General features: G+C 39.6%; 2 protein-coding genes across 6 annotated transcripts; one reads left to right on the forward strand and one right to left on the reverse strand.

Moving 5' to 3' along the window:
* The first annotated feature begins 34,136 nt into the window (after window positions 1–34,136).
* LOC129734578 (mitogen-activated protein kinase kinase kinase 1-like) lies at window positions 34,137–102,950 on the forward strand. Of its 3 annotated transcripts, none has more exons than XR_008730111.1 (21): window positions 34,137–35,320; window positions 77,782–77,932; window positions 80,535–80,738; window positions 81,425–81,625; window positions 82,511–82,627; window positions 83,173–83,321; window positions 86,355–86,476; window positions 87,202–87,283; window positions 87,415–87,592; window positions 88,389–88,679; window positions 89,088–89,209; window positions 90,383–90,474; window positions 90,722–90,911; window positions 91,231–92,497; window positions 93,543–93,695; window positions 95,058–95,220; window positions 96,289–96,420; window positions 97,413–97,555; window positions 98,037–98,168; window positions 98,585–99,012; window positions 100,381–100,517. XR_008730111.1 is itself a non-coding variant. In XM_055698193.1 (20 exons), the coding sequence occupies exons 1-20, from the start codon at window positions 34,890–34,892 to the stop codon at window positions 100,528–100,530; spliced, it is 4,470 nt and encodes a 1,489-aa protein (XP_055554168.1). In that variant the 5' UTR covers window positions 34,137–34,889; the 3' UTR covers window positions 100,531–102,950. The 3 variants fall into 3 exon arrangements, 1 of the variants encoding a protein (XP_055554168.1); XR_008730112.1 differs by having other exon boundaries at window positions 98,585–98,837; window positions 100,381–100,488; XM_055698193.1 differs by lacking the exon at window positions 98,585–99,012 and having other exon boundaries at window positions 100,381–102,950.
* Window positions 102,951–110,630: 7,680 nt separating this feature from the next.
* LOC129734147 (mesoderm induction early response protein 3-like) lies at window positions 110,631–136,823 on the reverse strand. Of its 3 annotated transcripts, none has more exons than XM_055698203.1 (13): window positions 136,605–136,823; window positions 135,857–135,881; window positions 133,482–133,630; window positions 127,780–127,914; window positions 126,289–126,409; window positions 124,287–124,372; window positions 124,076–124,148; window positions 121,473–121,624; window positions 120,932–121,013; window positions 116,926–117,017; window positions 114,841–114,968; window positions 114,510–114,655; window positions 110,631–114,413 (listed from the first exon to the last, which is right to left on the reverse strand). In XM_055698203.1, exons 1-13 carry the CDS (start codon window positions 136,611–136,613, stop codon window positions 113,956–113,958), a joined length of 1,656 nt encoding a protein of 551 aa, XP_055554178.1. In that variant the 5' UTR covers window positions 136,614–136,823; the 3' UTR covers window positions 110,631–113,955. The 3 variants fall into 3 exon arrangements, with proteins under 3 accessions (XP_055554178.1, XP_055554177.1, XP_055554179.1); XM_055698202.1 differs by having other exon boundaries at window positions 116,926–117,020; window positions 136,605–136,822; XM_055698204.1 differs by having other exon boundaries at window positions 116,926–117,020; window positions 136,491–136,619.
* Between the last annotated feature and the right edge of the window lie 7,356 nt (window positions 136,824–144,179).

Below are 144,179 nucleotides of genomic sequence, written 5' to 3' on the forward strand. Positions count from 1 at the left end.
GTACAGAAACACGAGTTTATATATACTTTCAGAAGCTGCGCGTTTTAAACAGATTGGTTCTTTAAGCTAAGCTTTGCATACTAGGCAATCACTGATATATATTATCAATGTCAAAATAACCCACTGTCTCTGTTCCGTACAATTTTACAATTTCCCCTTTTTGTTTTTGAACACCTAGTACCAGGTTTGCCATGTTCTGCAGGGCCCTTGCAAACATGACAGCAACCAAGGCAATAGCAAACAAACAATACTGCCAATTGAGTGAATGGATGCCCAAATGGCTGACATTTTCTCAGATTTTGATAACATGTTGCTGCAATGGGGCGCCTAAAATCCACGCAGCACATACCATCAAAATCCTCACAGCCATGTCCTTGAACCAACAACAAAAGCAGTGGCAATTTTGACTCACATTCTTAACTGCCTACCAAACAAGGTGATTTAACTCTTTAATGCTTTCCTGCTGTTGCTCCAGATAAGAGAAGAACTGCTGCAATACGTTCCCATCATAGCCTCCTACTACATTAGCATCTACAGAAAGACAATTATCGACATTCAAAGTGTAAACAATATCAACTTCTTTTGGATTAACATTATACATAGGTGGAAGGTCACACCAAACAAGAACTGGTTCAGTCAAAAAGTTCGAAACATAGCATGCTTTCTCTGAACATACCTCTGGGGTCATTCCCTTCATTCCCTCTTTTTTTATGCAACCAGGCACATTTTACCATAACAGAGAAGCCCCTATTTACATCTCTGAGCCCGGACACAAACAGCAGCTGTACACACCACCAGGCTCAGGGCAAAAATCACTCCTGTAGTTACATAGCTATATATCTCTACGAGCATGCAGACACCTATTAAACACTAGATAACCATGTTTATCTTTCCTATTCTCCTTCACAATACCTAGTTGTTCTCTCATTATGAATCCTCCCTTCCCGCACTGCTTTGCTTAACTCTTTAACAGCCTCGTATTGCACAGGCTGCCACTCTGCAGGTTGATCTGTCTGACAAAATACTGAACATGCCATAGCGACTCCCCAAACCCATCACTTAAGTGCTTCCCACTTGCATTCCTGCCACCAATCCCTCAGACCCCCTTTCACCCTCCCCAAAAATACAATCAATGGATCGGGAGAGACGAGGGGGTGGGGTGGGGGAAAGGTCTAGCTTCTTTTCCAGATCTATAGGACCTGGATCAAAAGGTTTATCAGTGTCAATGGAATCATTGTCCGAGTTGTCCTGTTCCCGTGCTTGGTCCTGTGTTGTGAGGGTCGCTGCAGTCAGTGACAGAAGCTTTGGGGGCAGAGGAGGTGTGGAAGGAATCACCATCGCTGACGGTGTCTTGAGAAGAGTCGCGCTGTCGGTGGAATTTACAACTTCCTCTGGTTTAGCACCGTTAGTAGAATTAGTCCACACTTGGCAAAGAGTAGTCAGAATTTGCCACCAAGGTGCTAAATGCATTCCCGACACGGAGTTCCCCTCCGCGGTCTTTCAAAGTCTCAGGTTTCTTGGCTGCTCACCTGTCACCAGAAGGCAGAAAACGACCCCCTAACAACAACTGAAGCATGCGCAGAGTACCTCCACTACCTCATGAACACGGGAGTAAAGATGTATAAAAAGGGACTGTTTGAACTGCTCAGGACGGCAGTTGGCGGAGCGCAGACTCCCCTGTCGTCCAGCGCTGTTTTTGCTCATATTCTACTTGCTATAATTAATAAAATTTTAATTGGATTATGATCCGTTGTGGTCTCAATTTATAACAATTTCTGGTGCCGTGACTCGGATAAGGAACGGTGGGCTTTGGTCCTCCGGGGAGGCGCCCCGCGACATTTCGTGGCCCCGCGACCAACAGCTTACTCCAACCTTACCGACGAACCTAAATTCTAGAATAATGAGCAAAGGAGAAACCGGTAAAATCCCATAAAAATTCTGTGCACGGGAGTCTGGACGAAGACGCAGGACGCGTAAGTATATTGCGAATTTGTTCGCGGGTTTGCCGTTCGGGCGGGATTGGGTTTCCTGGGATATAACGAGTGAGAGGTTCGATATACTGAACCAAGCGAGTGTGGACTCTTAAGTACTGCGTTTCCCATCTCCCGCGAGGGACTGGGCCAGGAACAAGGGGAGCGAGTGAGTGTATGTTTGTGGATATTCCAGAAGATGGGGGTGAAGGGCAGCAAGCCTTCGACTCCCATGGTAAGGGTACCCACTGTACCTAAGAATACCCCTCTGGCATATATCTTAGACAATTGGAGATATTTCCCTGGAACCCTAGGGAAAGATAAGCAGAAGATGATAGAATATTGTACTAAGATATGGGGAGGGAAGAAGATTTCTAAAAATGTCTTTTGGCCAGTCTATGGGTCAGAAGAAGATTGGGTAAGACAGCAATTAAACCTCTGGGTTAATAATAAAAAACCCCTTAACCCGGAGGAGAGTCGATATGCGGAAGTGTGGCTAGAAAGACCGGGAGCTAGACTTTACCCGCTGAATGAAATGAAAACTAAACAAAAGAAAAAGCAGGAAGAGTTAGACGAAACCCTTCTAACCCCCCCTCCTTACATTCCTCCTCCTGCTCCCGCAGAGGTCCCCAGAGCGCCCACTCCCCCACCAGAGTCGGAACAAGGGTCTCCCCCTCTTCCTAGACGCATAACTAGAAGTCAGAAAGGGGCAGCTCAAATGTACCCCCTAAGGGAAATACCCATGGGGGGACCTCAACCTGTGATCGGATATATTTCCGTACCCCTAAACTCGGCTGACCTATGAGATTTTAAAAGAACCGAGATGGGAAACTTAATTGAAGACCCACTCGGAGTGGCAGAAAGATTAAATCAATTTTTGGGACCAAACCTTTATACTTGGGATGAGATGCAATCTATCCTTGGTCAATTATTTACTACCGAGGAAAGAGATATGATTAGACGAGCAGGAATGAGACTGTGGGATGCTCAGCATGCCCAGGGACCCCAAGCAGATATTAAATGGCCACTCCAAAGACCTAATTGGGATAATCAGGATCCAGTGCATAGAACTCATATGCAGGACCTGAGAACTATAGTAATTCAGGGGATTAGGGAAGCAGTACCCCGTGGCCAGAATATCAATAAAGCATTTAATGAAATGCAAAAGAAAGATGAAAGCCCTACTGAGTGGCTGGAACGACTGAGGAAAGCCCTTCAGCTGTACTCTGGGGTAAATCCAGACGACCCTTTAGGGCAAGCGCTCCTCAAAACTCAGTTTGTGGCAAAATCATGGGAAGATATCAGAAAGAAGATTGAAAAGTTAGAAGACTGGCAGAATAGAGGGTTGGATGAATTATTGAGGGAAGCTCAGAAAGTCTACGTAAGGCGGGAAGAAGAGAGCAGCAAGCAAGTAAAAATGATGGTAGCAGCGGTCAGAGAGGATCGCAAAGGGCGAACTGGTGAACACAGATCTGCTGGAATGAAACAAGGGAACGTAGTAGTAAAGAAGGAACAGAGATGTTGTTTTTACTGTGGAAAAAGGGGACATATAAAACAGAATTGCAGAGAAAGGATCAGGGATGAGGAAATATTGAAAACGGAATAGGAGAGTCAGGGGCTCTATATCTTAGGGGACCGGAGTCATCATGAGCCCTTGATAAAATTAAAAATAGGTCCCCATAAACAAGAGTTCACCTTTTTAGTAGACACTGGGGCTGAAAAATCAACTATTAAGCAAATACTTGAGGGATGTAAAGTTTCCCCTGAAAAAGTACGAGTAATTGGGGCAAAAGGAGAACCCTTTAAAGTAAGCAAAATCAAAAATGTGGTATTCGAAACTGAAAATAAATTTGGAATGGGTGAACTCTTGCTCGTCCCTGAAGCAGAATTTAATCTGTTAGGACGAGATTTAATTGTTGAATTGCAATTAGAAATTAAAGTAAAAAATCAAGAGCTAACAGTGTCTGCTTATCCTTTGACCGTGGATGATCAAAAACAAATTAACCCCGATGTCTGGTACTCTCCGAACACAATTAGTAGACTGGAAATCCCACCGATTAAAATCCAAATTTCCGAACCCCACATACCTGTGAGGGTAAGGCAATATCCCATATCCCTAGAAGGACGGAGGGGATTAAAACCAGAAATCGATCGATTGTTAGCACAAGGAATCTTAGAGCCTTGTATGTCACCCTTTAACACCCCCATTCTGCCTGTAAAGAAACCAAATGGGAAATATCGGCTCGTACATGATCTAAGGGAAATAAACAAAAGAACTATCACCCGGTTCCCTGTAGTAGCAAATCCATACACACTGCTAAGCAAGCTAGGACCCCATAACTCCTGGTATAGTGTGGCTGATTTAAAGGATGCCTTTTGGGCCTGTCCACTGGCAGAAGAATGCCATGATTATTTTGCCTTTGAATGGGAAGACATAGAGACAGGCCGTAGACAGCAATTGAGATGGACCGTGCTTCCTCAAGGGTTCACTGAGTCCCCTAATCTGTTTGGACAGGCCCTGGAAGAGCTCTTAAAAGAATACCAAGTACAAACAGGAAACGTACTGTTACAGTATGTAGATGATCTGCTCATAGCAGGGAATAATAAGGAGGATGTAAGAAAAGAAAGCATTCGACTCCTAAACTTTCTTGCACAAAAGGGACTACGGGTATCACAAGAAAAGTTACAATTTGTGGAGGAAAAAGTGAAATATTTGGGGCATTATTTGTTTAACGGCAAGAAGATATTGGATCCAGAGCGCATTAAAGGAATTCTGGAATTACCTATGCCTGTCACTAAGAGGCAAATTTGGCAGGCATTAGGGCTATTTGGGTATTGTAGGCAATGGATAGAGAACTACAGCTTTAAAGTTAAATTCTTATATGAACAACTGTCTAAAGACAAAATGCCCAAGTGGACCCCTCAGGATCAAGAGCAGTTTGCCAGTCTCAAAAGGGAGCTAAGCCAAGCACCGGTTTTAAGCCTACCAGATTTAAAGCGGCCATTCCATTTATTTGTTAACATATATGAAGGAACGGCATTCGGAGTATTAACTCAGGAATGGGCCGGACAAAAGAAACCGGTGGCATACTTATCAAAGCTGTTGGACCCTGTGAGCAGGGGTTGGCCGAGTTGTTTACAAATCATTGTTGCTGCTGCCTTATTACTTGAGAAAACGAATCGCATTACCTTTAATGGAGAAGTTGTCTTATATGCGCCTCATAATATCAGGGGAGTGTTACAACAAAAGGCAGAAAAATGGCTTACAGATAGCCGATTATTAAAGTATGAGGGAATGCTTATAGAATCCCCTAAACTATCTTTGAAAACTATTGGAGCAGTTAACCCCGCTGAATTTTTGTACCCAGGAGAAGGTAATGAACTATTGCACAATTGTTTTCAAACAATTGAACAGCAGACACGCATTAGGCCAGACTTAGAAGAAGAAGAACTACAATGTGGAGAAGTATTATTTATAGATGGGTCATCACGAATAGTGGAAGGTAAACGATTGTCCGGATATGCCATCGTTAAGTTGGAAAAAAGAGAATTTAAGACAATAGAATCAGGCCCCCTGAGTGCCAGCTGGTCGGCTCAAGCCTGTGAGCTGTATGCATTGTGGAAAGCATTAGTGTCACTGAAGGGAAAGGATGGAACTATATATACAGACTCACGCTATGCGTTCGGAGTAGTGCACACTTTTGGGAAAATATGGGAAGAAAGAGGATTCGTTAACTCACAGGGAAAAGAACTGATACACCTGGAATTAATTTGGCGAGTTCTGGAGGCATTAAAAATGCCGAATAAAATAGCAGTTGTACATATAAAGGGACACCAGCGAGGTACAAGTTACCAAGTTAGGGGAAATAATGCAGCTGATACAGAAGCAAAACGAGTGGCAGGCAATTATAGTATGATTTTAACTATACAACAAATACCTGTTAGTAAAAATTTGAGTTTTGAGTCTGCAGAAAAGGAAAAACTAGAACAAATGGGAGCTAAGGAACAGGATGGTAAGTACATATTGCCAGATGGGAGAGAAGTTTTGCCGAAGGGCATAGCACTTGAAATATTTTCAAAAATACATAGTAAAACACACTGGGGAACCCAGGCGTTAGTTGATCATTTCAATCAACAGTTTGCCTGTATAGGCGTATATAACATAGCAAAGACAGTCACGGCAGCCTGCGAGACCTGTAAAAAGGTTAATCGAAACAACATGAGACAAAAGCCTCTTGGAGGACGTTCCCCAGCATACAGACCTTTCTCACACATACAAGTGGATTTTACTGAACTACCCAGGGTAGGGCGTTACAAATATTTATTAGTAATGGTGGATCATTTAACACATTATGTTGAGGCTTTTCCTACCTCCAAGGCAACTGCTAACCAAGTTACTAAAGTGTTACTTGAACACATTATACCTCGATATGGAGTACCTGAAGTAATCGACTCGGACAGAGGAACACACTTTGTGTCAAAAATTGTTAGAGATCTAACAGAAAGCTTGGGTATTAAGTGGGAATACCATACGCCATGGCATCCACAAAGTTCGGGAAAAGTTGAAAGGATGAATGGAGAAATCAAAACTATTTTGACTAAATTAATGATAGAAACCAAATTATCATGGATTAAGTGCCTACCCATGGCGCTATTAATTCTCAGAACCAGACCCCGAGCAGATGTAGGAATATCAGCGTTTGAAATGGTGTATGGAATGTCCTATAGAATTGAAAGTCCACAAACAAATGTTTTAATTCGAGACCGTGTGATTAATGAATATGTTTCACAATTAGCAGAACATCGTAACAAGCTTTGGGAACATGGACTGATTGTACAACGACCACCGTTGGACTTAAAAATTCATAATCTTAAACCTGGGGACTGGGTATTGGTTAAAACGTGGAAAGAAGAAACCCTAAAACCCAATTGGGAGGGACCTTATCTTGTTCTGCTTACAACAGAAACGGCTGTCCGGACTGCTGAGCGTGGATGGACTCATGCTAGTCGCATTAAAGGCCCAGTGACGAGACCCCACTGGAAAGTAATCAGTACTCCAGGTGACACCAAGATAACCCTGAAAAGATAACATAATGATAGAGACTTTATTTGATTATTTTGCCGCATTACCTTTTGGTATAAAGTGTGTATTGTTGTTTATATTTGCTATAATTATTTCTTTTTTTATCTATTATATATGGAAGCGTACAAAGTGTGTTGAAGGAAATTGCTAAACTTATGCAACCACACAATATCAAGTATAAGAAGATATGCTGATGCAAATAATATATGCACTCTAGATATATGAATTAGATGTAATAATTTGAACTGCAATTGTTATCCATTTGCTTGTTTCAGGTGTAAGGTATGCCAGAATAAATGGTGGACACACTGTGAATGTGGATACCCTCCAATAGGAGTTTGCACACAGTGTTGGAAAATCCAAAGAACTCTTACTGAGTGGAAATTAAAACAATTAGAGTCTAAACAAGAAATTATTCGAGAATCCCATGAGTGGTGGGAAATTTTTGCCAAAGGAATAAACCCTCAATATTATTGTTACCACTCCACCGAACCAGTCCCCTTTGTAGCTGAAATCTTGGCTATAAAGTGCAGGAGGGAAGTACTAACCGTGTCTTGCTTGGCCCCATTAATTAAAGCTGCGAAGTAGGAAGCCTATGTAAACAGGCAAAAAGCCCGGAACAGCTATTCTCCTGAAGAATTCCCTTGCTGCCGAGAAGATGGTACACCCCGTGGCTCGAAGCAACCGAGTCGACGGGCGAGGCAGAGGAGAAACAAACCGTGGAGAAAAGAGCCAGAAAAATGGGATGCAAAAGCAGCCATGGCCGAACTTCCCCAGGACTGGTAAGAATATACTTAAATTAACAAAATTAACAAACACCCTTTTTCCTGGTATACCATTAATTGTGCTATTGATAATAACCCAAGCAAAAGGGGGAAACCCACATGAACCATTTAAGTGGGAACTAATATCTTGGGAAGGAACGAAAACAATAGCCACTTTTAGCAACCCAGGGCCACCTGAATTTGTAGTGAAACTTTGTAATTTAGTACCAATACCTTGTGAAAAAGGACCTCCATTTTATTTATGCCCGGCCTCTGGACAGCCTTACTGTAATTATCCCGGACACTATTATTGTGGTTATTGGGGATGTGAGACAATAGCCTCGGGCTGGACAGTAAAGGCTCCTGATAAATATATAAAAGCAACCTGGACTCCTAACGGATGTGTACCTGAACAAACGGGTGTAGATCTTACAGGTCTGCTTGACGTGGATTATGTAGCTCCACGTAACAAAAAAGTCTGTACCCACATCAAATTTCAAGTATTGCATCCCCTAGAAGACGAGTGGTTAGTAGGACGAACATGGGGAATACGTGTCTATGCAGGAATTCCTAAAGATTGGGGAGGGCACTTTCTCATAAGAAAAATTAAAATACCATATGATTCACTCCCTGTTGGGCCGAATAAAGTATTGAATTCACCCACTTTCCCTAAGAAAAAGATTGTCCCCACAAGTGTTACAACCACTCGTCCAAACTCCCTATCAGTAACAGATAAAACAACTAATGACACGGTGACTGAGTTCTCTTTAGTTAAGGATTCAGGAGTGTCAGAGTCTAAAGACCCCTTATGGGATTTAATGCAAGCCTCTTATCGTACCCTTAATGAAAGCAAACCAAATTTAACTAAGGAATGCTGGTTATGTTACAATGTTAGACCACCATATTTTGAGGCAATCGGAATACCAGATAGGATTCAATGGTCTAGTGGTTCAAACCCACAAGAATGCCCATGGGATGACCAGAGGAACCATACGCAAGGAATTACTATTCAATTGGTAACAGGTCAAGGAAAATGTATAGGTACAGTGCCCGAACAATATCAGCCCTTGTGTAATCAAACAATCACTAAAGCTAACATAAAGAAACACAAGAATCAAAATGACAAATGGGCTATCCCGACACCAGGAGCTAAATGGGTTTGTTCAGACTTCGGAGTAACGCCTTGCCTATCCCTAAACGTGTTTAATCAATCTCAGTTTTGTGTACAGGTGATTATTGTTCCTCGTCTGATCTATCACACCTCTGAGGAGGTGTTACGCCACTTTGAAGGAGACCTGAATAGGCAAAAACGAGAGCCAATTACAGTGGTAACCCTAGCTACACTGCTGATAGCGGGCGGAGTTGGAGCAGGTACAGGCATAGCCTCCCTAGTAAAAGGTCAGGAATTACAAAGTTTGCAGATGGCTGTAAATGAGGATTTAACAAGAATAGAACAATCTATCCAAAATTTAGCCACTTCAGTAAAGTCTCTATCAGAAGTAGTGCTGCAAAATAGAAGAGGATTAGATCTATTGTTCTTAAAAGAAGGAGGGTTATGTGTAGCTCTCAAAGAGGAATGTTGCTCTTTTGCTGATCATACGGGAGTAGTCCTGGATGCCATGTCTGAACTCCGGAAAAGGTTGGAACAACATAAAAAGAATCTTGAGGCGGGCAGGTCATGGTATGAAAACTGGTTTAATATTTCACCTTGGCTAACCACTTTGTTGTCTGCTTTAGCAGGACCACTTATTATGTTGATTCTAGGACTTATATTTGGGCCTTGTATATTACGCTATATTTTACATTTTATTAAAGAACGGTTTGACATAGCTAAATTGCTTATTTTAACTACGAGGTCTGGGGCAAAGTATAAGAGTGTATCTATTAATGAGGATGAAGATTGTTGCGAATGCGTTATGCCACGTGAGAACTACGCCTATTGTAATTGTGAGGTATTACCTTGTGAGTGTTATGATAAATGTTGGGATTGTGGAAAAAGGTTTGTTCGCAGTGCCGAGAATGAAAGTAGTGTTTAATAAACAATAATAGGATAAAAAGAAAAAGGGGGGATTGTGAGAAACTATGGACTAGAGTATTGTTTATTAAGATTTATGTTAAGCCCAATGTAAAGGTCAGACAGTGTGAGAAACTATGGACTAGGGTATTGTTTATAAAGATTTATGTTAGGCCCAATGTAAAGGTCAGACAGCAAAAGATATAAACAGCCACAAGATACCGCTTGTGCAAGATAAGATAACCACCAGATGTCCAGGAACCGACAGAAACAGGACAAACTACCCCATATAAGGACATATGAGTGAGGGGTCAACTATGGGACAAAGGAGGAAGACTTCTTACTTCGGCCTCAACGACCACCAGAAGGCAGAAAACGACCCCCTAACAACAACTGAAGCATGCGCAGAGTATCTCCACTACCTCATGAACACGGGAGTAAAGATGTATAAAAAGGGACTGTTTGAACTGCTCAGGACGGCAGTTGGCGGAGCGCAGACTCCCCTGTCGTCCAGCGCTGGTTTTGCTCATATTCTACTTGCTATAATTAATAAAATTTTAATTGGATTATGATCCGTTGTGGTCTCAATTTATAACAATCACTCATCAATTTCTATACTTGCCAAATTCACTCAAACCTCTATTAGGAAGAGAGATACTAGAAAGGCTGGGAGCAGAAATTAAATTTTAAAAAGGAGAAGTCAAAATCCTAATTCCTGAAACTAAAAGTGTTGAAGTGGCAGGCTTTTTATTACAGAATATAACCTCCAAGGAAATACCAATACCTTCCAAAGTAGAGGATGCTGTAATTCCCATTGTGTGGGCAGTATAAATTCCTGGAAGATCCAAGAGAGCAAAACTGGTGAGAATTTAATTGAAACCAGGATCGACTCCGGTCAGAATTAAACACTATCCCCTGAAAATAGAAGGAAAGCAAGGACTAGCACCTATAATACAAAAGTTCATAAAATACAAGTTACTGAAGGAATGTGAGTCAAAATATAATACCCCCACTTTGCCAGTTAGAAAGGCTGATGGCAAGAGCTTCCGGCTAGTTCAGGACTTAAGGGCAATAAATCAGATAGACCAAAATATTCACCCTATGGTGGCAAACCCATATACACATCTAAAGTCACTTACTGGAGAACAGGGTTGGTTTACAGTGTTAGATTTAAAAGATGCCTTTTTCTGCATTCCTCTTAATACTGAAAGTCAAGAGCTTTTTGCATTTGAATGGGAAAATCCTGAAACAGGAAGGAAAACACAATATACCTGGAAAGTTCTACCTCAGGGCTTTAAAAATAGCCAATAGCCCCACTATCCCCACTATTTTTGGAAACTAATTAGCAGAAGAATTAGAAATTTGGAGAAAAGAAAACAATCAAAGAATTGTGTTGCAATATGTAGATATTTTAATTGCAGCAGAGACTAAGAAGCAATGTACTGATTAGACCATAAGCCTTCTGAATTTTGGGGGAATTATTGGATATCAACAGGAAAAAAAAAAGGCTCAAATAATTCAAGAATCAGTTATTTATTTGGGATTCGAAATTTTAAAAGGTCAGAGACAATTAGGGTCCAAAAGAAAAGAAGCTATTTGCCGTCTCCCTGAACCAAAGATCATAAGGGAGCTGCAAGCCTTTCTGGGAATAACAGGATGGTGTCATTTATGGATTATGGATTATTGGTAAAGCCTCTATATGAGTTACTCAAGACCTCTCAGAATGGATATCTAAATTGGACTGAGGAAAACAGGACTGCATTCAAGCAACTGAAACAAGCTTTTATGAAAGCTCCTGCCCTGGGACTGCCCAATCTTATAAAACCTTTGAACTTTTTACACATGAGAGGAGAGGAGTAGCTCTTGGGGTATTGGCACAATATTTCAGACTTCAGCGGAGAGCAGTTGCTTATTTCTCTTAACAATTAGATAATGTAAGCCAAGGATGGCCAGGCTGTTTAAGAGCAGTAGCAGCAACAGTACTATTGATTGAAGAAGCCTGTAAATTCACTATGGGAAATAAAATTACTGTATATGTTCCACATATGGTAGCTACTGTTTTGGAGCAAAAAGGAAACCACTGGTTATCTCCTAGTCGTATGCTGAAGTATCAAGTAGCATTGTTGGAACATGATGATATACAACTTAAAACCACAACAGTTGTCAGTCCTGCTATGTTTCTTTCCACTGAACAAGTAGAAGGGACGCCTGAACACGACTGCTTACAGATGATTGAAGAAGTCTATTTTAGCAGGCCTGACCTCAAGGACACTCCCTTGGAGAACTCAGACTGGGAATTATACACAGATGGCAGCAGTTTTGTCCAGGACGGGAAGCGGATGTCTGGATATGCCGTAACTACCATTGACAAGGTATTTGAATCTCAGGCATTATCTTCAAAGGTATCTGCGTAGAAAGCTGAATTGATAGCTCTTACACAAGCCTTGGACTTGAGCAAAGGAAAACAGGTTAATATATGGACTGATTCAAAATACGCCTTTGGAATAGTCCGTGTCCATGGAGCCATTCGGAAAGAAAGAGGACTGTTGTCATCACAGGGGACTATGATCAAATGTGCCACACAGATACAAGAACTATTGGAGAGTATCCAGAAACCAGTGGAAGTTGCAGTAATGCACTGCAAAGCACATCAAACAGGTAAAACTGTTCCAGAATTGGGAAATAAGCTAGCAGAAAAAGTCACAAAAGAGACAGCAGAAAAAGGTCTCTTGACCCTAGTTCCTGAAAGAGAAATAATCTTGCCTGACAGATCACCAAAATATGATGAAAAGGATATTAAGCTAATTAAAAAATTACAAGCCAAAGAAGGAAACTGAGGATGGGCAGTCATGCCCACAGGCCAAATAATAATCGCACTGGTATTGATGAAGGAAATAGCCCAAAAGGAGCATAATAAGTCACAATGGGGAACAGAGAATTTAGTAAAGCCGTTATGAGAAGAGCAATGACTGAAGTTGTTGTCTGTCACAGGAAGGTGTGAAATTTGTCTCAGAAACAATCCAAATACTAACAATAGATTGGTTCTTGGAGTGACTAAAAGAGGAAATTCACCTGGGGACTATTGGCAAATAGATTTTACTGAGTTACCCAGAAAAGAAGGATTTAGATATATTCTGGTACTGGTCAATACCTTTTCTGGGTGGCCTGAAGCCACACCAACACCAACAAAGCGAGAGCAGTGCCTAAAATTTTATTGAAAGAGATAATTCCCCAGTATGGAATTCCTTTAGGTATGTCATCTGACAACGGACCACATTTTATTGCTAGAATTATAAAGCAATTGAGTAAAACTCTATCCATAACCTGGGATTGTCATACCTTGTACAGACCACAATCCAGTGGTAAGGTGGAACAGATTAATTATACACTCAAACAGCAACTTGACAAAATTTGTCAGGAGATGTCAATGACCTGGATATGGGTGTTGACTGTGGCATTATTAAGAAACAGCATTCAACCCAGAGGAAAAGGTAAATTAATCTCATAGGAATTAGTGTATGGGTGACCTTATCAGGTTCCACACATTCCATGTTCCACACATATAATTGGAGATTTGGATCTTAAAGCTAATCTTATTTCTTTAGAGAAACCTTTACAAGAACTGAAGAATGAAGATTTTACTGAATCTTTCTATATTTTGTGTTTATGTAACAGTTAGTTATAAGAACATTTTAATTCTAAGGAATTAACCTTCATGATGGAATTATGTTAGCACTTATTAACTAATGATGCATGAATCGCTGTACTGCTTGTTATCTGAGACTGTTACTTGAAGTCCCTATGCTATAGACCATAATACCCTTAGTCTTTACTCTCTAGACCATAACCAGAACACCTAGGTTCTATTGTGTATAGGATGAGTTATTGGACAACTTGGCAAGGCTGATATCCAGCCATCCAACTTGGCAACAAAACTTACTTTTAAGGTGTCCTGAAGTGAACTATCTTCTTTATAATACTAAAAATCACGCCCACAGGTCAAGAAGACCCTTGCCCGGATGAAGACCCTTCCCCTGCGCAAGCGTAGTAACAGAAAAGGACGACACAGCAAATATTACAATTATATGCAAATTTCTAACCAATCATTGTAATTGGGAGTGTACGACCTTGTAATTTAGTGTATAAATGTAACAGTAAAATCTACACAGGTGTGCTTGATTTGTGGAGATGCCACCGAGCAACCAGCACTGCAATAAAGGAGTGCCTGCTTCTTAATACTACATTGGTGTTAAGAGGTTTGATTCCTGATTTCAGTGACACAAACAGAAGACTGGATTTATATAAAATAATGGAATGCAGGATCTCTGACTGAAAAGTGGAAGGGACCTTTTCAAGAAATAATTGAATATATATGGAACTTTGGGGAAACAATGCATATATAGGATTATACAGAATATAAGGGACATGTATTCAAGGATAAGGTGAGCACGTTAGGAGGAGAAATCCCCTGTGCTCCTGGCTCTGAAATAAAGAACACCTGCTTTCTAAACTTCAAAACAAGTCTTAGAAAGTTTCTTTAGCTGATCTTTCAGTAACATTGCCAATACCTAAAATCCAGACTCCAGACATCCCCTTAATGGCATATGGGTTTACAGTTGTTCACTTCAAATATCCCGGTGGGACTCTAACTCTCAATGCCAATAGCTCAACAATGCATATATAATTTGGATATTCCAGGGAAACCCTAACCTGTAGAAGAATGGCTGCAGAAGCATGGCCACGGAACCCCTGAGGCTCTGCACAATCCAGGCCTGGAGTGCACAATCCAGGCCTGGAATTAGAATAGACCTGGAATTAGAATTGTGCTGAAGTTGTTGTGCTGAAGTTAACAAGAAAGTGGCCTTGATCTATTCTTGAATCCTGAGACCAAGTAACTTTGTTGTGCTAACAGGCCGTGGCTGTAACAAGCTGCAGCTGTTAGGGAAGACAGGCGCAAGGCCAAGGGAGATAGGGAGCGGAATGGGAATAAAGGGAGTAGCAAGCTGCAAGGCTAAAACATAGCTAACGCAAACAGCTGCATGGATAGAATGCTTGTTCCAATCATGATAAATAGTGGTGTGTGAGCAGCGTGTGCTTAGGGGCTAATAACCAATCATATGTTTGCTTTGGGAGCATGCTTGTGTATCGAGGCTATATAAGAAATGTTAGAAGCCAATAAAATTGAGCAAGATGCATAACTCATATTGAGTAATTTCTTGACTCCGGCGGAACCCCTCTCCCAACATCAAGAATTTTACTAACTTGATAATTCTACAAGAGCTCATCCATTCTCATGCTTTTTCAGATACTACAAGCCAATCCAAATGTAAGATCCATTGCATTCACATCATGTTTAAAATCACAGGACTGGTGAAATGCTGTTTGGGAGGGCTCTCTTGAGGTTATCTAGTCCAGTCTCCTGATCAAAGCAGGACTATTGCCAGCATTAATTTAGGTCAGTTGTGGTGGTGTCTAACTGAGCCTTGGAAACCTCCAAGGATGGAGATGTCACTACATCCCTTTAGTTATCTGTTCCAGTAGCAGCCCACGACCTGACAGCTCAGTGTTAGAACAGCTTCACTGGAAGCGTAAGCTAAGCTTATCTATGCATTCTGAAGGCTGGATGGAAAATGAGGTGATGTTTCAATACAATAATTTTTATTGCTCCTTGCTCCTTGTTAAGTTTGTTGTATGCTCATACTTTGGCTGATTTATATTCTGCTATAGCACTGTATTTTGGATGTTAGATCATTTATTTATCATCAGAACATAACTTTGGAGAGAATTTTCTGTGGCCTGACTGATGGGAGAAGAGAGACTCTAGACATTTTACAGGTGCTTCCAACATTTTTTGCATTGGCAAAAAGTAAGTTCTAAGAGATGAAGGCTCTGTTAGGAGCTAGCATTATATAAAACCCACTTTAAATTAGACCAAATAATTATTTTGTATTTTTTTCAAGTTGATTGTGATTATTATGAAATCACTGATACATCATTACAAGGTGTTGTGGTTTAACTCCAGTTTAACCACACAGCTCACTACCCCCTCATCCAGGGGAATGGGGAGAAGAATTGGAAAGGAATGTAAAACTCAAGGCTTGAGATAAGAACAATTTACTAACTGAGATAAAATAAAAACAAAAGAACAATAGTAATGATAACAATAACAGTTATAATGAAAAGGAGGGAGAAGGGAGAGGTATGAAATCCAAAGGGAAGGGAGGAAGGAAAACAAATAATGCACAATACAACTGCTCAGCACCCACTGACCAATGCCCAGCCAGTCCCCAAGCAATGATTGGCAGCTCCGGCCAACCTCTCCCAGTTTATCTAGCAAGCATGAAGTCCCATTTTTGTCTGGTTCAGGTCATCTGACCTGGATGTGTTCCCTCTCAATTTCCTGTGGCCCTCTAGTCCTCCTGCTGGCAAGGCCTCAGAAACCAAGAAGTCCCAGACCACACTGTTCCCACACCAAATCCAAAACACAGCACTGCACTAGCCACCAAGAAGAAAATTAACTCTATTCCAGCTGAAACCAGGACACAAAGTTAACAGAAATGTGATCCTCAAAGCACATTCATGGCAGGAAAACTTGGAAAACCTATGTGGGTTTGTGGCTGAAACACTGAATTGGGTAGATGCAGGTTTTTATTCCCAGCCTTCTACTGATACCAGTGAAGCCAGAAGTTTAATATCTAACCTTAGTATATATAAAGCCTTAGTATAATTATTAGATTGTAACCAAGAAGTCCTTGTATCAGTATAATTATTAGATTGTGATCAAGAAGAGCTGGTATTGTATGGACGAGATTTATGATCCAACTTGAAAGGAACAGCTGGGATGAAAGAGAATAACTAATTGAATCTCATGGAGACCTAGCAGGTTTTGCCAAGAAAACATCGTAAGAGAGGACTAAGATGATTGGGTCGGGTCATGAAGTATCTAGAAATGGATTTGGGTCAGTGGTTGCAAAAGCAGCCTTTTGACTCAATTCAGAAGAAAACTATTCATATGCAAAAGAAGGAGGGAGTAATGTAAATGAATTATGGAAAATAATCAAATATGTATGGGAATTTGGAGAAACAATGCATATGTATGATTATGCAGAATGTAAGGGACATGTATTCAAGGATAAGGTGAGTACGAGGAGATATCCCCTGTGCTCCCGACACCATAATAAAGAATGCCTGGTTTCTAAACTTCAAAACAAGTCTTAGAAAGTTTCTTCGACCAATCTTTCGGTAACACTACTTGCCCACAGTAGGCAAATCATTTAATCTGTTCCCCATCTGCAAAACAGTAAATGGCAGTGACCTACTTTATAAAGTACTTTGAGGTCTATTAATGGAAAAAATTAAACAAGATACTTTGCTGATATTAAATAAAAGGTCTTATCTCTGGGAATTATTTGGGGTGCTCCGAGTGTTCATACAAGAGAATTGCTCTGATTTAAATATGTACCTTTAGAAACTGATTCAGTTAAATCATTGCAACTTCTGTCATACATACAAGACCAAAGAAAAAGCCTGAAGCAATAAGCATGTGGAAAGGGAATGTATTTGCAGGTCAAGCAGTTCAGAGCAAATTTCTCTGAAGTGAGCACTTCAGTCACAACCAGTTCCCACTGGCTTTCACCTCCTTCTGTTTTAACTTGGGATCATGCTATACAAATGCATGTAATAGCAAATGAGATTCAGCCTTTTTACCTAAAGTTCAACCACATGTTATTCTGTGCTGCAATATTAACCATACTTGCAACTTTCAAGTTTCAAGATCATATAGCCATGGAGGACAATTAAAAAGAACTAAGGAACAATCTGTGTCAGGCATGGATTTCCTAGTATATTTAAAAATAGAGATGATTAATTTTGACAGCAGTCCAAAGCCTGTGGGAGGACTTAGCCTGAAGGATAGATGGTGGTGTTGTCCTTCCTCATAGTTTTGTCTGGAAGAGCTTAAGAGCCTTTTCATCAGAGCATGCTGAATCAACTTATTCTTGGCCAGCTCAGTTTGCTTTTTGCTGAGCCCAGCACAGGCAAAGAGGAGGGCATGACCACTGCAGTCTCTTTATTCTGCAGACTTCCTAGCCCCTTTGTCATGGTTTCTGCTACCTGGACCTAGTGAAAATTGAATTGTGACCATTGTCCAATATGTATTGTGACAGGAGTTGTAATTTTTGTGCGTGTTCTTGAAGTGCAAAAAAGCTATGTGATTCTTTATGACACTGTCACAAACCCCCTGATCTGACTCATGTTATCAAAAGATTTTTAGAGCTTAAAAATATTAATGTGTTTTTTTCTGACTGTAACAAGAACATTGAGTAAATGAAATAGAATGCAATGGTCTAGATGAATTAATTTAATCCTGGATGATTTTTTTTAATTTTTTGGGGAAGTACATGTGTTTACAGCAAAGAGAGTTAAACATATTCTGCTTTACATGAGTCTGTAAGGATTCCAGTATGAGTATGTTGATGCTTGAATCCAAGAGAAACAGTATCTAGCCAACCTGCTATTTTAACTGCAGTCAATAGCATTTTGACTAAGAAGCATTGAACAGCACTAGATCTCTCTCTTCAAAACACTCATTGCTGAGGCAGAGAGGCAGCCCAAGCCATGACATGGAAGCCCCATAACTCTTTTCTCTGCCCACAAGGAGATTAGCCTGTGCCTGGTGACCAGAGTAGATGGTCTCATCCAATTTAAGTTCCAGCTTAGGTCATGATTTTTCTGTGTGATGGTAAGTTGTTTCACTTGTCTATGCTTTAGGAATTGCTATTGTAGAAATAAAGCCTGGATATTCAGAGAATGACAGTGTTAAAGGTGTGGGGCAACCTTAATACTTTCCCTTGCAATTAATGCTTTGCTTAAGTAGATCTTCATATCAGTATTATTACAATATGGCTCACACCTTTCATTAGACCCATGGGATGACACATAATAATTTGATTTATCTTTACTTCATTTGGAAAAATACCTTCCATTTTAAAAAATATTCTTCTAAGCTTGAACTTCTTAATAGGGACAAGATCCAGAACCCTTAAAGTTGGGTTCTGGGCAAAAGAGGACTTTTGGCAGATGTTGCCTTCACTGGACCAAGAGACCTTAGCAGGAAAGGTAACAAGATACTTCCCTGGTTACTAGAGTTGAACCACCTGGACCATGACTGGTGCCCTACAAAAGCTTAGTTGAGATTGAAGTGCTAAAGAGAAGTAGACAGATTTTGTCTTCTCTGTAATTTCAGAGCCTCCATATATCCTCTTCTAGACCAATGAATGCCAAAATACTCAGTAAATCATATGGTAAGCTTGGGCTTACTAGTAAAATTTTCATTCATACTTTCCCATCTTCTGCAGAAAGACTAGAATGCAAGAAATCAGTGGAATTCAGACCTATGACCTTCTGAATGTTCACAATAAATTAACTTTGAAAGCATCATACACTTCAATCTCAAGACAGCTTTTATTGTCTTTGGTGTGGTACAATTACAAAAATAAAATGGTTGGAATGCCTTTCCATGTACCAACATAGACTACAAACACCCTCACGCAGTTCTGTAACATGCATCTGACATCAAATCCACTTTTGGTTATGGTTTTAAACAAATTAATTTGCAGGGTTATAAAGCTAGTTGTCATGGTTTCACCCCAGCTGCAACTAAGTACCATGCAGCCACTGACTCACTCCTCCCCCCCCCCCCCCCCATGGGATGGGGAGGATAATCAGAAAAAGCTAAAAGCCATAGGTTGAGATAAGAAGAGTTTAATAATTGAAATAAAGTAAAATATACTACTACAACTAATAATAATTGTAATGAAAAGAGAGATAACAAAAAGAGAAAGATAAATAAAACTCAAGGAAAAAAAACCAAAACAAGTGGAGCACAATGCGATTGCCCAGCCAGTCCCTGAGCAGTGTTCTACCCCATCCCCCTGTCCAACTCGCCCCAGTTTATATACTGAACATGATGTCATATACTATGGAATATCCCGTAGGCCAGTTTGGGTCAGCTGCCCTGGCTGTGTTCCCTACCAACTTCTTGTGCCCCTCTATCACAGTTTAACTCCAGCTGGTAACTAAAGTACCACGCAGATGCTCATTCACTCCCCCCTCACCCAGAGGGATGGGGGAGGGGAATCAGAAAAGAATGTAAAACTCAAGAGTTGAGACAAGAACAATTTAAGAAGTAAAGCAAAAGCCATGCATGCAAGCAAAGCAGAACAAGGAATTCATTCACAACTTCCTCTCAGCAGGCAGGTGCTCAGCCATCTCCAGAAAAGCAGGGCTCCATCATGCATAACAGTTACTTGGGAAGACAAATGCCATAATGCCAAATGTCCCTCCCTTCCTCCTCCTTCCCCCAGCTTATACACTCAGCATGACAGCCTATGGTATGGAATATCCCTTGGGGTAGTTTGGGTCACCTGTCCTGGCTGTGTCCCCTCCCAATTTCCTGTGCCCCTCCAGCCCTCTGGCTGGCAGGGCCCAAGAAACCAAAAAATACTTGACTTAGTATAAACATTACCTAGCAACAACTAAAAACATCAGTGTCCTATCAACATTGTTCTCACATCAGAGCCAAAACACAGCACTGTACCAGCTACTAAGAAGAAAATTAATTCTATCCCAGCTGAAACCAGGACACCCTCCACCCTTCTCACTGGCAAGGCCTAAGAAACTGAAAAATACTTGACTTAGTATAAACACTGTCGACAACAACTAAAAACATCAGTGTGTTATCAACATTATTCTCATACTAAATCCAAAACGCAGCACTGCACCAGCTAGTAGGAAGAAAATTAACTCTATTCCAGCCGAAACCAGGACACTAGGTCTCATATATGAGTATTTTTCCAAATAGTAGGTATTTATCTCATGCTTTTTTGGGGGCAGGGGAAATAGAAATGTTTTCTTTTTATAACTACAACTTTGGCTTTCATGACATCATCAAAATGCATTGGAATTTAGCTTCTCTTCTTTCAGTAATTAAAAAAAAGAGGGAAGGAGACAGGAGTTTATGTTATATATCTTTTTAATATGCTGCCATTAGTAATAGTTTTAGAATGAAAAAAATTGAACAAAATATAGTTTTAAGGGGAACATAATTATGTACAATGAACTTTGCATTTATTGACTGATTAACACACATGTTCACATGAATTAGGGAAATACTCCTGATTTATTTCAGACATAAATAAGTTGTTTTATACCACTCATATTAGGGGAAATGTTGGGTTTATAAAAATAGGATTTTTGTTTTCCTGCTGGCATTCCCAGTTGGTTACATTCTTCCTTCATAATTTTCTGAAGTGATACTTTTCTGATGCTTTTCAGCTTCCTTCAAACTTTTGAGAATTTAGAATAGTGAAAAGGTGATCTGTGATGTTCTTTTATATCTAGATTCTCATGTAGTAATGCATGCACTACCCCAAATCTTTCAAAATCTTAAAGATAATCTTCTGGTGGACATGTATAGTGCTCTATAGAAGTATATATCTGACCATTGCGTTGAGACTGAAGATTCCCAAAAGGAAAGTTGAGTTTTACAAATTTGTGAGGATTTTTGGAAATATGGAAAAGAACAGGGACCCTATTAGTCTGGGAGAGAAAATGATTATCTACTGATTAATGATGCAGTGAATGGCAATCTGCTCTATTAAAATCTAATTGGCGAGATAAAATAATAAAGGATTAATCTGAACTATGAAGCTGTTTTAATATATGAAAGATACCTTTTCTTAGGGTTTAAGGAGTCTAATGTCTGCCCGTGACTTAGCTGACATGGATAGTTGGGCTTTCCTCATACTTAAAAATGTTGCTGCAATTATGTGTAAGTGCTTTCACTGAACTAAAATCAAAGAAATCTGTTCTCTGTGAAAAAGGAGAAGGAATATATATTGTCACAATTCATAGTAAACATGGGGAGTTAGAATATGCAAAGGAATTTGGGAATAACTCAGAAACTTTTGCGTTTAGAAATTTAAAAATAAGAGGAGGTGCTATTTTCTTTATTTAGCTTCTTCATCACACATTTTATTTTTACATTTGGTATCTCTCCATACTTAAAATATACATGGGTATGATCCACAAGGTGCAAGAAGTTATTAGAAAGGGGTCTACAGTAGTTCTTACTGTAGACTGAAAGGTATGTTACTGCCCTAAGAAGGATCCTTTGTTCTGATTATACAGAACAAACAAATAGCTATAATCTCAAGACTTGTGTGCCTAGTATGTAAATATGTCAATACACATTCTTATCTTGGATAGAAATTAAAAGGAAGATTGTTCTTTTCAACATAAAGCAGACAGTTCATGCAGTTTTATGATTAAGATGTTGGAGACTATCTAATGTAGTTAATATGATGAAATTGGTGTTGACATCTGTAATTAAAATCACCTCCAGATCTTGTGTCTAGAGGACAGGAAACTAACAGCAGCAGTTCAGTGGTGTTCATCTGTTAATGAAATTCAAGAAAAAATGACATGTATTTTTGAAGTGATCTGACTGTTAGTACCGTGCACAATAAACTCAATTAAGGCACCGTCCTTGAAAAGCAGTTACACAACTCACAGGAAGTGGTTTGCATGGTCAATACCTTCAACAGTAAGTGGTCATTTATGCTCTTAAGACTTGCAAGCCTTTGTTCAAAATCTGAAAAGTTTTGGTTTAAACCACAAAGAATGAGGAAGATAGGCAATCTGTCAAAATAATGTATCCTACCTTGGCAAGCATTACATTAATTCCCTCCCCCAAATCCACACAAACATTATCTGTCAAGGTCATTTTTTGCTTCTCAAGGCCTTTCATAGAGAAAACACATAGAGCATGTGAAGTCAGCTCACTTTTGTACCCTGGCAATGTTTTTAGGTTACATCAGCAGTATGAAATGAAAACTTAAATTAAAATTGCAATATATAAACCAAATCTATTAGAGAAGCAGCATATATATGTTATACATATATTTATAGTATATACATGTATTCATATTACATGTAAATTAACTTTGTAGATGTCAAAGATGACCAACTAATACATCTATTTTCTGTGATTTCAGTATCCAAGAGAAGAAATGTAAGTATGCAGGAAGCAGAGGATTTATTTACTGATGATTTATTGATAGGTGAGATTCATTAATCTCTACAAACTTCATAAAAAAAAGTAAATTAACTGGGTGTAGCAAAGGAAGCTATGATATAGAGCAGCAAGAGCCCTATGAATGATAAATAAACCCCAGGAGTAGCAACCAAGTTCAAGAAGTAGATTTATACTGTGGAATAGATAGAATATTTTTTTAAATATCTTTTTATCAGTAAATCAGATCTCAAGAAAGACAAGAAATTTATTTTGCAAAGATATATTTTATTTAATTATGTTTCTTTTGGAGCCAGCTGCTCATGCAATATAAAGGTAAGATGTTTGGTTTTAATGCCAACTAAACACTAAGACTGAAAAGTTACTTTCCTCAGAATTCTCTGGTGCAATCTTTCTTCTTCCAGAAACTGCCTGGGAAACGTTTTTATGACTCCTGGGTTCTTATTAAATGTACTTATACATGCATAGAAGATAAAACTGTTGAAGCAATATAATGTTGGAAACATTTTGTTTCAGGATAGGCAAATGCCTTCTACTCATGTCCAGATCATCTGGCTTTGGAGGATGTTTAGTTTAGATGGCAGTTTGGGACACTGTGATTAAATGGCTTTGGAAACACCATTCTCATGGACTGTCACTAGCACACAAGCAATAAAGTACTGTTGGACCTGCTATAATTGCTGGAGGGAATAACTTATATTTAAGAGCTTGGGAAAAATATGATTTGGACTTTTGAGGTCTGCAGCGGGTCTGCAGACAAGTTAGTTGACTTCAAAGACTTAGTCATGTACCTTTAAGACAGCCACAAATTGTCAGGTATGTAAACAGGATGTGAAGAACTGGAACTTAGAACCGCAGCATACAGGCACCTACAGCAACAGCAAATAGCAAGCAAGAAGAAGAACACAAAAACCTATCAGGGTCTGACACCTGCACTGTCTAAGATATATAAATAGTTTGTATAAACAATAAAGGCCATTTTGTCCGAACCCAGCCATAAAGACATAGTGTTTTTTCAGTCCACCTTGACCTGCATCACCACAATTGGTGACCCCGACGTGCCGATGTGATCCCAGTAAAGGATATCAAAAAGAGACCCTGAGACTGTGCCGACGTGACCCCAGTAAGGGGTGTCAGGAGCAGATCCTGAGACTGTGACCAGCGGGTTTCTGGGGAGGCGGAGCCTGATGAAGTGGAATAGCGCAGCGAGCAGCTGCAAGATCCCGGGAGAACGTGACGCTGGTAAGGTGAGCCACCAGGGACAACATGGGGACTTAGTTGTCTAAAGAAGATATTGTGAAATGTGTTCATTTGATTTGTGTCAATATAGAACAATGCTAGGACTGCATGATGAAATGTAACCTTCTGTCTTACATACCCTTGTATAACCACACGCTTAAGAAAAGCAGAGTGATCAATGTATATAGTTCCTGTATCTCACAAAGAATATCTGGTTACACACCCTGATATGCTGGCTAAAACTGGCTTGGCTGCTAACCGCATAGTGTTAAGTAAGAGAAGTTTACAGGGCGCATGCGTAAAATCTAGGGTCATCCTAAGGGTGAGCCGAGGAAGACTGCTGACTTCATCCACCGACCACCAGATAGGAGTTAAGAAGACCCTCGGAGATAGAAAGAGCATGCACCACGAAGTACACGCCTATTCCAAGGATCCATTTACATAAACCAACCCTTTCTTAGAAATAGCTATGAATATGTATTAGTTTAGGTATTATAAACCAAAAATAAATCTTGTACGGTGCGCGTCTTGGTGGAGCAGAGACTCCCAGTGCACCCAGCGCTGTTTGCTTGCCTCTATTCACTTAATAAATTGCAAACTTTGATTGTAATCCTATTTGGGGACTAAATCATTTATCAAAATACCATGGTGCTATCAATGTGGAAATTAGTATTAGAGAAGCGTGGAATTACTTTAGATGGGCTTCGGTTAAAAAATATGTTATTGTGGGCGAAAACACATGGAGTGGAATCATCCCCAGCAACTGCTCTTAGTGTGTGGATCTGGGACAATTTAGGATCAACACTGTCAGAAGCTCTGAAGAAAGGGGACAAAGAAGCTTTGGGGCTTATGCTTACATGGGGTCTGCTTACACATGCTGTAGGGGGCTTCAAAAATCATCCAGGTGTGAGTGGGGGCTTGCAAAATCCGCAAGACGCAAATGGGAGCCTGCAAAATCATCAAGACGCAAATGGGGGCTTGCAAAATCAGCAATATGTGAATGGAGGCTTGCAAAGTCCGCAAGACGCTAGTGGGGGCTTGCAAAATCAGCAAAATGTGAGTGGGGGCTTGCGAAGTCTGCAAGACGCAAGTGGGAGCTTGCAAAATCATCAAAATGGGAGTAGGGGCATAAAAAGTCAGCAAAATGCGAATGAGGGTACATTGTTCAAACCTCCCCTGTATCCCCCTCCAGAATACAGACAAGAGGATGAGGGGGTGGGGGAGGGGGAGAGTCTGTGTCCCTTACCAGACGGCACTCCCCAATGCCCCGAATCCCCTAAATCTCTCCAACTGCATCGACTTATACTTGATACCGATTCCAAGGACAACAAGCAGAAACCTCGGTGGACCGACCCCAGCCACCCTGACCCCCCCAACATTTGTGCCAACCCACACTCCTTCCTCCCTCGGCTCCGGCTCCGGCCCTCCCCCCCACCCTGTTGGCTCCGGCCCTGCCTGAGCAGGATGGAAATGCCGAAAACCTGGATTCGGGTCCAACTACGACAACGTTATCAGTCACAGGCAATGAAGAAGTTGGAGGTGGTAAAAATTCTGTTTCCAGTGGTACAGTAATGCCGCACGACCCTCTGCGATTTTGGCAGGCTGTAAGAGATGGGGCATTAAGAGAGGGAAACTGGGATTTAGTAGAACTGATAGGCGGACCACTCCTTGATCTTCCTACTCCTTCCACCGATGAACCGCTTGCATATCCTATTGTATTGGGAGATGCGGCTGCTGGTAATCCTCATGTTCACACACCATTTGCTTGGAAAGTAGTACAGGACTTGCAAAAGCTGTTTCACAGTGTGGGGTGACTGTGTTCTGTCACGCAGAAAAGCTGTTTATAATCTACTGTATTACAGCAGTTGAAATGTATTTTGCTATTAAAAAAAAAAAGGGGGGGGGGGGGGGGGGAATGAAGGGAATGACCCCAGAGGCATGATTAGAGAAAGCATGTTATGTTATGAACTTTCTGAAAAGCTCTGCCGACCATGTGGTGCCTCCCATTGTATGACATTTTGTGTCAATTGGTGACAAGCAGCAAAAGCACAAAGGTGTCTTAGTACACATGAAAGACCCTCGTACTGGGCATTGGCCGGGACCACATGAATTGTTAACTTGGGGGAGAGGTTATGCTTGTGTTTCTACAGATGAAGGTCTGCGATGGATACCTGCTGGCTGTGTGCAGCCTGAGCTTAGCGTGCCGGATCGTGGGAGCGCTGCTGCCGCCAGTCAACCCAACAACTAATGTGTGGTCTCCTTACTGAACCAGTCCTTGTTTGGTGTGCCCTTCCTTGAAACTGACTTTCAGACATTGTTGCAAAAAAGTGAATGTATGCGGGGAATGAAGAATCTTACTGAAAGTCTTGATATTTGGGATAATTGATTAGCTCTGTATAATGTTAACGCAACAGAAGTTGATACTGTTTGCACTTTGAATGTCGCTAGTTGTCTTTAAGTAGATGCTAATGTAGTAGGAGGCTATGATGGGACCATGACACCCACATAAATCAACACGTGAACATGCTAATAAGCATAATGCATTTAAACACAATATAACTTTGGATGAAGCATGTAATGATGTAGTTGATTCATGGAACTGATGGGAACATATTGCAGTGGTTCTTCTCTTATCCGGAGTAACAGCAGGGAAAGCATTAAAGAGTTAAATCACCTTGTTTGGTAGGCAGTTAAGAATGTGAGTCAAAATTGCCACTATTACATAGAAAACAGAGCAACTATTGGCTTTTTGTTGTTGGCTCAAGGACATGGCTGTGAGGATTTTGATGATATGTGCTGCATGGATTTTAGGTTATCATAATCTGAGAAAATATCAGCCATTTGGGCATCCATTCACTCAGTTGGCAGTATTGTTTGTTTGCTATTGCCTTGGTTGCCGTAGTGTTTGCAAGGGCCCTGCAGAACATGACAAACCTGGTACTAGCTGTTCAAAAACAAAAAGAGGGAATTGTTGGGGTGTGCAACAGGTCTGCAGACAAGTTAGTTGACTTCAAAGACTTAGTCATGTATCTTTAAGACAGCCACAAATTGTCAGGTATGTAAACAGGATGTGAAGAACTGGAACTTAGAACCGCAGCATATGGGCACCTACAGCAACAGCAAATAGCAAGCAAGAAGAAGAACACAAAAACCTATCAGGGTCTGACACATGTACTGTCTAAGATATATAAATAGTTTGTATAAACAATAAAGGCCATTTTGTCCGAACCCAGCCATAAAGACATAGTGTTTTTTCAGTCCACCTTGACCTGCGTCACCACAGTGGACTTTTCTAAAAAGGTGGGTATAATAAAGATCTTTCTGTTTGGACATAAAAGATCCCATAACTATTTTTGAGATCTGTGAACTCCTTGTCATCATTACAGCAAAAAGCTATTTTATTTGCTTCTGCCATGGTGCCAGAAAACTGACAGTCTTGGCATAAAGGGATCACATGATGAACTAGGCACTAATGTTACTGCTGAGTTTTCTTATTCTCTGACAGCTGTGAGGGCCTTGGCAGAGTGTGCCTGCTGAATTTAAGAAGAGGAACAGCACTGCCACCACTGCTAGCTATCATGAATGAAACCATACAGACAGTATTACTAGAGGGGCAGGGTGGGATTAACAGAAATAAAAAGGAGGGAAAGAATGATTAATCACATATGCACTGGCTCTGGAGAAAGTAAGAAGGGTGCTCTTTGGAGGGTGTTCTTGCCAGTTCCTTTCTCATCTGGTAATTATTTAGGGAGGCAGTTATCCAGAGGTAACTGTCAAACCGTATTACTTGTCTGCTCCTCTTCTACAGGATCCTCATACAGCTTGTGTGGTATGTGCTGAGTATACCCATCACATGAGACTTGGTTCACAGCCCACAGCCATACTGAGACACACCAAGGCTTTGCCTTGTTTTTGTGTTTGGTGATGGTTGGATGTTTATGCTGTTGTCATGTTACTGTCCTCTGGTAACTGCAGTTTATTGTTGGCACTGCATAATTATGCTGCTGGCAGAAGAAGGATGACAGAGCAGCAGGCAGAGGAAAAGAATAACTGCGAGGTCCTGTTCAGTGAGGAAATGGTCCTTCTTCCATCCTGACCCTTCACGCTTCCTTTCAGTAAGTTGTCATATTGTCCTTAGAGACAAAAATAAGAGCGAGACTCTTGCATCTGTTCCCTTGTAATTTGGAAATCTATAGCTTCCAGTGGAGAAAAGCTTCCACAGTTTATTAACAGCTGCACTTATTCCTTGTGTCTTTGTCTCACAGAGCAGAAGGAATAATAAGTGCCTATGCTGAAAGAAACAACAATCAGTGGTAGAGCAGTATTAAGCTATTGCTAGTCTCCTGGGTCTGAAATGGTACAGTTGCTTTCTCCTGGAGAGTGAACTGATAGTGGTGCTTACAACAGATGTAACTGCTGATCTGGATGAGAGCTATGTTGTCAATTTAGTAGTCTGGAAGAATGTAAGAAAAAGAGCTGACGGCTGCTATAATTTTGGTAGCAGTTCCCAAGTGATATACGAGAAAAGGCTTAACAGGTCTTCCTCACTTCATTATTGTTCCTCTTTTGAGCAATGGATCACCTAGAAACTCAATAATATTAAATCTCTCAGGCTTTTGTCAGGCCTGAGGTAGGTAAATATATTTGTTACCCTGTTATGGCTGGGGAAAATTGAGTCCCAAAAGGATAGTGACTTATTCAAGGTCAAAAAAAATCCTCTGTAGCACAGCCAGGAAGAATATCCAAATTATTGATATTTTAAAAACTATCTGAGGTCACGAATTTAACTGATTTTAGTAGCTAATGCAAGATGTACAAATTATTGACAAAAAAGTCAAGGCAGGACTGTAGTCTAGCTTGCTGATTTCTCCAATCCTTGCCTGTCTTTCATACTTAAATTGCAAATTCTTTAGGAACAAATCACCTTTTTACTTTAGACCATATGGTGGATAGACCAAAAGGTTCCCCAGTTCATGAACAGATGTTACAGGAAGAAAATAGATAACTGTGATGAATGTGATTAGACAGTACAGGGCTGTTAGAAGAAACATCAGTATTAGTTCTTAAAAAAAACGGAGAACTGTGATTATGTGCTTTGGCAGAAAAAGCAGGCTTTATGTACTGCTCTTTTCTTATATAATGTGTCTGACACCTAGATCAAGACGTAATCTTAAGTTTTGTGGATCCAAAACACATTTTTTTAACAGGAGTTCAGTTCTGTGTGAACTGAAATGCAAGGGAAGAAATCTTTAAACACATTTTCCATGGAAATCCACGCTGAAATTAATAGGCAAACCAGTAAGAAAAATACTTAAATAACAGTAAGACTAGACATTCCACATGTCTGAACTAAATGCAGCGACTTCCCTGTAACAGATTATATTTTTACCTGGCTTTCTTTCTCCTGAAAAGTGATACAGAATCTTGAATATGAGCTGGAATTGCTTCTAATAAGCGCACCTCTTATGCTACAAAGTAATAACTGAGCATCAGCAAGATGGCAAAGCATTTCTATAGGCAACAGAGACGTCAGCAGATTCTCAGCAAGTCCTAAGAAACAAGAATGAAAAGGACCTCAGACTCTAACACCTCATTTAGTTGCTTCACTTCTCCATTACACAGAGTAATAGACAGGAAAGAATTATTGCTTAGGAGCAGGTTTGCTTTCCTTTTCTCACAATGGAAAGAATGAATGGAAGATCAAGGTGGGGGTAAGTCTTTCTACAGAGATGAACAAGGCAAGGAAAATCCGGTTTGTATACAGTATTTAAACACTTTTTGCATGTTTGGTCAAAATCAGAAGCTATGGACTGCATGTGCTGGTTTTGGCTGGGATAGAGTTAATTTTCCTTCATAGTACCTAGTATGGGGCTATTTGGGATTTGTGCTGGAGACAGTGTTGATAATACAGGGATGTTTTAGTTATTGCTGAGCAGTGCTTACACAGAGTCAAGGCCTTTTCTGCTTCTCATACCACCCCACTAGCAAGTAGGCTGAGGGTGCTCAAGAAGTTGGGAGGAGACACAGCCAGGACAGCTGATCCCAACTGACCAAAGGAATGTTTCATATCATATGATGTTATGCTCAGTAATAAAAAACTGATGGAAGAAGAAGGAAGGGGGTATGTTCAGAGTTATGGCATTTGTCTTCCCAAGCAATCATTACACATGATGAAGCCCTGCTTTCCTAGAGATGGCTCTAAACACCTGCCTGCCTATGGGAAGTGGTGAATTGTAGAGTAATGAAGCTGGGTTAATTAGCACTGATAATATACAACTGTGGGTTGGCTTCAGGGGTGGTGGGTTGACCAATGTAGATAAGGTGCAGGTGTGACTGGTTAAGTGGTTGAGAGCCAATGAAGAGAGAGCAGCTGAGGAAGAGAAGGTGAGAGAGGAAGAAGTAGAGAGAGAGAACACATGCCCTGGATGAGGTGAGATGAGGAGAAAGCAGTAGAGGGATTGGCATGAAGAATATGTTGGTATGAGATGGTAAAAGACCTTGTTGCACCTTGATAGTTTGGAGAGTGCTGTGACAGTGAATGAATTCCTTGTTTTGCTTTGCTTGTGTGTGGCTTTTGCTTTACCTTTTAAACTGTCTTTATTTCAACTCATGATTTTTCTCACTTTTACCCTTCTGATTCTCTTCTTCTATCCCATTGTAGGGGGAGTGAGTGAGTAGCTGTGTGGTGCTTAGTTGCCAGCTGGGGTTAAATCACAACACTGTTATCTTTCGTATATATTGTGTTTGTGGATGATGGTGTCTATGTTATATATTCAGAGGCACAACAGATTCCTATCTCTAGTGTGTTGAAAATTGTTGGCTATTCATGATACTGTTACAGGTTTTGTGCAACAAGGAAATTCCTTGGCTTGCAAAAACTTAGTGTGTTCCCAAACAGAACTTTGTGTAAAACAGTTGATGTTCCAAATGTTGTATGTTGGTAACTTGAGGCCAAAGGCTTCTGTTTCATAACAAACCCTGGGTGCTACTGGTTATGACTTATGGGAAATGGGGTTACTGAAAACTGCTAAGAGTCTCATATTACCCTCCAGAGCTGTATTTTAAATTGGCCCATTGGAACTCAACAGTTTGATAGACTGAGAAAGAATATGTGTAAGAGATAACTCGGTATCTTTTTAAGTCTTTCAGTAAGTTTTATGCTTTTTGCAATTAGGTCAACTCATTGATTAAGCACAAAATAATTTTTAAGAGCAGATCACAAGAAAACACAGACATCGATCAGCATGTTCAATTAATGGTTTTAGAAGTTAGTACTTCTAGTAGAGCCTCTACTATACAGTGCTTCTGTTCTATTCAGAAATCTATGTTGCATACAGGTATTACATTACCTAGTATTCTGGAATGAGGCATGGCAGGTATTTTCTCATCTGCCACTGTGCTCCCCCGGTCAAGGCAAAGTGGAGAAACATCCATTCAAAACAATAGGTTGAATATAAGGCTCAAAGACAGAATGTAATTTATTAGATGGGTTTCAACCAATAATCAGGCGATAAATAGCTCTTATAAGGCTTGCTATGTATTTTTAAATGACTAAATGGTGAGTCCTTTCCACTTCCCATCTTATGCGAAAAGTAACTCAACCTTAATAGTGCTGGCCTTACTCAAATGGCAAAATCATGGCTTAACAGGGATGCTGACAGCACTTGTCTACACTTAATTATTTCTTACACTGGTGTCTCCTGCTGTCTGTGGATTTCATGTTTTGCTCTGTTCTTAGCTACTTTCCAGAAACGATTTCACCTCGACACACATGCACATTCCTCAGTACCCCATTGCCACTCTGACATTTTGCCTCTAGTTTCCTGTTTCCTTGTCCTTTAAGCCTTGTTGGAGCCTTGGCACAATGGGAGAGGTGTCCCCTAGGACTCTGCCATACTAAAAGGACATTTATGCGCTCTTATTTCTTAGATTTAGTTTTATTAGATTTGCTCTTTTTCTTCTCTGTATCCCTTTATAATCAATTGTCATTCAAAGCTGTATTCCTTTTCCACATAAGTGTTTAGTAAATTCCTAAAGTTGGGGTTTTTCTGTTTAGAGTGCTTTAAAAGTGTAGGTTTCTTTCTGTGAATGGGATGTTATGGCAGAGAGGAATATTTGAAAAGGTATAATTGTGCAGTTTGGGTTTTGTGTTTTTGTTTATTGAAGACTAGAGGATGCTGTGTACATGCAGTTACACTGCCAACAACTGGTAATAATTTGAGTTCACTTTAGCCATCTGCTTCAGAATTTGCACACAGCTAATCTCATCCTGCTTCTACAAAGCCCATACTTTTGTCTGTTCTTCCCTGCATTTAGTAACTTTGACAAGAAGGCTTGGTTTAGGAATCTTCCAGAAAACTGTCCCTAATTTACTGTACAGTTGAGATTTCAAATAAGAAGTCTCAAATACTGGATCTAAGAAATTCAGAACTTATCTTTAAATGTACATTCCTGAGTTCTACATTACTAGAGGATATTTAGATGACCTGCTTATCCCAAAGATGACAATGAACACAACTGACTTTCTCAGTGTCCTTCACTGAAAAACCTTCATAAGAGTAGTTAGAACATGGCATCTTAAGAGACCATTTAAGTGATTCATTTAGTGTGACCTTAAGGCAATGTGCATTGTCCCGGTTTCAGTTGGGATGGAGTTAACTTTCTTCTTAGTAGCTGGTGCAGTGCTGTGTTTTAGATTTAGTGTGAGAATAATGTTAATAACACACCGATGTTTTAATTTGTTGCTAGGTAATGTTTGTCCTAAGTCAAGGACTTTTCAGTTTCTCAGGCCATGCCAGCAAGAAGGCTGGAGGGGCACAGGAAATTGGGAGGGGACACAGCCAGGACAGCTGACTGGAACTAGCCAAAGAGGTATTCCATACGACATCATGCTGAGTATATAAACTGGGGGAAGAAGAGGGAAGAGGGGGACATTTGGCATTACGGCATTTGTCTTCCTGAAAGCATGATGGAGCCCTGCTTTCTGGAGATGGCTGAACACCTGCCTGCCGAGAGGAAGTTGTGAATGAATTCTTTATTTTGCTTTGCTTGTATGTGTGGCTTTTGCTTTACCTAACAAACTGTCTTTATCTCAACCCACGATTTTTCTCACTTTTACTCTTCTGATTCTCTCCCCCATCCTACTGTGGGGTGAGCGAGCAAATGGCTGGTGGTGCTTAGTTGCTGGCCGGGGTTAAACCACAACATAAATACTGATACTATTTTGCGTTTATATCGAGTACCATTTGAAACAGTCTCCTCAAGCTTTTGCTCTTGCAAGTCTAGAGGAAAGATCGTCTTCTAATCTGCTCATCACATCCTTCAGCAAAGACGCTACATCTAGGTTAGCATCACGTATGTAAGACTAGAAAGAATATGCTTTTGTTAGTTGGATGAGAAGTACCTCCTAGTGCTTCAGATCAAAGCAAGTGACCATACTAAAAATAATTTTCAAGATGCTTAGCTAACATTAGACTTGGGGGATACATATCAAATTCTGAGAAATAAGCTTAAGATATTCAGCTAAAGTGCTTTGAACTGTTTTCTACTGTATCCAATGTCACACCAATCTGAAAACAACCTGGTATGCATAGTGACAGTCAGTTTTTCTTTCCTAGTTTCAGATTAAATCAGCATTCAAATAAGTAATTTGTTTAATGGCAGCAGAACAGCACTTTTCTGATAACAATGTATATCCTTCTGTTCTTGCAAAATTAAGTCCCTTCTCCACAGCTTGGAGGCTGAAAGCAAAACCACCCAATTGTGGTCAAGTAGAAATCTAGACCAAAAGTAAATTTTACTTGGATGTCCCCAATGTTCTGGTCACGTGATGTCTCCTGCTTTTCTTCTCTCTCCCAGTCTCTTGGGAAACAGTTGCAGTGATAGGTATGTGGCAGGCTATAATCTAAACTAAATGTGCATGCATATGCACACAGGTGTACTCTGAGACATTAACACTTCTAAGTAGTTACGGACATAGAAAAGTATCAGAGGACAGGTGAAACAGCATCTGCCAAGTGAGGGTGACTCAGAGAAGAACACGTGAAGGCTGCCAAGAAAGAACATGTATTGAATTTCATACTAATTCCCAGAGACAAATGAGCAGGTAAGTCTGGGCATAGCAGCAATTTCAAGGTGGCTCACCGCAGTACTGGAAGGCACTACAGGGATTTTGCTCCTTTCTCACCTGGCTCCTAGGGAGGACATGGCCTGAGGAGGTTTTGGGAGTGCTAGGGAGAGGGAGCACATAGACGTGGTGTTGCGAGCTGGAGCGAGGGGCCACCAGGAGCCGGCCCACATTTTGAGATGGGCTTCCCTACAGCGCCGGTTCCTCACAGGGAGGCGGCTGACCCACACGCCCCGGTTTTAGGCCTCGAGGCTGCCAGAGTACCCGCCGCTGTCCTGCACATAGGAAGGGTCACGTGGGGACGGGGACACCCTCCCCATCCAACACCGCCAGCTCCCGATCGCGGCCCGAGCGAGTCCGCCTGCGACGCGACCCGCCGCGGCACGGCCCCTGGCGAGCAAGCGCGACACCAACACCTGCATGGGGGCGGACGAGATGCTGCTGCGGGTCGCCGCACCTACAGGCGGCCGCCCCGCCCCGCGCTGCCTGCTGCCACCAATCCGCGCTCGCCTCCCACCCTCTCCCTACGCTGTTTCCGTAGTGGGTTGGTGCAGTAGCTTTCTCTGAGCCTCGGGAGCCTTATGTGACTTGCTAGAGAAAATGGCGGCGGCGAATTGTACTTCGTCGTCGGGGTTAGCCTTAGGCAGCACTGCGGTGGCTGTCGCCGCCGCCGGGAGCCTGAAGGGCAGCATAGGCACGGAAAGTGTCGTCGGGAGCGGTGGGGGGCTTCTGCGGGAGGCGGGCGGCAGTGGCTGCCGCGAGCAGTGCTCTGACTGGAGACGAAAGCAGCCGCGCAAAGTGCGGAGTGTGGAGCTGGACCGGCTGCCTGAGGCGCCTCTCTTCCTCGCCGCCTTCTTGTCGTCCTCTTCACCGGAACCTCCCGAGACGCTGCTGCTCCACTACCTGCCTGGGCCACGCTCCAGCCTCGTCAGCCCAACTGCCTCCCCCAGCCGCTGCGTCGAGTTCCTGGAGCCGCCGCCGGGGACCTACCCCTCCGCGGAGCGAAGGATAGAGCCGTGTCCCCCCGCGAGGTGAGGGGAAGCGGTGGGGCTGTTCCCACTCTTCCGCGGGCGTCTGGCTGGGAGTGGATGTGAGGGTAACGGGAGCTGCCCGCGGAGTGCTGGGGCGCAGTGTGCAGCTCGTCCGTCGCATTCCCCTGGGGGCGTGGAGCCACCTGGTGCGTACTTGAGGGAGTGCTGGATGCTGGGCTGTTTCGCGGGTCGCCCGCAGCTGTCAGCGGCGCGGGGCTGCGCGGAGCCCAGCAGCCGGCGCTGGAGAAGCGGGTCGGGGCGGCGCGTCCCTGCACTGTGGGCGATTAGCTGTTAAGTAGCCGGGCCGTGTGTGTGTGCTTCTATGTTTAACTTTTGCCGGAGTCCCAAAAGGTTTTGGAGTTTGAGTTTGTGATGGTGGTGGCGGGGACCGGGGTCGGATGTGTCAACCTTTGGATCTCGGCGTGAGTAGAGCCTGTTAACTCTTTCTACAGCTCTGTCGCCTCGGTGCCAGAGCAGGGCGCGGCGTGGTTCAAGCGTCAACTGTGCTTCTGCTTCGGGTGCTCACCTGGTACCTGACCGCTTTCTGCGCTTTCCTAGCAATTTGCTGCACAAAATTGAGTAATTTTATTTTTTTTTTTCTTGGGGGACGACGACAACTTAAATGAAGTCTAATTCTGACTTGTAGCATCGTGATATTGTGGAACTTTTGGTTTTTTGGGTGTGTTTTTTTTTTTTTTTATCCTTAGTAAAGGCCGTGGGGGAAGGAAAGCTTTCAAACATGTGTCCCCTCTTTTTCAGAGAGAAAGTAATTTTATGGTGGTTCAGTCCAGGTGATACATTTGAGTGGTTTAATTTAGTGCCCTTCTGTTTGTAGTCCATGTTTGCCTTCCATGTTTTATTTGATAAGCCCAGTTTCTTGAGGTTTTATAAAACTGCCCATACTATGCCTATTTGATATATGTGGAAGTATTCAGGGTGAAAGTGAACATGTCCATGGTGAAGCAGTTTAAGTATTTCAGAGCATGTTTCAACTTTAATATGTACTTGCTAGGTCTAACTGGTATGTGTATGGTAAGGCACTGAAGTAACGGTGTAATTTTGATGTGAAACTGATAATTTCACATGGATTTCTTGTAGGGTTTTATATGATATGGACTGTGTAGTTTAAGGAGTTAGTATTAACATCAAAAGATCTATTTTAGTGCTGCCTTACAGTTTTTCTGGCTAATTATTTAAACCTCATGAAAAATCTAGTTCCAGTTTGAACAGATGGCTTATGTGTTCTTTTTAGTTGTCTTATTGCAGTTAAACCACAAGGATATTTTTTTTAAAGTTTGACTTGACTTGGAACTACAGTACAAAAAAAATGGTTTATAGACCAGTGTCCTGTTTACGTGAATTTTCAGCAATTCTGATGGATTTTGGCCTATTTCTAGGACAATGTAAAAATACTTGTGGTGTGGTCCTAACATATAAGAAATGTCTCTGTATTTAAAGAAGGATTCATAGGAAATCAAGTGTTTCAGGAGGCGGGGGAAAAATCACGTATGAATTTTAGCAGGTATCTTGAGCTTTTTTTATAACTCCTGGCGCTATCTTTGAGTCATGAATTTATAATGTACTGTATCTCATAATATGGCTGTATCCAGTTTTATGGCTTTCAAGGAAAATAAAAATCTGGGTTGGAACATGTTTAAAATGCCTCTGTCTCCTGGTGATAGTAAGAGGGAGTTGGCTTGATAGAGGTTCGGGAAGGTCACTACAAGTCACATTGCTGAAACATTGAGTCCATCCTTGCTAGTCAGTCCCACAGCAGCAATAACAGAGCAGCTGTGTATTTTTTCCTTTCACATGGACAATTTTGCTTATAATAAGTACTTGTTTTTGGACAAGTCAGTGTTTTGAGTGTGTGTGTGATTTAAAACCCTTCTCCCTGAATGCTTTGGCATTCAACTAGGAGTGTTAACAAATCATAGAAAATGCTAAATGCCAAGTGCTTTTCTCTTTAGTGTTTTAGTGAGATAATCTACTTCTCAACTGTCTTCATGATAAATTTAAATGCATAGCAGCATTAATAGTGATTTTTCTTCAGAAATAGCCTATAAATGCTCATGTAGAGTATCTCGGTAATTCTGTATGTTGTGTTACCAGTAAATAGATGTTAGACAAAGTACTACTTTGTCAGGCCATATAAAGAATTTAAAAGATCTCTATGTACTTATTATAATATTAACTTGCTCTAGCTGAAGGAAGACTAATTTGTATGCGAGTAGCAGTTTATTACATACTGAACTTGTGCATGCAGCTGTTGCCCAGACATTTAAGAGGTGAACTGAAGGGCATAATCAAAAAAATATATGTTATTGTATCTTTAAAAGTATACAATGTTACTACTCCTAATAACACAGAGTATAATAAAATTGCTCCCTGTATACAATCTAAATGAACTACTGATTCCCAATTCATCCAGGTGCAGTTCACTGATTCTGTGTTAATTTCAGTTTCAAAGGTCGGGTCTCTTTTCACTCCCCTTCTTCCAGAGGGGCGCACTCTTCACTCAGTATAGTGAATCCTAGAGTCTATTCCCTTGTGGTTCCAGCTAGGATGGAGTTAACTTTCTTCTTAGTAGCTAGTACAGGACTGTGTTTTGGCTATGATGTGAGAACAATGTTGCTAGGACACTGATGGTTTTAGTTGTTGCTGGGTAATGTTTATATTAAATCAAGGACTCTTCAGTTTCTCAGGCCTTGCCATGCTTGAGGGGCACAAGAAATTGGGAGGGGACACAGCCAGGACAGCTGACTGGAACTAGCCAAAGAGGTATCCCATACCATAGGACGTCATGGGTGGTTTATATACTTAAGGGGTTAGCTGGGACCTGGGGATCATTGCTCGGAGACTGGCTGGGCGTCGGTCAGCGGATGATGAGCAGTTGTACTGTGAATCACTTGTTTTCCTTTCTCCCTTTTCCTTTGGATTTTATCCTTTCCCCCACCTTTCCATTATAACTTGTAGTTATTATTGTGCTTTCCTTTTTTATTCTATTTAAATTATTAAATTGTTCTTATCTTAACCCTTGAGCTTTACATTCCAATTTTCCTCTCCACCCCTCTGGGTGGGGGAGTGAGCGGCTGCATGGTGATTGGTTGCTGGCTGGGGTTAAGCCATGACAGTCCTTTTTGGCACCCAATGTGGGGCTGGAAGGGCTGAGATGACGACAGGTCTAATCAGACTGTGTTAATTGTTTTAAGTATTCATTGTTCTAGATTAACAATCGTTGGCTACAGTGCTGGCTTTTCTGCTTTTGAATTTGCTGCCCATGGTCCCAAGGTTGAATTGTCTTGATTATTTACAGTATGTGTTCCCTGTTGTGTTGTTTGTTATCATTGGGACCTGGGATAAAGTTGTTATAGTGTTGTACTATATAATACTGGCTTATAATATGATGGACTCATTGGCTATGAAACTAATCTGGTCTGAGTGCTTGGTGTTGTCGCTTCTGTGTGTCTGGTGGCCCCTGCTGGGGAACGCCAACAACTGTACCTTTGGCTTTGTTTTCCCAGAGAGTCAGCCTATGGGTGGGGTCCACGCCTCCCCCAGTAGCCTCAGGGCTAATTAATGAAACATTTAGGATTTTAGGAGAGACTGAGTATCTTTGGTCGGCTGGAAGCCCCGTAGTGCAGGTCTTGAACCTGGTGATGGGAATCCTGAATGTGGTTTTCATGTCCTGGAACTGGTGGAATTCTAAGCGACAAACTGTAGCTACTGCTCCATCCCCTGCAGTGGTTGTTCCAGCTACTTTGACCCCTGAAACAAGTGATGCAGAAGACAAACTGGTGTCAGTGTTAGTGGCACCTGTAGATAAGAAGAAACAGAAAGCAGCTAGTTTGGTAAAGGATGAAGAACCAGGGCCATCATGGGAACAAGATGAAGAAAGCGAACAAGAGGTAACCTCCTGATCCCTATCTCTGAGTGAACTGCGGGATATGCGGAAAGATTATGCCTGTCAACCAGGTGAACACATTATCACCTGGTTGCTTCAATGCTGGGATAAATGGGGCTCATAGTATAGATTTGGAGGGTAGGGAAGCCAAGCAGCTGGGATCACTTTCAAGGCAAAGGGGCATTGACAGGGAAACTGGAAAAGGAGCACAAATCATCAGCCTCTGGAAGTGACTTCTGTCAAGTGTGAAGGAAAGGTATCTCTACGAGGATATTACATGTCGCTCAAGCAAGCGGTATGCCATTATTGATATTGTGAATGTGTTTTTCTCGATTGCTTTGGCTGTGGAGTGCAGGCCACAGTTTGCCTTCACTTGGAAGAGTGTCCAATATACCTGGAATTGACTCTCCCAGGGATGGAAACGCAGCCCTACCATATGCCATGGACTGATCCAGGCTGCACTAGAAAAGGGTGGAGCTCCAGAACATCTGCAATACATTGATGACTACATCGTATGGGGCAATACACCAGAAGTTGTTTTTGAGAAAGGGGAGGAAAATTATACAAATCCTCCTGAAAACCAGTTTTGCCATAAAACAAAAGTAAAGTCAAGGGACCCGCACAGGAGACCCAAGTTTTGGGAATAAAATGGCAAGATGGACATAGTGAGATCCCAGTGGATGTGATCAACAAAATAACAGCTATGTCTCCACCAACTCATAAGAAAGAAACTCAGGCTTTCTTAGGTGTTGTCAGCTTTTGGAGAATGCACATTCCAAACTACAGTGTGACTGTAAGCCCTCTTGATCACGTGACCTAAAAGAACAATGAATATAAATGGGGCCCTGAGCAACAAGCCTTTGAACAAATAAAACGGGAGATAGTTCAAGCAGTAGCCTTTGGACCTGTCCAGATTGGGCAAGATGTAAGGGATGTGCTCTATGCTGCAGCCAGGGAGAATGGCCTTACCTGGAGCCTCTGGTAGAAGGCACCAGGGGATACTCGAGGTCAACCCTTCAGATCTTGGAGTCGGGACTATAGAAGATCTGAGGCCCATACATTCCAAATGAAAGAAAGATATTGGCAGCTTATGAAGGGGTTCAAGCTGCTTTGGAAGTAACAGTTGTACTGTGCATCACTTGTTTTCCTTTCTCCCTTTGGATTTTATCCTTTCCCCCACCTTTCCATTATAACTGTTATTATTGTTTTTATTATTGTTTCCTTTTTATTCTGTTTAATTTTTTTCTGTTTTATTCTGTTTAAATTATTAAATGGCTCTTATTTCAACCCTTGAGTTTTACATTCCTGATTCTCCTCCCCATCCCTTTGGGTGGTGGTGGGGGAGTGAGTGAGCAGCTGGCTGGGGTTAAACCACGACATCCCTTTACCTTGATTGCTGTGGGTATGTCGCATACTGGTCTGAGACCGGAGCGTGGTTCTGTTTGTATTCTCAGGAACAGAATTAAGACTCAAAACTGAGTCAAGAGCTAAGGAACTTTATTTGCCCAACAATAAATCTGTGAATGCAAAGGGAGAGAGAGCGCAAGAGATCAAGGGAGGAAGGAAGGAAGGAAAGAAGGAAAGGGTTCACAGCAATAGCTACCACCCTGGAGCTGCGGTGTCCCGACAGTCAGATTCATTTCCAACTCCGGTGGGGGAATGTTCTGTCCAATGTTAGTTGGTTCTGTTTTTTATAGAGTTGTTACAAGCTGTTCTGCTTTAACCACACCTTCCACCTGACAATGGTGTACATGCCCAACATTCTTCAGGGGCCTCCAGGTACCTTGACCCCCCTGACCCCAAGTCTGGGCACGTGCACAGGGGTTTGGTTAAGTTTTGCAGGATCAGCCTCCCCCGTTGCTCTGTGGCGTCAGTCGGTTTCCTCCTTTAACAATGTATACATAAATCTTTTCTGTGGCAGTGGTGTTATCTTCCTGCCTTAACAATGTATAGATCCTTCACTGTGGTGATGGCATGAGTTTCCTGCCATAGCAATGTTGAGACAACACATCTGCTGTGGCAATGGTGGGTCTCACAGGCGCAGTCTCTTACAGGGTGTGGTTAATAATACCAAATATGGTACCTTCCAGCTTTCTTTCAGAGGTTCATCTTTCTGGGTTCTGATATAGACTAGATCTCCTGGTTGGAAGGTATGTACTGGGGTGTCCAGAGGTATGAGTGTTCTTTTGTTTGGGTACCTATGAGGTGAAGATAGAGTACACTCAAATGATAACATGTATTCATTAGGTATCTGATTTCCACTTATATGCATCTGATCACCTTTCCCTGTTAAGCTATTTACTGGGTATGGTTTGCCATATAAATTTTCAAAAGGACTAATTCCTTCTCAAACCCTGGGGGTAATTCAGTTTCATAATAAATCTATGGGTAAGACATCTATCAGTTTCATTTGTTTCCTGGCATAATTTTGAGATTTGTCTTTTCAGAGTCTGATTCATTCTACTTTCCCATTAGACTGTGGTCTTCAGGGTGTATGTAAGTCTCAATCAAACTGTAAAAACTTGGCAATTTCCTACACTACCTTGGTAATAAAATGAGGCCCATTATCTGATGCTATCCCCTCAGGTATTTCAAACCTAGGGATGATTTCTTTCAATAACACACTGATTACTTCTCTTGCCTTGTTGGTTCCACATGGGAAAGCTTCTACCTATCTAGAAAATGTGTCTAGAAGTATTAGCAGATATTTATACCTCTTACATCTTGGTAACTTGGAGAAATCTATTTGGCAGTGTTTCCCTGGAGCACGTCCCCTCTTATCTTGTCCTGGAGGGGGTCTTTTCTTTATTTTTGGATTATTTCTGCAACAAATCAGGCATTGTTTCACAATAATATTAGCGTGTTGTTGCATTTTCAACCCTACAGCGTAACAACTCTTATGCTTGCCACTATTGCTTCAGCTCCCATATGGGTTTCCTGGTGAGTTCTCTTTATTAATTCCCTCATTAATGGAGCTGTAACTATAATCTGTCCAGTGTCCATTGTCCACCATACATTTTCAGTTTTGGTACAATTCAGAAGTTTTGCCAATTGATCATCCCTTTCAGAGTAATTTGGAATCTCTCTTGATTCCTATTGAGAAGTTAGTATTAAAGCTCTCATTATAGAATTTGATAGAGCTATTTGTTTTGCAGCTTCATCTGCTTTTCGATTACCCTTAATTACATCCATTTTTCCCTTCTGGTGAGCCTTGCAGTGAATCACAGATACATGCAGTTCAAAAACCAAAAGAAGTAAGAGTCTTAAAATTTCTTTCCCATGTTTGATTGTAGTTCCTTGTGAGGATGAAAGTCCTCATTCTTTCCAAATGACCCCATGAGTATGTACTACCCCAAATGCATGTTTTGAATCTGTACAAATATTTAGTTGTTTATCTTCAGGCAGTTCTCGGGCTCGAGTCAATGCAATAACAGCTTAATTTCTATTTCATCTTTCAAAGTTACCACAGCATATCCTCCTTTTCACTGTCTGTTGTCCATAAAGCTGCTTCCATCAGTGAATAACTCCCAGTCCAGATTCTCTTAAGGGTATTTTTTTGAGATCTGGTTGGCTGGAAGTATACTTGTTCTTGCCAGTCTTCCAGTTCTTTGGCCATACATTACCAAACAAAGTAGGACTATTCTTGAATCTCTGGGGTAACAGTTCAGTGGAGTTTAACTTTTCATCCAGTTGTTGAGTTTTCCCATTCAAATGTAGAGGAATTTTTAAAAGACCAAGGACATGTGTTACCATTGTCTGGGTTGGACAACCCAGGCCTGTTAATTGTAACTGCAGAGCAACTTTAAATTGTCCTTGAACCAAGCAGTTTGAGGAAGAAAACTAGCTATGCACAAAGAAGCCAGGTGCTGAACAGGACTTGGAAACCACAGTCAGCACACCCTGATCAGGTTCCTGCAGCATGCTCACCAATCAGTGATACAGACGTTCGTGTGATCAGAGGCTTTTATCCAATCACCTGTATGTAGAATCGCGTGGACAGTTAGTTTTACTTATAAATATAGCCTGAATGTTAAATAAAGGGAGGACAACATGTAGCCATATTAGTGTGATTGTCGTTACTCGGCCGACCCTCCACAGGGACCCTCTTCATTCAAATGCAAAAAACTTTTGGCTCACATCCTCCAGGGTTATGCAAAAGAAGGCATCTTTCAAATTCAATACAGTTGCACTCTGGGTTTGAATTCAGCCTTTACCAGTACTGCGTTCTTTGCTCTTCCAGGTCTGTTGGTTGCCTGTATGGTGGTGCCCAAAATTTCCTCTGGGGTGTTTGCATCTCTCCATTGTTTCTCCATTAATAAACAGATTTGACCCTTTCAAGCTGTTTCCTTTGGCAGGTGTATTTGTACTGTCTTATCAGAGAATGTTATCTGTGCTTTTAATTTACACGACAGATCTTGCCCTAAGAGGGGTAAGGGACATTCTAGCATATAGAGGAATTAGTGAGCTAGTTTTACTACCAATTTTGCATTCCATTGGTTTTAAAAATGGTTTCAAAGCTCACTTTCTTGTGACCTTTTAGTATGCTAATTAGTTCACTCATAGTTCAGGTAATTTTCTGTTTGTTCTCATTAACTATTTGGTTCTCCTTGAGTTTATCTTGTTATGCCCCAGCTTGATGTCTATGGTGTCTATCCCTTCTCCCAAGGCCATGTTCTGCCAACTATCTGTAACATCTTCTGTCTTTCAGACTCTCTTCTGTTCTTCACTATAGATATTTACATATTTTGTCTAAATTTCAAGTTAAATAACAGACTGGTCTTCTATTAATCATGTATCTGCAAGCTGGTAGACTACAATTTGAGATATAACTTCCGATTTGGGGCAAATCCCTGTAGGCAAAATGTACTTCCTTTTCTCTGATCTTTACAATGTTCTCTTAAAATGTTCAAACCATTTAAGTGATGTTTATTTGTGTCTGAAATTGGTGTAGCTGACTTATTACATCACCAAGTACAGAATTAGTTATACTTCCATAACCCTGTCTTTATAAAAATGAAAAACAAGAAACGCTGCAATTAGTCTCCTCAGTAACCATGTAATGTGTGAATTGGGTGAAAATGAAGTGTTTGAATTTGAAAATGCATATACTAGCTATGGCAGACTTGTCAGTTCAGTTGCAAGACAACCTTTGTAGATATTTATGCTATATTTTCTGCAATCACTGCTTGTATTGATGCCTGCTGGAGGTACCAGAGACACACTGTGAAACAAGTTTTGACTGTATGTACAGGTGTACTATTAAAAACTTGTCAGTTTTAGTTCTGCCTATCGATTTGTAGCATCTTTGGTGACTTTCAAAGGAGAGCATGAATGTATTAACAGAGCACTGGACTGGGCAGGGGAGTTGGAACAGAGAGAGCACAAGTACAGTGAAAGCACAGTGTGACCAAGGTTTGATGTGCTCTTCTACTGTTCATGTTGTCATAATGTAGCTAAGGTAAAAACTATAGCTTATATTTACCTTGGCTAAGAATAGCTAAGGTAAAATATAATTTTGCGTTTTAACCAAGTCCATAATACTTAATATTTTTCACTGTCTGCTTAAATAAACCACCAAATTTTCTGCTTCCAGTTTATGCTGAATACTACTGTGAGAGTAGTATTCACCTCCTACCTCTTCTGTGCTCTGTGGCTTGAGAGCGGGCTTTTTGGATTTTTTTATTTTTTTGGAAGAGCCCTCTACCATGTCTGATTTTTATCACTATTAGTTATTGTAAGTGGTAGGGTTCTGCTTAAATGGTTTGATCTGGTATGGCAGTTTTCTTTGTTCCTATGCAAAGTAAATAGATTATAACTAATCTGGAACTTTCTGTCTTGTTGGATTTAGTGATACTAAAGGGTCAGTCTTCACTGTCACTCAGTGGAGTCTTGGTACTGCTCAGTGTGATACCCATGCGTAGACGTGTGCAATTTTGCCTTACCCAAAGCTCAAACACGTAGAGTACAAGATACTTTTAAAGATCAGTTTTTCCTTCTGTATGATGGATTTGAACTTCATGAGATCTTTTACTGTGCTAATGCATTTGTTATTGTTTGAAGTTGGAGTAAAAGTAATGGTGCAGCTGTGCAAAAGCTTATTCCAGTGCAGGAAAGGATGAGGTGGGAGTGGAAACAAGCAGCTGGGGGTGGGATGACTGTGGGAATGCTCCTGTGGCTTTTGCTGGCTGCCAGTATTAGTGAAATTTGGCTTAAGCTTGTATAAAATAGAAATTATATGTTGCTGTATAGCTGTTCTTTAAAAAAACTTGTAAAGCTAGTTTTTAGCAGCAGTGGTGATAAGAGAATGGATGTGGTTTGAGTTCTGGAGTTTCTAATGCTCATTTCTGTGTTCTTGTCAGATTCTCTGTGAAGACCCAAGGGTTGTCTTATTTTACTTTTTATCTGCTCTCACTTAAAACTCTAGAATTACAGTTCATTCTTTTGCTCGAGGCAAAGAGGACAGAAAGCCTTTGAGAGCTTCATTACTTGCCTTTAGGTGACTAGGAGAATGTGGTTAAGTGGAAAGCTGCTTTCTGTTGCTTCCCTCCCTTTTGTCACAGTTTAACCCCTGCTGGTAACTAAGTACCATGAAGCCCTTGCTCATTCACCCCTCACCCAGAGGGATGGGGAGGAGAATTGGAAAGGAATGTAAAACTTGAGGGTTGAGATTGTTGCAGAATGGCTGTGTGATCATGGCCATGACTCCCTTAAAGATCTTTGTGAAACAAAGTTAGCGTAAGTTAGCTGAAGCAGGCCTTGCAGCTATGCTGAGGCATGCTGATAAGGAAGCTGAGAAAAACACACTGATCTTGTGCCTAATGTTGTAAATAACTTTGAGGAATTCGCGTAGACAAGAGAGGAAAAAAAAATATGTAGCTAGCTATCCGCAGAAACTGCAAGTAGGAGGACATATGAAAATGTAACCCTTTAGATCTTAGCCAATCAGCAGATGACTTGTAGGCATAATTAACAGGAACTGTATATAAGACATAATCGCGCCATAATAAATCGAAGCTTGCTCTATCACTCATATTGAGTCGGCTGCTTGCTTCCCCTCGCTCGTCAAAGTGGCGCCCGAACAAGGGACCCCTAACCTTGTTCTTCACCGGACAGCGAGGATGGAGAAGCACTGGTAGCAGCGACCAGAGAGCAGAAGATCGGCTGATGCTGGCATCGTACCCGATCCGTGCTTGAGCCCAGGATAATTCAAGAAGGGGTTCGCCGTCCATGAGCTGCTACCCAAGGGAAAAGGCTGCAACAAAGAGGACTTTAATGAGTGCACAATGGAAAAAGAGGTAGCGCTAGCACTTTTACAATGCTTTTTAGAAAAGCGGGGAGTAGGCCCTTTAAAAGATCTGGCTGGGTTAATTACTATGGGTAAAGCAAAAGGATATTTTGCAGATCCTGAGCATATGTTTGAAGTAGAAGAATGGCGTAATTATGGGGATTGTTTATGGGATTTAGTAATAGATGATGATAAGGCAGCAAAAAAATTGATGAAATCATGGCATGAAGTAACTAATTGTATAAAAAGATATCAAGCAGAAAAGCGCCTTGCTGCAGCAGTAACAAGCCGACTTGCAAGCGCAGATCCTAATGCAGGAAAAATTATGCCATGTGAAAATTACATTCCAATACCCCCTTTATCACAAACAGTGCTCTCTGTACCACCTATAGAGCCCACTGTACCACCTATAGACCCTTCGTGTCCTCCGTCCCCCCCTCCGGCGAAGTAGCCTCGGGGGGGCCAGAGGGCAGGGACACATCGGACGAAAGTGCTGCTAAGGAAGAAAATAGCAGTGGGCAGTCAATACAAAATTTTTAAAAAAAAAAAAAAAAAAAAAAGGAACAAAAAAATACAGTAAACAAACTGGTGCGTTCTACGTGCATTAATTGGCAAAAAATAGCACAAGAAGCAGCTGCTCAGGGAATATTTAATATTGCTGAGCAAGTCAACCCCCCACAAGCTTTCCCTGTAACGTATCAGATGAATGCCGCTAACCAAAGACAGGGAACCTGGGAGGCTTTGATTGGAAAATATTAAGTCAGTTACGTAGTACAGTGAATGAGTCAGGCCTCCACAGTGAGCCCACCAGATATACCTAACTTTATGAAAGGGCCGTTATTGTGCCAGTGTATTCTGGAGAATAGTAACAGTTACACCAAAGGCATTTTAGTAACCCTGCCCTTAGATTCTTCTGTAGAAACAATGCTAGAGCGAATGAGTCGGGTGCCAGTAGGTCAGCAAGCCTTGCTAGTGGAAGCAATCCAAGCAGTAGGGAGAGATTTAGTGCAAGCCCAAAGTCAGGCTTTTGCAGCGCTTGCGCCTCTGTGCCCCCCTGGGGCTACTGCGCCCCCAAAGCCAGCGACCACCAAGCACCTAGACTTCCTCTGCTATCGATGCGGGAAGCCAGGACATACCCGTGACCGATGTCGACAACGTCAAGTGTGGTGCCAAAATTGTCAGCGAGGGACCCACAGCACCAATGTCTGTCGGCAGATGGGAAACGAGAAACCGAGCGCGAGGAGCCGCAGCGCGTCGACCCCAATCGCGACTCCTGTCACCTTCACGACACCACCTCCAGGAGACATGACCAACTCTTATCGGCAGACACCGTGTTACAACCCACCACCCGAAGGAGCCTCGGCCTGGACCTGGCAACAGCAGTAGATACAACATTAATTGACAACCGACCACAAAAAATCGCAACTCGTGTCCGAGGACCTCTGATAATTAATGGACAAAGTTATGGTGCTCTATTATTAGGGCGGTCTTCTGGTATTTTGAAAGGGCTGTTGTAAAGTGTGTTGCTTATAGTAATAATTGTTATCATTGCACTCGTATGTTTAAGCTGTGCTCTCTCTTGTATTCAAAAATTACTCGAGCGTGTAACTGCACAAGTTTTGCTTGCACAAAGAGAAAAAGGGGGAAATGTTGCAGAATGGCTGTGTGATCATGGCCATGACTCCCTTAAAGATCTTTGTGAAACAAAGTTAGCGTAAGTTAGCTGAAGCAGGCCTTGCAGCTATGCTGAGGCATGCTGATAAGGAAGCTGAGAAAAACACACTGACCTTGTGCCTAATGTTGTAAATAACTTTGAGGAACTCGCGTAGACAAGAGAGGAAAAAAAAAAATGTAGCTAGCTATCCGCAGAAACCGCAAGTAGGAGGACGTATGAAAATGTAACCCTTTAGAGCTTAGCCAATCAGCAGATGACTTGTAGGCATAATTAACTGGAACTGTATATAAGACATAATTGCGCCGTAATAAATCGAAGCTTGCTCTATCACTCATATTGAGTCGGCTGCTTGCTTCCCCTCGCTCGTCATGAGATAAGAACAATTATTGTTCTTTCATTTTTATTTTATTTTCAATTATAATAACAACAATAGGTTAGAATAGAAAAGAGGGAGGGGGGGAGAAATGAAATCCAGAGGGAAGGGAGGAAGAAAAACAAGTGATACACAATATAATTGCTCACCACTTACTGACTGATGCCCAGCCAGTCCCCGAGTAATGATCGGCAGCCCCAGCCTCAGACAGTGGTGCAGACAGAGACACATACACCCCAGTTTATATACAGAGTGTGACGTCCCATGGTGTGGAATACCTCTTTGGCTGGTTTGGGTCAGCTGTCCTGGCTGTCTCCTCCCAATTTATTGCAGCCTTCCAGCCTTCTGGCTGGCAAGGCCTGAGAAACTGAAAAGTCCTTGACTTAGTATAAACATCACCTTACCTAGTAACAACTAAAACCATCAGTGTGTTATTAACATTGTTCTCACACCAAAGCAAAAATGCATCACTGTACTAGCCACTAAAGAAGAAAATTAACTCCATCCCAGCTGAAACCAGGACACTTTACCTGAAGGCTGAGCATGTTGCCTGTAGGACACTTAAGATTTTCTGTCTTACCACCCTGCAGAACTGGAGAATCATGTTTGGTGAATAGTCTTGATTATTTTTTCCTGTAAGGTGGGTTTGGGGTGTATGTGTGTTTTGGTGGGGGTTTTTTCTTGTTTTTTTGGAAGATCAGTTTTGTTGGATTTTGACTGAAAAATGTCCTGAAAAAAAACAAAACAGAAACAACCCTACCCAAACAAAAAAATCCCCAACCAAAACCCCAAAATAGCAGCTCTATTTACTTGATACTTAAGAATTATTTGAAATTGTTAATTGTTTACTTTCTGTCTGGGAACTGATAAAATACTTATCAAATTGTCTTAAAAGCTTATACAGCCATCATTCCCTCTTAATTTTGCTCAGAAATGTCCAGCTTCTTGATAGTGCTCAGCATCTGATGACCCAGAGACAGCTCCACCACTTTTCAAACTTTGTCATTGAGTATTCTGGTTTCTCTGCTATGGGATGAAACTGGAATTCAGTCAATCTACCCTTGTTTCACACTGTCTCAGTATATTTCTTCTGTATCCCTAAAGTGTAAACTGTTCTCATAATTTATGGAAATATTACATAATACTGTTTGTTTTCATCTCTCTTGTCCTAATCTAATTTGTAGTGGAATGGCTGCTAATGTACCTTATTACACCAGGTGATTTTGATTCTTCCCTAGTATTTCTCATCAATAGATTTCACAGTATTTATTGCTGACACACTGCTGTTGATACTGTAACTCCTTGTAACTTAGGGTTACTGTGGGAGTGCTGGAGAAATGGGTTCTGTCTGCTAGAACATGCTGACATCTGACTACACCTGACATCTTGTGTTCTGAGCTCTTTTCCATGCTCTTCTTGAGTATCCTGTCATCTTGCTTTTGGGCAAACTGAAATGAGTCTTTGCTTAGCTGTCAGCAATGGTGATCAGGTCCTTTTGTGAGCTGCTAGTTAACTCTCAAAGGTATGCAATTAATTGTCATTGTTTTGACCCATGGATATGCATTTCATTTCACTAGTTATTTCTACCAAATACACTCTGAGGATTTTTTTGACCATCATGCTTGTATCTTCAGAATTGTTCTTTTCAGATACTGAAAGGGCTTGGTGTTGAAGGAAATCTAATTTGTGATAATGCTAATTTACGAGTTTTGTTTTTTAAACAAATCAGTGTTATCTCCCATTCTGCTACTAATAAATGCTTTCAGAGCTTTATTTTGGTAATCCTTTGTATTCTTCAAAAGGGAAGCTTCAAAGCTTAGTGGATAATAGGGTCTCCCCATTACCTTCAGATAATATTTACTTCTTTTCTATCTGAAGAGGCATTCAAAATTCAAATATCTGAAATGTGTGGTGAAACTTGCAGTGACCTCCAGTTTGCAGTTAATGTAGAGTTTATTGACCTTGTCAGATTAATGTACTCTAGCAGGCAAGTGTTTGTCTACCGCTATGGTTAAGTGTCGTGGATGTGAGTGGTTTAGGTTGCCTAAAGCATCACCATCAAAGATATTAGTGAAATAGTTCTAATATGAATTTGTGAGTGCAACTTTGTGAAGCTTGATGGCAAGGTTTACTCTATTACATGGATGAAATATACAAAGGAAAATTGAATTAAAATAGAGTTGAAATTATTTACACAGACCAAAGACATAAAAGGATATAGGAGGCCTTCCTTGTTGAGTCATGAGGTTCAGAGTAGACACCCTTGTTGTCTAAACTCTTGACAGAGCTTGGATATGGCTAGGTCCAATCTTAGTTTCAGACTTGGACAATGGTTTTATATCTAAAGGATGTCTAAGGTTTGCTCACAGTTTAAGGTTGATCACAAGAGTTTTAGCAGCACTTAATCACCGATTGATTCACTTTAAGTGTTAAATTAATAGGATATATTTAAACTACAACAGTGACTTAACTACGGATCTGAGATGGTAACACTTATACTATACTTGCTATGAGGTACCTAAATCTATTCATACACAAATGTGAAGGAATAGATGTATAGAGATATATGTATAAATGTACAAAGGTATATACCTATTAAAAGTTCCCCTTGTTCAATGAAATATGTAGAATATCTTTTGCATTTCTCAGCAGGTGAAGGGGTTGAGCTTCGTGGAACAGGAGTATCAGCCCAGGCTCAGTCATTAGCTTTCGGTGATGGTCCTCCTAGCTTCACAGACTTGGGAGTTTGTGAGCTCTGAGCAGCATTCCGCTCAGAGGAAGATGCTGGTTGCAGCTAGCTGCAGTCCAGGAGAACTCAAAAGGGTCTCACTTTGGGACTGCTGTTTATAAGGTCACGAGATGATTGGCTTTAGTCATCTGTAAATTCCCATCCTGGCTGTAATCTGAGCTGGTAATATTTCAGAATTCCAGTAACAATGGTACCATTCCACTCAGGCTACTATCTGGGTCAGGAATGTATCAGGGCTATCAGGGAATAACTAATTGTCCCTGCTCTTGTTCCCTACCTTGACCAGGCAACAGGAGTTCCTGTTATGGACAGTGTTGTTCCCCATCTTAGCCATGCAAGAGTTTTTGGTATGGTCAAGGGGTGCTTAACTGCCCAACTCATTACACTAACGCTAAGGCCTAATGGAGATTCCTGAGGTTGTAGAGTGGCACAGGGGAGGAGGTGAGATGCACCACCACGTTAAGACAATATTTGAATTGTTTTGATTTATGACTCTAATTTCTGGCTGCTGAATATGTACTTGGAAAATTCATGTGTAGTCAGTGACAGTTTTCTCAGTTTATCAATATTTTACACCTTTTAAACTTTTTCCATGTTTTTAGACTGCAGAGTTGCCAGGTATGATACTAATATTACTTTCATTTTTTTCTCTTGTTGCAAGCTTTAACTTTACCACCACATATGTAATCAGTATCTTAAATGTTCCCATAAAATACGTCTGAAATTTGTTTTTTTTCACTGAAGCAAATATCTTTATGGATGCCTATCCTATGACTAAAGACTTGTAAGAGAATATTGCAGTTGTGATTAGCATGGAAGCTCACTGAAACAGTGTTAATGTGTTCTTAAAAACTTGGAAAAGTTCTCCTTTATTAAGGATCCATATTGCCTATTTTGTTGGACTATTTATATAAATAAAACATAGGTGATGGTTCCTGAGGTTGTGTAAAATGTGTTGTCAGGAAGTTCAAACTTGAAATGGAAATGTGAACAGCTGTTTTTTTAAAACAGTGGGGCTGGATGGAGTTTCTCTTAAAACTATATTAATATGCATAAGTTTATCTTAAAAAAGTTATTTCGATAACATCTGCATATAGTTCTGGAAAACAAGCTCTTATGTAAATATAGAACAAATATGAATTTGTCTTTTAACTATAAGTTCTCCTTTTATTTGTAATGAACAGTTCAATACAATAGGTTTCCTGTCCTGTGCAGATGCATCAGATGCCCCAGCCAGTAGGAAGCACAGGGGCACTTGAGTTTCTGTTAGGTTTTCAGTCATAAGTGTGGAAACTAGTTCTTCCATACTGCCAAGCAAACACAGCCACGCTCTTTACTGCCTGCCCTTCAGTTGTGACTGCTGGCTTCTGGCAAGGTCACTGTAACAAACAGAATTAGCTTTCTCTTTGAACCTCCAAGGTTAGGGCCAGGATCTCCTGCACTGGTACCTTCTGCTCCACACAGGCTTGTTCATGCCTTCTTCAAACATCTTCCTAAAAATACCTGAGAGTTTCAGTTTCTTCCCCTGACAAGAACTTGCTCTGAGTTGCAACTGCATGTTTCTTATCTTTCCTGGAGGCTCTTGGGAGGAAGAGCAGGGGTACGTCCAGAAGAGGTCTTGAAGACATGCAGATTGTTCTCTCTATTTGTTTTAAGCCAGTGTTACGGGAGGAGAGAGGAGAAGGAGCTTCACCCCCTGCTTTGTGTACAAGAAGGCATGAAATGAAACTCCTTAAGCTATGCAGATCTCTGGCAGAGTGCATTGCAGATAGTCTTTGGGGTTTTCATTTTAGGAGCGCATTGTGCCAAACTAATATAGAAAAGATTGGATGACTGATCTATTTGGCTTTTCTCACTGAAGATTGACATGCAGACCGATGCTCAAATTACCTTTTTTTTCTCTTGTGGGAAGAAGGCAGATAATCCCCAACATGGAACTGAGTAATAAAATATTTTGGATTAAACTAAGTTGTCTTAATCTGTGCATAGTAGGAAGGTGCTTTCATGTAAAGATGTGTGAAGTATTGTAAACTGACATACACTGATACCCTCAGCAAGTTGAGTGAGGAGAAATATTAATAACGGGCAAAGTATTTGGTTTAGATGATGATATGGGGCAATCTAGAATTGTTGCAGTGGGTTACAGTGGTGCAATGCCTGGCTATTGCTTTTGGCTTCTGCTGTAGGTCAGCATGCCTTTATTCAAAATTGTTACTGTTGTCGCTCATGTTGGCCTTATTGTTGGTAGTGAAGGATTCAGTTCTTAAAAGAAAGCTTTTTTTCTTGTAGGTACTTCAGAGGCAGATGGGCCCAAGTGACTCTCTTGGGAAAACATGGAGGAAAGGGTTAGAAAGCAACAGATCAGTAGAATACTGTAGAAGAATGAAGCTGGGTTAATTAGCATTGATAATATACAACTGTGGGTTGGCTTCAGGGGCGGTGGGTTGGCCGATGTAGATAAGGTGCAGCTGTGGCTGGTTCTGTTAAGTGGTTGAGAGCCAATGAAGAGAGAGCAGCCGAGGAAGAGAAAAGAAGAGAATGCATTTCCTGAATGAGGAGAAATTAGCAGAAGGTAGCAGAGGGACTAGTGTGAAGAGTATGTTGGTATAAATGGTAAAAAAAAACCTTGTTGCAGTCAGCTAGTTTGGAGAGTGCTGTGACAGAATATGAACTGTTGTATCTGGGATGTACATTTCATCCCAAAAGAATTTCTCAGGCCGTGCTTTTATCTATCCAAGATGAGAGAAGTCAGGGTTTGCAGACTGCATTCTAAAACTTTTCTACAACAGAAGCTGGACCTGCCTTTCTGAATAGGAAAAAAAAAATAATTGCTGGAAGGCTTTGAGCTGAAAGCTGTCCTGTGAGATGTCTGTGAGGTAGATTTTGATGTCTCATTCAAATGTTTATTGTCTGTACTAAAGAGATTAACATCAGTAACTTTTCTTGGCTGTTGCTCTTGGAATATTCTATGTAAGTTAAGTTTACTAATAACATCACAAACCTTTATGAAAACTCCGGCCTTCCTCAGAAAAGTACTGTCTTTAATAATACTAGAGAAAATAGGGGAAAGATTTGGTTAAACTAATGAAACTGTTTAATGTTCATCTTTTTAAGCTCATTTAGAGTATACATGGTCTTGAAATTGTTGTTTATATTGAAAACTTTGATAGATTAGCTCTTCAGACAATTATACGTGTGTATGGTAAAGAGGAACAGTGCTACTATATCTTCAGTTCTATCTCTTAAGCGTGTGGTTAAGTTCCAGCATGTTCAGGTACAATGGTAAGCCATCTTGTCCTGAAAAACATGCCGAAGCATATAATTCCTTTCAGCAGAAAATTAGTATGCTCTACTGTTTGTTTGTTCTGAGCTGCATGTTTGCGGCAATATTTTACAGTCCTGCCACTAGTGAGAATGCTAAGCAAAGCCAAGTGGGGAAGGACAGTGGCTTCGGTATTTTGAAATCAGTTATGTATGAATTGCATTATTATATTTTAAAAATTGATGGCAAATGGGAATAGAGGCCTGCCAGGGCAGACTGCTTATAGACCTTAGGAATCAAGATTGCAAGGGCGAGTGCAGCCAGAACTTCTATGCTTTTTGTCTTCCTTTCATCCCACAGGGTGGACTGCTGAAGAGCTAGAAAGGGGAACTCATAAGAAATCTGCCAGCTTCTACTGTCTAGACAGAGTTCCATAGGAGCTTCATCAAAATGGGTGTCTGACTTTTTCTGAATTGACAAATAATTAAAAAAAGCATACATTTTTCCAGGCAGCAGTTGACCTGTACACCTAAGAAGTTCCATTGTCTTTAACAGTACTCACATATGCAATAAATATTTGAGACCTAAATAACCATAAATAGCTGGGACACAAACACACAGGTTTTAACCTTGTGAATGAACCTCTAGTAAAACCCTTATGCAATGGTGGAGCCTTATAGGCTTTATTGGTGTTTTTTAGAGCAAGTGTTCACTTCTTGTGTATCTATCAGATTTGTGCTATTGGTGACTTAGGCTGAGGTGAAACTTCTCTGATCTGGGTTTCATTTAAAACCTGAATCCCAATACAGAGGAAAATCAGGACCCAAATTACCACTATGACCACCTTGGTGTTACATGTAACCGTTGCAAGGTTCTGACTGAAGCTTCTCTGCTCATCAACTCTATCAAGCTACTGGCAGCAGGGTGATGCTAGCATGAAGCCTGTTATACTCGCAATGACTAGGTAAGTGTTGTCAATCTTCTGACCCTCTGCTACATAAAAACTTGGTATGGAGCTCATAAGATTAGTGAGGCAGGCAATCTCTGATGCTTTAGGCAGGAGGTGCCCATGGAGTTTGGTGAAAAGAATGATGCAATATCTGGTAGTGTAGCATGCGTTACAAATGGCAAAACCTACTGGGTCTAAAAATTTCCACATATTTGTGTTTAAATTTACATATATTTAGCATTCTTAGGTGGCTTCTGCCTAGGCCATGCTAATAGTATATTGGTATATGCTGATTTGTGAAATATCTAAAAAGGGTAAGTTTTTAATGATTAATTCTGTGTTGTGGTTTAACCCCAGCCAGCAATTAAGTACTGTGCAGCTCCTTGTTCACTTCCCTGCCTCTCCTCCCCAAGTGGGATGGGAAGGAGAATCAGGAAAAAAGGTAGAACTCAAGAGTTAAGAACAATTTAATTGAAATATAATAATATTGTAATAAAAAGGGGAAAAAAACTCCAAAACCTAGTGATGCACAATACAGTTGCTCACCACCCACTGATTGATGCCCAGCCACTCCCTGAGCAGTGGTTGCCCAGCCCTGGCCCCCTCATCTCCCCAGTTAATATACTCAGGATGATAGTCTATGGTATCGAATATCCAGTCAGTTGTCCTGGCAGTGTCCTCTCCCAATTTCTTGTGCCCCTCCAGCCTTCTTGTTGGCAGGGCCCAAAAACTGAAAAGTCCTTGGCTTAGTACAAACATTACATAACACACCAATGTTTTTAGTTGTTGCTATCAACATTATTCTCATACTAAATCCAAAACACCACATTGTACTAGCTACTGAAAATTAACTCTATCCCAGCTGAAACCAGGACAGTATCCACCCCTTAATCCATACTGTTTGTCATGCCATGCTTTCCAATGTGCTATCATTTCCTCTGTCTTTTGATATAAACATGCAGATATTGATTGTAGAGGAATGAAGCTGGGTTAATTAACACTGATAATATACAGCTGTGGGCTTGCTTCAGGGGTGGTGGGTGTGCAGCTGTGGCTGGTTCCTGCTAAGTAGTTAAATAGCTCTAATAGGGATGGAAGAGGAGCACTGGATGAAGAGAGAGATGGAAAAAGTAGAGGGAGGAGAGAGAGAGTATGCCCCAGATGTAGAAGAGGCTTTGGGAGAAGAAGGGGACCTGGATGAGGTGAGGCTGGCTGGAAGAGGAGCCTGGAGAAGGAAGAATCTGGACATAGCAGAGGCAAGAAGCAGGGTGGACTGGCCTGAAGAGGCTGAAGAAACAGCACAGACAGTAGATGAACTTTTGAAACCTTGTGGGGGATTGGTGGCTGTGCTGGGGCAAGATGCGGGAACTACTTAATGAATTTAACCTGGCATGTGATGGTAAAAGCCTTGTTGTAGCCAGCTAGTTTGGATAGTGCTGTGACAATTGGTGCCCTTGGTCTACAGATCATCACTCTAAAGTCTGTTGAGTTCATTTAGTCCATTATGTTTGGCTCAGTCTATCATAAGTCTTCCAAGACAGGAAAGATGGTGTGAAGCGTTGGATTCTTGCATGTTGAAGCCAGTTCTGATTCTATCTGCACTGGTCTTGGTGTCATCGGAGTTCAATTCCTCAATAATGTGGCAGTCGGAAGGAACTTGAGTTCAGATTTCCAAATCTGGAATGGCAGAGATGTGTGCCACAAGCATATAAAAGTTACAACATACAGTGTGGTAAAGCAATTAAAATCTATTTGTTTTATTGGCTCTTTTCACCCAAAATCGAATTCCCTTGAGGCACCCATCAAACTCCCCATCCTTTCATGTTACCTATCTAGTGCACCCAGGCATTTGAGGAAAACCAATCCCACAAATGGGTTATCCTTTGCCTGAGGCAGGAACAGCCCAGATTTTCCTCAGCATGTTTTTAAGGTGCACTACAGGAACTTTATCCCCTTCTACAGTACATAAAATCTTTGCTTGGGCAGGGCCAGCTTGCTTTTCAGATCCTCTTGTGTTGACTAACCAGGTGGCTTTGGCTAGGTGTGTATCCCAATGTTTGAAGGTCCTACCACCCCTTAGTTTCAGTGTAGTCTTGTAACAGTCCATTGTAGCATTCAATTTTCCCAGAGGCTGGTGTGTGATAGGGAATGTGATATACCCACTCAGTACCATGTTTCTTGAAACAATCTCATAGACATGTGTCAGAAATGACATCCCATTGTTTGATTCAATTCTTTCTGGGGTGCATGTTGCCACAAGACTTCCTTTTCAAGGCCTGGGATAGTGTTCTGGGCTGTGGCATAGGGCATGTTTTCAGACATCTGGTGGTTGCTTCCACCATTGTAAGCACATGGCACTTGCCTTGGCAGGTCTGTGGGAGTGTGATGTAGTCAATCTGCCAAGCCTCCACATATTTATATTTCAGCCATCGTCCTCATTACCAGAGAAGCTTGTAACGGCTTGGCTTGCTTAATTGCAGTACATTTCACGTTCATGGATTACCTGTGCAATAGGGTCCACGGTTATGTTCACCCCTTGATCTCGGGCCCATCTATATGTTGCATCTCTTCCTTGATGGCCTGAGATGTCATGCAATAAATAATTCACCCTTATGTTGCCAGTCCAAAAACTACCTGAGCCACTTCGGTCTTGCCTGATGGTTGTTTAAATGTTCCTCAGTGGCCCGACTCTTGGGTACATGAGCATCTACGTGATGCACCTTCACAACCAGGTTCTCCACCTTGGCAGTGATATCTTGCCATAATGCGGCAGCCCAGATGGCTCTACCTCTGCACTGCCAGTTTCTCTGCTTCCATTGCTGCAGCCACCCCCACAGGGCATTGGGCACCATCCATGAGTCAGTATAGAAGTAAAATATCTGCCATTTTTCTCAATCAGCAATGTCTAAAGCCAGCTGGATAGCTTTCACCTCTGCAAACTGACTTGATTCACCTTCTCCTTCAGCATTTTCTGCAACTTGTCATAGGGGATTCCATACAGCTGCCTTCCACCTCCGATGCTTTCCTACAATAAGGCAGGACCTATCAGTAAACAAGGCATATTACTTCTCATGTTCTGGCAGTTTGTTATACAATGGGGCTTCTTCAGCATGTGTCTCCTCTTCCTCTGGTGACATCCCAAAATCTTTACCCTCTGGCCAATCCTTAATAATTTCCAAGACTCCTAGATGATTGGGATTTCCTTTTTGAGCTCATTGTGTAAACAGTACGACCCACTTTCTCCGTGTAGCATCAGTTATGTGATGTGTAGAGGAAACCCTCCCTTTAAACATCCATCTCAGCACTGGTAACCAGGGCACCAGGAGGAGCTATGCTTCAATGCCAATCACTTCCAAAGCTGCACAAACCCCTTCATAAGCTGCCAATATCTTTTTCAGTTGGCATATAGCCTCTATATCCCTGACTCCAAAATCTGAAGAGTTGACCCCGAGTTTCCCCTGGTGCTTTCTACCAGGGGCTTCATTAGCACCATTCTCCCTGGCTGTGGTTTAAAGCACGTTTTTTACATTTTGCCCAATTCAGAGTGGTCCAAGGGCTACTGCTTGAACTATCTCCTGTTTTATTTGTTCAAAAGCTTGTCTTTGCTCAGGGCCCCATTTATATTTATTGTTCTTTTAGGTCACGTGATCAAGAGGGCTTACAGTCACACTGTAGTTTGGAATGTGCATTCTCCAAAAGCTGACAACACCTAAGAAAGCCTGAGTTTCTTTCTTATGAGTTGGTGGAGACATAGCTGTTATTTTGTTGATCACATCCACTGGGATCTCACTATGTCCATCTTGCCATTTTATTCCCAAAACTTGGGTCTCCTGTGCGGGTCCCTTGACTTTACTTTTGTTTTATGGCAAAACTGGTTTTCAGGAGGATTTGTATAATTTTCCTCCCCTTTCTCAAAAACAACTTCTGGTGTATTGCCCCATACGATGTAGTCATCAATGTATTGCAGATGTTCTGGAGCTCCACCCTTTTCTAGTGCAGCCTGGATCAGTCCATGGCATATGGTAGGGCTGCGTTTCCATCCCTGGGAGAGTCAATTCCAGGTGTATTGGACACTCTTCCAAGTGAAGGCAAACTGTGGCCTGCATTCTGCAGCCAAAGGGACTGAGAAAAATGCATTTGCGATATCAATATTGTCATACTACTTGGCTGCCTTTGGTTCCAGTTCATATTGAAGTTCTAGCATGTCTGGTATGGCAGCGCTCAATGACAGCGTGACTTCATTCAGGCCATGATAGTCTACTGTTATTTTGTGTTTTCCATTAGACTTTTGCACTGGTCATATGGGGCTATTGAAGGGTGAATGGGTCTTGCTGATCACTCCTTGGCTCTCTAGTTGGCAAATCAGCTTATATATGGGAATCAGGGAGTCTCGATTGGTACGGTATTTCCACCAGTGCACCATAGTAGTAGCAATAGGTACCTGCTGTTCCTCAACTTTCAGTAACACCACCACAAATGGGCCTTCTAAAAGACCAGGCAAAGTAGACAGCTGCTTAATTTCCTTTGTTTCCAAGGCAGCTATATCAAAAGCCCACCAATACCCTTTCAGATTCTTGAAATTCCCTCTCCTTAGATGGTCTATGTCAAGGATACATGGAGCTTCTGGGCCAGTCACAATGGGATTTTTTTGCCACTCATTCTCAGTCAGGCTTATTTCAGCCTCCGAGACAGCTGTTGCGATCCTCCTGTTACTCCAGAAATACTTATGGGAATTGCCCCTTCATAGCTTGATGGCATTAGGGTGTACTGTGCACCTGTATCTATTAGAGCTTTATATTCCTGTGGGTCTGATGTGCCAGGACATCGGGTCCACACAGTACAGTAAACCCAGTCATCCCCATCCTGCTCCTGTCTGGAGGCAGGGTCCCCCTAACCCTGGTCGTAGGATTCCCCACTAGGATGACAAGTGGTGTGAGGCGGATGTAGCATGGAGTAGTTCTGCTCACTTGTGTCTTGCCAGAATGGATTAGAATTCCTTTTCACAGGATCAAGAGTAAAGTCAGCCCTATCAGTCTGTCTTGGGAAACTGTCCTCTGGAGACTGGAGCAGCAACCTTCCTGGAAGACTCCTTATTTGTGATTGTTTTTCCTCGTAATTCATGCACTCGTGCCTCCAGGACTGAGGTAGGTTTTCCATCCCACCTCCTCATGCCTTCTCTGTGGTCTTGCAGGTAAAACCACAAGGTACCCCGTGGTGTGTATTTGCTATATTCTCCCTCCCAAACAGAAGGGTGTCTAGAGTTGATAGCTGAGATCTGGGTCCGTACAGGTGGAGATTGTTATAGATCCTCATAAAGTCCCTGGACCAGCCTCTCCACAGCTGAGATGGAGGTAGAGACACTGTCTTCATAGTCCCAGAGATGGCAAACCACTTTGTCTGCCATTGGTGGTGTGTTGTCTCTCCAACCCATTATTGCCAGTGAGTTGGCATATGCTGATGGTGCACTCTGTACCAATTTCCACCACATGGGTCATGCATAGAACTTCATCAGGATCTGTGGGTGACCGTGGATCGTCCTGGTCATAATAAATTTTTTCTTTAACAGCTAATTCCCTTGAGTACTGGATACCTTTCTCTATTGCAGTCCACTTGCCTGGGTGACGTGTAATATCCTCCTTGAAGTGATACCTTTCTTTAATGCTTGACAGGAGTCACCTCCAGAGGCTGAGATCTTGTGTTCTTTTCCAATTGCCTTGTTAATGCCCCCTTTAGAAAGTGATCCCAGCTGCTTGGCTTCCCTACCCTCTAATTTTAGGCCACTAGCCCCATTATCCCAGCACAGAAGCAACCAGGTTCACCTGATTGACAGGCATAATCTTTCCACATATCCCACAGTTCATTCAGAGATAGGGATCAAGAGGTTACCTCTTGTTTGCTGCCTTCATCCTGATCCTGTGGTGGCCCTGCTTCATCCTCCTCCTTTACCAAACAAGTTCTTTCTGTTTCCGTTTCTTCTTCTGTACAGGGGCCACTGACACAGATTGGTCTTCTGCATCACTCGGCATGGGGGCCAAGGTAGCTACAGTACTTGCCACAGGGGCTGGAGCAGCTGCAGGGCCTGCTGCGGGGGCTGGGGCAGCCACTGGGGCTGGAGCAGCTGTTGTTTCTGCCACAGAGGCTAAAGCAGTTACAATTAGTCACTTAGTTCTCCACCAGGTCCAGGAGGTGAAAACCACATTTGGTATTCCTAGCCCTAGGGTCAGGACCTGTGCTATGGTGCTTCCAGTGGACCAAAGATAATCAGAATTTCCAAAAATCCTAAATGCTTCAGTAATTATCCCTGGGGAGAAGAAGGAGGTGTGGACCTCACCCATAGGCTGACTCTCCAGGAAAACAAAACTTCGGCTAAAGTTTAGCTTTATGTATACCTTAATTTTTGTTAGTAAAGTTACTGTTAAAAGTATTAGTACATTCTGTTTTTTCTGGTCTCAGGGAAGCAATACATTGCTTTCACCTCACTGTAATGCTCAGGTAAGCATTAATATTTCATTTTAACCTGACCACATGTTTGATACCAGGTTTTTTTATTTGTTTCCTTTTGGAGGGGACAGGGATAAGTCAAGGAAACCTTGTCATTGCTCTATGTGAATACTTAAGCATTGTGAACTAAATGTAGGAGCATCTCAGCATTTTTCCTTAAATTAGGAATACTTGTCTAAAGACATTGCTAAAATTTCTTAATGCAAAGTTACTGATAGTGTCATAATTTTAGAGAACTGCTCCATTAAATTTCAGACAATCTATAGATGGGGAACACAATTGTAGACAGAAGATTGTTGTTTGAGAACTGCATTGATGAGCTTACACGAGTAGTCTACAAAAGCCTAGTGTATAGTATTGCAGAACAAACACAGTCTTGTCTTTTGGGCTATGTGGGAGAGGAATTTAAAAATCCAAAAGCTTCTTTGAAGCTGCGGACTTCACTGAGTGCTGCTATTTCAGCTGAAGCAATGTTTGAGGATATTGTACAAATGGTTAATAACTACTTCCTATCTAGACCTTTCTGAGTCTTTTACCATGGCTGGACTACATGACAGTTCTTAAAACCAAATTTTCCCTGATGATTGCTGGTTCATAGCTTGGAGTCTCGCAGTTCTGCTTTGACTATCTTAATTGAAAGACTGAGTGGCCCCAGCCTTATTCTATCAGCTACCTGAAAAATGGCCTGAGTAGTTGTAGACTGTATGTCATTGAAGACAAATTAATATCGCTGGTCTTAAATAGTAACTGATATCTTAATTAGCCAACAATGTATAGGAAATCAGAACCTATTAGCTTGAATGCTGACAGTCAATTTCTGACAAAGTCTTAATTTTGCAATATATTTTTTCAGCATCAAAAAATTTCTCAATTCAGTGTGAAGCTTGGAGGGTGTGTTCACAGAACTAAACTGTTGAACTGCATGCATAAAGCCTGGGACCACTGAATAGCTGACAATATTGGCAATACTTTAAAATGAGAAAAAGATTCTGGAAAGAAGACTTGTACTGTAAATATGTAAGCAATAATTTGAGACTTTGTTTTGATGCCATACCAGAAGTCTGGGGTTTCATCCTTTTCTGGTTTTGTGGAAGTTTATATTCTTTGCCTATGGACTCTGGTAGGCAAAATCTTGTAGAGTTAGGTTGCAGCAGCTTAAAAAGTCACTGTTTGCATATGTGTATTCCAGTGCCAAGAGCTGTTATCAACTGTGGCAGAGCAGATGCAAAGGAAAACATGCTTGCTCAGTTTGTCCCAGTTTATCCCAGTTTAAATATACTACCTTTACCTGCCAGTTAAAATTCATTTCGTATCATTACTTGTCCAAAATAAAATAACTGTTCTTTTGAAGTAACATGACAGTATCATATAAAATATCAAATGCTGTGAGAAGATAGTTGTAACGAAAAGCTGAAAAAGACAATTTTAAGGGACTATTGCTGCATTGGAAATGAAAGCTAGAGAAAACTAACTAGACAGCAGCAAAATGGAAACCAATAATGCTAGGGACAGTATATATATACTAACTGCTTGCCCTGAGCATCTTTTCCAGCACTAATCACAGAATGGTTAGGGTTGGAAGGGACCCCTGGAGATCATCTAGTCCAACCCCCTGCTAAAGCAGGTTCTCCTAGAGCAGGTTGCACAGGATTGCATCCAGGTGGGTTTTGAATGTCTCCAGAGGAGGAGACTCCACAACCTTTCTGGGCAGACTGTTCCAGTGCTCTGTCACCCTCAAGGTAAAGAAGTGCTTCCTCATATTCGGAAGGAACTTCCTGTGTTTCAGTTTGTGCCCTTTGCCCCTTGTCCTGTTGTTTGGCACTACTGAAAATTGCCTGGCCCCACCCTCTTGACATTCTCACCCTTAAGATATTTATATGTATTGATAAAGATCCCCTCTCAGTCTTCTCCTCCCCAGGCTAAATGGGTCCAGCTCTCTCAGCCTTTCCTCACAAGGGAGATGCTTCAGTCCCCTAATCATCTTCATAGCCCTCCACTGGACCCTCTCCAATAGTTCCCTGTCTCTCTTGAACTGGGGAGCCCAGAACTGCCAAGTGTTCCACTGTGCCTCCATTCTAAAGCATGGAAGTGGAAATTGTGTAGAACAAAGTTTTACTTTAAATAATTGTTCAGTTGTTATTGCTGCTTTTCAAAGAACCTGAAAGCATACAATGAAAACTTAGAACTAAACAAACAGCTGAACAGACACTTTAGATCGTTACTGGAATTAAATGCAGAAGTTAACTACAAAAGTTTCTCAAAATGTTCTGGTTGCTTTGTGGATTTTTTTATTTTTTTTTAAATTGCAAATAAACTGTTAGATGAACACGCAGTACATCCACAACTCTGAATGAATACCTTTTTCGCAGTGTAATAGTCTAGTACGACTATACGTTAAATCACTCTTCTCCATCACTGTTATCACTATCTTTGAGCTTTGTAACAATGCCTAGGTCACGATCCTTTAGCTTAGGCAACTTCATCAGGTGAAAATACAAACATTTATTTCTCATACAAATTTGCAGAATGTATTCTATCCACAAGACACTTTATGGAGAGATATTATGCTGCATTGTGTATGATCTATTAGAAGTGAAAAAATGGTGTTCTTGAAAGACAATACTTCTTTAGATCATTACTTTAGAACTGTTTTTGCACCTGCTATATTGCAAGAATACCCTAAGCAGTAATGCATCTTTGTGGACTGCGAGATATCTTTGTGATTACATTTAAACTTAACATGCAAACTGATTTCAAGTATAACTCTAGGTACAAGTGTGGGAAACGGCACGCTGTTGGGACACAATCTTTCTCACTTACAAGGTATCAAATGGTATGTTACTTGGGTTAAAGTCTAACTTCTATGACAACTTCATTTTCACCAAAGGAGTTGCAGTTAAGTTCACAAACTAATGCAGCTCAGCTGAAATTTCACTGCTATAACAGAGTACAGAATACTTTTCCCACTGACCTTAAAGTTTGTGGTGGTGGTGGTGACGGTGTGACAGATATTTGACTTTTAACCCAATACATATTTTTAGCTGTGTTAAATCCACCTGTACACAAAGAACACTTATTCCTTCTGAAGCAACAGCTGAGGATTTGAACAGTCTTTTCACCTTGAGCTGTTCCCAATTTAGAGGCTAAAAAAAAAGGAAATAATTCAAAAGGTATTCTGTCAATATGCTGATGCAGTTTTATGTTAAATTCTGGTCACACTGAAATAGGGTTATGTTCTAGCATTTATATATATGTAGCACTCAATTATAATTTATGAAAAAAATTCAGAATTTCATTTTATCTCAAATTGCTTGGAATTAGATTAGGTTGCAGTTGTCATCCTAACAACTAGTTTCCACATTTTACCCCTTAACTGAAAAACACACATGATGAAAAAGCGTATTTCTAGAAACAGAAGAGTAATTGAAAAAAAAATCTTATGTTCACAATTGTTTTTCTAAGTCTTATTAAAGTAACTTTTTTTTTACTTTTTTATTTTTAATGCAACCAGAGGCACTTTATTGTACAGAGAAGCTCATATTTATATCTCTGAGCCTGGATTCAAATTCCAGCTGTATGTACCACCAGGCTCAGGGCAGAAACCATTCATGCGGTTACATAGCTATATATCACTACAAGCATGCAGACACCTTTTTGCTACTAGATAACCATATTTATCTTTCTTACTTTCCTTCACAATACCCAGCTGTTCTCTCATCTCCTGCCAGGTCAGACATTCTCCATCCTCCTCTCCTATATCTCTCTTTAGACCAGGGGTCCTCAAACTTTTTAAACAGGGGGCCGGCGCGCGGATGAAGTGGCAGGAGGTCATCTGCGGCTGCTTGGTTTCCCCCCCCAACCCCCGGTGGGGTGGGGGTGTTCTGTAAATATCAGGGGCCAGACTGAGGACCCTGGGGGGCCGTATCCGGCCTGTGGGCCGTAGTTTGAGGACCCCTGCTCTCTATCCCCCTCTCTCTTATTTCCCATCAGTAATGGTCAGATGATCTCAATACTCCTCTCACACATCTCTCTTCAGACATTCTCTGTCCTACTCTTCTTTTTTGCTTGTTAGTTGCAACGAGGCAAAGGCTGTGTGTAGCTGGGTGACCATGACCTGATTTATGTTACGATCAACTAAGCACTGAATACAGGAAAAAAGGCATGGGAGACATAAGGCAAACATCAATAAGGTGGTTAAAGTAATTATAATAAATCCTGTAATACTTTTGATCCACAGCCCAAAGTTTCCTAGCCGTGAGAAGAGACCAAAGGCATCCCACCCCTGGCTCTGCTGCAGATCTTTGTTTAAGGCTTTTAAGTTTTGTATTCTTTTGTCATTTGATTCAGAGTGGTCACTCAGATTCATGCAACACAACCCATCAAAGTCTTCACACCCATGTCCCTCTGCTAACAATAAAAAATCAATAGCAGATCGGTTCTGTAGCGACGCATGACAGACAGAATCGACATCTGCTAATAAGCCTTTTTTTTTTTAATAATCATACTTATTTGTAGCTTCAACAGTATAAAACAATTTCCTCTTCTAGGGCAGAGTGGTCGTTTCTTTTGTGTGCTTGTGGGTTAGGATAAATGAAAAAGCTTTCTTAGAATTTACTTTCATGTGGTACCAATCCATGGCAATAAATAAAACTACTTAAGTGTTTCTGTTGATATTTTTGAAGTTTCTGAGGTTTCTGTCGGTTTATTGTTTGACTTTTTTTCCAATTTTATAGTCTTTTGAACTGCCTTGTTATGTCCGCAAAACTTATCTTCCATTGTTGTCAATGCTTATTCATGTTTATATATTCCATGTTTTAACAACATTTTTCTCCTTCCCTGATATTTTTTTGATCAATAAAAAGATGTTATTGGCAAATTAGGCTACTCCAATTTTGTTTAACAATAGTATATGAAAGCTCGAATAACTGTTGTAACTTAATCCTAGCCAAAACCTATACAGTTACTTTGGGGAGGAGATCTTGTAATGGATTTATGAACTAGAATTACTCCATTATTTGGTTGTTGCTGATTAGAAAGCACAATGAAAGATTAACTCTCCAGTTCTGGAAAACTCTCAGTTTCTGTTCAAAGAGGTTTTTTAGCAGCAATAAGAAAATTCATTACATTTCTGCTAAACATAGATGCAGTTGGGATGATTTAGAGTTCAGTGCTTATTTTAAAATCTTACTAATTATTTTCAATATATTTTGTGGTCTCAAAGTCCCATGTGAGGTTAGAAACAGATTTTTTCTAACTACCCTATAAGTACATATACCAGAATGTTTGGATAATGCAATAGTGGGTGAATATTAGTGTAGGTTTGGGGTTGTTCCCCAATGTGGTTTATTTTATATCTTTTAATCTTTCTGTACTTCCTTAGATACTTTGAACACTGAAAGCAATTCTGCATTCTGGTGGTGTAATCAGTACAGTGATGATATTTTACATGTTTGTACAAAACAATTGCTTACACACAGTCTTGATGGAAGTAAAAGATTTTTTTGTAGCTGAAAAGCATGAGAATCCTAAAAAATTCTGTCTTTGAGTAAAAAAATTGTTAATTTCAAAAAGACATGCAAGAAATGAGAAGTAGCTAAAGCTTTTCCTGGTAGACTGCTGAAAGACAGAAGAAAGACAGACAGACATCACCCCCTGCTCCCCCATAGCATTTACTTGATTCAAATTAAGAATGTTATCTGACTTTTTGCAGCACATCTAGGTTTGCTATTTTTTAATTTTATTTTTCACATATTATTTTCCCTGTAATGGTTACTGAAGCCATTGGCCTAGAGAACTCAAGAGTGTGGTCAAAGTGGGATGCAGGAGCTAGCATGTAGAGCTATATGTACTGAGCAGTGATTTCACTAAATTTAATGGCCCGCAAAACCTGCTGAAGGTTGGCAGTAGTCCACTGGAAGTCAGTGTCCTAACCAAAAATCTGAAGGTGATGTCAGATACTGCTACTCTTTCATGAATCTGGAGTTAGTAGGACCACATATATTTCACTAGATAAAAATAAATACATTTTTTGCTTACTTCATTTATTAAGATTGTTTCACAGCTAGGAAAAAAATATAGTGACTGACTCAATAGATTTTACTTCTTCCATTCTTCTTCAAATACTGTATCAGTGTTTAATACTGCTTCTAGTTGCTCTTGCACAGTATGGATTTAGACTATTCCTTTTCCAAAAAGCATATTTTGCATAATTTTAGCGTCTATCTAAGTTTTATGCTCATGCATCTTTCTAGATACATATAACACTATCTTTTATGGTGAGGTGCCCGTCATTTGTGAAACTTTCTCCCAGGTGCTTGCTTACAGGAGAATATATTGTACCTAGGAGCCTGGGAGGGAATGACTGTACTGAAACTTGAATGTAAAGCATTTCTGATCAAATTCCATTTACATGGAACGTTGTGTCCTTCCTCAAATCACTGGTGACAAGCTGGAGCTCTTGTAAAGTAATGCTTCTCTAGTGTTATGCTTTCACACTACTATGTGAATGTGTCTGCAATTTTTATGTCGATTTTTAAGCAAATACTGATTATATCTCTCTTCCTTTATCCAGGCCGATACAAAAGGGATGTGAGCTCACTGCATTTTTACTGACAGTATGTTGTTGTTATTTTTTAAAAAATTAATATCAAGACTTATATTTCTAAAGTAGTATATGTTACTACAAGTTAAAAGCTTAAGTACATTGTTACAAGTAGGATATGAATGCAGCAAAGTCTTTACAATCTCAGTCAGGAATATGCTGAGAATAAGAAAAAATGGTATATTTTTGTTAAGGAGTAGTCTGTATACTTGCTGTCCTGTAATCAGCTTCCTTACTTTATCACAGACCTATTTGGTTATTATGGATTTTTTTAAATGGCTTTCTAACTACACTGATTATTTTTTTTAAAGTTACCTCACTAAATACTCCCCTCCTTATTAGATAAGATTGCTGCACTTAATTACTCTTTATATTCTGGATTTTAAAGAAGCTGAAATAGGAGTTATTGAAACCATAACCATTTTTAGCTATATGCTTGCAGAAGTTTTGAATGCCTTTTCTTGGAAGTTAGTTGGTTTTTTTTCATGGTAGCTTGTTTTTATCTCTACAAAAATATTTGTAACAGTAGCTGCCACTGTTAGAATGGGTATAGTTGCTGTATGCCTGGCCTGTGGCTAGACTAGTTGACAGACATCACCAAAAGGTCCCTCCTTGTTGCACAGGGAGACATACTCTCCCTGTACAGCACAGTGCACTCTGTATTGCATGCGAGGGTGTTTTACTGAAAATCCTAAGTCTTGGGTTTTCATTGTAAGAGCATGGTTCACCTGTGATTTTCTGCTGATAGAAAATATGCTGTCCACTATAAATCTACCATAGGTGGGTGAAGGGTTCTAATACGTTGCTATAGGGTGGTGTTTTTTCACCTAGAAGTTACTCAAAATAGGCTTGCGAGGAATTTTTTAATTTATTTCTGCACCTCAGGAAAGCTTTTTATGCCAGAGCTAGAAACGTATGTGGAAATGTTTACTCCCCTTTGGCTTTTGGAGCTAAGCTCAGTGTGTGCATAAATCTTTGCAGGATAAGGAGACATTTTGAATGGGTCTCTGAGTGTCAGTGAGCAAAACAGACATCTCTTTAGCAAGTTTTAGTGCTTCTTTAATACAGTTTATTATTGAATTCCTAAATCTTAGGAAATCAAATTAATAATTGCCAGTGTAACTCAGACTGTTCTGTTTTTTCTTCTCTTTTCATGTAAGTTTGTCCATATATTTATCAAATTAGAGCATAAGCTTAAAGATGAATACCAAATAACAAAACCAGATACAGACAAGATATGTAAATAAGAAAAATTGGGATCATTAGCATACTGGGGTTCTGCTTCATGACTTCTAGTTTTACTGAAGTAGCATTTAGTAGATGACGATAATAATTTATAATTGTCAGCAGTGTACACTAAGAAACAAATATAATCCTGATGAGAAATAGAATTTTTTTTTTTTTTTTACCATGGAAACATGGTATTAAAATCATTCTTCAGAAAAGAACAAGAGCAAATCTGTTAAATGTCTTTCTGGGTCTCTAGTCTCCTTCTGTAAGGCCAGAGCTTGTTGAGGTTTATAACTTTTTTAAAATTTATCTTTAAATATTTTAAAGACTTATTTGTTTTGAAAAGAGTAAGTCTGGTTCTCCGTTTGCATTACATACCATTTACTGCCTAACCAGTCATTAAGACTTAAATTTAGATTGTTATGCTTCTTTGCTAGAAAGAAGAAAATAAAGGCTTATAAATGTTATTTGCTTTGTGATTTATGATTGTCTTTTTGCCGAGAGAACTTTAAAATTCCCTTTACACCAGCAATCTCGGAACATTTGATATCTGCTGATAATTCTGCAGTCTTGAACAGTGCCAGAATGGTCTAAATTCCCTTTCTTGTTTATAACTCCTCACAAAATTATTTAATAGGTTGTAGCTTTGGAAAATCTATGTAGCTAATTCCTGTCCAAGTTACTTGTTTACATGCTAATCCCCTTTCTCTAATAGCTATGCTTGTGATCCTATAACCTGGTGCAGATGAAATAATCATAGTTGACTGTAAGTGAGCACTTGTATTGCTATCTTTTTCTTTTTAATGACATCACTGCAGTTCTTGGAGTAATGCCCATTAGTATGTCACACTGGGATGGGGGCAGGACGTGCTTTTTCTCCTCAGTTGCCCCAATGTGAGCTGGGCATACTGGATTCCGTTCTCTGTTGGGATACTGAAGAAACTGACTGAATCTTGTGTAAGCTGTATTGTCACATTTCAGATATTAGTCCAAATACATAAAATTATGAAAATAATTAGGCTGCACAATTATTAGTGGCTTTGGGTCTCCATGTATCAATGTAAATTATCTACTTCCTGTAACTTTGAGAAATTTTGCTCAATAATGGAATAAACTTGGTTTTATAGAGATAAGATACCAGACTCCCTCTGCAAACCTTTTAGTATGAAAGTAAAGAGTTTGAGAGATCATGTAATGAACTGCTATTTTAAAATCTTGAAAATATCACAGTATATGTATATCTTGATGCATCAGAGTTGGTACTGGGAGACTGTTGTGGTTTAACTCCGGCCTGCAACCAAGCACCACGAAGCCACTTGCTCACTCCCCCTCACCCAGAGGGACGGGGAGGAGAACCAGAAAGGAATGTAAAACTCAAGGGTTGAGATAAGAACAATTTAATAGGTAAAGCAAAAGCCGTGCACGCAAGCAAAGCAAAGCAAAGAATTCATTCACCACTTCCCATGGGCAGGCAGATGTTCAGCCATCTCCAGGAAAGCAGGGCTCCATCATGCATAACGGTCACTCAGGAAGACAAGCACCATAATGTCAGATGTCCCCTTCCTTCTTCTTCCCCCAGTTTATATACTCAGCATGACATAATATGGTATGGAATACCTCTTTGGCTAATTTGGGTCACCTGTCCTGGCTGTGTCCCCTCCCAATTTCCCATGCCCCTCCAGCCCTCTGGCTGGCAGGGCCCAAGGAACTGAAAAGTCCTTGATTCAGTATAAACATTACCCAGCAACAACTAAAACCATCAGTGTCCTATCAACATTGTTCTCACATCACGTCCAAAACACAGCACTGTACTAGCTATCAAGAAGAAAATTAACTCTATCCCAGCTGAAACCAGGACAGAGACTAAATAACAGCAGGAATGATTAGAGAGACCTAGGAGCTTTTGTAATATTTGCTTCAGATGTCTGATAGCTTCCTTAGGAAGCATGCAGAAGAGAAGCCCATTTCATTAGCTTTGTGGCAAACATCTGTTGTAAATAGAGACTGATATTTCTTGTCTTGTTCTGTAGGAGGACTCCTTTTCAGTGGCTACTGAATATTGCCACAATCTCAAAGTATGACTAGGTGGCTTCACAGCAAACAATTCAACCAATTTTTTTACATATTTCAAGTAGGTGGATTTGACTAAATAGGAGCTAGAAAATCCAGGCAGGTAATTTACCTCTAACTTTAGACATCTATCTTTGAAGATCTGTGTCTTCATCACTGAAGGGGTGATCCTTCTTGACCAGGGCCTGTGAGGTTCCACTGAAGGTGATGGCTCAGTCTTGTGCTTCAGTTATGAATGTTGTCCTATTAGCAGTGAAATGTTCTTTGACAAATGCATCTTTTTGACCTGTCAGTCTTCCAGAGATACACTTGATTATCATGGTCTTTGAGACCAAATGACTTTATAGGGAGAGAAGACAAGGGATGTATCAAACTGAGTAAATAACAATTACTACTAAACTAGTAAAGGTGTAGGCTCAGTAGGTTCGGGTTTAGAGCCAAATAACAGAAAGGGTTTTCTTCAATGTTTTCACATTCTAAATGGATTTGTTAGCCTTTTATAGAAAAATGCTGGAAGAAATAGGATAAGCTTTAACTTTTAAAACTACTTTGTAAAGATGTGGCTGTCACCTGATGGTGGTTTCCAGCAGGGATGCTTGCACTGCAGCCTGGGATCCCCAGGGCAGTGGAGGTTCCACAGAAACCTGCTGGGTGTTACGTTTCTCTGTTTAATTACACCTTGTCACGTGAAAAGGGTGGGGGGAAATCCTCTCAACCCCAGGTGTTTGATCTGTCTATCAGTACCCCAGGAAAGCCAAGACCCTTGTGCCCGACCAGTCTGTCAGTGTCCCATTATAGGGACCCTTCACTGAACAGTCCCACTGGATTGGAGGGCAATGCAACTGCCTTGTTCAGGGAAACATGCCAACAGCATAAGGGGGACCCCTCAGCAGGTCTTCCCACTTTATTTAAATGTGTTACCCACTGCCAGCAACTGTTAGCGCCCACAAAGGACTAACACTAACAGTTTACAGAATAACACTATTATAAAATCATGACAAGTTAAGTTTCGTGATTGCCAGTGATAGGGACTGTCTGCAAAAAACAAGCTTGAAATGATACACAACCAAACTATATACAACCAAAACCATAATTACTAATGACAGCTAGAATTAGTTAGTTATTTAGCATGCATAAGTCAAAGTTCTTACCCAATAGGCATCCCTATGGGGGAGAAGACAGGTTCAGCCCATCAACTGATCCCAGAAGTTACAATAGAGTCTTCCTTAACTTCCACCTTCATTCATTCAATTTTATACTTTTCTTTACTCTCAGGTGGAGCTTGAGTGACTCTAGTCATACATTCTTTCATTATTGATTGGTGTAAACTTCTCTCACTTTCATTTAAAGACATAGTTTATAAGAAATACAAAGTGCATGCTCGGTGAGGGGTGGTCGTGCCTTACAGATGGGTAACTTTGGGATGGAGGTGTGTGTTAGTATTATAATGAGCAAGGTTCATCTAAGGAGAATAGTTTCACCACAGTTGTTGGTCCAGCAACAGACATCTCATATATTTTCCATTTGGCAGCTGCTATGCAGTTTATCGGCTGTATGGTACCATCAAGTTCCCAATCCTGCAGGGAGTACAGCAGAGCCTGGCTGCGTGTGTCTCCACTCCACCCTCCACTGCTCCTCTAGGATAGCAGGTTGTGTTGCCTAGGGAACCATGGTGGAGTAGATTCCATGCATGCCAACTGTCAGAAAGTGGCAACTGTATTTTTCTCTTAAAAAGTTGTTATAATACTACAACTTCTATTAGGTCTGTAATTTCCCCCCTCCAAGCAATTTTCCCACACACCTGGGCATCACTTATGCTTTTCCTGTAGTTTTGTAACATGTTTTATACTTTATAAGTAAGTTTTAAAATATATGTAGAAAATAAAAGTTTATTTGAGGTAAATTGAAAGGTGTTTCTAATGCAAAATGCTTGTTAGTGATTCATCTAAATGACATTAAGTAGCAGTTTTTTAATGTGAGTGAAAGGCAAACAGTGGGTGCAGAGTTCCACTCAATATATACTCCTTGTGAGCTTTAGTGGGAAGCGTATTGGTCAAATGAAGGCAGTCTAGTTATTCTCAAGGAAAGATGATGAGCTATTGGAGAAGCTGAGGCAGCTAGAAAAAAAATAGGACTGTTTTCGCTTTTGTATTTGTCAGCTACTCTAACAGAAGAATAGAACTTAATTTCACACTTACAACATTTGGCTAAAATTCCTATAACTGTTTTAGGAAGCTAGATTCATTAGTCTCTGTGAAGTAGTGTGTTCAGTGCTGTCTTTAAGTGACAGTTGCTGCCATTAGTACCAGGTTGAGAAAGTTCCCTGTTAATTTTTTAATTTTAATGAAATGTGTCATACTTTATCTTTTCCTTTGTTAGGATGGACACAAATGATTAGATAACAGCAGTAGTGGGTCAGGAAGAGGAGAAATGGGAGACTGGCAGGAGGACAGACCATGTCTTGCTCATCTTGATCCGATTTTTTTTTAAACTGATCTTGATATCATTAAAAATACTTAATGGCAAAAGAAAAAACTGTGAACACTGCTGGAACTGTTAGTGGTCAGAAGTTATCTGAAACACTAGTAGCTGACCTTTTCAGGGAATGGCTAACTTTGTTTGTTTGAATTTTGTTTTTTGTCACTGCTCCCCATGCTGAGCTCTGCTCCTAGCATTCCTCCAGGCCAGATGGACTAGCCCAAAGTTCTTGGGACCTGTTGAGGGTTGGGTTGTAGGTAGCTGGCTGTCAATATTCTTAATTCTTGCTTACTGTCTCCAAAATGAGCTCTCTACATCCTGTCTAAGCTTGCCCCCAGTATTGATTGTCACCATATATGGCACTTGCACTGAGCAAAATATATAACTTCTCCCATATTCTTTTCTTCTCATTCAGTGCTGCTTCATTAAACCCATGGCTGCTCCTTCTCACAATCTGTTAAGCACATTGTTCTGACAGAGCTTCTGTGTGACCACTTGTTCATGAGTATCTTCTGTGGTCACCCATGGTTTGACCACTGTTACCTTTGCTAACTTGCTTCAGACAAATGTTTTTAAAAAAATAATAAAATTACTCAGCAGCTAATATTTTTTTTCCTCCCTGCGATTGAGTATTTGTAGATTAAAAGTTAAATTTTATCTGGAAAAAATCCTTGTATCCTCCTTTTTCTTTTTTTGGCCTGCTCCTTAGCTGTGTCATTGCTGTTCAAATAAAGTACTACATAGCAGTCACTTAAGCACATTGTTACCTTGACTCAGGAATAGCTTTTGCTGTATGAAGATCAGGATCAAGTCCTCAGTGGAGTACACTCTGGGTTTTTTGAGGGGTTGTTTTTGTTTTGGGGGGTTTTTTTGTGCTGTGGTACAGTGATATGGGGACTGGCAACCCACCTGTTGTCATGTAGATGACAAACTTCAGCTTGACTAGAACAGATGAGTTTTGCTTTAGACTAAAAAATAAACAAAACCTGTAGGTTTAGGCTACAAAATTAGGATGTCCTGCAGTATGCAGGAAAATTTGAGCATTCACAGGAAAAATATTTTTTCCACAGATCCAACAGTATAAGACTATTTAGTAAACTATAGTCTTAGCCAAGCTTGAGTTAAAATAGGAAGGTTTTGGGATTTTGAATACTTCAGAAACTGTGTTCTGTAAAAATACACACAATAATTAAATTCTGCAAAAAGATAACTGATTTACTGAGCAAAAGCTTTCAGACTCAGTTGGTCTTTCCCACCTGCATGGAGGAAAAGCACAAGAGTTCTTTGTGCAGGCAAGAATAGATCAGTTTAGCTGTCACGTGAGCGGAAGATAGTTGCCTCTGCTTTTTAGAAAACAAGTACAGATTGTGAAGCCTCCACTGTCATATTGCATTGTTCATGAATTCAAGTCCAGGGGCCTCTAAAAGACTTTTTTTATATCAGTTGAGAAGTTAATCATGGTTATATGAACAAATGAAATACTGTATCATTCTTTCACTGCTGGGATAGTGTTTTCTGTCTTGTATACAAAGTATTTATGCAACTGAGATGGTTCATGCCATGGAATAACTAATATAAAAACCATAGTAACTCTATTTTTAACCTGCACCTATATTATTTTGAAGCTGTACCGTTCTTATGCAGACAAAGATTTTTGTCTTTGAACTGATTTTTTTTGACTGAGGAAAAAATGTAAAATCAGCCCTTTTTAGACAATACAGGTTTTTTTCTCCTACTTTAAGCTTTTAGGCACATTCTTCATTTGTACTCTACCTGCTTCTGTAATGTCTTTGTTTTTCATGAAGAATTGCTAGGTTTTGTCTCTTTCTAGAAAGCAATAGTATGAAATTCAGTGCTGGGACAAAAATAACTTTTCACTTGCATTAGATTTGAAGTTAAGCAAACATTAACGCTTAACCTCTGAAAAAATATTAATTTTTCGACTGATTGTTTTTCTATTTATAAACATTTAAGTCTTTAATGGCTAGACAGTTCTGAGTGTCTAAATTTGGTTATTAACAGTAGGTTTAGATATTGCTTGAAAGAAAATGAAGTTTGTTTACAGTATCCATCTGTTTATCACTTCAGCACTGAACAGGAAGAGTTATTTCCTGTCTCAGAATACTTTGTTTCCTTTGTGTCTATTAAAAAAAAAATGACTACTCCTTCTGACCAGTGAAAACTTCTCATTTTTCAAAGTAGGGATTTGTGATAAATTAACTTTAGTAATACATTGCTGATAAGCATTGTAATTTTAACATCTTATTGCAGTGAATGTTGTAGGGAATATGTTGTAATCATCATATGGTGCATAAATGTAGTTTTAACTGAATAGCTAGAAGTTTTAGAAGTTGAAGACTGCATACATGAAAGCAGTAATGTAAATATGCAACTGTTTCTCATTGTAACTATTATATAGCCTTAAATTGTGATTTTATTTTTGAAACAAAATTTTATTCTGAAAGTTAGCTTAAGCTTGCTTATTTTTAAAGATGGCTAACTTCAAGAAGATGGAAGGGGATCATGTACTGCTGCTTAAGAATGTGGTTTTCTTGGTGATTTAGCTGATAATTCAACAGAATCAGGAAATCTTCCAGACCATTCATATTTGTTTTTCAGTGTCTGACAGTATTTTTTGCTGCTTTGTTGTTGCCAGCAATCACAGGCAATTACTTTGCTGTAGGTCAAAAAAGCACAATCCTAGATGAATTATACTTTCACTTTACAGATATGAACTTGCTGTGAGTTTTGCTACAATTGTAGCTGACTTGAAGTGCTCTTGAGTCATCAGTCACTCAGAAAGCAATTCTCAAGGACACTAGCCTTACTTTCATTATTTCTGTGTCTGGTTTAAACATACTGTGTATTAGTTTACAAGTCCTCTTTTTTTGCGGAAGTGTTCATGTATAGGAAGAGGCACTACATACATAGCTTCATGATTGTGAATCCCTTGAAGATGGAAACTTTTCACCATTTATATTAATTTTATAATTTTTTCTTTAAATAGATTGCAAGCTTTGAATTGCCAATGCATGCATGAACGATCACAACACTTCTGAAACTTTTGGTGAATGACATGACATACAGGGTAATTATTGTATTGGTTTAATATTTGCCAAGACATTCCTCTTTACTGGGTGTCCAACATTACAAGCAATACACACATTTTAAAGAAATACCCCTCAAAACAGGTATAGTGCAAACTGCAGACTAGCAAATTAGTCATAACTTGAAAGGCTTGCTGCAGTCAGTTGAAAATGTTTTAGTAGCTGCATTTTAAGGAGAGGAAGAACAGGATGGCACAAAGCTTAAGAACGCTATATTATTATACCTTAACTAAAAATAACTGCATCTATGACTACAATATATTTTTCTTTGCTGTAGTTGTGACATGGAGAATAGAGAAACCCTCAGGGGGTTGCAGAAGATGGATGACCGCCCAGAAGAGCGTATGATCAGGGAGAAACTCAAGGCAATGTGTATGCCAGCCTGGAAGCATGAATGGCTGGAAAGAAGAAGCAGGAGAGGTCCTATGGTAAGTGGCACGGAAATAAGGGCAATATCTGTGACAACTATTACAAATAAAAATCCCTTAAACTTCTTTCTTTTAGAAACCTTTTTAATCATTAACAGTGTGCAGACTCTTAATTGTGATACTTTTTGTTCATTTTTTATGAGCTGTTTAACAAGAAATTGTGGCTGACTTTCTGAAATGTATGCATTTATTAAGCTTTATTTTTAAAAAAGTATATTGCTGTGCTGCTGATTGTGCTGTGGCAACACTGCCCTCTAATGTCAACAGCAAAAGTAGCTCTTGTTCATTAGATAAAGACTATTTGAGTGTAAAACTGCACTGTAGTGCTTTGTACTCCATTCTCTAGGGTTTCATGACTTCGTATTTCCTTTGTTTGAAAATGTTAACATTTTCTATATGTTTAATGTGTGTGGATTTTTTTTTTTGCTAGATTAATATACAAACTGCAAGCTTATTAGAACCAGAGAAATCAAATCTGAGTAACTCCTTCACATAAGTCTCAACTCTACTAAAACTTGGATGCCAGAATATTCCTATTAGCCTTTTTGGGTAATGCTTTTGTATAAATGGCTCAGAAGTAGTAATAAGAAATTTCAGACAGATCAAACCAAAAACTTATTAAACACAGTTAAGATTCTAACACTAGCATATTCAGTATAATGCTGGTTAATTAATAGCAATTATGTTTAAGTGTAGTTGCATTGGTCAGTATGACTCCTGTGTAACATTTGATGGGAGTGCTAATTTAAAGGTGAGATCATCTGATGCAGTAAACGAGTGTTTGGGGGCAGCTTTTCTAGAACAGAAATAAGGGTTATGTTGGTAACTTTCTGTCATAGGAACATTGAAAATGCTTCAAGTACACCAAAAAAGAAATACCTTGAATAACACAAACCAGTTCTTAATTGAAAAAAAATTTAAATGCATCTTGGTTACTGCATAGCTTGAAATTATGGTTCCTTGTTCAGCCCACTTCCCTTGAGGTTTCTGGGTATTTAAATACAAATTTTGATGCTCCAGTTTCTCAATTACTACCATTTCACATTTAAACTTTTTCAAGCACTAGCAACTGATAACTGTAACTTGTCAAAATGCAAATTCATGTGCCTATGGGCTGTCCAGGAAAGAAAAAAAGCATTACAGTAATCAGTAGGAAGAAAAAAACCACAACAGCCTGCATTGCTTTTCATACTTTTCCTTTATCCTGTTTGTCTTCATAATCAGATAGCAATATATTTTAAAACAACAACAACAAAGGTTTCTGAAAAGTTCAGGTTTGTAAGAAGAATACATTCAGTATGGTGACTTTTTAAGGTAAAACAAGCAGTGCTTGGCTCAAGGCTGTAAAAACAGGCCTTTCCTCTCTTAGGCAATGCCTAACTGCTAGGCTACAGCCTCCTCATTGTCCTCTTCTTCCTGTAGCCTGCTGAAATTTAAATGCATTTTTGGATAGTGGAACAGCTTCAGCTGGATGAGTTAAATGCTTCAGTTTAAAATAGTATTTTGACCTTGTGGATGCAGTTCAAATCATCAGGTAGAAAGGCATTGAGGCTGGATGTCTCTTCTGCATACCCTGAGCAGGGAAAGCTCCTTCCATTAATTAATTAATTAATTAATCGATCTATCTATCTATTCATTCATTTATTTATTTATTTCCTAAATTTGAGACCTCTGCAGCTTTCTAGGAGAGATCTGCTCTGTTAATCTGAAGTGTTACTTGGAGCTTCCCTCCAACTTAGAGTCAAGCCTCTAAGACATGGGGAAATGTAGAACTAAAACTGCCTGCCTGCTGTGACTGCTTTTAATTTGATTCCATGGGGCCTTACTCTTCTCATGTATTATGTAGGTCTGAGGGGCAAGCAGCTGAAAGTTGTCTTGAAATATTCCATATCTTAGTGTCAAAATTCAGTGTTTATGCAACAAAGCACTGTATTAGAAGTGTATGTGCTCACTCTTCTTGAGCACATGTGTCTGTTCACGTAGTGCAGCAATGTGTTAAATGATTAGCTCAGATACCAGATGCAGTGTAGCTGTTTTACTTGTATTGCAGGCAGAAAAGCTGCCCATGGTTCTTATAGGGCACAGCACACCTTAATTTTGCTGTATTGCCTCCAGGTTTAAAGTAATTTTACTTTGCAGCAAGTGTTCATATTGTGCTGTAGAAATGGCAATCCTGCTATATATCAACTGATACTTACTGTATGTAACAGATGGATCCAAGGTTATAGCTCTTAAATAAGCAGACAACACCTGTAGAAAAAAAATATTCTTTTGGCTCCTACTATCCAAATGGGAGAATTGCTGTCCTCTGAGATACCATGAATGACAATTACAGAAGCACTTTGACAATCAAATCAGTCGCTGCCACAAGTCTAATAGGTGGCACAAATGGACAAGAAAAAGGTTCTTGCTTGTGTTGTGTATAGATTAACAAGATAGCCCCTATTAGATGTTAATGTTAGAACCTGGGGAATATGCAAACTTTGAATGTCTAAATAATGGCTTAATTATAATGCTAGCTAAACAAGTTTTGATGAATTTGTTTTGCTTTAATGTAAAATTATCAAATTGTAGTTTTAACATATGGTTTAATTGCTGCAAGGTGGTGAAACCTATCCCTAGGAAAGGAGATGGATTGGAAATGAACAAACTCTCTCTGGAGCCTCGGGCTGAAGGACAAAGCACTGCTTTTTCACCTACACAGAAAGGAAGACGTAGTCCTTCTCCTAGTAGCTTTTCATCATCCTCTAGGACACTTAAATCTGAATCACCAGGTGTTAGAAGAAAAAGGGTATCTCCAGTGCCTGTAAGTTGTAAGCTGTGATGTAATTTTTAATTTGGCTATATACCGCAATATTTGCTTAGAGAACAATTGGTATCTAATCCTTTCTGGGTAGGCAAAATGCTGATATAAAGGGGTTATGACAGGGTATCACTTGATATGCTCTGCATATCTCATGTTATACTTCTTGTATGGAATTTTGTTCTTTCCTCTTAGGTATGACTTTTCTTCTTAATTTAGTCCTGCTTTCAATTTTTATTTGTAGGAAATAAATGAAGAAATATAGGTACTCAGTTGTGAAGATGTATGTTCTCTTAGCTTGATTTTTGCATGAAGAGGTGCCAGGAGTTTGATTTGTGCTTTTTTGATTGTTTTTTGGTTTTTTTGGGTTGTGGTGCCCGTGTCCCCCTGTAGTTTTTTGCATGTCAGTTCTCCAGGCAGGTATATTCCCTTGGGGATAGGATTGTTGACTGGATGGACACACCCCAACTCACCCCACCTCTCTTCTGCCCTTGAATTGCCCTTGAATTCTGGGCATGAAAGAAAATTAATAATTTTACATTCATATAGTCTAAGCAGGTTATAGTTTCTTCAGATTTTGGGGACTCTCTCATTCTATGTCATGGGGGGGGGGATGATGGACAGACAGACAACCCATAGTTAAACTTACTGTTGTCCTGGAAATGCTCATGATGGAACTGCTTATGTAGTTTCAGAGTGGACGAATAACACCACCTCGAGGAGCCCCATCTCCAGATGGCTCCTCTCCATACAGCCCTGAGGAAACAAATCGTCGTGTCAACAAAGTTATGCGAGCCAGGCTGTACCTGCTGCAGCAGATAGGACCCAACTCTTTCTTAATTGGAGGAGACAGCCCTGATAATAAATACAGAGTGTTTATTGGGCCTCAGGTAGAGAACATTTTTGTGTTGTTTGTAGCTTTTATTAATTTATAGTTAATCTTGGAAAACTGTACAAAACCAAATTAGACCAAGTTAGTCGCAACCCTTGCAAATAGTTCTATAAAGTAATGTTTAAAAGATATAATCTGTGATTGTTTAATATAATGATCAGCTTGTATTTTTTCAAATATGTAGCAAGTATTACTTTTGTCTAGTTTATCTTTAAAAAGAAAAATACTCTTGGAAGTAATTACTAATATTCTGTATATTTCTCATTCCTAGCAGTGGCTTCTAATTGTATATCTTAAGTATTTTTGGCCACTTCATTTTCCTAGTTTCTCACTCTGAAATGCTATGTTTTCTCTATTCATGGGATATATAAATGACGAGCACATGACACAATTCTTTTTAATGCTGTGATAATTTCATTAATACCCATAGTGAAGTTGTTTTCAGAGACTTCCATAGTACTGCTGTGATGGTGTATTGGGGAACATTTAGGTTTCTGAATAAACAGAAACATTTAAGTTTGATTGTTGTCATGTTATGGGTATATGATGATTGTATGCATAAATTCCTTCTAGTATGAAGCATAGCAATAACTTCAGCTGATTTTAAAAAATAAAAAAAGGGGGTGTGTGTGTATCAAGAGAACTGGTGTTATAATTGTCTACTTTTCCATACATATTCCTGAATAATATTTTTGGGATTCACATTTTATGTAAGGCCATGCAAGAAGATATGACTATCTATATATGAAATATTTTGCATTAACTAGCTTTGGGTTTCTAATAAAAAAGGGGGGGAGGGGGCTAGTATATGTCTTCATGATGAACTTAATGATCTATGTAATTATCAATTCAGTAGAGCCCTAGCATATACTTTTCTTTGCAGACTTGTAGCTGTGGTCGTGGGATGTTCTGTATTCATCTGCTGTTTGTTATGTTGCGAGTCTTCCAGCTTGAACCCTCAGACCCAATGCTCTGGAGAAAGATGCTGAAGAACTTTGAGGTGATAGATTTCTAATAGATCTAATGGCAGACCTAAAATAGACTCCATGTAAAAGTCTTTAGAACATTATCTTAAAAATGCTGAGAACTACTGCATTTCAAAGCAGCAAGAATATATGTTTTTAATTATATCTTTAATTTGGGTTCAAGAGCCCTGCAAGTAGGAAAAAAATCTGCAAATAAAAGGCATAGCTAAAAGAATTAGTAGAGAGCTGTAGTTTAGCAAGTGATTCAAATCTTGGATTTTCTACTCAAATTTGTTTATGTGTCTCACTGATTAGCTGAAAGGTAAACAGAACAAGGATCTTCAGAAGTAACTGTGTGTATACTTAAAGCTATTTTTAATAAGTAAATAGGTTTTTGTTGTAAAGTTTCTTGTGATCTATTTATTAGTAAGACTTCTGAAATTCCTGCTATACTGCTAATGCATTATTGTGAAGGTAAACAGGTCTTTCTTAGCAGTAGTTAAGCTTCAGTAATATTACCTTCTAAATACAAGCTATTCATAGCACAAATATGACTGTTGCCATCTTTTTCTGATGTTAGGTTGAGAGTTTGTTCCAGAAATATCACAGTAGGCGTAGCTCGAGGATCAAAGCTCCATCTCGTAACACCATCCAGAAGTTTGTCTCACGCATGTCAAATTCTCATACATTGTCATCATCTAGTACTTCTACATCTAGTTCAGAAAACAGGTCAGTATTTCTTTAAAGGAATTAAAAACTTTATTGTGTATTTTTTTCTAATTTTTGAGGCTTAGAATCACCTACATTCTTTTTTTTCAAAGCTGCTTTCGTTTCAAGCCATGTTAAGTCTCTGTATTTGCAAACAAATCAAGAGTCAAGCATACATTATTCACAGTCATACCAAGTGGGCATTATACTTTCTGTTTGTAAAAAGTTAAGTAGAGCTGTGAAAAGAATTTTTTTGACTCTTATGAATTTGGGAAACAAACTCTAGAAATGAAAATTATCATCTTCAAGACTGAAACGTATACATTAACTTTGGAAACTTGTTTGTTTGTGAGCATTTGTTCAAATATAGTACTTGTGCAAATGCTGACAAATGAAGAAACAGAATTTCATTTTTTTCCTCTTGTCCTAATAAATTTGTACTACTTTGGAGAAATGCTTGGGCCTATGACAATATACTGAAAATTTCTGGGTAAATGTACTGTTTGTGTAAACATATATAAAAACCATGGGGTTTATATATCTATATCTAATTAAGAATATATTTTAAAAACCACTTAATGCAAAATGAGTGGGTAAACTATAAGGGAGTTGTTAAACGATTATGGTTTTTCATAGTTTATACCATATTAAAAGATGCCTTATTTATCAGTCTTAAGTGGTTTGATTCTTTGATAGCACTTGAGTGCTTTTTCTTTTATATTGAAAAGATATTGGTTAACTTTTTAAACAAGTGATTTGTGCATGCATTAATTAGCAGACTGAGTGAACTAGACATCCTATAGAGAGATCAAACCACAGAAGGCAACCAAAACCGAGGCTTGCTTTTGTGTAAAGCAAAACTTAAGGAGGACCTTGATATGTTACTTTGTGATAATAAGCATATAGTTAGATTAATATATTCAGACAGGTTTATAATTCTGATATACATATTGTAACCTTAATTTCCCATAGTCTTTTAATTACTTTTCCAAATTGTCAAATTGCATCATTGTAAATAAATTACATAAGTAGTTCTAGAGTATATTATGTATTTAACTAATTGGTTTATTTGGCAAGTCAGTTCCTTTAATTATATACCTTGCATAGGAAGATTATTTTTTTTTAATAGGAATGACTTTATTGGACTGTGAACTTTGCTGCATTAGTTCTCATTTTTGACAGGATGAAAGATTCTTTCAGTTGTTTGCCAGTACACCTGATGATTAGTTCCCTGCGTTACTGGTTCAATGAGATAAGTTATCATTCTGTGTGAGTCTAATCTTGCATGATATAAGTATTGGAGAACACTGAGCATCAGATTAATTTGAGATAAAAGCTTACTCAGTTCTGATAATTACTGTGACTTGCAGTTATTTTTGTTTTACTATTAATTCTTAAAAAATAAATTTTAATTTAAAACTCGTGTTTCTATACATGCCGTGGAACTGAATTTTTACACTGTAAGCTTATTTTTGTGGATTTTTAAAAGATAAAGAAAATTAGCGTCAATCACTTGCAAAAAGCTAGAAGCTAATATATATGTATAGAGACAATGTATACACAAATTATTTTTAGAATATACGGTTGATGAGCAAATACAGGGTTCCTGCAAACTTTTAAACATGAACCAGCTATAACTTACATTTTTAGTAGGAGTACTAAGTTTTACACATTTAAACAATAATGCAGAAGTTTAAATTGTGTTTTTTATTACATGTTGTTTAAGCTTAGAATAATTTTTCTGGTGAAATCTCTGGTTATAGCCATTTAAAAATTAAGGTAAGGTAAATAAAATGGAACCAACATGTAAAACAGAAATGTGGTGGTTTGTTTTTTTTTAAAAAAATCTACATGTGATATGTAGATATATTAGTGTTTATGTGAATCGATTACATCTGTTTCTCAGTGGCAGAAAATTATTGAGTGGCTGTTCTCTTCTGTTGAATTTTTGAGTTTTACATACATTCATCAAATAGTATTTACAGTTTTCTGTACTGGGCTGAAGACTATCTTGTGACTCTATTCTGAAAGAGTGTGGAAAAAAACCTGCATGTAGCTGTCATGGTTTAACCCTGGCTGGCAACTAAGCCCCATGCAGCCACTTGCTCACTCCCTCCACAGTGGGACGGAGGAGAGAATCAGAAGAGAAAAAAGTGAGAGAAATCATGGGTTGAAATAAAGACAGTTTAATAGGTAAAGCAAAAGCCGGACATGCAAGCAAAGCAAAACAAGGAATTCATTCACCACTTCCCATGGGCAGGCAGGTGTTCAGCCATCTCCAGGAAAGCAGGGCTCCATCGTGTGTAACAGCTACTTGGGAAGACAAACACCATCATTCTGAACATCCTCCCCTTCCTTCTTATATACCCAGCATGACGTCATATGGTATGGAATACCTCTTTGGCTAATTTGGGTCACCTGTCCTGTCTGTGTCCCCTCCCAATTTCCCATGCCCCTCCAGCCCTCTGGCTGGCAGGGCCCAAGGAACTGATAAGTCCTTGATTCAGTATAAACATTACCCAGCAACAACTAAAAACATCAGCGTTCTATCAACATTGTTCTCACATCAGAGCCAAAACACGGCACTGCACCAGCTACAAAGAAGAAAATTAACTATCCCAGCTGAAACCAGGACAATAACTTTCAAAATCTAAAAATGTCTTAGTTTTTCAAAAGCAAAGGAAAAGTAAAAAAAGCAAAGATTGGTTTGTTTCAAGAAGCTGGGGGGGAGAGGGAGGGGAGGGGAGGGGGGGGAATAAGTGCCCGAGGCTAGTCCTTTCAATCTCCAATTGGTGTCTGACCTAGTTTGAAAAGATGTCATGCATTTTGTGATGTTCTCTTTCATTTCAACAAAGTGTTGTCTGTAAGTGCTTCTGAAAATTTGGTTGCTCAGTTATTCAGACCAAGGTTTAGGAGAATCATCATCATCATAAAATGAGTAATGAATAGCATATTCAGAAGTGACTGTTCAAAATAAAGTTAATCTTTTTCACTGTTAAACCTGTTCTGAATTCTGATATGCCATTTTGCAATCAAAAGTATTTCTTTTTATAGTATGAAGGATGAAGAAGAACAGATGTGCCCCATTTGTTTGTTAGGCATGCTGGATGAAGAGAGCCTAACTGTGTGTGAAGATGGCTGCAGGAACAAGTTACACCACCACTGCATGTCAATATGTACATTGTCATCTTTGTCTCATTAAGTTCTGGTGACTAAATATGCAGAAGTATTATAATTTTGTGTGTTGGTAGGGTTTTTTGTTTGTTTTAAAAGTTACAGAAACATGCTCTTAAGTGATGACTATAGCTCTTTGAGAGTTTGGTATCATTCATTGGTATCAATATATACCTTATTATCAGTTATCAAATTACAGCTTGCTTTGTGAATGCTTTGAGAAAGAAGTTAACTGCAGGGCTAGAGGTTTGAGCCTTTTACCTGAGTGAGAAGATCATGTCCAATTAGAGCAAGGCTAGGAACAGATTTTACCCCTCTGTGACTTGTCATTAGAATGCATGAAAGTATTCTACTAGGATTATATAGTGAATTATGGAGTATGTTTTTATATATTGCATTAAATAAAGTATTTTAATTAGATTGCTTTAACAAATAAAATTCTATCTCCCATGTTTTAATACTTTTGAAAAAGTATTACTTATGTTTGAGGCATAAAACCAAACCCCTGCATTTCAATTCATAACTTTTAATATTAAATTGTAGTGCTAAGCTGAAGTGTTTCTGCATGTAAAAACATTTAAATGCACAGGCTTCTGCACATGGTTCAGTTCAGAAGTGTTTATCCTGAAACTGGCATTTCTCAGTAAAAATTAAAAATAATAATGCCATCCTCTGGTTTTATGCAATGTAAAACTGAAATACATATTATCCTGTTGCTGTGTTCCAGGGGCAGAAGAATGCAGAAGAAACAGAGAGCAACTTATATGTCCTCTTTGTAGATCTAAATGGAGATCTCATGATTTCTATAGGTAGGGATTCAGTCTGAGTATAACAAACTATCTGCTTCTGGATCCTAAGTTGATGTTCATAAATATGCTAAAGTATTTACTTTGGTAAATGTTTTATTTGCTAATGCATGCTATTTGTTGTTAATCTGTAGTCATGAATTGCCAAGCCCTGTGGATTCTTCTGTTCTCCATGTGGTTCATCAACAAATTCAGCAGCAATCTACAGCTGGATCACAGAGAAGAACCCAAGATAGCAATTTTAACCTTACTCATCATGGGGTCCAGCAGATCCCTTCTGCCTATAAAAATTTAGCTGAGCCATGGATTCAGGTATTTTTACTTTGTAAAAGAAGCTTCAAATGTAAAAACTGATATTTTTTTTTAAACTGTTTTGCTAGATTTTTCAAATCAACAATTCAAAAATTTATTCTGAATCCCATCAGCTTTATGGTTGATTATTATTGGAAAGAATTATATTTAACTTGCATCAGAAGAAAAGGTTTTTCAGTCTTGTTTTCACTGGGGTATTCAGTTTTAGACTTCATCTCAGGCTTCATATTAAAGGTCCGTGTAATAAAATGTAGTATTCTTAATTCTAATTTTGGTTATGCAAGTGTCACATAAATACAAATTTGGCATTTGCTGTTACCCAAGTTGGGTTGCAGGAGCCGAATGATCAAAATAACCTCTACTCTAGAGGTGGGTTCAACTGAGAAGGGATCACATACTTAAAAGAAATGGGAGAACTTGTATTACCTGTATGTCTGCTGTAATTTTTGTCTGGTATAGCCAGACCTTGCTTTCAGGGTTGTTTATATCAGTGTATAGAAACGAACTCCATACTGAATAATTAAAAATCAGAGTGAATGAAACCATCCATAAAGCCATTCCCCCACTTCTCTTAGCAGAGTTTTTGGAGAACTGAACACTTAGAAATGAAACATCATAAATGATATCACAGAATCTTTTTTAACACGCTGCCTTCTGGCACATTTTTGCTGTCAAGCTTCTTAAGGTGATCTTTCACCAGAAACATTTATTTGATCTTTTTGAGTGCTCTTCTTAAGTACTTAAGTTGCAGTTTTATTCAATCTGACTCCTGTAATGCTGCTTTTTTCTTTGGCAGGTGTTTGGAATGGAGTTAGTTGGCTGCTTGTTTTCTCACAACTGGAATATACGTGAGATGGCACTTAGACGTCTTTCCCATGATGTTAGTGGTGCTCTATTATTGGCTAATGGTGAAAGCACTGGAAATTCTGGAAGTAGCAATGGAAACAACACAAGTGCTGGAGCTTTGGGAGCAGTTAGTGGGTCATCCCAGACCAGTATCTCAGGAGATGTGGTGGTAGAATCCTGCTGCAGTGTGCTGTCCATGGTCTGTGCCGACCCTGTCTACAAAGTATATGTTGCTGCTTTAGTAAGTAGCTGTTTACTCATATTCTAGTAATTTCCAAATTACTTAATTTTTGAATGGGAAGAGATATATGAGTCAGGAATCCTAATAATTGAGCACTACTGATAACTTTTAACCATCATCTGAAAGCGGGTTGAACAAAATAGCAAGAGTGAAATGGCATGAGTCTACTGGTCAAATATAAGGAAATGCTTGCTACAGCACTAAGTGTTAACAGTACTTGTATGATGAGATTCTTTCCAATCTCAAAGAATACATGACTAATTCTAATGGTGAATATATAGTAAGCTGTTTATTCTTTGAAAATTTTGCTGATATTTTGAATGCAATTTATATAGAATTATTTACAATTCTTAAAATAAATTTGTGTGGCTAATTTGATTTCATATGTATTATTTTTTTTTCTCTTAGAAAACCTTAAGAGCCATGCTATTATATACTCCTTGTCATACTTTAGCAGAGAGGACTAAACTACAGCAACTTCTCAAACCAGTTGTAGAGATGGTATTAGTTAAATGTGCAGATGCCAACAGGTATGGTGTCTCATGAACTTCAAATTCATTTTGGATTGTTACTGAAATGTCTTGAAGTTTCATTTGTTGCTATTTTATATGGAACTAGGAGATCATTTATAGGTGGCAGTGAAATAAAATGTATGGATCATATGTATAAATGTTTTTGTTAAAGTCTAGTTGCTACCAACCAACTTCTGTCTTGAAAGATGTAGGTTTTGGAGGCACCTGTTTATATTTTTCCAGCACTTATGGTTCTTAAATGATGTTTTGCTTGCATAAGGTCTTTTTTCCCCTTAAAATAAAGGAAGATATGTTGGGTGCAGTCATCAACCATCGCCTCCATCTCAGTTAATATTGCTTTGGTTTAATTCTCATGACTCCCCTTTAAGCAGTCAGCAAGTACCAATCATCAAATTTTGTATCTTTAATATATATATATATGTTTCCTACTTCAACAAAAGCTGTTGTACATCTATGTCATGAAGTGTTAACATAACACTGCTACTTTTTACTTCATAGTGTAATGTTAGTATATGGCTATTCTGAGTGAATGCATTTGGCAGTTCTGGCTTGAATAAGCCTTTTCTTCCTCTCCCAAGCTACTCTGTCTGCTCTGCCAGACCAACCATTTCTTCAGCTGTAGATGCAGAAGTCCACCAGACTGCTATTTTTTTTGTTCGGTTGGTTTTTGTCTCTTTTGGTTTAGTTCCTAAGCAGCGTTGTTTCTGAAACTGCAACTAGAGGTTCACTGGCAATAGTTTAGCAATGGAAAATCTAAAATTAAAGGTATAAGTGAAATAGAACTGTTCCTTATGGTGCTGGATTCCTGTATTTGGCCTGTTTGTGCAAGAGGATGAGATCGTAATGTGCAGTTGAATTAATTTCTTTTAGTAAAGAGATTATTGCCTGAAAGTCTCAAAGAATTTGAGAAATGGGGAAGCTGATTTCTATTTGGGTTTTTTATTTATTAGTGATAGACATTACATTTCTGGAAGTTTTCTTATAAAAAATGTCACAATATTGGTAGCTTACAGATAGAGGATTACAGAAGTGTATTGGAATAAAATGATGTTAAATAATTTTCCAAACACAATTCTAAGGTAATGATTATTGAAATGTAATGGTTAAAATGTTTTTTCTTCAAAGCATCTGCTCAAAGTTGGTTGTTTTTTTTGGTTTAATTTCTTATAGTCGAACAAGTCAACTTTCAGTCTCAACGCTATTGGAGATGTGTAAAGACCAAGCAGGAGAGCTGGCAGTTGGGAGAGAAATACTTAAATCTGGTAATAATATCTCTTCATATATAATTGAATTATTATTGCAAGCAAATATACTGAATTGTTTAAAATCTAATACAGGTTTTATCCAATATTTGCCAGCATGGCAAAGAGAACAGTGTTGCTCTCAGCAGTTTGGGGAGGAGGGTGGTGTTAATTTGGGCGCACACTGTATATTTCTGTATGATATAGTTCTGATCTTTATTTAGATTGTGAACATGTCTAATACCTATTTTATCAACTTTTTTTATAGGCTCTGTTGGTATTGGTGGTGTTGATTATGTCTTAAACTGTATTCTTGGAACCCAAACTGAGTCTAGCAACTGGCAAGCGCTACTGGGGCGACTTTGTCTAATAGATAGACTTCTGTTGGAAATTCCTGGTGAATTTTATCCCCACATTGTCTGTGGAGGTGTTTTACAGGCTGATACTGTAGTAGACAGGTACTTACACTATGTGACTATTACTCTTTGTAGTTGAATGTGGTGTTGGTGATTTCTTCAAAAATTGGTTGTTTTGAATCCTGTAAACAAATAGTGTATATTTATATGCAAAAGTGCACCTACTTTACAGAGTAAATGGTTGCATTTCTTAACTTCTGACCTGTGAAACAATTTTAAAGCACCAGCGCAGCAGTAAGTCTGCTTTCTACTGCAGAACTGACAGCTAAATAGGTTATCTTGTAATGGCTTTCTTGGCACTATTTAACTAGAGCATATCAGTTTATAAGACACTTCTTTTTTTTTCTTTTTTAACTTTCAGGTATAAGAAACTTCTCTCCCTCTTAAATTTTGCCTTGCAGTCAATTGACAGTTCCCACTCAATGGTTGGAAAACTATCGCGCAGAGTATTTTTGAGTGCAGCAAGAATGGTGGCAAGAGTGCCCCATGTTTTTTTAAAGCTGTTAGAAATGTTGAGTATGACAAGCTCAACTCATTATGCAAGGATGCGTCGACGTCTGATGGCAATAGCAGATGAAATGGAAATTGCAGATGCCATCCAGCTAGGCATGGAAGAAATGCACTCTGGGGAATGTCAACATGAAAAAATTTTGCAGCTACCTGTACCAGATAACTCTTCAGAAGCTACAGAAAGTAATACTCCTAACAATACTGTCCAGTTATCAAGGAAAGATGAGAAAAGTTTAAGTGATAAAAAACTGAGTGCCAGTCCAGAGGACACTTCTGAGATGCTGGCTAGCCTTGCTGTGGGACTTTCATCTGTAACCACTGAGCAACCAAAGCCAGCCATTCAAGCAAAAGGAAAAACCCCCAATCAGTGTTTGAACTCTTCTCCCTCATCCAGTCATTCTCAGTCACTATTCCCAATGCTTCTGTCTCCTTCAAACCCATCTGTACTAGCTGGCACTGTAACAGATGTCTCTAAACTCAGACCTCAGGGATTTGTTCCCTGCCAAATCCCCTCACCTTCTCCTCAAACACAGCAGAAACTTTCTCTCTGGTTTCAGAGAAACTGTTCTGAAAATAAAGAACTGGATAAACTTTCTCAAGTCCTTACCCAAGCCAGGCCATTGCCATCCAGTCACATACACAGGCCAAAGCCATCACGACCCACCCCAAGTAATGTGAACAAGCAGGGAGAAACCTCAAACAACAGTATGACACTTGACCTGAATGATATTTTGCAGTGTGATGGCAATAGTAGTAGCAGTGCGGTTATACCAAGTGAAGAGACAGTGTTCACACCAGTAGATGAGAAATGTCAATTGGATGTTAATGCAGAGCTCAATTCCAGTATTGAGGACCTGCTCAAGGCCTCTGTGCCAAGAAGTGATGGCACAGTTACATTCAAGTCTGAAGTTGCAGTTCTTTCTCTTGAGCAGGCAGAAAATTATGATACTTACAAAGATGATGTAAATCATAATCAAAAATGCGAGGAAAAGATGGAAGCTGAAGAAGAGGAAGCTTTAGCTATTGCTATGGCAATGTCAGCATCTCAAGATGCCCTGCCAATAATTCCCCAACTACATGTTGAAAATGGTGAAGATATCATAATCATTCAGCAGGATGTAAGTATGCATATGGTAATTTAGCATGTCTCAACTGAGGCTCACTGAATTTATAAAGCAGTGCTGTTTTATTCCCAAAGTTATATAAAGCACAAAGGGACTCAATACTCTTTCATAGAAGTTGGAGTATAAACAGTTTTCCAGTTGAGAGTGCTAACAGGATCTTTCCGTGTTTATTAAGTTTAGAGACAGTATTTGGAAGAGAGACATCATGTTGTATACCTTTTAAAATGGGAAAGAAGAAAGTGTAAAAGTGGGGAAACAAGAAATGAGAACAAAGGTTTTAAGCAGGAGTAGAACTGTACTGAGTCTTAATGCTGATTTACTTTGAAGGCAATTATGCAAAACCAAATCAGTTTCTGAAAGAAGAGGCAGATAGAGTAGGAAGAGATCTTACCATCAGCACATCCTGAGAGAGAAGGTGTGAGATACTTTAGAAATCAGGAAAAATGTTTGTTTGCAAATAGACAAAAGTATAAGAAATAAGAATAGAGAAAGAAAGGAGTATTTTACAAAAGTTCACAAAATGGTTGAGTGTATTGACTTTAGAGTAAGACAGGTGCTGGAAGTTTGTGAGGTTGCAGGTAAGAGACTTGGTAGAGTTACTGGAAAGAGGAATGAAATGTTGGGTTTTGTGATCCCTTTGCATGAGGTAACAACATGTGAAGCATAAAATGACAGAAATAAATTAAGTAGAAAACATGATTTTGTTTGTGTTTACTATAGGTGCTGACTAAAACCTTGACTAGACATGAAATCAAGAATAGAAAAAAAGTCTTGCTCCTATTTGTGTCCTTACATCTTGCCTTTCACCTTCAGGTAGTAACACAGAGAAGGCCCTCTGTTCTTTACATACAGTAGGAATATGTGGATTAAGGAATACACTGGTGTTCTGGTCTCAACTGAAACATGTATAACATACAGTACAAATAACTGTAAGGGAGAAGAGAGGCATATAAACTTGGATATTTCATAACCTTCCAGAATATCTACATTTTAGGTGCATGTTAGTAAACATGGGATTGATTTGGAATTTAATTCACAGACACCAGAAACCCTGCCTGGACATACCAAAGCAAAACACCATTACAGAGAAGATGCAGAATGGCTTAAAGGTCAGCAAATTGGTCTTGGAGCTTTCTCTTCCTGTTACCAAGCTCAAGATGTAGGAACAGGGACATTAATGGCTATAAAACAGGTAAATACTTCACTTTTTTGAATATATTGTTTGTTTTTCAATATTTATTTGAAATATTAAATATAAAAGCTTTCTGACTTCTGTTCCCTAATTCCTCTTCTCCCTGTTGCGTGTGCTCACATGATACATAATACAGTCTTTATGTGTATGGGATTAACATGTTTTCAGTTTCTTTTACTTCTCCTTAAAAGGGGGGGACGACATACTTTTTTATACACCCCTTTTCTTTCATAGTTCTTCAAATGCATTTTTGTTTTTATCAAGTTCAAAAATCAGTGACAGTGACAGGAATAGAGTCCAGGTCCCTTGATTCCAAATTGATGCTCTATTTGAAAGATAGCTATTAAAAGTAATTTTCCCTTGTCAAGATTTTTTTCCTAAAAGAGTTTAAGCACAGGAAATGTAGTTTAATGCTTCTTTCCTCTGATCCAACAGCTGACTTTGAAGCAAGTATTTTTAATATTTAAATTATTCAATACAAAAATATGACTGAGAGGCCCAAATGCACATGATTTGCTTAAGATTTGGTAAGGTTCTAGATGTGAGTAAATCTTCCACATTTAAGGTGCCTTAGGTATGAATCAGTGATATCAACACAGAGGGAATCTTGGACCTAACATTTTCTTATTAATTCTAAAATGAACTTATGTCTATGGAATTGGGCAATTTCCAAACATTTAATTAGGGAAAGAATATCTGTCATCAGGTATTTCTCCTTTGAAGCTCTCTTGCTTGTGAAAGAGTAGGACTGTCCATGTGGTCCTTGAGGCTCCTCCTGAAGAGATGATGACAATTCTGAGGCCTGGGGAAATTCTCTGCAACATACTATTATTTCAGATTTACTATGAGTCAGAGCTGGGGTTGGCTCCAGTTCCATTTCTGGACTTCTGATTGGCTATTTTATTAATTTTTTTTGCCCATTGACTTTCTGGGATAAGCAGTTTAGTTATGAAACAGATAGTATGGTTAATCTGGTAAAAAGTCTTACATATAACATCATTGTCAGAATCCTGTTTTAAGCCTTATCTATCTTCCTTTTCTTCAACACCTGGAGAAAATTATTAAAAAAAAAAAATAATTCCTAGTTTAAGCAGAGGAGAGTGAAGAGGGAAGTTTCCCCACCCCACCCTTGGAGAGATTTTTGTTGGCATTTCTCCAGAAAAAACACTCTTAATTTTCTATGACTTTCTCAAATGAAGATATAGGGTCTCAGCTGAAGGGACTTGAGATAAAAGAATACTTGCTGTTTCCAGATGGTGAAAAGGGACAGAAACCCATTCATTCTTTTTACTGTACTGAAGGGGGATGGTTACAGGACTGGTAATTATGTAAGATAAATCTGAATACCATATTTCAAAACAGGTAACATATGTTAGGAACACATCATCTGAGCAAGAAGAGGTAGTTGAAGCACTGAGAGAAGAAATAAGGATGATGAGTCATCTGAACCATCCTAACATTATTCGAATGTTGGGTGCTACCTGTGAGAAGAGTAACTATAACCTCTTTATTGAATGGATGGCAGGTAAACAACTGTATGCCAAAGAAAATGAAAGTATCAAATTAGTCTTGAACTATGTAGTTTCGTACTGCAAATTATTCCATTCATCACTTCAGTTTGCAAACTTAGATTTTTATTGCTGTTGGTAACCGGTAGAAAAGTTACTTCCAGAACAGCTTAAGTGAGTTTTTTGTTTTTTTTAAAAAGGAACTTCATTAATTTTATGAATGGGATTATATGTTGTTGCAGTCCAGTTACCAAGACTAGATTTGGTGTTTTATACATCCTTATTTCTTATAAAGAAAATATTGCAACGTAACTTACATTCTTTGGCAGAAATTACTTAGCAATACCAAAGTGCTAACAAGCAAAGCCCAAGTATGTGTTATTACAAACAATAGTACAGAAAATATTTTCTCAGAACTAAGGGTGTTTAACTCTTAAGTATAATTTTTCTGAAATACTACTAATTTAGATAATGAAATGTCAGGAATTTTCTTTACCTCATTCAAGCCCAAATTATATTAGAATACTTTGAGGCACAATGGAAATCCAAAATTTGAGGATCTAGATATCGCTTTTGGAAAACAGAGGAAGATACTGCTTTTCCTTGCTTGTATACTTGCTTCTATATATTTGTACTTAGATGATAACAAAAGTAAATTAAGATCCTCAGAGGGAACACTTACTGGAGGCTGCACATACTTATTGCCCCAAAGAAAGCTAGTGTTCTACTACTTGAAAACCTTAGTGCAAAATGTAGATATAAATATATGTAGTTCTTTATCAACAACAGTACTTTGTACGCTAAGGGATTTGTACATTCTTTTAAGGACAGATGAAAATATTAGGAAGCATAAAGACTTATGTCTTTGTAATGTGTACAGTTCCAAGTAAAAAGTAATTAAGTAACCAAGTATATTACTTTTTGCCTATAGAACTTTAACTTTATTGGGGGGGGGGGGTGGGGAGGAAAGGAAAGGAAGGGAATTAGGAATATCAATATCAAGTTCCAATTTTAGGAGGCAGTGCTTCATTCTACTAATATGAAATATAAGTGGTCATAAATTGTATTTTTTTTTTATCTTCTAGGGGGTTCAGTTGCTCATTTGTTAAGTAAATATGGAGCCTTCAAAGAATCTGTTATTATTAATTACACAGATCAACTGTTACGTGGCCTTTCTTACCTCCATGAGAATCAGATAATCCATAGAGATGTTAAAGGTGAGAATTATTTAGAATGTCTTTGGAAAAGGACTATTCAGAAAGCAGCACCTATTTTGGCTTGAGACCCATTGCTTCTCTTGGATACCATCTCAAGAGTGTTATTTCTGTTGGGTTTGTCTTGATTATACTTAAGAATCTTTAATTACTGAAAAGAATCAGAACATTCATACTATGCTTGGGGATACTTACTACCTGTGCCGATGGCTTAGAAAAATTAGTTTTCTGAATTTGTTCAAATAAAATACGAATTTGCCATATAGCTTTGAAGATTGTTAGTTAATTTAATGTAAATACCCTGAAATGACAGTAAAATCTGTGAATAAGCCAAAATAAAGAGGTCAGGTTTCTAATGTATAGGAATATTATGATGGGTTTTCTTCCTTCATCCTAATTGAATATAAACACAGTTGTACTGTTTGACAAACAAAATGTGGACTTTCTTTGAAAATACCAGTCTTACTAAACTTCTCCCTGTAATGTCACTATAGCTGTCCATAAACTGGAGAGATATCAAGATAAGTAGCAACATAGCAATGGCAAATGTCTTTTAATATTTCTTCTTAAAATAGGAAAAACTTTCAGTTGCTCTGTAATTCTCTTCAAGACAACTCAAAGTTGCTTAAGGATGAAATAAGTTTAAATTTCACGGGGAGCCTGCAGGCAATGAAAAACTCCAGGATTTTAGGTCACCACTTTCTTTCATTATTCCATCTCCAGGTATTGTTCCAGAATCCTGTGTTTGCCCTACTTTGAAAGTGTGATTGCTTCTCTAAATCTCTCTGACAGCCTCAAGCTGTGTGCAGTATCATTCAGGCATAAGGGAAAAGTGACGTTATATAGACTTTATCCTTGATTTTTTACATTTCCTTGACATTGTGGGTGGGGATTATCAACCTATTTATAGCTTTGAAACAGAGGGAGGAAAAGTGTTCATCCTTTTGCCTTTAATAAAAAGCCAACTAGCAATATTTTTATTATGCTGTTGACAGGTGCCAATTTGCTAATTGACAGCACAGGTCATAGATTACGAATTGCTGATTTTGGAGCTGCAGCCAGGTTGGCATCAAAAGGAACTGGTGCTGGGGAGTTTCAGGGACAGTTGTTGGGAACTATTGCGTTTATGGCACCAGAGGTAAGAAACCAGTTTTGGGAGTTACTTCAAAAAGTTTGTTTGTACTCTTTAAGCTAATTCATGCAGCCAAATAACAGAAAATTGCTGTAAATTCTTCAAATGTGTTTTAAATGTACTTGTTCTAGAAAATAGGAATGATTCCAAAATGGCAATAATGACATTTGTTTCTTGCTGTCAAAGTTGTTCTGAGTAGTTTGTTGCAAGACACATAATAAGTATTGTTATTAAAGCTCAAATGACCATTTGGTCAAAAGCTATTTCAAGATACTTTGCCCCTTGATCAGGCATTTTATTTACTAGCTTTCTACAATGTATAAATCTTATGTCACTTACATCACTGATCACGCTCTCAAACTGAAATGATGATCAGAATGCGCTTGACTGATGTTTTATTAGTTGTTGGTTTGTTTTTTAAAATCTAAATTACTTAGAATTAAGAGACTTTGAAGTGGATAATCTGAGCTTTGATCTATCTATTCAGGTTCTGAGAGGTCAGCAATATGGTAGGAGTTGTGATGTGTGGAGTGTTGGCTGTGTTGTTATAGAAATGGCTTGTGCTAAACCTCCCTGGAATGCAGAGAAACACTCCAATCATCTTGCTCTGATATTTAAGGTGAGGTACTTTGTTACTATAACTATACTACAAAAGTCACTGACTAATTTCATACACAGCAATGTGAATTTTAGAAAAGTATATGAGTAGTAGGGTTTGTTGCAGTGGCTTTTCTTTATTTTGCAGGTGTTAGTACAAAATCAATATTGATACCAACATAATAATCATACTTGCTAGTTTAAAAAAATTTAAAAGGCTACCAACACAATAATATGCAGAGAAAGCTCTGTTCTAAGATATAAATACATAATGTAACAGGCTAAAAAGTTTTTTTCGGAATACAGTTGATCTTGACTCTAGGCAGAAGATTGGTATTTGAACTCTTTCTTTACAATCCTGTAAAATACAGAAGCAAAAGAAGTTTTTTTTCTACCATAAAGCATTTATGTGTGTATTCATATAAGGAACCTTAACAGGTTTGAGAAGTGGACCCATATGAACCTCATGAAGTTCAACAAGGCCAAGCGCAAGGTCCTGCACGTGGGTCAGGGCAATCCCAAACACAAATACAGGCTGGGCAGAGAATGGATTGAGAGCAGCTCTGAGAAGGCCTTGAGGGTGCTGGTGGACGAGAAGCTCAACACAAGCCAGCAAAATGCGCTTGCAGCCCAGGAAGCCAACCAAATCCTGGGCTGCATCAGAAGAAGCATGGCCAGCAGGTCGAGGGAGGTAATGCTCCCCCTCTACTCCACTCTCACGAGACCCCCCCCACCTGGAGTACTGCATTCAGCTCTGGGGCCCCCAGCATGAGGAGGACATGGACCTGTTGGACCGAGTCCAGAGGAGGGCCATGAAGATGATCAGAGGGCTGGATCACCTCTCCTATGAAGAAAGGCTGAGAGAGGTGGGGTTGCTCAGCCTCGAGAAGAGAAGGCTCTGAGGAGACCTTATAGCAGCCTTCCAGTACCTAAAGGGGGCCTACAAGAAAGCTGGAGAGGGACTTTTTTACAAGGGCATGTAGCCATAGGACAGAGGGTAATGGCTTTAAGCCGAAAGAGAGTAGGGTTTAGATTAGACATTAGGAAGAACTTCTTTACTGTGAGGCTGGTGAGGCACTGGAACAGGTTGCCCAGAGAAGCCTGTGGATGCCTCATCCCTGGGAGTGTTCAAGGCCAGGCTGGATGGGGCTTTGAGCAGCCTAGTCTAGTGGAAGGTGTCCCTGCCCATGGCAGGGGGGTTGGAACTACATGGTCTTTAAGGTCCCTTCCAACCCAAACCATTCTATATTTCATAGTGGGGAATGTCCTTTGGTAAAAACATGATGTTCCATGTTTAGATTTTGCTGAATGCTATTTACTTCTGCTATGTTCTATATTAATATTATTCCTCCCCCTTCTAGGTCATCTATTTTGGCATTCATGTTTCTTGCTAAAATCAATTTAGTATATTTAATTCTAACAAGTATAGTTGGACTACAGGCATGAATAATGAAAATACTGCCACAAGTGAAGAAAGTGATTAGCATCTTCACTAGTATGAGTGAAGAAAGTGTTTCCATAAAACAGTACTAGCACAGCAGTATTCAAGTATGTTCTAATTAAATACAAATCACTTATAAGGGATGCAATTGTTTTGGTTCTTTGTGTGAATCTGGTGGTGCCACCCTAGTGTTCTCAGTCTTGCTTAATTTGATCTAGAGAAGATCAACATTAATTTGATTGGGACTGACCTGCTTCATTGTGAGAAAGATTGCCCTTTGGTGGTGGTAGCAGAAATACAGTAAGACAATGCAAGAGCATACCCAGTTTAACATATAATAATGTAAAATTGCTCATCCTAATATATCTCAGTGTTTGCTTACACTATGCCTGTTAAGAGTGATGGCAAGTATTAGACTAAAAGATACCTGTAAGTGTGACATGAGAGTTTTTCTTATGGTCTGCTTAGCAGATGGTTATTGCAGAATCTTTCTGTCAGAGGAAAACTTGGAGAGAAGTGTAAGGAGAGAGGTAGACTGTGAAAAGTAATAAAGCATGTGTTATTGGGGAAAGAAGCATAAAGGGAACTTAAGACCCATTCTATAAATGGAAGCAGCAATGTAATCCTCAAACTGCAGTAGGAAATATGCTAAGTGGATAAAAGCTCATATATATAACTATATATATATATAAAACTAGTCAGCTGAAAATTATTTGCTTGTTGAAGGTTTTTGGGTAGGAGAGGGGGCTTAAGAATCACTGACTTCTAAACAAGGTTTTTTCCCTTTGTTCAGATTGCTAGTGCAACTACTGCTCCATCAATCCCTTCACATCTGTCTCCTGGTTTGAGAGATGTGACTCTTCGGTGTTTAGAACTTCAACCTCAGGACAGACCCCCATCAAGGGAGCTGCTGAAACACCCAGTCTTCCGTACTACGTGGTAGCTACTTATGTGTAAGGCTGATTTACTGAAGATGTTACTGAATATACAATAACTGTCTTGCAGTGCAGTTAAGCACAGCAGCTTGTATTATTCTACTGGCCTTAATGATAGATACATCAAGGACATAAGGCCAGTGGAGGACCCTGCCTAAGTATGTGATTGACAAATTGAGATCTTTACCTAAGCTCAGTATGCAACATTTCACAATTTGCGCAGAGATTTGTAAACTGTGCCTTTTCAAACATCTGGCTCTATGTGAACACAAAAGCATTTTTCCTTAAATCTGCATGATTATTTAGCAGATAAGTGATTTTTATTTTATTTGGAGCACTTTTTCAGCAATATTAGCAGCTGAAGAGTTCAGGATCTCTTTTAATATAGCAATTGCTGTTCCATTTCACATCATGTAGACGTAAGCAGAGGATTCTGCAATTATTTTTCAGCACTGTTTAAAAGGATGTTCTGTATCTATCTCTCTTAATTATACAAAGTTTTTTGAGTAAGAAATCCAAACATTGATGGATACTTTAAAATAACATTTTGCATGCCTTAAAGTAAGAGCAGGCAGTTGTGGTTCACTATGCATTTACTGCTTGGTCATGTAATTTCTTTTGAAATTTAAGTTTGTTTTCATTGTATTTTTAACTTTCAGGGAAAGGTGATCTTATTTTAAAATAGTCTTTAGAAAAAGCTGTAAACTGTGTCATGGAACACCTTGCTGACACGAGTTTTAAAAACAGATTTGCTGGAAATCCAGAATAAAATAAAATGCCATCTTCAAGTCAGTGTTTCAGCTTCTGACAGTATAGGCTATTTAAAAAAATATGTATGTCTTGCATAAGGCAACTCGGTCTGAATTGTGCTGAAAGTTGAGCCTTCTTTTCATATAGCAGTTTTTTCTGGCAAATCATGTAGAGAAATTTCATGTTGAAGGCCCCAAAACCAGCTCCCATTAAAGTTTATGGGAGACATTGTCCTGTACTTCACTGGGAGCAGGTGCCACCTACAAGCAAATCTCATTCTTTGTGTAACAAAACTGAGGTCACATTCTCCACTGATAACAAGTTTTACCTGCTGTTTTTGTTCTGCTGTACATATCTATATACTGTAGCCATTAGTGATAATTTAATTTGAAAATGTTAAAAATATTACCACAAGAAAGGTATTTATTTTAAGAAGAAACAAACTTGGACTTGAAAAACAAGGTTAAGTAAAATGTAAAGCTTCACCTGTAGTGCAAAACTTGTGCTTTTAGCAGGTGTGTTTTAAAAATTATTTTAAAGGCAGGTTTTTAATTTCTGATGCATGTAATGCCGAAGGAAAATGGCAGCTTTTCTTTTGCCTTTTTAAGAGAGGGGGGGTCTTTTTAAATCAACTACTCATTGTGTTTAATCAATTTTGGGGAAAAAAAATATTACTGTTCATTTTTTAACTCTTCAGAAGCCAGTTGAATTGTTGGACTGAAATAAATTGGTTATTTTCAAGGACTCGGGGCAAACTAAATAAGCTATAGTACATTAAAAATGTACAATACAAATTGGAAGTAAAACATCTTAAAGATAAGTTTACAGGGATGATAGTGCTCGTGCTAATATAAAGCAGCGTCATTAGTTGTGAATGTGTTTCTTTTGGAATCTTTACATTCCTTTGTTTTGAAAGATTGGCAGACTTTGAAGAGTTAAAGATAATACAGAAATGTGAAGTTTGGTAGTTTGAACTGGTTTGTACTTGGCTTTTTTTGACCACCTTAGAATTTCTCATTCTAATAAGATTGTTTCCAAGTCTTTATGTGCAAGCTTTAAAGGATGCCCTCTTGCCAATTCGTGTACTGGAAGATCAGTTTTCAGATTAATACTGTTTCTAGCAGAAATGTAAACTGTATAAACTGATGAATTTCAGCTAATCAGTATTACTTTGTAGATCACCATGCCTACCACATTTCAAACTCAAACTGCCTCTAGATGTATTTGAGTTTGTGTTTCCCTCAGCTTGCTGGTAATTGTGGTGTTTTTAAAATACAGATGTGATGCAATATTTTTATTTTCTTTGGATCAAAGCTGGAATGAAAATTTTATTGTGTAATTATTTTTTGTATGTTCTTAATGTTATTTAGTACTTAAGTTGTAAATAATGTCTACTGCTGTTTGTTCCAGTTTCTACTACCTCAGGTGTCCTATGGAGTTTCTTCTACCAAAGTTCACTTTCACAATGAAATTATATTTGCTATGTGACAGATTCCCAAGACTTACAGGCTTAAGGGCTAACTTCTATTAGCACCTTATTGTGCAAGCAAATTTTACAGAAATCTCTGGGTTAAGAAATTTTAATTAAGTTTTTATCCCACTGAACCAATTTTATATAGTATAATTTGTACCAAAGTTGATGTTTTTTCTTAATAGTAAATAAAAGGTTTTGAAAAAATTTTGTCCTTTGCTTATTTTAATGACAGTATTTTCAATTTAATGATGTGAATAAAAGACTTCTGGTATACTTCACTATTTATACACAATTTCATATGCAACACAATATAGTAAGACTTTGTTTCTAATATTAAATGACATACGAATATCAGCTGATATAAATATATCTTAGGTATATCAATGAGAAATGCTTAGATAAAGGGCAGTAACAAACACTAAATATTTTTTTAATTGATAATAAAGCTAGGAACTGCTCTGTATCTGTGAACCTCATTTTGCTTATGCCCTTAGATCTAACATGAATTGTCTAAATTTTATATTACTACAGAAATGTAACTATTAATTGCCAAGTCAAGCAAGTTGATCTGGTTAGATAAGTTCTGGAGCTATTGAGCTGTACCTTGTGTCCTGGTTTCAGCTGGGATAGAGTTAATTTTCTTCTTAGTAGCTGGTGCAGTGCTGTATTTTGGATTTGGTGTGACAACAATGTTGATAGGACACTGATGTTTTCAGTTGTTACTGAGTGATGTTTATACTTAAATCAAGGACTTTTCAGTTTCTTGGGCCCTGCCATCGAGAGGGCTGGAGGGGCACAGAAAATTGGGAGGGGACACAGCCAGGACAGGTGACCCAAACTAGCCATAGGGATATTCCATACCATATGACGTCATGCTGGATATATAAGCTGGGGGAAGAAGAAGGAAGGGGAGGGGGACATCTGACATTATGATGCTTGTCTTCCTGAGTAACCGTTATGCGTGATGGAGCCCTGCTTTTCTGGGGATGGCTGAACACCTGCCTGCTGATGGGAAGTAGTGAATGAATTTCCTTGCTTTGCTTTGCTTGTGTGTGCGGCTTTTGCTTTACTACTTTAATTGTTCTTATTTCAACCCTCGAGTTTTACATTCCTTTTCGATTCCCCCATCCCTCTGGGTGAGGGGGAGTGAGCAAGCGGCTGCGTGGTGCTTGGTTGCCGGCTGGGGTTAAACCATGACACCTTGGAAGTTAATCTGCTATTTTATGTGTTTTTTTGTGAAATGATTCTGTTGTTTCTGATTTAAGTAGGAAACAAATGTTTCCTTATATAGGCAATCTGAATATGCATTGCAAAACTAGGGCTTGTTTCAGTTGTTTCTCTTTCTCCTGATTTTTCTGGATAATTTTAAAATTAATTGATTTTTGGGTAGTTGAAAATTAAGTTCAAGTCTTCTGTAGCCTCTTTTGTGACTACTAAATTCTACTTTTTTAAGTATCGGTCTTTATATTCTCCATTACTTATATGATTTTTTTTGCAAATAGGTGTGAACATATCAATTCACCAGCAAAACTTGGCAGCAGCAATCTTAAGTTAAATTCTAATATCTAACTTTTAAAATCAGAAAAATATATTAACTGAAACGTCAAGGAGAACATATGGTGAGGGTTAAATAAAAGATAAATTGAATGTAAGGTATTTTTCCTTCATTTGATTTACTATAAATCTCCTGAGTTTTTCAGTACTGTGTGATAGTTATAATGTTGCAGTCTCCTTTTTAGGAACAAGGGATGGCAGAGATCACCTGTCTCCAGCAGTTGGCAGTAAATGTCAAAGACACCTACTTATGGAACTGAATGTCTTCATTTGCAAGGGGCGTATTCAGTTCTTCCACAGGCAAATAATAAGTTACGCCCATTTTGGTTTCTCTGGTGGGAATAAGATTATGTTGTATTCTACATGACCGTCATAGGTTGAAGTTTGACAGTGTTTCATCTTTGCAAGTTCTTGTTGAAAGGTAATGATTGCTTTCAGAGCATGTTGGAATGTCATGAGCATCATGTATTTCCTCTTCATCATCTGAGTGGGTAAACTCATGCATGGCTGTTCTGCACCGACTGTGCCCACCTCCTGGGACGCTATTTCCCTTACTAACTTTTCTCTCATTGCTTAGTGTTCCTTGCTGAGCTATCATGAATGTGAAGTAAAACAAAGGTGCCCTGCTCAGCTGCAAAAGCATCTAGTCTCCTTTTCAGAACTCAGAGCTTTTTGGTATCTGTGTTACTTGGTCTCCTTCCAAGCCTGAACCTTGTCTTTCATATTCATCTGAAAGTTCTTCTCAGGTTTGATTTAAACAGCAGAGCTATGAGACAGTGGCATATGGCTCAGCATGGGTTGTACATGCTTTATGAAGATATTGGGGACAGCTTCTAGTGGCAGTCCTTGTTGTGTCTTCACTGTGGTCAGTGCAGATCAGAGCAGGCAGTGATCTCCAGTCTACTGAAGAGGATGCTCCTCCTCCATCATCACCCTGAAGATCTCTCCTCTCCTGAGCTGGGCCTTTTCCCCAGCTCTCTCTGGGAGGAGGTTATTGGGGATCTCTGAAGAGGAGGCTGGTTGTCAGGGGGGCTGTAGTGTTCTTTAGCTCAACAGGTCAGGGTTTATGGGTAGGTGGGGAATACTAGTCTCAGCATGCCAGAAAAGGCAGGTGCTGTTTTGTGTTTCTCCAGGCTGAGATGCTGTCATGCAAAGGCATATCTTCAGTTGTCTCATTATACACTTGTTAGTAATTATTAAATGACCAGATTTGAAAGTATATGCCTGTCTAACAACTGTGGAAATTAGGTTTACAACTTTTTTATTGAGAATGGTTTACTTTACTGCACTTGCTGCCTCCTGGATGTGAAAGTTGCACAGTAGTGGAGGATTGCAGTGCTGAAGTACAGACTGCATATTATCAACAGGACTCGTGGGACTGGTTTCTCCTTGCTGAAATACTGAAACTTGACAGTCTGCTTCAGGGACTACTCATACATGATGGAAAGCAAGACCTGGCCTGCAATCAACAGCAGCAATTTATTATTTTTTATTTTTTTGTCTGACAGTGGCTATAGAAAGCCAAAAACCAGCAGGAGGAGGAGGTGCAGTCAGGTAGTACTGAGCAAGAAGCAGGGCAACATAGTGACTCAGCAGGAAATATGAAAATGTAAGTGTCGCCTGGTTAGAGTTTATTTTCTTCCTGGTACAGAGCTGTATTTTGGATTTAATATGAGAACAACGCTGATAACACACTGATGGTTTTAGTTGTTGCTAAGTAGTGCTTACCCTAAGTCAAGGACTTTTCAGTTTCTCAGGCCCTGCCAGCCAGAATGCTGGAAGGGCACAAGAAACAGGGAAGGAACACAGCCAAGTCAGCTGACCTGAACTAGCCAAATAGGTATTCCATACTATGGGACAGCGTGCTCAGTATATAAACTGTATGTGTGTATATGTGTGTTTGCTGGAGCCTAACGATCATTGCTCAGGGACTGGCTGGGCATCGGTCAGCAGGTGGTGAGCAGTTGTATATCACTTGCTTGCTTTCTTCCTTTCCCCTCTGGATTTTATTCTCACTCCCCTTCCATTATAACTTATTGTCGTTATTGTTCTTTCCTTTTTATTCTATTTCAATTATTTTGTTCTTATCTCAACTCTCAAGTTTCACATTCCTTTCCAATCCTCCACCCTATCCCTCTGGGTGAGGAGGTAGTGAGTGAGCAGCTGCGTGGTACTTTACCAGCTAAGGTTCAACCATGACATTTATCCCTTCTGTACCCTTAGTGGTAGAAGGAAAGGAAGAGCAAACTAAAATGTAAGGTAGTCTCAACTTAAAGGCCTAGTTATAGGCCTTGTCTGCAAAGTCCTTCTCCCAGATGCAGACCTATAGCCCGCACATATTAAAATATTGTACTAATTCAGGAGATAATTTGTGTGTTTAAATCTGTTGCCAGCTGTGATGCTCTGGCTTGGATCCAACATAAGAGCAAAACCAGGAATGTGTTAAGAAAAAGGAAAGACTCACTATTACATGGAGATTTTTAGGCTTATTTTTCCTGGATTTGTCTGAACTCACTCCTCACCCCTGTGGTAAATGTTCTGGCAGTCCTGATGCTGCCAGGGAGGGAGTCCCCTGATTGCAGGGTCCAGGGCTCAAATGCAGCTTGCCAACTTAGGGGTGTGAGAGGCTGAGAAGCTTAGCAAGTTGGGCTGAATCCATGTGCCTCCTCAGAAGGAGGATGGAGGCTTTGACACTACAGTATTGATTTGGAAACTGTGAGGGGCTGCTGCTGCTGTTCAGATGGTGAAATGAGATTGCAGCAAGAGACATGCAGCTGCTCTTACCAAGCTCTTCTGAAGAAAATGGGTGTGCAAGGCTCTGGCTTTTAACCACTTAGTTCAAAAGGTGAAGCTAGTGATAAGAACCTTCTGGAGAATTACAAACAGCTGTTAAGTAGAATCCCTGTGATTCAGGATGGCAGGAAAACAGAGGTGCTTGAAAGATCAGGAGATGAGCTAAAAAACTTTGCAGAGGTTTATATTGTATATACATATACTCAATATACTAATACTATTTTTATGACTCCAGCATTGCATGGTTAACAATTGTGTCAAAACAAGAAAAGACTAGATGGGGCTGGTCATTATGAATTGTTTTGTCTAACAGCATTGATCTTTATGCTAAACAACTGGAAAAAGGGAGGTGTAGGTATTTTGGATAGGTATTTTGTTTTGTACCTAGTATCAACCATCACTGAAGACATCTTGCATACCTTTGTCTTCCCTTTCTTCAGGAGCTAAGCAATGCTCATTTAAATTACTTGGCAAATTACTGCTCCTGTTGTTCAGATTTATATCAGCTTGCACTCCTATCTATTTAAAAAGAAACATAAATCCTTTCTTTCCCTGAAGTGTTATTGTGTCAACCATTGCAAGAACATGCATGCTCAGCCTAGGAAACCACAGCACTAAATTCTGGTATTTGACAGAAGTGGATTGTAAGATTTTACAAATAACATAGTGTTTTTCAGGGTCAAAGATTAGCATTCTTTTTCTTAAAGAGAAAAAAAAAAAAAGATGACACAAAAAACGTTTCAAATAGTATAATTTAACCTGACAGATTTAAGAATTTGGGCAGGTTTTCTTACGTAAGAGAATAGGAACTTATTCCCCACAGCTTACTATCTAGTTTGAATACTGGGTTATACTGCTGTGATATGTTACTCTAGATCTATTTAAGTCCCATCAAAGATTTTACTATGCTAAAGCCATAATGTTTTAGTGTTTGAGGGAAATTATTACTACTGTACCTGCATCTCCACATATTACTTTTTCCACTCTTCCTGTTAATAAAATCATTTAGGTTGGAAAAGACCCTCAAAAGATCACTGACTCCAACTGTTAACCTAACACTACTAAGTCCACCACTAAACCATGTCCCTAAGCACCACATCTCCACATCTTTTAAATACCTCCAGGGATGGCGACTCAACTGCTTTCCTGGGCAGCCTGTTCCAATGCATGACAGCCCTTTCGGTGAAGAAATATTTCCTAATATCCAATCTAAACCTCCCCTTGCACAACTTGAGGCCATTCCTCTTGTCCTAGCACTTGGTACTTGGGAAAACAGACTGACACCTGCTTTGCTACAACCTCCTTTCAGGTAGTTGTAGAAGGCAATAAGGTGTCCCCTGTGGCTCCTTTTACCTAGATTAAACCACCCCAGTTCCTTCAGCCACTCCTAAGACTTGTGCTCTAGACCCTTCACCGGCTTCATTGCCCTTCTTTGAACACACTCCAGCACTTCAATGTCTTTCTTGTAGTGAGGGGCCCAAAACTGAACACAGTATTCACAGTGCCAAATATAAGGGGACAATCATTTCCCGAGTCCTGCTGGCCATGCTATTTCCTGATACAAGCCAGGATGCTATTGGCTGCCTTGGCCACCTGGGCGCACTGCTGGCTCATGTTCAGCTGGCTGTCGACCAGCAACTCCAAGTCCTTTTCCACTAGGCAGCTTTCCAGCCACTCTGCCCCAAGCCTATAGCATTGCAAAGGGTTGTTGGACTATGGCACTTCTTATTAAACCTCATACAATTGGCCTCAGCCTATTGGTCCAGCCTGTCCAGATCATTCTGCAGCGCCTTCCTGCCCTCAAGTAGATCAGCATTCCCCACCCCCCAACTTAGTGCCATCTGCAAACTTCCTGAGGGTGCATTCAATCCCCTCATCCAGCTCATTGATAAAGATATTCAACAGGACTGGCCCCAATACTGAGCCCTGGGGGACACTACTTGTGACAGGCCACCAAGTGGATTTAACTCCATTCACCACAACTCTTTGAGCCCAGCCCTCCAGCCAGTTGTTTGTTTGGTGTTTGTTGTTTTTGTTGGGGTTTTTTTTTGGTTTTTGTTGTTTTTTTTTTTTTTTTTTTTATACCAAGTGAAGCATACACCTGTTCATGCCCTGAACAGCCAGTTTCACCAGAATGCTGTGGGAGATCATGTCAAAGGCTTTACTAAAGTCCAGGTAAACAACATCCACAGCCTTTCCCTCAGCTAAGCAGGTTACCTTGTCATAGATCAGGTTAGCCCAACAGGACCTACCTTTCATAAAACTCAAGCTAGCTAGGCCTGATCCCCTGGTTGTCCTGCACATGCCACATGATGGCACTCAAGATTATTTGCTCCATAGCCTTCCCCAGCATCAAGGTCAGGCTTGACAGGCCTGTAGTTTCCCAGGTCCTCCTTTCAGCCCTTCTTGGAGATGGGCATCACATTGGCTAACTTCCAGTCAACTGGGACCTCCCCGGTTAGCCAGGACTGCTGATAAATGATTGAAAGTGGCTTGGTGAACACATTTTGCCAACTCCCCTCAGTACCCTTGTGTGGATCCCATCCAGTCCCATAGACTTGTCTATGTTTAAGTGGTGTAGCAGATCATTGACCACTTCCCTTTGGATTATGCTTCATTCTGCTCCCCATCTCTGTCTTCCAGCTCAGGTGGCTGCATATGCTGAGAACAATTGGTTTTACTATTAATGCCTTTTTTGCCGCAGTCTTTAAGTACCTCAGCCTTTGTCACTGTTTCTCCTCACATCCAATAAAAGATGAATATTCTCCTTTAGCCCACCTCTTGTCTTTTGCAACAATAGCCAGATGAAGTTCTAGTTGGGCTTTGGCCCTTCTAATTTTCTCCCTGCATAACCTCATGACATCTCACCTCTTCCAAAGGTCATAACATTTCTTCCCCCCCCCAAGTTCCAGCCAAAACTGGTCATTTTCTGCACTGGCTCATCTTTCAGCACACAGGGAGCCTGCATCCTTAAGATTTCCTTCTTAAAGAAGGCCTTTGCCCTTCAGGACTGCCTCCTAAGGGATTCTGTCAACCAGGCTCCTAAACAGGCCAAAGTCTGCCCTCTGGAAGACCAAGGTAGTGGTTCTGCTGACCTCCCTCCTTACTTCTGAGAATCAAAAACTTTATCATTTCACAACTGATATGCCCAAGACTGCCTCCAACCACCACATCACCCACAAGTCCTTCTCTGTGCACAAACAGGTCCAGCAGGGCACCTTCCCTAGTTGGCTCACTCACCAATTGCATCAGATTATCTTCCACACACTCCAGGGACCTCCTAGACTCTGTCCTCTCCGCTGTATTGTATTTCCAGCGGACATCTGGTAAGTTGAAGTCCCCCATGAGAACAAGGGATAGTGATCATGAGACTTCTCCCAGCTGCTTATAGGATATTTTGTCTGTAACATTAGGTAGAGAATTAGCATGCATTTCAGCAGTACCTGTAGTACCTTAAAATGTGTTCAGTTATTGCCAAATAGTTCTGAAGAGGAATTAGCAAACAATGCAGATTCATGAGAAGCTTTACAATTAAAGAAAGGTTTCCAGACATTTATTTCTGGAATTGTACACCAGGTATTAAAGTACAACAAATACAAAATAATGCTAAAAAAAATAAAAATCAGTGTTTATGTACAAATATTAAAACCAATGCAACAATAGCGACTTTCTGTTGAACATCTGATATTAAAAACATGTTCCGATTGTCACTAAATTTGTTATGCACAGGGTATTTTGAATAACTGGAATCTCTATTTTATTAAGAGGACTATAACCATACCTACTGTATTTTACAATTGATAGCATTTTCCTTCTTCCAATGAAAAATAGGGATAAAAAAATAGTAACCTTGTCATCTTATAAATTATTGTATTTAGTTTCCCCATCTGTAGACAATGTGCTTGTAGTGCTGGGCAAATAGTGTCCTGTTGGTCAGTTTATCCATTAGCTTACATTCAAAAGTTGAAATATTCACCTAAATACTTTGGTTAAATTAAGTAGTATCACTGTGTTCTACTTTATATGAAGTTTTCATACATTTTTGATCCTCAGTTTTAAAAATCAAACAGGAAATAATTGCACAATTCATTGACCTAATAGTATACAATTTAGTATCCTTCAAGTAAATTCAGCAGTTTGACTATGACAAGAGGAAAACTAAACATTTAAAAACCTAGCTTGAGAAGATGACATACAAGTAACTAAAGTCAAAGTATTGCTATAATCACAGCACCAAGTTACACTTCTAAATGAATTTGCTATCCTCTTTGTATTCCCTGTACATAAAAAGGATACATTTACCAACACTGCAATTGCCCATTAAGGATTTTTGGTTTGTTCGTACGAAGGAAAAGTATGGCAGAGGACACAGAATTCACCACAGTTTGTTGTAAGAATTGTGTTTCACTAAAGAACCAAGGCAATGTAATTTCTTTATACGGTTGCAATTCAGTTATCTTCATGTGACTTTCAAAACGCAATTATTTTAATAAACAGTAACAAGTTCTCCATTTGAAATGTTTAAACTGAGAGAAAAATAATTAAGTCCAGCTTCTAAAAGGAAAATTCAATAAATAGCTATTTTACATGGATAAAGTCATAGTGGTACAAATTTATGAATGTCACATCAAGCATGCACAAAAATGTTACTATACACAAAAGTAGTCAGAAAATATTGAAATAGCTATCTAAAAAGATATGAAGAATTTACATATTTACAAAATCTTGCAAATTATTGCCTCATTTTAACAAGGAATTAAAAGTAAACTATACCAGCTAGCTAGCCAACAGGCTAAATAAGATCATCATTTAAAAATCTATTACAATAACTGGAATTCATTTTTCTCTCATCATTTTTTGAATTTTGGTCAAAAGTCTTATTAAATAACTAAAGTGTCCATTCAACTTGCTGACAACCCAAACCTTAGACAAGTCTGTCTACATTAAGAGCCCAGCAATGCATAGATAAATTGAATATGTTACTGCATCAGCTAATATGAATGGGCATGTTCATTTAAGTGCAACTGGTATAAGCATTCGGTCATCTTTATATGATTTTTTTTTTTTTTTTATACAGACCAGCCACTCACTGTAAACCCATAAACTTGAACGTATAACAATTATGGATTATGGCCAGTATTTTATAAAACTACATAAAATGTGCTGATTCATAAATAAAAGAAACAAGGTACACAGATCAGCACAAAACACAGCAACAAGAAGCTGACAACTTGGCTAAAAATCTCAGAGTACAACACAGGGCCAAGGCTACCCATTATTTACTGTGTACTTACTAGAATTACATATTTCAGATGTATAAGTTAAGAACTGATTACAAAGTTATCTTTACTTTTGTCCACTGTACTACACTAGTTTGTTTCAATATGGTAAATGTGCTATTGCATAAACACTTCAAAGCCATCTTCATTACAATGCTGTAAAGAAAACTCCATGCACTGCATCCAAAACTCAGGATGTCAATGCAGTTCACAGTATGCATAATAAATACCCTCTTCCCTTTCTAATATTAAAGTCACTAATTACTCAACATAACCTTGAAGCAACTATTACAAATATCAACAATGCAAGCTTAATCACTTCAATAATGAAAACAAGTTAGTGGCAATTAAATTTGTAATACAAACAGTGCAAAGAAAATATGGAGGGAAAGGGGTAATCCTATCAAAGTAATGTTCTCCCACAAGAATTAGAACAAACATTTGCAAGACAAACATCATGGATGGCTAAATTGCACTCAATGTTCAAAATAAAAATTTATTGAAGTTAAATAGTTGCTTTTATGGGAAACATTTTTACTCCACCTTCCCTATGTGACTAAGGTAGCGAGGTGCCATTTTTGAGCCAATGACTTGCCAAAACAAGTAAATGCAATCCACAAAGACTTTCAAATGTATACTTCAAGGTTCTACTACTGCTATATAAACTAGGTAGTCCCTCAAAACTGTAACGCTTTGAACTGCAGTGCTCCAAACAATTTAAGATGCCTTCCAAAATGTAGACTGTTTAACAGCAAATCCTAAGCTGTGCAGACTGTAGCTTTATACATCAGCTGCCTTAGGAAAGTTGTTACACAGGTGCATTAATCTTCAAATTTGTGGACAAAACCCATCTGAATACCATAGCCTAAAAAGCATCTGTTTAAGAAAGTAAGTTTAAAGTACACAGATATCTCTGGCAGCATAATTACTTCTGTGTAAGGTAGCCATAGCCTATAATCTTGCAACAACATCCAAGTGTAGGTCTTCATACTTTCTTTACTCATGTTAAATCCCTTGTGCTAGCTTCCACCAAGATGAACTTGCTGGTTTTTTTTAAACTGAAGTGCTCTAGTTTAATATCACATGAGAGAAGGTTCCATTTTAAAGAACATCCTTGTATGTTTGTGCAGTTTAAGTTCAAGAAACCCATCCCTGCCTTTAGAAGAAAAAATAAAATAAGCTACGTTGAGCAGAGATCAGGATTGGTACCTGTAAATGTTGTTATTACACTGCATCCATTACAGCAAAAGAAACAGACTAAAAAGCCACTCCAATCAGTTCAAAACTTCTGTGCTGGTTTTGAAATGGTGGCTTCTGTCTACAGACTTTAAAAGTAAAAATTGAAGCAGAGCTTAAAGCTGCACCACAGGGTTCTCTTAGTCCCAAACTCTGCCGAACATTTCCACATTTATGGACTGAGAAAAGAAATTACTCTTGATAAATCAAGATATAGTTCTATACATAAAAAGACATCACTGATGTCAAACTTCAAACTTCCAGTGAAAGACTAAGAAAACTTGATAGCTCTCATCAAGTTTACTACTACTGCATAAAGTACCCACTGTTTGTTTAGCTTTCCACAGTCATTCTGAGTGAAGGGCAGTATGTTGGTGAAGAGTGTGGGTATTGATAAAACCATTTGTTTCATTTGCAGATAGACTGCTGAATTCAGCCACCGAAACAGCCATTTTGGCACTGGTAATATGGCGTGTGTGGTTCTCAAAGTCCAAACCAAGGTTATTTACAGAGACATCATTCATGTAAGATTCTGGGACAGCAATTCCCATTTTCAATCGTTTTGCAGGTCTTTCTGTCTCCTCACTGCACATGTTCATTGTGTTTAGCTCTGAATGATAAAAGCCAGTCTCAAATAAATTAAAACAATCACTTTCACCATTACTAGGCAAGTTAAGCAATTCTTCTGTTCCAACAGGCACATGATTAACTGGTGCTCGGGGTAAGCTGTCCATAGGAGGAAAGGCATCATCTAGGCAGTTCACATCTGAAGTGTGGCAGGCTGTAACTACACTGTTTGTCAATGCTGGAAAAAAGATGAACACAAAAACCTGTTTATATAGTTACAAGAAAAAGTGGTTTGGTTTTTTTTGGGGGGGTTGTTTTTTTCTCCTCAGTTTACCTGTGAACTCATTGGCAGTGATAGAGTTCAGAATGTTTAGCTGTTGATCAGGAATGGTTTCTGTTCGAGTATTAGATGTTAAGGCTGAAGAATGTACTGCTCCACCAAGAGCTTCTGTTTCATCTACCAAACGATCCATGTAGTCCCTTAAAGAATACAGCATTCATAATGGGTTATTTAACAGGAAAACAAGGCCTAAAAATGATGATGGATTTAATTTCAGTTACCATAACCACTGCAGCATTACACTGCAGTGATGGGAAGAAAAAAAAAAGATAATCTACATTTATAATTTGCAACAGAAAATATATTCCAATAACATTTAACTTACGTAACTCCTGGATGATGGTTATATCTCTTCTTTCCAAATCTTGTTTGCTGAGCAAAGTAATCATAACGTTCTGACTTCTTCCACATGTAATAGAAAGCCACACACTCGGCAACTGTTCTGGTTCTTACCTAAAAGGCAGCAAGAAGAATTAGCAAGATTATGCAAAGAACTAAGCTTTGTAATCTCCCCAATCCCCATATTCCTGCAATATTATGGTTTTACTGTTCTAGTATCTGGAACAAACCAATTAAAATCAGGAGACTTGAAAAGAGATCTAGTTTCAAATTTCTTTACCAAGAGGATGGTCAAACACTGCAGCAGTCTTCCTAGAGAGGTGGTCAATGCCCCAAGCTAGTCAGTGTTTAAGAGGCATTTGGCCAATGACCTTAGTAACGTGCTTTAATTTTGGTCAGCCCTGAAGTGGTCAGGCAGTTGACTAGATGATCATTGTAGGTCCCTTCCAGCTAAAATAGTTTATTCTCAATAAGTATTACATCTGTTCTATTGTATGAATTATTGTTTATTTAACTAGATTAAAACTGTATCTACATCTGAAGCATTTCAGTTCATGGTTTAAAAAATTGTTATATAGGTTATAAGACAGACTCTCTTAAGATTGAAAAAACTAAGCAAATCAATGACCAAAAAGAAGTGAAGCAGAAAAGACTTTGTTATTTAGACAAATTCTGGTCCGTACTGACAGATAGATCAACTCACATGCTTTATTGCATATTGGGAAAAATATTTCTAAATTATTTCTTTGTATCTCTGGTGAATTACTGTTTATTGGTAAGGTCCATCTAAAATTTGAAACACCCAAATATTTACCATAAAACAAGTTAAGCCAAGTGTTAAGCAGGATTATCTGACTGTTCTTGAACAGCAACCACAGCCCTATCCAGTATACAACAAAAACACCATTCTCCTAAAGAAAAAAAAATTGTCATGGTTTAACCCCAGCCAGCAACTAAACACCACACAGCTGCTTGCTCCCTCCCCCACCAGTGGACAGAGGTGGGGGAAGAAATGGAAGGGTAGAAATACGAAAACCAGGGCGACAGAGGGGTGGGCAGGGCATTACAGCCCAAGAAAAACAAGTGATGCAAATGAAAACAGAGTTGCTCACCACCAACCAACCAATGCCCAGCCAGTCCCCAAGCAACAGCAGCCCCTACCAACCTTCACTCCCACAGTTTTATTGCTCGGCACATCATCATATAGTATAGAATATCCCTTTGGTCAGTTAGGGTCAGCAGTTCCAGTTGTGTCCCCTTCCTGACCTCTTGTGCACCTCCAGCCTACTTGCTGGTGGGGCAAGTGTGAGGAGCATAAAAGGCCTTGATTCTGTATAAGCACTGCTCAGCAGTAACTAAAACATCAGTGTGTTATCAACACTATTTTCAGCACAAATCCTAAACATAGCCCCATACAAACTACTATGAAGAAAATTAACTCTATCCCAGCCAAAACCAGTACAAAATCTCAAGGTGGTATCCTCCATACAGGAGGAGATGGTACAGAAAGTTTGGGAACATACATATTGTCAACTGTACTAAATAATACATATATTTCATTAAAAAAATATAAAAATATCCAATTCCCATTCTTCAGGCACAGAGGAGTCAATCAGAAGCAATCCAGATCAAGATTAGAATTCCTTCGTTGGCCAGAAACCAGCATACTGATGGATGACTACACTTTCTGAAAACACAAAGAACTAAGCCTGTTCCTGGTGAATTAAATATTTTTATCACCTGGAGGGTGTAAAGATGCATTTTCCCCTCCCACAGCCATGGTATGGAAATACTATACTTCTAGGAGAGGCAGACATGTAAACTAAAGTATAATATAAATGGAAGTAATATCAACATAAGTAAATTTCAGAGATCATACATGGACTCATCTTGCAATACCTAGCATTTCCAATGACATTGGAGGTAAAATTAGCACAAAAATGCCAAGCCCATTTTAATATGTTGGTTCTTATTTCACTCTTCTGCATGGCTTCCAAAAAATGCATTGCTTTTACAAATTTTCAGCATCATATCATCTACTAACTCTTCCATTTAACTGTAAAATACTAACCTTGTTTTTCTGTATGAGATGAAAGTCTTTTCCATAAATCAGAAGTGCATGTTCAAAGCTTCTGCATTCTTCTTCTGTCCATGCTGTCATCTCTTCTGGACAATTGCAAAAGTAGCATGATAAATATTTCAATTCACTAACCTTTTACAGAGAATAAAGTATTTGTGTTGCTAATGCATGAATATCCATACTCACTCTAAAAGCCCCAATAGTTCAGTCAGTCAGACCCATGTCCTTTACTGTACAGATATCCTACTTGAAATCTAATATTCTTGTTTATAAAGACTCATAAGAGTCTGATTTCTGAAGTTTTTTTATCCTGGAGGGCAAAGGACATTCAAAAGACTTTATTTATTATTTCTTTAGTTTGTCATCAAAAATCCAGGATTTGATAATCTCATTGATATCTTAGGGTGTTATTTTTCTGAATATTTCTTCTTGCATTAGATAAAGAACAGTGGCTGTTGAAAAAAAAGAGTGAAGGAACAACCTCTCTTTAAGATAAAAGTGAACTTTAGTTTTACAAATTAAAACAAAAAGAGTTACTAAAACAGAGCAAGAGTTTTAAAACAAAGTAGCTCAAACTATTTGAGTAGGTCAGTTTTGTCTCAAGTATTGTTGCTTCCCTATCTTTATTATATATGGACACAAAGCCATAATCATGGAGGGATTCAGGCATCTTACATTCATAATGGTGATTTGTTCAGCTGTCATTTAAAGCTGGGGGGGGCGGGACAAAAACAGAAAACAGCCAACAGACACATTTCAAAACATTTCTGGAATCAGACACTGAGACACTGGAACCAAGACCTTTCAGCTCCCAGATGAAGGTGATAATCATTCCACTACAAGGCCATTCCCCCCCCCCCCCCCCCCACACACACAAATTTTGCATTCCTTACTATGGAGTTCTCAAGATTCAATAAGAAGAGAAGATCCCCACATAAAGTCTCGCTGTTAAGAAATTATCTTGGGAGATGTGGATTTTAACTCCCATCTTGAGAATAGCAGTGAACTTCAGTGGGTAGAGTAGATCATAGCACAATGGTTACTCTAAGAGACAGGCACTAACAGTACTATCCTTTACCATTTTTAATGGGGTTATAAATCCAATCTGACTTGGGGGAGGTACTAGCCCTTGGTACAAAATTTGGGGCTCCGATACCTCTGCCCATTTGTGTATTTTTCAATCCCAAAACAAGAATCTGAATCCTAGAGAGGCGCATGGTTTAGGATACAACCCTACAACTGTTACTTCCTTATTGTTTAGCTCTACACTCTTCTTGTATGAGAGCTTTCTAAAGCACTACTCTGATATTCCTTATTGTTCCCTTCAGCTTTACTTTAGATACTTAACTTTCACAGCACCTAAATTGTAAACAGTCAAATTCCCTTTGGATCCAGTTCCAAGTAGAAAATATCTGCCCGAATACCAAGTTATACCAGGGTTCATTTCTGCTTTATGCAACACACATTAAAACACAGAACAAAGAACAGCCTTTACTAAATTATAAACTCTGATTTTAATTAAAGGGAGTAATAAAGTTAGGGACAGAAAAAGATGGAAGCTCATTTTCTGTTGTAAACTCGAGCAACTCTCTCCACACTCTAAAGACCTATAGAACTATATGGTACAACCAACTTAGGATTGACATAGCACAATGCTAGTACAGCAACGAAGAGTATGACTCACATGGCCAGCTATGTTCTCCTGATTCTGATATAGATGTCATCATATTATAATTGATCAAACACAAAAAGGAAGCCTACAGAGGGTGGAAGCAAGGACAGGTAGCCTGGGAGGAATACAGAGAAGTTGTCTGAGCAGCCAGGGATCAGGTTAGGCAAGCTAAAGCCCTGATAGAAGCTTTTCTTGTTGCCCTTGACATCCCTGGCCAGATGTAATTCTATAGGTATGTCAGTGATAAAAAGAATAATAGGGAAAATGTGAGCCCTCTCCAGAGGGAAATGGGAGACCTGGTTACCCAGGATATGGAGAAAGCTGAGGTACTACTTTTTTGCCTTGGTCTTCACTAGCAAGTACTCCAGCCACACTGCTCAAGAGACAGAAGGCAAAGGCAGCAACTGGGAAAATGAAGAACTGCCTGTTATGGGAAAAGATCAAGCCTGAGACCATCTAAGGAACCTGAAGGTGCACAAGTCCATGGGACCTGATGAGATGCATCCGCAGGTCACAAGGGAACTGGTGGATGAAGTGGCTAAGCCACTATCCATCATATTTGAGAAGTCGTGGCAGTCTGGTGAAGTACCCACAGACTGGAAAGGTGAAAAATAGGCCAATTTTTAAAAAGGGAAATAAGAATGGCCTGTAGTTTCCCAGGTCTGTCAGTCTCACCTTGATGCCTGGCAAGATCACCGAGCCGATCCTCCTGGAAACTACACTAAGGCACATGAAAAATAAGGAGATGATTAGAGACAGCTAATATGACTTCACTAAGGGCAAATCGTGCCTAACAAGTCTGGTGGCCTTCTACGACTGGGTTACAGCATTAACGAATCAGGGAAGAGCAACTGATATCATCTACCTGGAATTGTGCAAAGTTTTTGACACTGTCCCGGCACAGCATCCTTGTCTCGAAATTGGAGAGACATGGATTTGACAGGCAGACCACTCTGTGAATAAAGAATTGGCTGGATGGTCACACTCAAAAAGAGTTGCAGTCAACAGCTCGATGCCGAAGTGGAGACTAGCGACAAGTAGCATTCCTCAGGGGATGGTATTAGGACCGATGCTGTTCAAAATCTTTGTTGGCGACATAGACACAGGTATTAAGTGCACCCTCATCAAGTTTACCAATGACACCGAGCTGAGCGGTGCACTTGACACACTGGATAGAAGGGATGCCACCCAGAAGGACCTTAACAGGTTTGAGAAGTGGACCCATATGAACCTCATGAAGTTCAACAAGGCCAAGCGCAAGGTCCTGCACGTGGGTCAGGGCAATCCCAAACACAAATACAGGCTGGGCAGAGAATGGATTGAGAGCAGCTCTGAGAAGGCCTTGAGGGTGCTGGTGGACGAGAAGCTCAACACAAGCCAGCAAAATGCGCTTGCAGCCCAGGAAGCCAACCAAATCCTGGGCTGCATCAGAAGAAGCATGGCCAGCAGGTCGAGGGAGGTAATGCTCCCCCTCTACTCCACTCTCACGAGACCCCCCCCACCTGGAGTACTGCATTCAGCTCTGGGGCCCCCAGCATGAGGAGGACATGGACCTGTTGGACCGAGTCCAGAGGAGGGCCATGAAGATGATCAGAGGGCTGGATCACCTCTCCTATGAAGAAAGGCTGAGAGAGGTGGGGTTGCTCAGCCTCGAGAAGAGAAGGCTCTGAGGAGACCTTATAGCAGCCTTCCAGTACCTAAAGGGGGCCTACAAGAAAGCTGGAGAGGGACTTTTTTACAAGGGCATGTAGCCATAGGACAGAGGGTAATGGCTTTAAGCCGAAAGAGAGTAGGGTTTAGATTAGACATTAGGAAGAACTTCTTTACTGTGAGGCTGGTGAGGCACTGGAACAGGTTGCCCAGAGAAGCCTGTGGATGCCTCATCCCTGGGAGTGTTCAAGGCCAGGCTGGATGGGGCTTTGAGCAGCCTAGTCTAGTGGAAGGTGTCCCTGCCCATGGCAGGGGGGTTGGAACTACATGGTCTTTAAGGTCCCTTCCAACCCAAACCATTCTATGATCTCAAAAAGATACTGTAAATATGGGTGAGAACTGCCTCACAGGAGCAAAATCATGACTCCCCCCATCCTTCTCCTCAGTCTGTGCTGTTTTTAAAACAGCAATGGAAGAAAAGGTGTAAAAGCTGATCCTGCAATGTTTATACAAGTTGCAGACTTCTCCAGCAGAAATTTCCATCTGGCCACTGGTCAGATTATACATAATCCATGGAAAGGGATGTGCTTGTCAATCTGAATCTCACTCAAGGTTTTTCTACACAACTTATTTTCTTCCAAATGTACATTTCTTAAAACGCAGGTATTCTCTTACCCTGAGATGCCTTTCCATTTGAGCAGTATCTCTCAATTGCTTCTTTAACATTATGGCTACTTTTGAGAAGTTCATATAGTGCCTATAAAATATAAGAAGTCTTTAGAGTAAAAGTTTGCAAATATCCAATCTAAACTTCGGAAACTAGCCTTTCAGCAAGCATATCTAATATAAAAAAAAAAAAGAGGATTTATCTTTATACAGGATGAAAGTTTTAAAACAACCATCAAAAGCAAAACCATCCAAAAAGTTGAGTCAAGGTTTAATTAAGCAAGTGTAAAAACATTTTATGCAATTATAAGAAAATCTGGATTTGTCAACAGCATGGCAATCAGAAACGTCACAGATCACAACACTACAAGTATTAGCATGTTGGCAATTTTAAGCATGTTCTTAAAGTTACAAATAAGATCCTGACCCCAATAACATCTATACAGAAAAAAGAAATTTAATATTGCTGCCTTTATAATACAAGGCAGAGAAAGAGAACGCATAGTAATTCCATTTGCGACACTGCTTTGTAACAGGATATAAAACATACTTGTTCATTGTCCCGTGTATGTAGTCCTTCAGGAATTCTACCAATCATGTTTTCATTTCCTGTTCTTAAGGAGGTTTCAAAAAGGTATTCTTTAACTTTACTTTCTGAGATCACATCAGGTTTCCAGAGTAAATGGTCTTCATTTTCATAGGCTGTTAAAAACCAGAAATCCATTAATGCCAGGTGTGACATTTGTAAGGCTATAGCATAAAAAGCTATTTCACAAAGACAAAGAACAGGAATACAGAAGTAATCAAATCAAGCACCATCATGCTACTTTTAAATTGCAACTCAATTTTTCCCCAAAAGTCTCAGTTAAGAGACAGACTCTGCAGTGTGGTATGGCAAAGAAATTCAGGTTCCATGAGGATGAGATAAGGGATTGAACTCTTGAGACAGAGTCTTTACAGAGGAGCAGCTTGTTGACAGCTAGATGATTCAAGTCAAATTATGCATATGTATTAATCATCTTCATATAAACAAACTAGCAAAACCACTCAGTTTTACTCAGACGTTTTCAACAAATAAGCTACAGTTTACAGTAAATTAGTGCAGGATATTAATTTAATATTTCAAATATTACATATAAAAGAGACTGTGGCTACTTATCATTTTCAACTAAAATTTGCCAAAACTTTAACAGAATGGAAATCTAGGTCTCAACGTGGTAATTTCTTTTTCTGTTCACTAACAATCAAATGCTGTTAACTTGTACGTTCCATACCTTACAAGCAATCAGGATGCATAGTCCTCCTTCATAGTATACTGAAATCATGTATACACTTCAAGTAGCTTATTTGAAAGACAATATACTGTAAATATTCAAGAGTTGGCCTGAACCTTTGTCTGTGCACACATTTAAATTCTAGATTAAACTAGAAATCCTTTATTCTGATCAATAGATGTTAATAACATTACACATAATGCTTCATGTACTCTTGGCAATGCAAAATGAGTTATTAAATTCAAACACACACAAGCATAATGGCAATTACAGTAGAAGAGATGAAAATTTTAAAATCTCCTGTAAAACTGCAGGAAAGAATTTTAAGCTGAGGCGAGGAATAAAATTACAACTCCTTTGAAAGTTCTGTTATAGCTTAAGAACATGAAAAGCTTTTCGACATTTTACAAGTGTAAGGTTTATAGAAGAGCAAAACTGTCTTCTAACAAAGTACTGGTATCTGGGACTACATAGCAGAAATATAAGTCCCTGTCTGCCATCACAAGCTCTTCAGTGAGTACAGAAGAGGCTTTCACAGAATCCTCTACCCATACAGCCAGGTCCAACCTCTCTGAGCACTGCTGATCCTCAGCTTCAACCTCCATTATCAACTAAGACAACCCAGCACTTCTTGCTGGAGTCCATGCCTGATATTCTCAGGAGAAGCTCCTCAGGCTTTCCCATCTGGGAACTACCTCTGCTCTTGGCCATGCCAGTGAACAATACTCTCAGTGGTTCTCTCTAGCACCACTTCATTCCAGACAAAGTTGTCAGATTAATGCCTTCCTGATCGTCCTCCGGTTATTGGCCCTTCCCTAGTTCTCGGCCAAGGAGAAGTCAAGATGTGTAAATAGTAAAAGGACTATACAAGATAAATCTGGTTCTTATTCCTCCATTTCTTACAACTGGTAAGCATCACGCCTGAATCTTAGAAAAGAGGAAACTTCCCTAGGTCTCTTAAGCAACACCAGAAATGTTCACTTGCTAACGCTTCCAGCTCCATCCATACGAAATGTTCTTCTCTATTGCAAAGGATCATTCTTCAAAAAGCAGTTGACAATGGTGAAAAGACTTGATATACTTCAGTAGAATGATATTCCCATGAAGTGTTACAGTTCAAACAACTTACAGAAGAAAAAACAGAATGCCTTTCATTTATTAACATATCCTCCAAACTGTTCCTTAATTTCACAACTGTTCCACCCATGAGCAAATTTCTTTCAATATTTGCTTTTTGAATTCCACAGCTATGTGCTATACTTTTCTCTTAGTGAAAGTCTCTAAAGATACCAAATAAAACTCCATTAAGTTATTTTTTCTACTCTAGCACAATTGCAGTTTTTAACCAAAATCTACATAGAAATATCATCATACTTAAAACACCTTGTATTTTAAAAAATACGATGTATCAGGACATCTAATCATGCTATAGAAATTTAAAAGTTTATTGCTTTTTCATATTCATTTTGTAACCCACACTGTTGTGCTTGCCAAAAAACAAGCAAAGAAAAATAGCTTACATTGAAGATCTTCAAAACATTAAGTTACATGCTCATAGCCCAGTTATGACTGATTAAAATGTTTCCTTGATCCACAGTTTGTTACCTCCTAATATTACTAGATACTTCAGAACTAACGCTGTAATCCATCCTCCTATGTCTTCTTGAGAGTCTCCTCTGAAAGTTGTAGAATCACACTTCCAAGATATAATTATGTGGTTGTGTTACTTCAGTTGACAAGGGTTTTTTTTGTTTGTTTGTTTGTTTGTAAGGTCTCTGAGACTTTAAGACATTGAATTTATAAGACAAATTTAAATAACGTTTTTCCATCAACTGCTATGTAGAAACATAAGATAAGTAAAACAGTCAGAACAACTTACCCTTTTCATTATCACTGTATCTGCCAAGGTAAGGTGGAATTTCAGCCTGATACTGCAAACCAATCATGATTTCCTGAAGATGTAACAAAAAAAAAAAAAAAAAAAATCACAAGAGAATTAAGGTACTATTTTAGATACGTACTATAAATCTTAATGCATTTTTCTTAATAGTAAAGTTTTTCCTTAACTTTTTAAATGATATAGTTATTACCTTTCTCAACTCTTCAGATGAATTACCACTGTCTGCCTCTACGTCTTCACCATCCGATTCCTTATCTCCATCACACGTAGTGTTTGCTTCAGACACAAAGAAGTTTGGTTTTAGCTAGGAAGAATTTTCAGTTCAAACATAGAACTGCCAGATATTCTTTACTTTTGAAAGGAACCCCTGCTTTTATTCTGGAAGACATCCATCATGAGTCTGTTGATCTACATTTTTATCAAACTAGCACAAAGTCAGAAAGCACTGGTACTTGTATATTGCAGAACTGAAACATTTATTATTACTGCAACTGAGACAATTACTATATTTCTAACAGTCAAAAGGAAGTGAGATAATCTTATTCCTTTTTAATATTTTTTTCCTTAGGAAGAAATACAGTAGAGCACTCCAAGTAATTCAAATACAGTACTCCACAGAATAACTCATGTTTTAGAATCTGGAATGCTGTGGTACTGGGTTCTGAAGTAATTCTATTTTTTATTTTATTCCTGGCAGAATGAAATCTACAGTTCTGATAAGATTAAAGCTATTTTGTATTCTCAATTTTCAGTAACAACACGCTCATAAGTAGGGTTGCAATTTTAGCTTCATCACAACTAAATAGAATCATTGTACAGTCTTGACTATTGCCTCTGATGTTAGGCTGAGGCTCCTCTTCTAGAGTCATTACTACAATCACCAGTCTATCTCTTTTTGCTGTTGGAAGTAGCAGGCAAGAAGCTAACATGAATGCATGAAACAACAATATGCCTGGATAATAACATGCAATTATTTTTTCCAGTTAATCCAGATTTAATAAAATAGTCTACGTGTTAGATGTTAGAGAAATGGACAGGGATCAGAAAAAAAAAATAATATATGAAACTTTCAACAGCACAGAAATCTGACATATCCTTCCCTGAAACGGTGGATATTCAATTTTAAAATGCCCAAAAGTTCTAACAGAGAAAGAGTAACATTCTGATAGAAAACCATGAGAGCTGAAAGCAAGGATGACTGTTTCTTAATCCTGAGTAAGATGAGTGGACTCATTTTTTTCCATAAAGCTGCCAGGCATTCAGTGTCATATTCATTAACGCTTAAATATTGCTTGTGAAAAGTGCCAGCAAGGTTGGGGTTTGCTTAACTAAAAAAGGGCATTATAAACTTTAAAGGTTTTTGTATCTCTCTCTCAATAAAAATGTCTTGCATAACACAATCAGCAGCATGCAAAGGGCTACAATTGGTGATGACTGAGACAGCACATCCCCTTTATCATCCCCCTTCTCTAGTGGGATGAAATCCCCCAGAAACAGCTCAAGATACTTGCCAAATTAAAACTATAATAAAAACCCTCCACGTCGCCTATTGCGGTTCATTTGTTCATTGGGGTATTAGAGTTGGAACAATAAGAAATATCTTTGTCCAGATTGGATAAACGAACAACTGGTTCTTGGATCTTTCCCATAATAGCTCCACGGGTAGTAAAATTTTGGTGGTCATGGGTTCATAGGCCCCATCCCATATAAAACCACTTTGGCTTATGAAGTCCCATGGAAAACTGTTGAATGTGTGAAGGAAAATTACCACAAAGAAACCATGTCCTAGTTCACATCCACAGGCTGAATGAAGGAGTCACTGGTTTAAAAGCAGCAGCAAAAATTTCAGTTGAGAAACACTAATTTAAAAGAATGGGCTACATATTAGTGTCATTCACTAACATATTGAAAATCACAAAGAGTATTCCTCAATACATTAACTATTAATTATGAAAAGTTACTGTATTTGTAGAAAAATTAATTGTACTTGTGCTTTGAGACAGTACTAAATATAGGTCTTTCAGGTAATCAATAATACCAACCAAAGACAACATTAATGTACAACATCCTGCAAAGCACTGTGTCTCAATTCCCAGTAAAGTCAGCATAACTCTGCAATTTTGATATTTTAAACTAGGAAGGTATATATAATGCTAAGACTTTGAGTACTATTATAGAATTAGGTTTCCTACATCTTAATGGCCGAGGAAAGAAGTTGGTAGCCTCATGTGAAGTAACTGATGGCGTCAAGTCGTCAGCAGAGGACTGTGTTTCTTCATCATCACCCGACAAGAGGTCTTTAGCTATTTCCTCCTGTATCATTAAAATAAAACCTCAGACTATTAAGAATAGACTGGTGAGCATTTAGATTCAGCAAATTCTAAGTTCCATTTAAATTAATTTTTATCATAAGCAAATCTAGCAGATCATCTTCTCTTAAGTAAAAAGCTAGTTCATTCCTAAATCTCAGAATAAATATAACCATTAATTTCAGAGTTGAACACAGGGGGTCATTTCCCCCTTGTCTTCTATTAAAATAAATGCACAAGTAGTAACCTCTGCAAGCATCAAATCTCAGATGTTCCTCCAACTGCTTCCAATGGAAAATGCCAGTGGAAATCTTTAAAATTCTGAAATTCTGTCATTCTTTGCATCACAGATATACTAAAGTTCTACCAGGCTGTTACCCCTTGGGCGGGGGGGGGGGGGGGGGGGGGGGGGGGGGGGGCACATTTCCTCCACTAGCAGACATTTGAATCCCTCTGTATAGATTAGGGAGGGAGAGAACTGTATTAGACAAGCCAACTACATTTCTGTAGCCTCAACTCAATCATGACTCCTAATGAGAGTCAGATGTGCAGTCATCTACTTTCTGTGGAGTTTCATTTCATCATATTTAGAGAAAGTAAAAAAAAAAACCAAACAAAAACCACATACTTACTACCTACAGATTTTATAATTCAAATTACTAACAGCATATGCCTTATAGCAAAAAATCAGATTAAATTCTCAGAATTCAAAGCTAGCCTGCAAACCAAAAAAGCTGAAGTTTAATTTTTTTTTTTATATTCAACAACGCAACACAGTCATTGCACATAAAACAATCTCTCCCTCACCTCCCAATTATATGCATTTGGAAGGAACATTCCAAAGCATTCAGGAGTGCATTTTCAAGTTATCCACAAAGGTTTGATATATTATATGTATGTTGGAAGTCAAAATTATTTCTGGATGTTGCATACATTAAAACAAAAATACAAATCCTTTCAGAAAAATCCCACTTCTATAAAAAAAGAAATCTATTTAAAGTTCACTAGATGTGTTTTTAGAAGAACCATCACCTTATTAATTTCTCATTTGTAGTAATATATTGCCACTAAAGTTACTACGCATGTGTGTGATAATTATAATTATAATTAGATTCAGATCCTCAATATCTTTGAAAAAGAATGAATTCAGAGTAGAATCACAGAATCATTTAGGTTGGAAAAGACCTTTAAGATAAGAGTCCAACCATAAACCTAATGCTGCCAAGTCCATCACTAATACAGTAACTCTTAATTGTATATTGAAAATGACAAAGACATGTATTTTGTAACATCAGGAAATAGTGAAATGGAATTTAAGGTCACCTGGATTTCTGCTTTTAAGCCACAACAGAGGGGAAAATAGTTCTGACTTACTTTATCTAGAGTCATATCTGGAAGTTCATCTGCAAGTTCACTTGGAGAGCTATCCACACTGGAAGTGGCCATAACTGGAATTGCGGGTTCATAGCCATAGAATGCCAGTAAGTCTTCCAATGGCATGTTTCCTTCCTAATACAAGGAGATATACAGACATTTTAACAGCTAAATATTTGTAAACAGTTCAGGCCTAAAAGAATAAGACATATTTTGAAAAACAAAAGACAAACTTAATTGAAGGGAGGAATCCTGATTAAAAATCTAAAATATTTTCAGGTACAGGACTGAAATAATTCATAACCATGTCTCTTGGCATATAATGAAGTCCCATCAAGCTATTGAAGAAAATAATTTACTGCATGTAATTAAGGAGTAATTATTAAAAGTTTCCTCCTTATCCAATTCATATTGTAGAACAGGATTTGCCTATATTTCTTCAAGAGAGAAGATATACTAGAAACACTAACAATCCCCCTACGAGCAAGAAACAAAGAAAATCTTGAAGACTTTAGTCATATATAGTTACACCTGCAAGTGTACAGAACACCACAGAAGTAAACCAATACAGCAACTTTTTACCCCTCCTTTCCACCTTCTGCAAAATATATTTCATGATGACTGTTGAGAAGGTTTTGTGGTTTAACCTCAGCTAGCAACTAAACACCACGCAGCCACTCACTTGCTGCCCCCTTGGTGGGAAAGAGGAGAGAAACAGAAGGGTAAAAGTGAGAAAGAAGCTTGTGGGTCAAGATAAAGAGAGTTTAATTTTTAAATATTTCTTTTTAATAAACATAAGGAAAAGGAGAAAAAAACCAAAAACAACAAACACCACAAAACAGAGAGGGGGGAAAAACAAAACCTAAGACAGACAATTGATGCAAGTGAAAACGATTGCCATCGAGAAGCAACTGTTATCCCTGGCCAAAGTGCAAAGCACATTTTTCACATCTTGTCCTGTCCAGACTAGTTCATGCAGTAGCACTTGGGCCATCTCCCCTTTAATTTGTTCAAAGGCTTGCTGCTGCTCAGGGCCCCATTCAAAGCCATCGTTCTTCCAGGTTACTCAATAGAGAGGGCTTATGATCAGACTATAACCAGGAATATGCATTCTCCAAAACCCCATGACACTTAAGAAAGACTGTGTTTCTCTTTTGTTAGCTGGTGGAGACACAGCTGTTATTTTCTTGATCACATCCATTAGGATATGACAACACCCATCCTGCCATTTTATTCCCAAAATCTGGATCTCCTGCACAGGTCCTTTGACCTTACTTTGTTTTATGGCAAAACCAGCCTTCAAAATAGTCTGGATTATTCTTCTCCCTTTCTCAAAAACTTCCTCTGCTGTGTTGCCCCACACAATGATATCACTGTATTGCAGCTGCTCCAGAGCTTCATCTGTATTAATCCACGACAAATGGTAGGACTGCATTTCCACCCCTGGGGCAGTTGATTCCTCTGGGTGTACTGGATACCCCTCCACATGAAAGCAAACTGGCCTGCACTCCACTACCAAATGCATTGGGAACACACATTAGCAATATCAATTGTTGCTTATCATTTGGCTGCCTTTGATTCCAGTTCATATTGGAGTTCTGGCACATCTGGTACAGCAGCACTGTGGCGGTGTGACTTCATTCAGACCCTGACTGTTAGCCTCCACTCTCCATTAGATTTTTGCACTGGCCATATGGGACTATTAAAAGGTGAGCAGGTCCTGATCACTGACCACTCCTTGGTTCTCCAGTCTCCATATCAGCTTATGGATGGGAACCAGGGAGTCTCAATTGGTGCAATATTGTTGCCAGTGCACTGTCACTGTAGCAATTGGCATCTGCTGTTCTTTAACCTGCAGAAACCACACCACAGAAGGATCCTCTGAGAGACCAGGCAAGGTAGACAGCTGCTTAATCTTCTCTGTACTCAAGGCAGCTATACCAAAGGTCCACCGGTACCCTTTTGGGTCCTTGAAGTTCCCTCTCTTGATGTAGTCTATGCCAAGGATGCATGGAGTCTCTGGGCCAGTCACAATGGGGTGCTTTTGCCACTCATTCCCAGTCAGGCTTATTTCAACCTCCAACACAGACAGTTCTTGGGATCCTTCTGTCACTCCAGAAATACAGATGGATCCTGCCCCTTTGTAATTTGACATTATTAGAATACATCATGCCCTGGTGTCCACCACAGCTTTATACTCCTGTGGGGCTGATGTGCCAGGCCAAACCCATGCAGTCCAGTAAAGCCAGTTGTACCTTTCCTCTATTCTTGGTCAGAGTCTTCATTACTTGATTTTTGTAACTGCAAACCAGAAGTCCCTTCATCAGGGTCAGAAGTACAATCAACCCTACACTGGAGCAGTAATTTTCCTGAATGGATAACTTTTGGCTGTTGTTTTTTTCTTGCAGTTCCTGTACCTGAGCTTCTAGTCTCCAGGTAGGTTCACCATCCCACTTCCTCATGTCCTCCCCCTATCATGCAGGAAGAACCACAGGGTTGCACATGGCATGTGCCACCAGTACCCTCCCCCTTGAACAGAAAAAGGCTGAGTCTTAATAGCAGAGACCTTGGTTGGTGTGGATGAGGAAGACCTATCCTTCCTTCTTGGATTGCTGAGACAATTCGTTGGAAAGTTTCTCCACAGCCAAAAGAGAGGCCCCTAGGGAAGAAGTGAGATTATCTTTGTATTCTTGGAGTTGGCTAGCCAATCCATCCATAGTTGGTGCCTCCATGTCTGTCCAGCTCATTATCGCCAGAGTGTTGGCATATGATGGTGTACTTCATACAAACTTTCACCATGTGGACCACATGCACTGAATTTCATCCAGGTCTTTAGATACCTGGTTGTCACACAGGTTGTTATAGATCATCTCCACCACCAATGGACCACCAATTGGTGGTCCATTTGCCTCAGGAATTTGCAAGTTCTTCCTTGAAGAGATACCTGTCCTTCACACTTGACAGGAGTCACCACCAAAGACTGAGGACTCCTGCTCTTTTTCCAATCCCTTTGTCATTGACCTTATCCCTAGGAAGGGATCTCAGCTGCCAGGTTTCCTTACCCTCTAATTCCTGACTATTGGCCCCAATATCAGCACTGGAGTAACCAGCTGAGAATTTGCTTGCCTGGTTGACAGCTGAAATCTCACAGCTCACTTAATGATAGGGATTGGGTGGTTTGTCTCATTTATGATTTCAGTCTCTTCCTCCTCTTGTTCTTGTGACTGCTCTACTGCAGAAGAGGCTGCCTCTTTGATTCTCTATCCTGCTCCCTCTTAGGAGAAGCTGCTTCATCCCTTACTAAACAAGTTGAGTTCCACTTCCATTGTTGTTTTTTTTTAGTTATAGGGGCAACTGATATAGTTGAGGGCTGAGTCTCTGGTTTAGCCACAGTGTCTTTTGGTACGTTTTCAGGTCCAGAGACCCTCTCTTTTCCTTGAGGGGGCTGAATAGTATCAAGCAGTGTTTGGTAGGTGCAGGCCAGGGCCCAGCACAATGTGATAAGTTGTGCCTCTTTGGAATAGCCAAAGCATCTTCCCCCGCACAAACATTCTATCACTTCATCAGGATTCCACACTTGCTTGGGAGTGAAGTTCCAGACCAGAGGTGAGAAGCTTTCTAGATACCTTCCCATTTTCTCCCATATGCCTTGCCACCCATAACCACACTGCCACAGGGCCTGGGTCATATTCCTAAATAGCTTAACCTTAGAAAAAGCCAAAACAATATTCCTAAGAAATACCAATACAAGTATTTTGACTACCCAAGAATGTTCAAGATGCTGAAGAGTTATTCTAACAAGGGAGAAAACATCACAAGAGGTGGTGGTGAAGGTGCTATTCTGTATTTCCTCCACAAAGAGAAAGAAGTATAATTGTTAATTGTCTCCATGCGATGGTACCCAAAGTACAGTAATGGCTTCAGTACAAAGCCCAAATACCAAATTAAGCTCAAGGCCAGCAGTTTAATAAATCTCCCAGACAAAACATCACTAAGTACTACAGAGCACAGCAAACTGCAAAAGGCAACACCAGTCTTTAACATGTACAGCAAAAAAAAGGAGCATGGCACAGATCAGATAAACTAATATTGAGAACAGATAAATCAGTATTGTGACCAGCAACTGTTAACAGATATAAATTCCTTCTAATATGCTCTGGTCAAATCGGTTATTATTTCTAACCCTCTGTGCCCTGTATTGGGCCTTGGCTGGCAACTAAACACCACACAGCTGCTTGCTCACCCCCCCAGGGGATGGGGGGGTGGGGGGGGGGGTGTCTGGGGAGAGAATCAGAATGGTAGAAGGGTAAAAGTGAAAAAAACCAAACTTGTGGGTTGAGATAAAAACAGTTAAAAATTATTATTCTTAATTATTAAAAAGTTGTAAGGAAAAAACAAAAGAAAGAAGTAGTAAAACCCAGGAAAGACAACCAATGCAAATGAAAAAAATTGCTCACCACCAACCAACACCCAGCCAGACCCCAAGCAGCAGGGCACTATGAGGAGCATAAAAGGCCTTGATTCTGTATAAGCACTGCTCGGCAGTAACTAAAACAGTGTGTTATCAACACTATTTTCAGCACAAATCCTAAACATAGCCCCAAACTACTAAGAAGAAATTTAACTCCATCCCAGCCAAAACCAGTACAGAACGCAATAGGAGAAAGATAGCTAATGATACAGAAGGAGCAAAATCAAGAGAACGGCTTGGTTTATAACTTGTTTTTTCTAACGGCTTTTGATCAAATTATTTTACTAAGTATCATACTCACATCCTAACACAATTAATAAAACAGACTGTGGAGATTTATTTTTTTTAGTTACCAGATTCAAGTCATCAAAAAATTAGAAATATTTTCCAGTATTTATACCTTTAAAGTTATATTACCTTTAAAAATTTGTTAAACTCGTACACTGATTAAATTACATTTACCCATTGTGAAGTCTTTGTAGGGCTAAGACCTTAGCTGACTAAAGAAAACAAGTAAACTCATGTCCCAGTCTTTCCAGAATTGGGACATAAAGTAACAGCGTTTAAGATAACTGGCTCTCAGTTCTTTTTCCTTTTATTATAGGGGCAATAAGATCATTTTGTGGAGTAACAACTCAATTTTAATAATTTAATAATAAATTTCAATTATTAAATTGTTCTTATCTCAACCCTTGAATTTTACATTCCTTTCTGATCCTCCTCCCCATCCCTCTGGGTGAGGGGGGAGTGAACAAGTGGCTGCATGGTGCTTGGTTGCCAGCTGGGGTTAAACCACGACACTAAAACAGGACTGTGTTTCCAGATTGGAAATAACAGAATAAAACACAGCTAGCTGTCACTTAGTAATATGTAAAACATACAATACTTTCACTTTGGAAGAGAAATTACTGAAGCAGGTTTTAGACCCCTGTCATCAAGTATCACTACTAAGTTTTATAAGTTGGAAATAAATTTAAGTGAAAAAGAATCTGAACTTAGCTTTTCAAAGATATTAGTGTTATGTTAACTTCAGCCTTTTTGTGAGGATGCACTGCTATATCTTAACCAAACCTGATTATTATTTTTTTTTATTTAAAAAAACTGCAAAGGCAGTTTGCAGGAAACTATATTATACAATACAAACTAAAGAATGGGTTGAGTGTTCTTCTCACTAAAAAAAAAAAAAGGTATAACATATACGGACATTTAGGAGAGAGTAAGTCACACTTACCTTTTCTAAATCTTCAATTTCAGAGCTGAAATTTTTGTTTTCTTCCATCATTTCCTCCTCCTCTTCAAGAGTTCGCTCATCATCATAATCATGTACCAGCATTTCAGCAGAAGGGTCAAAGTCATGATCCTCAGACGATAAAGAGCCAACTAACAAAAAAATCCTAATTTGAGTAATATTTTTTTCCCCTGTACCAACATATGAAATTACATCATAGAAAAAAAAAATAAGGTTGCATGGATTTTTGCATAGGTCAGAACACTCAGTGGAATAACTGGAACAAATTCCTAACTACCTGACAAATTCAGCTATTTTAGCTGGCCTTCCCTTTTCATACTTGTAATAGGTGCAGTTTTCTATCTTGCAGTATAGAGTACTTGGGAGAAGTATCTAAACTACTGAAACAAGGTTTCAGAAAATACAATCCCAAATTAATATTTTACTGAATAAAAGATTATTCAAAACACCCTTGAAGTCATCGTTAAAGTCCACATCACAAGATTTCAGATGCTGCAAGACACTGATTTATAGATTCTGATTCTATTTATATAATTTATATGGTAACTAACATAGTTTTTTCACTGATAAACAGCTAACTTGGGTTGTGAATCAGATTCCTACTAACAGCAAAATAAGCAGTGAGACTCGCTTCAGGTTAGTTTAGCCTCACAGATAAGATCTTTTATTAGAACTAATTTAATTCTTAGCACTTGATCTAAAAAAGGAAGAACATAGCAGTTTCAAGAAATAGAGGAAAATATACCAGAAATATTAAAATGCTTCTAATGAATCACATGTTAATTAACAAGTCATTGTGACAGCTGTGGTCCAACAGACTCTTTTTCATTACTCCAGAGTATACTCTTAAGTCATCAAAAAAGTACTGTTATTATCTTAAGTGTATTTTCTCAACTGTTAGAAAGGTTATCATTAGATTCAACAAGTTTCAAAGATGCAAATATTCTTCACTGTAAAGTCAGTGTTCTACAATGAAAATTACTGAAATACAGGGTGGTTTTGTTCTTCAAGGTTCGCTTTCTTAATGCTTTTAGGATGGAGAAGAGAAAAAGATTAGGATATTTCTTTCACTTCTGGTTTCCCCCTCTAATTCTTACATACTAGTGCTCTGTTGCAATTCTTGCCTTACAAGCAGCAAAGAAAAGGTTTTTCAAGAATTATTTCCACATAAAAACTTCTGTAGAAATTTTGAAGGAAATAGCTACAGATTTTCAATGCTTTTCTTCAAAAAAAAAAAAAAAAAAAATAAAGCAGCATCTCTGCATTGCTTCTAGTCTTTAAGGGGACAGTTGCATATACTAACACTTCTGAGTCTTAAGGAACCTAATTAATTTTTAGCAATTATGCTAAATGTTCATTCCTTATATGCAGGTAATTAAAGTACACTTTGTCTGTTTAGCTTGCTTAAGACAATACTGTTAAAATTCATAACGCCATACTGTAGGGAAACATTCAGGCCAAAAATGCTTTTTAGTCACATGCCATTCATATTATGGTCTTATAAAACTCTCAGTATAGCTGATAATACTACTCCAATTATGACATTACATGTTGAATTTTTCTACTGTTGGTCATCACATCCTGATCCTATAGCTCTTAAAGAACCGTCAACTGCCTTCATATGTATTTATATATATGTATAGTAAAGATTACTGCTTCTAATCACTGTTCTAATTAATTTTGAGTAACTCAAGCGGAAGTTCTATTTTACTCACAGACTTTAGATAAAAAAGTACCACTTTTTAGTAGCTCTGAACACTCAATATCTCATTTGAAATATTTAAAGCCATATTCAAATAATATGAGCTCAATTAGTCTTTTTTTAACAGCCAATACTGAAAGCAGTTACACAGAAGCAAATGCATTCCCCAAATACTTCTTCATGAGTAGCTACTGATGTTAAATATGCTTGCTTGTGTAAAGTATTCCAAAGAACCTTAACAGCAGTTAAAGCCTCAAAAATTATGTAGTTATGATTTTAAACGTTTTCTGATATTATCAAGAAGTCAAAAATTTACACAAGCCTGCAGTTATCAGCAACAAGAGAAGCAGTTTCTTTCCAGGCTGTATGGCTTTACCGAGACATTGTCTTAAAAGTGCTACAGAACTTTGTTTTCATTTTGGGTTCTGAGCAGCAGATTACTAACTGCAACCAGAATTAAGGTAAGAACTCCACAGCGCATATCTCCTCTTAAAAAAAAAATAATAAATAATCAATCAGGCAGTTAGTTACATGAACATGAAGCATTAGGAAAGCTATGAGGCAACAGGGGATAACTTTGGGAAGGAGCAGAAAGGAGAACGCGGCATACGGGCAGCAGGCTAGGCGCCAGGGCAGGAGATGAGCGAGGACGAACCTGGGCTCGAACTCCCAAAGGAAGCCTGCGGGGAGAGGAGAGAGCGAGGTGAGACGCGGGCTCCCTCCAGCTCAGGAGCCAGGTAGGGGTTCTCCATTTCACGCCCCCTCCCCTCCACCCTGGAGCCGCCCCGCGTACCCCACCAGCCTCGCCTCCGGCTCCCACCCTGCTCGCCCCTCCATCCCGTTCACCCTCTCCCATCCCTCCTTCCCTCGCTCGCTCCCCACCTGCCGTTCTCCTTTCCTCCTCCCCCGGCAGAAGACCCCCAGGAGCCGCGCCCAGCCCGGCGCTCCCACTCCCTCTGGCCCCGACAGGACATGAAAGGGGCAGGCAGCGGCAGAGGGAGCCGGACCAGCCGCCTCTTCCCCGCTCCCAGCCCAGGGCTCGCTCCTCCTCCCTCTCACTGGGCGCTTCTCCATCGCCCGCGCTGCTGCGGCAGCACCACCACCGGCCCAGCCCGCGCCTCCCGGGGCCTGGTGCGGCGGACGCGCCTCCCCTCCGCGGCTTGTCGGCCGCTCACGGGCTGCGAACCCAGCACTCGTGCTGTACAGCACCCGCCGTGCGGCCTAGCCGTGCAGACTTCTACTTCCCCTACGCTGCTGGCCGCCTCACTAGCCACCCCGCGCCGCCTCACCTTCCCGGAAGCGCCTTATGGGGATGGCAATGCGGACGTGGGGGGCTTGCCGGCGGCAGGGCCCCGCAGGGAGCCAGTCGAATCTCGACGCCCCATCCCGCTTTTCCCACTCACCTCCGCCATATTGGGACGACCAGACTGAGCAACAGCGCTGCGTCGAGTGCCCGGATGGAGCTGCTAAGCCAATGGCAGCCGCCGAGCTCCAGCCGGAGCCGGCCAGAGAGAGAGGGAGGGAAGGAAGGAAGGAGCGGAGGGGTCGATGGGACTGGACTGGGGCGGAGGAGGCAATATAGGGGCGCCGCAGCCTTCCACTCTGGCCCTACTCCGCCCGAAGAGGGTGTTCGGCCCCAGTCCCCGCCCTCTCCCCGCCCCGCCGCCCGCCCGGAGAAGCCTCTGTCAGCACAGGCTGTCCGTCTCGGTGCGGGGCGAGTGGGGGTCGCTGGTGCCCTCGCTATGCTGCTTCAGGGGCCCTGAGGCTGGGTGGAGTCCCAAGTGACTCGGACACCTCCCGGTTTCGGCGCCACGTCGCGCCCGTCTGGATCGGCTTGTCTGTGACTGCCACGACTTGCAGTCCCGTTCCGGGGCCGGGAATACTGTGCGGGAACGTTACCCCACGGTCGAGTGGTACCGGTTGTGTGATCTGCTCTTCACTCCGTATTGAGCCCCTTCCTAGGTGCTGGTGTGGAGGAGGGCTAGCGTCTGAAGCAGGAAACAACATGTCAAAGCCTTCAAACCTCGCTGTTGTTGATTGTCTGGTGTGGGTTAAACAGAGAAAGTGAAATTTACTATGCAGTGGATACTGCATCTAAAAGTTGAGGCGGTTTATGTACAAAGTAATATCTACTCCTTTGTTTTAGTGGTATTTTTTGCCCTGGTACACAGGAAGTGGGAATCTGGCCATTTTCAGCTTGATACCAGACTATAAAGACTCATGCTTTAAACTCTGGAATGACATGTTTCTGCTTCTGGCCAAAATAGCGTTTGCTATACTTGCTATATCGAATATTCATCTGCTGGAGGGTGTGCATCACAGTAACACTCGGTTGCAACAGTGCCCCAGACTGTCCCATCCTGAGAATTCAGGAGGCTAAAGGCTGTATCCTGAAGTGAACAGTTTCTTTGGATGCGTCCTAAATTGGATTTGCAGACAGTGCAGAGATCCCAAGCTATTTTAGGTACTTAAGTAATGGAGCTCTATACTGTTTAATTTATTCTGCTATTATTCTGAGAAGCAGAGTAAATGAACTTGTGTCATGTGCTGCACTGCTGAGTCTAGTCTACTTCCAATATATAAACTGTTCACATATCTCCAAATTACACAGCAGCCTAAGATGTACCTAGGGGTAAGATGTTCACAACATAAAAATCCCAAGACTTGGCAGAAATGCATTTTTTAGGAAAGTTGTCACAGTCACAAGCAGCTCCAGCAGGGATCCTCTGATCCATCTTTGCCTTTTTCCAAAGTTGTATACACAGATTAGGGAGTTATCAGGTAAAAATGATCAGCAACAGACAGGCTATGTCAGAGCACACTGCATGTACTCAAAAATTAAGGAAGATTTTATACTTTCCACCTTTGATCTAGAATGCCATTATAACTCACTAATGCATTTTTCAGGTTTGTTCCCTCCAGATAGAGCAAACCCAGTTCCTGTCCCAGTTCCCTTGAAGCCTCGGCTCTGGTAAGGCAAAATAGCTTCCCATGAACACAGAATGTGTAACACATGAACAGGTCTGTGTATCTAATCGACATAATAGCACAGAAAGTGCAGCAGGAAGAATCTCCAATTCAGGGAAGTACATATTTGCTACTATACACATTTTCTCAATAGGAATTCTCCCCGATTTGGATGCAATTAGCTATTTCCTAATTTATGATGTAGTTTACTTCACAGTCTTTCAACTGTTTAATGTAATTAAGTTTTTCAGTTGTGTGCAATTTTACAGAGAAATCTTCTGCTGTTAATTTGCCACTTAAAAACTTATATATATTAAAGGGAAGGTTTTAAATTATAATTCAGACCACTTAATAATATGAACTCATAGCTCTACCACAGCAGATCATTAGATGTGTTCCAGAGCTGTCATATAAGTTGCAGCAAGGATTCTGGAAAAACTACAGTGCTCAGAGCTGTAGTGGACAGGGGGCTGCAAGACAGGAGAAAAAATAAAACTTACCTGGTTCTAAATCATATCAGTGATAAAAACGAGCATTTTCTTTTCTTGTCTTTTCCTGAGATTCGGTTTTGCACTTGGAAATTGAAGCTATACAGAAAAACTTACAAATATTTGCAGACTCCAATATCTACAAAAAGGTTGGTGAAAAACTGGATCCTGAAGATTTGAAAAGGACTGCTATGATCCTGTATCTGAGTTGGGGCTGGATTTTGATAGCAATATCTACAGTGCAATTATGTTCTATGCTGTAACAATACATTTTACCTCCTGGTGCTTTTCACTGTGTACAGATCAAAATAAAGAGTAAGGACTGGTGAAGTTACTGTGGTAAGCTTGTTTGAAGGGGATGGAAAGGAACAAGTATGTGTTTGTCCCACCTCTTTCTCAATTAGCATTTTTCTCCAGAAACAGGGATGAGAGCATGATGTGCTCTTAAAGTGTAGCTTGGAAGCCAAACCACCTTGTGCTTTTCTGGAATATGGTATGGTGCTGCATCATCAGGAGCTTCCACTGGAGGCCAGTGCTTTCACAGGTGTGCTTCTGCTCTCTACCTCACTTCCTTGAGCAGAAGGACAACGTGAGATTGCTCTTTCCATTTTACAAGGACTCTGAATTAGAGATGGCTGAACAAAATAAGTGTATGCATATATACAGTGAGTCAAATAGCTACATCAATGCAAATGCAGTTTTCCATAGCTGCTGGGCATACAAGAATGTACAGAGTTCTATATTTCAAGGTGTCTTTTCTCTTGAATTAGAATCAAGAAGATGGGACAAAAATCTGCCTAAACTGTTCCTTCTGAAGTAATGGAGGAAGATACATTTTTTTCCATATTTTGAATATATTTTATCATCCAAGTTAATCTCAGATTAAAAAAAGTTAAAAAATTTTTGAAACAATCAAAAAAAGGAAAGAACTAAAATTAATTGAGAAGAATCTAGTCTTAAAAAAACCCAACAAAACCAATAATGCAATTAAGCTGAACAGTTATAGATGAGTTGTAAGATAAAGAGTTCAGAAGCTCTAGAAGAAAATTTCTTGAGATCTGTAGTATTTATTCTCCTTTACCCTTAAAGAATGATAAAACTAAGTATCAAGTCTTTTACATTCTGCTCTCTTAGGTATATGCTACCATGGATATATTCAACAGATGTATGATGTTCAGAGAATACCATAACCATGTTTGAAATCTTGGTCTTGTATCTGGGTGGTATAAATGATGTGATATTTTTTCACTTCAGTCCACACTCCTCCAGCAAATATGTTGCCCAAAGCCCTAGATTAACATCCTCAAATAGCCTTTTTCTGTAGGCATAACAAGAAAAAGTAAACCTTGTTTGTTCAGGAAATAGAGCTGGTCTTAGACCCTTAGGCTGTATCTCTAATAGTAAATTAAATATGCTCAGGGATAATTCCTAGACATTAAACCCACAAAAAAGCACAGAACTGCACACACTTCTGCTAGCAAAACCTCTGCTTCCTTCAGAGACCGCCTGTTGCAGATGGACCATTGAACACAATAACTCCTAAAGGGTACTGAAGAAGCAGACTGGTGGAAGCAAGGCACAAAGCATATGGGGACCGGAAGAGGGTCCCCCGTGGAGAGTCAGCCAAGTCACGACAATCACACCAATATGGCTACATGCCGTGCTCACTTTATTAAACAAACAGGTCACCCGACTTTACACACAGGTGATTGGATAAAAGTCTCTGGCCACGTGGGCGTCCGTGTCGCTGATTGGTGAGCATGCTGCAGGCGCCTGATCAGAGTGTGCCGATGAGAGTATGTTGATTTCGCAGTTCCCAGGACTTGCTCTGCACCTGGCTTCTTGTTTGTGCAGAGCTTGTTTTCTTTCTCAAACTGCTTGTTTCAAGGACAATATAAAGTTGCTCTGCAGCTTCAACTAACAGGCCTGGGTTGTCCAACCCGGACAATGGTAACATATGTCCTCGGTCCTTTAAAAATCCCTCTACATATCCCCCTTTTTCTTTTTGGACAACCCATGTCTGTTTCACAATAGATGGTAAACGTTTCTTCACACAAGAAAATAAACAGCTAAAAACTAAAAACATTACAACAATGATTATAACAAAGTATATGCCTTCCGTCAATAATGTCTTTAACCAACCTGTTATCCCCAATCCTCTCAACCATTCATCGAAGGGTTTATCATCAACAAGAATATGCTTCATGTTTCCCTGCAGTTGCGACAACTTCTTGTGCATCGATATGGAATGATCGGAAAGGTTCACACAACACATCCCTTCAAAATCCTCACAACCGTGCCCATGTGCTAATAACAAAAAATCTATTGCAGCTCTATTTTGTAACGTAGCATGCCTAGTACTATCTACATCAAGCAATAACAAACTTAAAATCTGTGATGTAAGATTAAATTGTTTCCCTCCCCAGCACGCTAACCTTCGGATATTCTTAGCATTTAATGCTGCCATTGCCCCCGGCATAAATATGGAGGCTAGGACATTTGCTGTTACTGAATGTAGATCGACTTGGTCATTACATGTTTCATCAAAGGTGCGCCGTGTCCTCTGTGATCTGTGAGATTGTGGAGCCATTTTCACTAAGTCTTTCATGTGTGGAGCAAAGAAAGTCAAACGCCCTAAATAACATGGTCCACCAACAGGATACAAAGGAATCCCTGGCCATGCTCTGTCCCCACATATAAAAAAGACTCCCAGTGGCAACTGATAACCCCCTGATACATTTACATGGAAACCCCCAGTTTTTAATTCACCCCAAACAGGTGAACCGGTTAGATTTTGAAACCCTGTATAAAACCCCCGTTCACCTTGATGTGTTAGCCATAACTGCCATGGGTCACCAAACCAAATTACTCCAGTGCCATTCACGGGTTGAAGTGGTGATGACATGTGGGTACAGTCTGCCATATCAGTTGCAGTAATATTAGCATATTCAACAGGTACAACGCTAGCCAATAGGTCTAACTCCTGTAAAGGTAAATGATGTGGCTGATTTAAATTCTCAATAACTGTCTTCTGCCACGCTGCATTACACATAGAAGGCCAAACATATTGCCCATTTGGACTCATACATGTACCATTCTGATTGGAAGTCAGATTCCATGCTTTAACATTCCAAAACCTATCAAAACTTGTTTCATTCTCTTGCAGGGGAATACCAATTAAACAAGTTCTAAAGGGGTTGTCTGCCTGTTGTAGACTTAAACAAAAGTCTGTTACTCCCGTGATATTTGCCCATGTCACCCATATGTTTGTCCTAGGCAAGATGTCAAAAATACTTTGGCCTATAGGTAAAAAATTCACCAAGACCGTAAACCAAGTCCACCACTCAATCATGTTTACTCTTGCAATTTCCACAATTTTTTAATTTTTTTATTTTTACATTCCACCCCACAAATCTATGCTTTCACAGATTCTGATGATGTATACTGTCTCCAATCAGCATGGTATTACACTAGTCATATGTTTTCTCTTGCTTCATGCCCGGTTACTAATCAAACGCACAGTACTCAATTTACTGTCCATACACTCTTCAAACCATTTAAATTTAAATTGGTTTACAGTACAGTTTTACCCCACATAGCATACATTGGAAGAATACCTGCGGTCTACATCCTTACAACAGAGACAGTTTATACTGTCTGCTTGCTCTGAGTCTTTTCTTCAGTCTTCTGATCTTGACATACAGGTCGCACAAACTTGCTAGGGACCCATATAGGCCCTTTATCCGTGGAGATACAAAAATAACCTCTACCGATAAATAACACTGAATTAGGTCCTTCCTATACGCCTGAAGCCATATTTTTATACAGAACATTCAAACCAGGAACTGTAGTTGTTTGGTTCCCTCGCGCTGTTTGGTGATGTATAACAACAGGTGGTCCCTCTCTATCCTCCGTTAGGGGAGAGATAGTTTAAGGTAAACCACACCTTAGTCAACTGTTTAGTTACATCTATGTCCTGCGATACTTTCTGTCTCTGAAGATAATCCTTCAGGGTACGGTTTGCCCTTTCAACAACTGCTTGCCCCGTTGGGGAGTGACGAATCCCTTTAACGTGTTTAATTCCCCAAGTTGTCATAAACCTAGCAACTCGTTGGCTACTATACGCTGTGCCATTGCCTGTCTTTATTTCTACAGGTACTCCCATGACAGCCAAACAAGACATTAAGTGTCTCTCCACATGTAATGCCTTTTCACCGTTTTGTGCAGTGGCCCATATAAAATGAGAATAGGTGTCAATTGTGACATGCACATACTTAAGCTTCCCAAAGTCAGGTACATGTGTTACATCCATTTGCCAAACCTGAAGTGCCTTCAGACCTTTTGGGTTAGTGCCCACCCCTAAACCAGGTCCATGATGACTACATGGAGGACAGGAGCAGACAATACCCTTTGCATCTGCTATGGGCATTTGATACTGTCGATGTAAAGACTTTGCATTTTGATGGAACATCTCGTGGCTGTTACGAGCTTCTTCAAAGTTATTTGTTGGAGGAGTTATTGCCAGACAGCTGACTGCTTCATCAGCTCTAGCATTACCTTCACCCAACCCAGTGGTCCACTGATGACTTCTAATATGCATAATACCAATTTCATGTTTTCTCTGTCGAAGAGTGCTATGCAGTTGTATAAACATGTCACCAAGATGTTGGTTCTTTGTCTCTCTCAACAAGGCATCTTCAATGCGCTGTACTACACCAACTACATACAATGAGTCTGATACTATGTTTACAGGTGTATTGTTCCAGCTTCCCAATGCCCAACACACTGCTTTCAGTTCTAAGGTTTGAAGGATGTCCCGTGGTTCACCGGTGATCACGTGTTTCTGCCACTGATTATCGGATTGCCAAACCAACGCAGCCTTCTTCATCTTTCGTCCTACATCTGTTAACACCGTTGGCCCTTCAACTGGTCTTTTTGAGCATAACGGTCTCGCAATCCCCTGGTAATGCTCTAATATCTTCCAGAGAGGTCCTTTTGGCCGGTTGTTGTGTACAACACCTGTATAACCCATCAAGGCTTCCTGTATGGCTGTTGAATGTCTCAGGAGCCACTCATAATCATCACCACGGACTGGAATACTGATATCTGCCAGTTCAGTCCCATCAATTTCAACAATCCTGTCTCTTCCTTTTCTCACCAAGGCCGCTACTGCTTCAGGGCGACTTAAAATAAGATGTCTGGGTTGCAATGGCAAAAACAACCATTCTAAAACGATCGCTGTATTTTCCCACTTTTTCTTTTGCCATTGTAAAATAAAGGCAAAAGGTGAATTGGCAACGTTACAAACCAAAAGAGATAACGGAAGATTCGCCATTCAGTGACCACACCAGCCAGTCTGAATCTTGCGGGACACAACTTCTAGGGCAGCCTGCTGTTCTGGTGAACAAGTTCGAGGGCTGTTGGCTTTGGTGCCATGCAACCAGGATCGGAACGGTTGCATGCTGCGGGCATTTCGGGCGAGCGGGAGTCAGATTCAAATACTCACAGAGTTCAAGATCTGAT

Source organism: Falco cherrug, chromosome W (assembly GCF_023634085.1).
Source record: "Falco cherrug isolate bFalChe1 chromosome W, bFalChe1.pri, whole genome shotgun sequence".
Taxonomy (NCBI): domain Eukaryota; kingdom Metazoa; phylum Chordata; class Aves; order Falconiformes; family Falconidae; genus Falco; species Falco cherrug.

Bases quoted from the DNA above. Each gene is read 5' to 3' on its own strand.
- LOC129734578 (XM_055698193.1), top strand. From the start codon at position 34,890: ATGGCGGCGGCGAATTGTACTTCGTCGTCGGGGTTAGCCTTAGGCAGC. The intron at 87,284-87,414 runs GTAGGGATTCAG...GTTAATCTGTAG, and splicing joins AGATCTCATGATTTCTATAG to TCATGAATTGCCAAGCCCTG. The intron at 92,498-93,542 runs GTAAGTATGCAT...TTTAATTCACAG, and splicing joins TCATAATCATTCAGCAGGAT to ACACCAGAAACCCTGCCTGG.
- LOC129734147 (XM_055698202.1), bottom strand. The intron at 133,631-135,856 runs GTTCGTCCTCGC...TTTTTTTGTTAG, and splicing joins CTTTGGGAGTTCGAGCCCAG to TTGGCTCTTTATCGTCTGAG. The intron at 114,414-114,509 runs GTAAACTGAGGA...TCTTTTTTCCAG, and splicing joins CACTGCCAATGAGTTCACAG to CATTGACAAACAGTGTAGTT.